We start from the raw sequence: 143277 nt of genomic DNA on the forward strand, positions 1-143277 counted from the left end.
AGGGAAGCAGAGTATAAAGATTTGGAAAATTTGCAGCCTGGCCATGAGGTAGAGAAGTGGAGAGCAGGAGAAAAATGCAAGGGTGAAGCAGATAAAATGTTTGCTAAAGACATTACCTTGGTGGTGAGACAGCCAGATGCTAATAACCAGGATAATGGACAAAATGCCCTGCAGGCATTTCAGAAGTCTGGGAAGGTGCCCCACCCATCAAAGGCCCTGGGGCCTAGAAGGACTAAGTTGTCCCAGAGGGCAGACCTGGGGCATAGCTGCCCCCAGGAACCTGCTCCCTGCATCCCACCTGCTCCAACTGGAGCAGCCCCGAGTGTGGTTCATGCAGCAGCCCGGGAGAGTAGAGGCCTGAAACCTCAGTGGCATCCACAGTGTGTTAAGTCTGCAGGCCGGCAGGACATGAGAGCAGTGGAGGCATGGCAGCCTCCACCCAGATTCCAGAGAATGTATGGAAAAGCTTGGGGACCCAAGCAGAGACCTGCCACAGGGTTGGAGCCACTGCAGTGGCCATCTACTAGAGCAATGCCGAGCAGGAAAGTGGAGTCAGAGTCTCCACAGAGAGCCGTCACCAGGGAAATGTCTAGTAGAGCCAAGGCAGTGGGGCTGCCGCCAGGACACCAGAACTGCATGGCCACAGGTAACGTGCAATGCAGGCCTTGAAAAGCCACAGGCAGCAGCGGGGCCCACTGGGCTATGTCTGGCAGAGCTGTGGGAATGAGGCTGCCTGAGGTTTTGGGGGCCCAGATGCCCAATTGTGCCCAAGATGCAGGACTTGGAATCAAAGAAGATTACTTTGGAGCTTTAAGACATAATGTTTGCCCTGCTGGGTTTTGGACTTGTTTGGGGCCTGTTTCTCCTTTCTTCTGGTACATTCCTCCATTTTGGAATAGGAATGTGTATCCAATGTCTGTTCCACCATTCTATCGTGGGAGGAGGTAAATTTGGTTTTGTTTTTCAGGTTCACAGCTGGAAGGACTTTTGCTTTCGGTCTCAGATGAGATTTTGGACTTTTAAGTTGGTGCTGGAGCAAGCTAAGACTTTTGGGACTGTTGGAATAGAATGATTATATTTTATATGTGAGAGTGACATGAGTTTTGGGGGGCCACGGGCAGAATGATGGAGTTTGGATGTGTTGTCACCTCCAAAACTCATGTGGAAATTTGATCCCCAATGTGGCAGTGTTGGAAACTGATTGAGTCATGGGGGTGGATCCCTCATGAATGGATTAATGCTCTCCCTGGGGGAAGGAGGGGTAGTGAGTGAGTTCTCACTCTATTAGTTCCCACAGGAGCTGATTGTTTAAAGAATGCTGGCATCTTCTCTCTCTCTCTTTCTCTTGCTTCCTCTTACCATGTGATCTGCTTGTACCCACCAGCTGCCTGCCACCTTCCGCCATGAGTAGAAGCAGCCTGAGGCCCGTGCCAGATGCCGCTGTCCCAGAATCGTAAGGCAAATAAACCTCTCTTCTTTATAAATTACCCAGTCTCAGGTAATTCTGTTATAGCAACACAAAATGGACTAAAACACTACTGATAACTTAAAAATCTACTCTGACCAGGTCAACTAAATTGTAGTGCCTTGGGAAATTTAGTATAAATCAGCAGTCACGTTCACATGTCCTAGAAAAATGTTATCATAAGATTGTTTTAGTTCAGAAATCAGACATATTGGCACCAAAAGAAGTAATAAAATGATCTAGAATGCTTCATTTAAACATTACCCTAGATTCCTGCATGTAGAATGTCACATAGTAACAATCCAAAATCTAGACATATGTAATAGCCAATAGAAAAACTGATGTAATGATTAGGGGCCTTTCCTCTCCTCTTTGTCCTCTGATTCTCCACCTTCACGTGATTATAAAATGCTGAACTATGCTGGCCCCCAAAATACCTTTAATGGGAGAGAGGCTCGAGCCCCGCAGAGACCATGCACCCCGCAGCACCAGTGCACGACTGACCAGGTAGGCCTCGCTGCCACTGTACCCCATCCCCAGCCTGGCCAAGTGCATGCTGACCAGAGAGGTGGCCCACCAGAGAGGCCCGAGATATGCAGAGACAATGCACCACACAGTGCCAGTGCGTGACCAAGCAGGTAAGCCTCGCCACTGCCAGACCCCATCCCCAGCCTGGCCAAGCACATGCCAACCAGAGAGGCACCCCCCAGGAGAGGCCTGAGTCCCAGGGAGACAACATGCCCCATGGCTCCAGCATGCAACCAAGCAGGAAGGCCTTGCCACTGCCAGACCCCATCCTTAGCCTGCTGAGTGCATGCCAACCAGAGAGGCACCTCCCTGGAGAGGCCCAGGATGCAAGGCAACCACATGCCCAAGGCACCACTGGGCGACCAAGCAGACACTGAGGCAGCCATGCCAAATTGGCAACCCCAGCAGCATTCTAGCCAGACAGTAGTGTCAAACCAGTGGACCGTGAAATCCCTTGTCACAATGACTAAACATCAAAGGAAAGATACCAGAAATATGAAAAATCAAGAAAGTACACCACCAAAGGGTAATAGCTCTCAAGCTCTAGATCCTATAGAACAAGAAGCCCTTGAAATGTCTGACAAGGAATTTAGAGTGATAATTCTAAGGAAACTAAATGAGATACAAAAAAAACTCAGCTAGACAACACAATGAAATGAGGAAAATTATACAGGACCTGAAAGAAGAAATGTACAAGGAAATCAATGCCCTGCAAAAGAATGTAGCAGAGCTTGCTAACCTGAAGAATTCATTCAATGAAATAAAAAACAACAGAGAGTTTAACCAGCAGGCTTGCAGAAGCAGAAGAGAGAACTTCTGACCTTGAAGATGGGCTGTTTGAAATAACACAGGCAGATTAAAAAAAAAAGAAAAAAGAATTTAAAACATTCAAGAAAATCTAAGAGAGATATCAGACAACGTTAAGCACTTAAATATCCGAGTCATGGGTATTCTAGAAGGGGAGGAAAAGGGAGATTGCATTGAAAATATATTCAACAAAATACTGGCAGAAAACGTCCCAGGTGTAGGAAAAGACACAGATCTTCAGATTCAGGAAGCTCAAAGATTCCCAACTGTATTCAACTCTAAAAGGTCTTCTCCAAGATATGTTATAGTCAAATTGGCAAAACTCAAAGACAAAGAGAGAATTTTAAAAGCTGCAAGAGAGAATCATCAAATCATCTATAAGGGAGCCCCAATCAGACCAACATCAGACTTTTCATCACAAACCCTAAAAGCCAAAAAGGAATGGGATGATATATTCAAAATACTAAAAGACAGAGATTGCCAGCCAAGAATACTCTACCCCACAAGGCTATCCTTCTGAAATAAAGGGCAAATAGTATATTTCTCAGACAAACAAAAACTGTGGGAGTTCACTACCACATGACCACCCTTACAAGAAATTCTCAAGGGAGTACAGGGTTTGGTACCTGAAAAATAACTACCACTGCCATAAAAACTCAAGAAAAATCAAAACCCACTAGCAAAATAAAAATGCCAACAATGAAGAGAACAAAAAAAGTTTGTCTACAACCCATGTAACCAACAAATACAGAAGACAAAAAGTAAATCAGAAAGAAAGGAAAAAAAGACACCTAAGACAACCAAACAATAATCAATAAAATGCTAGGAATAAATCAACACTTTTCAATAACAACTCTTAATGTAAAAGGCTTAAATTCCCAAAAGACACAGACTGGCTGACTGGATTAAAAAGGAGGACCCAACTATATGCTGCCTACAAGAGACCCACCTCACCCATAAAGACTCACATAGACTAAGAGTGAAAGGATGGAAAAAGAAGAACACATAACAATCATAAATATATACACACCCAATGTTGGAGCAGCCAGATTTATAAAACAAACTCTACTAGACCTAAAGAAGGAAATAGACACTAATACCATAATAGCAGGGGACCTGAACACCCCATTGTCAATATTGGACAGATCATCTAGGCAAAAAATCAGCAGAGAAACACAAGATCTAAACAATACTCTAGACCAATTGGACTTGGCAGATATCTACAGAACATTCCATCCAACAACCTCAGAATATTCATTCTTCTCATCAGCACATGGATCATTCTCCAGGATAGACCACATATTAGGTCACAAATCAAGTCTCAACAAATTCAAAAAAATTGGAATTATCCCATGTATTTTCTCAGACCACAATGGATTAAAATTAGAAATCAATAACAAACGAAATTCTGGAAACTATACAAACACATGGAAATTAAACAGCATTCTACTTAATGACATATGGGTCCAAGAAGAAATCAAGCAGGAAATCAAAAAATTTATTGAAACTAATGAAAATAATGATACATCATACCAAAACCTGTGGGATACTGCAAAAGCAGTAGTAAGGGGGAAATTTATTGCATTAAATGCTCACCTTGGAAGAATGGAAAGATGGCAAGTGAACAACCTATCACTTCACCTTAAAGAACTAGAAAAACAAGAACAATCCAAACCTAAAGTTAGCAGACGGAAAGAAATCATTAAGATCAGAGCAGAACTTAATGAAATTAAAACCCAAAAAAGATACAAAAGATCAATGAATCAAAAAGTTGGTTTCTTTAAAAGATAAATAAAATTGACAAACCATTAGCATGGCTAACAAAAAAAAAGAAGAGAGAAGATTCAAATAACAAAAATTAGAAATGAAAAAGGTGATATTACAACTGATTCATCTGAAATAACAAGGAATCATTCGAGACTACTAAAAACAACTATACGCCAACAAATTTGAAAATCTGGAGGAAATGGATAAATTTCTGGACACACACAAGCTCCCAAAACTGAGCCATGAAGACGTAGAAAATTTGAACAGACCAATAACAATAAAGGAGATTGAAGCTGTTATCAGAAGGCTCCCAAGAAAGAAAAGCCCAGGACCAGATGGATTCAGAGCAGACTTTTACCAAACATTCAAAGAGGAATTGACACCAATTCTTTACAAACTATTCCAAAAATTGAAACAGACGCAAATCTCCTAAACTCATTCTATGAAGCAAACATCCTGTTATCAAAACCAGGTAAAGATATAACCAAAAAGAAAACTACAGGCCGGTATCCTTGATGAATATAGATGCAAAAATCCTCACTAAAATACTAGCAAACAGAATACAGCAACACACACATAAAATTATTCACCACGATCAAGTGGGATTCATCCCAGGGATGCAAGGTTGGTTCAACATATGCAAATCAATAAATGTGGTACACCATATTAATAAAATCAAACACAAGGACCATATGATCATCTCTATAGATGCTGAAAAAGCATTTGATAAAATTCAGCACTCATTCATGACAAAGACCCTCTATGAGTTAGGTATAGATGGAAAGTATCTCAACATAATTAAAGCCATATATGACAAACCCACTGCCAATATCATCCTGAATGGGGAAAAGCTGAAAGCTTTTCCTTTAAGAACAGGAACTAGACAAGGATGACCACTCTCACCACTCCTATTCAACATAGTGTTGGAAGTACTAGCCAGAGCAATCAGAGAAGAGAAGGAAATAAAGGGCATCCAGATTGGAAAAGATGAAGTCAAACTGTCCCTCTTTGCAGATGACACGATCCTATATATCGAACAGCCTAAAGCCTCTACAAAAAATCTCTTGGAGTTGATAAAGGATTTCAGCACAGTAGCAGGATACAAAATCAACACACAAAAATCAGTAGCATTTCTATTCTCCAATGGTGAACATGCAGAAAGAGAAATCAAGAAAGCCTGCCCATTTTCAATAGCCACCAAAACAATAAAATACTTAGTAATTGAGTTAACCAAGGATGTGAAAAATCTCTATAATGAGAACTACAAACCACTGCTGAGAGAAATTAGAGAGGATACAAGAAGACGGAAAGATATCCCATGCTCTCGGATTGGAAGAATCAACATAGTGGAAATGTCCATTCTACCCAAAGTGATATACAAATTCAATGCAATCCCCATCAAAATTCCAATGACATTTTTCTCAGAAATGGAAAGAACTATCCAGACATTTATATGGAATAACAAAAGACCACACATAGCCAAAGCAATGCTGAGCAAAAAAAATAAAGCTGGAGGCATAACACTACCTGACTTTAAACTATACTACAAAGCTATAATAACCAAAACAGTATGGTACTGGCATAAAAACAGACACACTGATCAATGGAATAGAATAGAGAATCCAGAAATCAACCCACACACCTACAGCCGTCTGATCTTTGACAAAGGCACCAAGCCTATACACTGGGGAAGAGACTGCCTCTTTAGCAAATGGTGCTGGGAGAACTGGTTATCAATATGCAGGAGAATGAAACTAGACCCATACCTTTCACCATACTCTAAAGTCAACACAAAATGGATTAAAGAATTAAATATACACCCTGAAACAATAAAACTTCTTAAAGAAAACATAGGAGAAACACTCCAGGAAGTGAGACTGGCACAGACTTCATGAATACAACCCCCAAAGCACGGGCAACCAAAGGAAAAATCAACAAATGGGATTATATCAAGCTAAAAAGCTTCTGCACAGCAAAAGAAACAATTAAGAGTTAAAAGACAGCCAACAGAGTGGGAGAAAATATTCGCAAAATATACTTCTGACAAAGGATTAATATCTGGAATATACAAGGAACTGAAACAACTTTACAAGAAAAAAACAAGTAACCCAATAAAAAATGGGCAAAAAAGCTTAACAGGCATTTCTCAAAGGAAGATATACGAATGGCCAACAGACACATGAAAAAATGCTCAACATCACTCAGCATTCGGGAAATGCAACTCAAAAACCACACTGAGATACCATCTCACCCCAGTTAGGATGGCTAAAATCCAAAAGACTCTGAACAATAAATGCTGGCGAGGTTGCGGAGAAAAAGGAACTCTCATACATTGCTGGTGGGACTGCAAAATGGTGCAGACTCTATGGAAAATGGTATGGAGGTTCCTCAAACGATTGCAGATAGATCTACCATATGACCCAGCTATCCCACTGCTGGGAATATACCCAGAGGAATGGAAATCATCAAGTCGAAGGTATACCTGTTCTCCAATGTTCATCTCAGCACTCTTTACAATAGCCAAGAGTTGGAACCAGCCCAAATGTCCATCATCGGATGAGTGAATACGGAAAATGTGGTACATCTACACAATGGAATACTACTCAGCTATAAAAAAGAATGAAATACTGCCATTTGCAACAACATGGATGGACCTAGAGAGAATTATATTAAATGAAACAAGTCAGGCACAGAAAGAGAAATACCACATGTTCTCACTTACTTGTGGAAGCTAAAAATAAATAAATAAATACACAAATAAACTGGGGGCAGGAGGGAAGAAGACACAACAATTACAATTCCTTGAAGTTGATACGACAAGCGAACAGAAAGGACATTGTTGGGAGGGAGGGGGGATAGGGAGGAGGGAGGGAGGTTTCGGTAATGGGCCACAATAATCAACCACATTGTATATCGACAAAATAAAATTAAAATTAAAAAAATAAAATAAATAAAAATAAAGTTATTACTATGAAATTCACATGCTATGTCACTAGGTAAATTTTTCCTATTTCCATTTATACCTGGTTATTGATAGTAAAAAGAGCCATAGTGATTTTTGTATGTCTACTTTATATCCTACTAAATCATTAAATTTTCTTATTTCTCACTATAGTTTTGAATCTCTTGGATTTTCTAGATATACACTTTTGTCACCTGAAATTAATAAATTTTTGGCTTTCCCACTCTTAATAACAGCATACATTATGAACTTCTTGTGTGTCAGGCACTTCATTCAGAGCAGCAGCTAGCAGATCCAGAACAATTTTAAATAGTCATGACAGAAGCTACCTCGTTTTTGCCTTAAGTATTTTTCAATTTAATGAAATGACTTTGTTTTGAACAACCTTATAATGTTTAGGAGGGATTTTGTCTTCCCATTTTATTTATCCTTAATAATTTGTAGACCTGCTGAAATAATTTGATCAAATTATTTTTCAACATTTATTTTTATTAGTTTATTATAACTTTCTTCCTTTATTTTCTTAATTTATTAATTCACTCAACAAATACTTATTACCTAGTACACACCAAACACTTAGGCCATGAGAATAAAGAAATGAACAAGATAAAGAAAATCTCTGCCCACAGTGAGCTTACTGGTGAAGACAGACAAAAAATGTGAAAGGGAAATAGATACTGTTCCAGTAATCATTACTTCATAACAAATCCTTAAAACGTAGTGGCTTAAAGCAACAACTTTTTACTCTCTCCCATGGTTCTGGGAATTGAAGGGTTCAGCTGGGTGGTTTTTGTGTGAGGTCTCTCATGTAGTTTCTGTCAAGTAGTGACTAAGGCTAGAGTCATCTTAAGGCTTCTTCACCCACATGTGTAGCACCTGGCCTGGGACTGCAGAAACATCTGAGGATTGATTGAAAGTTCTCTCTCAAGGCAGTCTTTTGAGATTCAGGACCTAGACTGGGAAACCAGCAGAGTGACACTTCTACTGTATTCTGTTGGTCAGAGAGGTCACACAGCTCACCCAAATTCAAAGAGTGGGGACATAAGCCACCCCCCAAAACCTCTCAATTGGAGTAATGTCAAAGAATTTGTGTCCATCTTTAATGTGCCACAGATATTCAATGTCACAGCAGGTGATGAAAAGTGCTAAGAAGGAAAAAGCAGTGAGTGAAGATAGGATGTTCAGGAAAGGCCTGCTCTGAGCAGGAGACAGACATCTGAATAAAATCAGAGAACAAGTCACAGGAATATTCTGGGTAAGAGGAATTCAGGCAGAGGAAACAGTAAATGCAGGAGGGGTCCCTGTACTAGGAGTGTGCTTGTTCTCACAGGAGGTAAAGGAAACCAGGGAACAGGAAGTGGAGTGAGGTAATGGGGCAAGTTCATGCAGAATCTTATGGCCAGAGTTAGTCTTTAGATTTTATTTTTAATGTGAAGGAAAGCTATTGGGGGGGTTGAGCAGGACAGTGACATTATCTGACTCACACTTTTAAAGAATTACCATGGCTGTTGGGGGAGAATTGATTATAAAAGAAAGAAGGAGACCTACCAAGAGGCCATTGTAACCATCCAGGAGAGCCATCGTGGTGGCTAACAATAGTGGCAATAATGACTGTAGTGAAAGGGAGTTGGACTGAGGATATGTTTTGAAGATGAGCATACAGGATTTGCTGATGGATCGAATGAGGTATGTTAAAGGAAGAGAGGATTCAAATAATGATGACAATGTTTTTTGCCCAGGGCACGTTAGTGCCACTTTTTTAGGAAGAGAATATCAGATAAGTAGTTCAAGGTAAGCCTGGAGAAAAACTGCTAAAATGTGACTAGTGAAGAAAGCCAGCATGGGACCTGGAAGGAGGGCTTAGCAAGGCTAACTTTCTTGCTTTAGACTCTCTTCATCACTGTCCTATCCTGGTCTCATTCACTCATAAAATATTTACTGAGTATCTGTGCCATTCCAGCTATTCCAATCACTGAGCTGGTCTATAAACACAGACTGGGCATCATCCCTCCAAGAGTCCACAATCTAGAGTGAGCTAGATTATGAAAATAAGCACAGTATGAAGTATTTAATTTCAAATACTAGCAATTACATTCAGAATAGAATACTGTGCAGTGAAAGGTTATTACAGCAAGTTCTTTTTTCAAGTTCTTTTTCTCAAAAAAAAAAGATGACCAATAAGGGAATCTTAACCCTTGACTTGGTGTTGTCAGCACCACGCTCTCACAAGTGAGCTAACCGGCCATCCCTACATGGGATCCGAACCTGGGGCCTTTGTGTCATCAGCACCACACTCTCCCGAGTGAGCCACGGGCTGGCCCTTATTACAGCAAGTTCTGATGAAGCCGTCCTTCTAACCCTTCAACCCAGCATAATTAATTTTGTAAGCCAGAAACACAGGCTCTCTCTTACAGGGAGAAAAAAATACATTGAAAAAAAAAAATCTTGGATACCCCCAAAATGTTGGGAAAGGCACATTTTTTAAAAATTAAGCAACATCAGTGGAAAACACAAAATGAAATTTGATGAATTGCTAGAAATGTTAAGGGAAGCAGCAGTCCTGGGTCAGGAGGGCAGAAGCAGCTACAACTCAGGAGCTGTGGCAGCCCTGAGAGGTAGCTGTGTAGACCCAAGCAGACAGCCAATCCTGCAAGCCCCTAGAATATGGTGACTCAGCCTGAAATATTGAAACAATTTGGTTTCCTTGACTCTCTGTGTGACCTTATCTTGTGTTTGCAGCCAACGTTGAGGGAAGGACAGAAACTAATGCCTGGGAGGAGGTCAGCTGCTCTTGGCAGGGCCTGGGAAAGTTCTGATGATAAAGCTTGAAGAAGGGAACCAGCCACAGGGATGAATGAGTAAAGCCACTCACCCGCAAAAGAGGTGGGGGTTTTCTACATCACCCCAGCCCCTAATTGTAGTGTGTGGCTCTGTAGCAAGCTGCTGGTTTCCCCACTTCTGCCCATCTCAGGTGTGCCAGAGGAGGCTACCTTTGACAAACAGCTTCCTTACACTGCCACCTACCTGCCAGGGGCTGCCACTCTCTGTTCTCAGACCCTGGAGACTCGAGATGGACAGCAACTGTCGGCCACATTTTCCACTAAATATCCAAGTGAAATACTTAACACAGAAATGGCATAAAGTAAAGGGAAAATTGACAGAAGCTTGAAATGTAATTTCAAATATTTCCCATCAAAGTCAAAATTTGAGATTGGGAGCTGAAAAGTAAATGAATGCTAAATGCCTCATGGATATGGAATGGGGTTAGGGACCAGAGTGAGGAATAAATATTGTTCTCTATTATGAAGACAGAGAAATCCAGAGTGCTTTTTATATACACTTGCTAATGTACAGTTTTAAGAAAAGATGGAATAGAAACAGCTTCCAAATCATCCAAATTTGGGATAACAAAGAATTAAAAGAGCAAGCTAGATCATTTGAGCAGAAATAGGTAAACAAATAATTTTTTCATTTATTATATTTTATTGTTAAATTAACTTAGATGGTAGGAATGAGGCCAGTCACATCAGCTATCACAATAAATTTGAATGAAATTAAGTCTTCTGCTAAGGAAAACCTTTTGGTAGCATTAGTAACAACATCCTGGTATATGTTGTTTAAAAGAGAAATGCCTAAAGTGTATACAACAGAGCTGAAAATTAATGAGATGGGTGGAGTAAAATCCAGACAATACAAATAAGTATAACAAAAATATAATACAAAGACTACTGATGTGCAATAATATGGAATTTAAAACAATAGGTATCATACAGTACAAAGAAGTATAGTTCATATTGATAAAATTAGGGAAAGTAGACACCATGAACTGAATACTGATGATGTACCAGGCACTGTTCTAAGCTCTTAAGAGTCATTTAATCATGTCTGCAGAAAATTAACCTCCAGGGAAAATGCATTATCCCCGCTTAGAAATGAGAAAACTAAATCACGGAAAGGGAAAAGAATTTGTACAAAGTACTGTCCTTATAAATAAAAAAAGTCAGCATTTGAACTCAAGACATTTTGACTCCAAATCGCTGTTAACCATTGTATCAATTTCCTCTGGATGTTCTAACAATTTAGCACAAACTTGGTGGATTAAAAAATAAAATGGAAATTTATCCTCTCACTGTTCTGGAGGCCAGTAGTCCAAAATCAGTGAAAATCAGAATCAAGTAGCTGGGCCACCCTCCCTGTGGAGGCTCTAGGGGAGAATCCATTCCTTGCCTCTTCCCAGCTTCTGCTGGCTGCTGGCATTCCTTGGCTTGCGGCTGCATCACTCCAATCTCTGCCTCTTTCACATGGCCTTCTCCTTTGTGTCTGTGGCCAAATACCCCTCTCCCTCTCCTCATCCCGGTTCATTGTGTCCAAAGAGTCAGGAAGATCGCAGGGACTGAAACGCCAAATGACTTTGGACATCAGCATAAAACCCAGTAATTCGTCGCTCTTAGTTCTTCATATTGTGATTGCTATTACTGTTAACAGGAGCAAACCACTCACGGGGAGACGCAGGAGGATAATAGCAGAACAAGACCCCTGCGAGGCTAAGAGGCTGCGCTAGGGCCCTCAGGTGCGGGAGAAAAAACTTGCGAATGGAGGCAAGCACGGGGCGGCGCGCCCTCTGGCGGCGGAAGGAGGGAGCTGCGGAGAGAGATGCGGCATCTTTTCCCTAGCGCCAACACCAAGCCCAAGTCCAAGGTCAGAGCTGATGTTCCCTGGGAGCCCGTTACCTGCCAGGCAACACGCTAATCGCGTCACTCACGTGGAATATAGTATATCTGGTTTTTTTTAATCGTTACTAGGTTTTTCAATTTACTGCCTCTCTTACTCCCTACAATTGGGTGCAGAAACTTCCATTTTGTTCATGGCTGAATCCCTAGCACCTACAGCAGGTAGTGCGGCACGCAGTGGGTGTTCAGTAAGTAATGTGGCATGGAATTTGCATCAATACTGCCTAAGACACAGGTCTGAGTCTCTCCCCACTGGACAAGGACTCCTCAGGAGCAAGGAGATGTGCCTGGGAGATGTGCTCCGTGACCTCGAGACCCCAGAGTTCCCTGTACAGGCAGCCTCTAGCCTCCTTGCAGAACTACATGAGCTTCTTCCTTGAGTCAGTGATGCAAGGGGGTCAGGTATGACCCCTACAACCCAAGGTCCCCCTGTCTTTGGGGCTCTGGACAGAGATAAGGCATGCGGGTAGGGTGCACAGGAGGCCTCCATGGTGGGAGAGAGGGAAGGAGATTTAGGAAAAAAAGAGGGATAAGCTGTGAGTTGGGACCCAGGAGCCAGCTATTCTGAAGGCTCCATGTTCTGGGGTAGAATTCTAAGGTGTCCAGGAATTCTTCCAGGTCTTCCAAGTTCCTCTGAAGAACTTTAAAGGGTGTGCCTGCAAGACGGGGGACCAGGAGCACACTGTGAGCAAAGGTTGCCTGAGTTAGCCTACGTAAGGGGAGGAAACACCCATATATCCATAGGAAGTGCCTGGATGGGGGTGGGGGAGGAAGGATAGGAGGGCAGTCCCCTACCCCAATAAAGAGGAAGAAAAAATGGTTATTGTGTGGGTTTCACAAATTACAGAGGAGCTGAAGAGGAGCTGACAGAGGGTGCCCAGGTGATTCAACAAATGTGGGGTGCCCTTGACTCAACAAAAGTCATCCCCTCCACACCTCCCACCCCAACTCCCCAGAGTGAACCATGATCTTTGGCAGAAAAGAAAATCCATTCTGAAATTGTGCTATTCAGTTACTTGGTGTGGACTACTGCTTTGCACATATCTTTCTATCTTGTTTTTTTGAAGATGTTTGTAGACACATGACAAGGGTAGATCACATTTTGTTTGGCAGCTGTTAGTCTTATGTATAACTTTTAACTATTTAGCAATTCAGTATGTAGCTCTCCATCTGTACTCTTGTTCTGGAACCCACAAATGAGGAGCAGACCTGACGCTCACAATAGCCCTGGAGGGAGGGACTGTCGTTAAGTCCATTTCACAGATGGAGAAACTGAGGGCAGATCAATATGTGGAATTCAAGTGTACATATTGTCAACCATGTGCTAGGAACTGGGAATATAATTGTGAGAGGGGGAAACAGAAGCCCCTTCCTTATCTTTAAACGGCGCAATTATATGTCCTGGACTATTTGGACAGTCCCATCTATGCCTGTTGGCCCAGCACAATTATTAATATATCCCTCCTTTATTCTCAAGAGTCATGGCTTGAACAAGTTATACAATGACCCTACTTATAGACCTCATTGTATGCTAGGAGAGACAGCAATTAAAGAATTTTATAGTTAAGTTAAAAACTACAGTTGTGATAAGTACAAAGAAGAAGAAAATGGTGTGGGGAGAGCAAATTTGTCCTAGTCTGAGAATCAGAAAGGAGGTGTCACCCTGAGGAGGTGATATGGAAGGAACAGTAGGTGACAATAAGGATGGGGCAAGTGGAGGGGAGTGAGCATTCCAGGCTCGGGAATGTCGAAGAAAAAAAAAAAAAAACAAGATTCTGCATTGCATCTTAAACTTGACTTTGCTGTCATCACCATTTCATTTTACTACTACATTTTTAATACTACAAAGAAAACAAGTGGTTTTTGCTAACTGCAAGAGTATCTAAGGAGTTTTTATAATGGCTCAATTAATTATAACAGATTAAATAAGACAGCTAGTGTGTTACGTATTTAACAATTCAATTTTCTGAAACATACAGGGAGTAAATCTAATTTCCTTCTGTCAAAATAGTACACACGTAATATAGTCTCAGGATTAAAGGCATTATAGCAATTATCCATTGAAGTTGTAGTAAATGCCCACCGATGTCTCAGTTTTAGGCTGACAAGATACAGAATAAATAAAAGTCTAACAAGGGAAGACTTCGCCCCACCTGGCTAATGTTTATATTCTTAGTATCTTTAAGGATGCTGATGTGTAAATATTCCTGTATTTTTACAAAAGGCTAGTGTGATGTTTTGTAACCTTAAAGCAAAGGTACAAAGTTCCTGAATTTCTCAAGGTTCCTCTATTTAAAACTTGTACACAGTGTGTGCAAAGTCCCCATAGAGGCAGGGTAGTCAAAGCAAGTTCAAGAGCAGCAAGAAGAGCAAGGTGGCTGGGAGACTCAGAAAAAAGGTCTCGGGAGTGACTGAGATGAGCCTAGGGTGGGGGCATCCCATGCTGTCAACCCTAGTGAGGCGCTTCAGACTTATCCTAAGAGTCATGAGAAGCCACAGGAGAATGTGACTCATTTTGAGGGTGACCTTCAGAAAAGACATCAGACCTGAGATTTGGCATCGCTGGGCCAGAGTGCAGACTGGAAGGTCACTGAGGAGGAGGGAGCAAAATTCAGGTGAAGGGAGATGGTGACTGAACCAAGATGAAAAGAGTGGAGTAGTCACCACAAAATAGACAGGAGTAGTCCAATTCATAAGATATTTAGTCACCAAACAGAAACGTGACTTGAGGGTGGATTGCAAATTCATTCAATCATTTGATAACTAGTGAGCACATGCTATGTGCTGGGCATGATTTTGGGTGCAGGATACAGGAGGGAAGGGAGCAGGGGTTGGTCAATGATGGTGCTCAGATTTATGGCTTTTGTAACTGGAAAATGGTGATACCATTCCCTTGGACAGAGACTCCTGAAAGAAGGCTGATTTTGGAGGAGAAATCTTGAGTCATCTTGCATTAGAAGTGTCTGTGGGATTTCCAAGTGAAGATGTCAAGTAGGCAGGTGGGTACACAGATCCAGAACTCAGCTGAGAGCTCTGGGCTAGACACAGAAATCTGGGAATCATCTGCATTTTGGTGGTAGCTGAAGCCACTATGTGGATAAGATGACCTGGCAGAAAAAGTACAATGGTCAGGGAAGGAAGAATGAATCTGAAAGAGACAAAAAAAGGACAAGCCAGAGAAGCAGAAGGAAAATCAAGACAGTCTTATATCACAGAAGCTAAGGGAAGTGAACATTTTGAAAAGAAGGAAGTGGTCAGCTATGTCAAACACTGCCCAATTGCCCAAGATCAGTTAGCTAATAAATGGCAGGACTGAAATTTAAAACCAGGTCTGACTATATCATAAATGGTACAGGAGCAAATGGCTAGCCATTTAGAAACAAAGTAAGACTCCTACCTCACACCATATGCAATTACAAATTCCAGCTGACGTAAAAGTCTAAAAGTAAAATACAAAATAACAGTATTTTTAATAGATAATTTTTTATAATTTTGGTGTGAGAAGGCCTTCTTAAGGCAAGATAGGAAACAGAGTGCATTAAAAGAAAGATTCTTTTAACAGATTGGAGGGAAAGGTTTGCAGCACTTTTGACAAACATAGGATTAATATCTCCCCTATAAAACAACCCAACAGGAAAATTATTAAAAGAGATGGACAAACAGTTCACAGAAAACAGATGCTAACAGTCATAAATATGTAAAAAGATAATCACCTCTCTAATGTTTAAGAAAATGTAAATAAAACAATAGATTCTGTGTGTTGGTTAATTCTAGGTGTCAACTTGGTTAGACGAAGGAATGCTGAGAAACCTGGTAAAGCAATCTTTATAGATGTGTCCGTGAGGGTATTTCCAACAGAGATTAGTATGAGTCTGATTGGATTGGGTGTGAAAGACCCACCGTCAACGTGGGTGGGAACCATCCAATCCACTTGGGGTCTGGAGAGAACAAAAGACAGAGGAAAGAGGTGAAACTCTCTCTCTCGATCCGCTGGAGCTGGGACACACTCTTCTCTCCTGTCTGTGGACATCAGAGCTTGAGACTCTTCAGATTTGGGGTTCAAAAACTGTCCTACCAAGGACACCATCACCTTCCCTGGTTTTGAGGCCTTTGTACTTGGACTGAGCCACGCTACTGGCATCCAGTTTGCAGACAGCTTATCGTGGGACTTTCCTTCATAATCACGTGAGCTAATTCCCCTAATAAATCCCTCTCATATAATTATAACATATCCTATTGATTCTGTCTCTCTGGAGAACCCTGACTAATCTAGATTTTGGTACCAGGAGTGGTTCTAGAGAAACAGAATCTTAAAGATGAATTTCTTCAATTGGTTTCAGGGCATTAGACCTAAAAATGCTAACAGCTCAACTTCTAATAATACAGAGAGCACTGATAGTCCTTGGTGTGAACTGCAAGATAAATCCATTTGATGGTCCTGATTCACCACTTGTAAAAGGCAAGGGATTCAGTGACTCTATACATAACACTTTTGAGTATTTGTGGAAATCTGAGGACTGTAATGACATTGGCTGGTTGCTCTTCACAACACTAGATAAACTGAAGAAAGAAAAGGGGGAACTGAGTGAAGTGATTTCTCAGCTCAAGTGCCACATAGATGACCTAAGAGTTTCTAGGTGTGCTCGAGGCCAGAGTCTTCTCTCCAGTAACCACAGGGCTGAAATTGCCAAAAATCAAACACAAGCCCTCATCATAAGATTGGCTGAACTACAGCAGCAGTTGAATTATCAGCCTTGCAGGGTATCTCTAAAGGTGAGGTATATAGAGTGACCCATGAGGAGGTGCGTTACCCTCCAAAAGAACTAAATGTTCTAATCTGTTCATACAAGCAGAAACTGGGAGAATATGCATGGGAATGGATATTAGGGGTGTTAGATAATGGTGGAAGGAACATAAAATGGGATCAGGCTGAATTTATTGATATGGGCCCACTAAGCAGAGATTCTGCATGTAATGTTATAGCTTGGGAAGTGAAGAAAGGTGCTAATAGTTTGCTTGGTTGGTTGGCTCACATATGGATCAAAAGATGGCCCACTGTGAGTGAGTTAGAGATGCCTGATTTCCCTTCGTTAACTGTAGATGAAGGGATTCAAAGGCTTAGGGAGATGGGAATGCCAGAGTGGATTTGTCTCGTAAAACCTATTTACCCACACTGGGAGGCTCCAGAAGACATACATTTTACTGATACTTTGAGAAATAGATTTGTGAGGGGAGCCCCAGCATCCTTGAAGAGCCCTGTTATTGCTTTTCTCTGTAGGCCAGACCTGACAGTGGGAACCACAGTCAAGCAATTGGAACACTTAAATGCAAAGGGACTAATTGGATCCCGGTGTGGCAAGGGCCAAGTGGCAGCACTCAACTGACAAAGGCAAGGTGGGCACAGTTACCATAATGGACAGCAGAGGCAAAGCAATAATCAGAATAGTCTCAGTCGCATAGATCTACGGCGCTGGTTAGTTATTTGTGGTGTTCCTGAAAGTCAAATAGACAAGAAGCCTACTAAATTCTTATTTGATCTATATAAGCAGAAAACTTCTAGGTCAAGTGAACAAAACTCTAACTTGAATCATAAAAACAGAGAGTCATGGCCACTCAATCAATTCCCAGACTTGAGCCAGTTTACAGACCCAGAACCCCTTGAATGAAGGGGTGGCCAGGTCCCCTTGAGGAAGGACCCTGGTACACTACCAAAAATTTACTCTATTAATGTTTCTCCCATCCTTCCCCAAGGAGACCTGAAGCTTTTTACCAGAGTAACTGTACATTGGGGAAAGGGAAATAGTCAGGGGCCGGCCCGTGGCTCACTCGGGAGAGTGTGGTGCTGACAACACCAAGTCAAGGGTTAAGATCCCCTTACCGGTCATCTTTAAAAAAAAAAAGAAAGAAAGAAATAGTCAGACCTTTCAGGGACTACTAGACACTGGATCTGAATTGACATTGATTCCAGGAGACCCAAAACATCACAGTGGCCCTCCAGCTAGAATAGGGGCTCATAGGGGTCAGGTGATTAATGGAGTCTTAGCCCAGGTCCAACTTACTGTGGGTCCAGTGGGTTTCCGAACCCACCCTGTGGTTATTTCCCCAGTTCCAGAATGCATAATTGGAATAGACATACTTAGCAGCTGGCAGAATCCCCACATTGGTTCCCTCACCTGTGGAGTGAGGTCAATTATGGTGGGAAAGGCCAAATGGAAGCCATTAGAGCTGCCTCTACCTAGGAAAATAGTAAATCAAAAACAATACCACACCCCTAGAGGGATTGCAGAGATTAGTGCTACTATTAAGGACTTGAAAGAGTCAGGGGTGGTGAATCCCACCACATCCCCATTCAACTCTCCTATTTGGCCCGAGAAGAAGACAGATTGATCTTGGAGGATGACAGTGGCTCATTATAAGCTTAACCAAGTGATGATTCCAATTGCAGCTGCTGTACCAGATATGGTTTCATTGCTTGAACAAATTAACACATCAGGTACCTGGTATGCAGCTATTGATTTGGCAAATGCCTTTTTCTCCATCCCTGTCCATAAAGCCCACCAGAAGCAGTTTGCTTTCAGCTGGCAAGGCCAGCAATACACCTTTACTGTCCTACCTCAGGGGTATATCAACTCTCTAGCCCTTTGTCACAATTTAGTTCACAAGGATCTTGATCACCTTTCCCTTCCATAAGACATGCTGGTCCCTTATATTGATGACATTATGCTGATTGGACATACTGAGCATGAAGTAGCAACTGCTCTGGACTTATTGGTAAGACATTTGCATGTCAGAGGATGGGAAATAAATCCAACTAAAATTCAGGGGCCTTCTACCTCGATTAAATTTCTAGGGGTCCAATGGTGTGGGGCATGTTGACATATCCCTTCTAAGGTGAAGGATAAATTGTTGTATCTGGCCCCTCCTACAACCAAGGAAGAGGTACAGCATCTAGTGGGCCTATTTGGATTTTGGAGGCAATATATTCCTCACTTGGGTGTGTTACTCTGGCCCACCTACTGAGTGACACTAAGGCTGATAGTTTTGAGTGGGGCCCAGAGCAGGAGAAGGCTCTGCAACAGGTCCAGGCTGCTGTTCAAGCTGCTCTGCCCCTTGGGACATATGATCCAGCAGACCCAATAGTCCTTGAAGTGTCAGTGGCAGATAGGGATGCAGTATGGAGACTTCGGCAGGCCCTTATAAGTGAATCACAGCGGAGACCCTTGGGATTTTGGAGCAAGGCCCTGCCATCATCTGCAGACAACTACTCTCCTTTTGAGAAACAGCTCTTGGCCTGCTATTGGGCCTTAGTAGAAACTGAATGCTTGACTATGGGCACCAAGTTACCATGTGACCTGAGCTGCCCGTCAAGAAGTGGATGTTATCTGACCCAGCAAGTCATAAGGTTGGGCATGCACAGCAGCATTCGATCATCAAATGGAAATGGTATATACGTGATTGGGCCCAAGCAGGTCCTGAAGGCACAAGTAAGTTACATGAGGAAGTGGCCCAAATACCCATGGTTCCTACTCCTGCTACACTGCCTTCTCTCCCCTAGCCTGCACCTATGGCCTCATGGGGAGTTCCCTATGATCAGTTGACAGAGGAAGAAAAGGCTAGAGCCTAGTTTACAGGTGGTTCTGCACAATATGCAGGCACCACCCGAAAGTGGACAGCCGCGGCATTGCACCCTTTTCTGGGGCATCCCTGAAGGACAGCTGTGAGGGAAAATCTTCTCAATGGGCAGAACTTTGGGCAGTGCACTTGGTTGTGCACTTTTCCTGGAAGGAGAAATGGCCAGATGTGTGGTTATATACTGATTCATGGGCTGTAGCCAATGGTTTGGCTGGATGGTCAGGGACATGGGAAGAACATGATTGGAAAATTGGTGAGAAAGAAATTTGGGGAAGAGGTATGTGGATGGGCCTCTCAGAGTGGGCAAAGGATGTAAAGATATTTGTTTCCCATGTGAATGCCCACCAAAAGGTGACCTCTGCAGAGGAGGACCTTAATAATGTGGACAGGATGACCCATTCTGTGGATACTAGTCAGCCTCTTTCTCCAGCCACCCCTGTCATCACCCAGTGGGCTCATGAGCAAAGTGGCCATGGTGGCAGGGATAGAGGTTATGCATGGGCTCAGCAACATGGACTTCTGCTCACCAAGGCCAATCTGGCTACAGCAACAACTGAGTGCCCAATCTGCCAGCATCAGAGACCAACACTGAGCCCCCGATGTGGCACCATTCCCTGGGGTGATCAGCCAGCCACCTGGTGGCAGGTTGATGACATTGGACCACTTCCACCATGGAAGGGACATTTTGTCCTTACTGGAATAGACACTTACTCTGGATATGGATTTGCCTTCCCAGCACGAAATGCCTCTGCCAAAACTACCATCCGTGGACTCACAAAATGCCTTATTCACCATCATGGCATTCCACACAGCATTGCTTCTGACCAAGGAACTCACGTCACAGCTAAAGAAGTGCGGCAATGGGCTTGTGCTCATGGAATTCACTGGTCTTACCATGTTCCCCATCATGCCGAAGCTAGAATGGTGGAATGGCCTTTTGAAGTCACAGTTACAGTGCCAGCTAGGTGACAATACCTTGCAGGGTTGGGGCAAAGTTCTCCAGAAGGCTGTATATGCTCTAAATCAGCACCCAATATATCGTACTGTCTCTCCCATAGCCAGGATTCACGGGTCCAGGAATCAAGGGGTGGAAACGGAAGTGGCACCACTAGCCATTACCCTTAGGGACCCATTAGCAAAATTCTGCTTCCTGTCCTCGCATCTTTATGCTCTGCTGGTCTAGAGGTCTTGGTTCCAGACAGAGGGCTGCTTCCATCAGGAGACACAAAAATGATCCCATTGAACTGGAAGTTAAGGCTGCCACCTGGCCACTTTGGGCTCCTCGTGCCTCTGAGTCAATAGGCTCAGAAAGGAGTTAGTGCTGGCTTGGTTGATTGATCCAGACTACCACGGGGAAGTTGGACACTACTCCACAATGGAGGTAAGGAAGATTATATATGGAATACAGGAGATCCCTTAGGACATCTCTTAGTACTACCATGCCCTGTGATTAAGGTCAATGGAAAATTACAACAACCAAATCCAGGCAAGACTATGAATGGCCCAGACTCTTCAGGGATGAAGGTTTGGGTCACTCCACCAGGTAAAGAACCACGACCCACTGAGGTACTCACTGAAGGCAAAGGGAATACAGAATGGGTAGTAGAAGAAGGTAGTTATAAATACCACATTCGACCACGTGACCAGTTACAGAAATGAGGATTGTAATGGTTCTCCCTGTTGTGTTAAGAATATTTCTCTATGTGTATATACTGTACACATATTAAGCAATTATATTTGTTTTTGTTCCTCTTGTTCCTCTATCATGTACCATGAGACTTAATAACTTTATACCAGCATTAAATGTTAACATTACTTCATAGTATTTGCAATTTTAAGTTATGGGATATTGGAAGAAGGGTAAATATCATTTAAGGACTTTACCTTTTTCTTCTTGAAAAGGGATTAATGCATTTCCGGTTGTACGGAGGATAGCGTATCATGTTAGGCAAAGCTATTATGTTATTGTACAATTTGAAAATTAAGTGTGGTTTAAGGAGATAGTATGGACACCAAGTTGACAAGGGGTGGACTTGTGAAGGTTAATTCTAGGTGTCAGCTTGGTTAGATGAAGGAATGCTGAGAAACCCGGTAAAGCAATCTTTTTAGGTGTGTCCATGAGGGTGTTTCCAGCAGAGATTAGTATGAGTCTGATTGGATTGGGTGGGAAAGACCCACCCTCAATGTGGGTGGGAACCATCCAATCTGCTGGGATTCTTCAGCTCAAGGCTCTTCAGGTCTTGGGTTCCAGGACTTACACCAAGGACACCATCACCTTACCTGGTTTTGAGGCCTTTGGACTTGGACTGGGCCACGCTACCAGCATCCAGTTTGCAGACAGCTTATCATGGGAATTTTCTTCATAGTCACGTGAGCTAATTCCCCTAATAAATCCCTCTCATATAATTATAACATATCCTATTGATTCTGTCTCTCTGGAGAACCCTAATACATTCTGTTCCTTGGATTAGTAAAGCATTTTCAAACTGATTATATTGCTGGTGAAAATAAATACTAAAACCTTTTCAGAATGATATTTGGCAATATCTACTCAAATTTAAACTAGCTCTATTTCTTGATCTGGGTACTGGATACACAGGTGTACTCACTTTGTAAAAAAAAAAATAGAGCTTTCCACTCTATTAATTCTACTAACTGTATTAAAAGTGTGTTTGTACACTTTTTTACATATACATATTCTTTAATTCTTCTTTTAAAAACTTACACACACAAAATGTACATACCCAACAACTTGATCATACCAGTTACAGGATTCTTTTCTTCATTTTGCAAATGATAACAAAAAGGCAAACAACCCAATTTTTTTTATATGGACAATGAATATAAACAAGCAATTGACAGAAGAGCAAATCTAAATAGGTAGAGAACATAGAAAAATACGAAGTCTCTTGGGTGGTCATAAAAATGCTAATTAAACTTACAAGAAGCTATCACTTTATATCCATAAATTTAAGAAGTGATAACACCCACTTCTGGGGTGGGGAAAAGGAGGTTCCAATACATTACTGGTGAAAATATGAATTGTTAACAGCCTTTAGGGGAAAATGATCGGGTAATATCTATTAAATATGTGCATTCTTTGACCTAACAAGTCCAGTGTGCAGGGTTGTATGCTCAAGAATATTTTGTGTAACATAAGGTAAAAAACTGAAAATCCTTCAAAAAAGAAAAGATTGAGCTGGCTAGTTAGCTCAGTTGGTTAGAGTGCAGCCTTATTACACCAAGGTCACAGGTTCAGATCCCCATGCCAGCCACAAAAAAAAAAAAAAAAGAAAGAAAGAAAGAAGAAAAGATTACATCAACAATGGTGAACCTATACTATGAAATACTGTTCAACTATTATGAAAAATAAATTAGATATATTGCCCAGGTCAATAACATTTTCTGTCAGTTCAACTTGTTGCAGCTAGCATGTGTTACTTTTATGATTTTCTAGAGTGGAAGGAAAAAAGGAAAAGAAGTCTGCCCTGAACTCCCCATGTGATCTGTGGGAAAGGGGGCCTGGGTAGAACAGAGGCCCCAGGAAAGCCTTCTGTCCCATCAGGTGATCCCAACACACTCAGTGGCCCTAGGCAAATGGCTGCCCCTCTCCGGACCTTAGATTCCCTCCTCTCCAGAATGGAGCGAGTGGCAGCCATAAAAAGCATGTTGCTTAATACCAACGGTCGGCTTGAGTTTGCGTCCCAGTAGCACTTATGTGGCGCTATGAGCCTGACATCTTCGAAAGGCCCTACCCTTGTCAACCCATTTAATCCCTCATCGACCCTACGAGTTGGGTACTTCATATTATCATACCCATACTACAAAGGGGAACAACTGAGACACATAAAGGTTACTGGAGATCACACACTAGAAAGTGGCCAGAATTCCAACGCAGGCAGCCTGGCTCCGAATCGGGCCCTGGACCACCAGGCTCTGCGCTGCTCACGTCTCAGCAGCTGACTTCCTCCATCTCAACCCCGGTTTACTCAGCCGTGAAATGCATTTCCCAGTACTCACCTTTTCAGTTTGCTGCAAGGGTTAAATAGAGTCCGGAGTGGACCTGGAAGAAGGAAGTGTTTAAAAAATGGGAACCGTTGTTACCTCAGTCCCTGCAGGAAGATGTGCCAATGCCAGGGGTCCTCTCCGGTGTAAGTTGCAGGGCAGGGATCCGGGCCCTGGGCCTTCCAGACCCCGACCACACCACACCCTGTTCCAGCCCCGCCAGAGAAGAAAGGGGAAGCCGAGTCTGGGGGCCCGTGCGACCGGCCCGGAAGTCTCGCGGTGGAGTGAAGCAAGAACCTCCCAGCCGCTCAGCCCCAGCACATAAAGGAGGCCTGGCCGCTGCGACTCTCAGCCCTCCCTGCGCGCGCTCCCAGCCATGCCCGGCCGCCGTGCGCTGCTCGCCTGGGCCTTCCTCGCCCTCCTCCGACTCGGAGCGGCTCGGAACACGGAAGAGCCGGCCTCCTGCACCTTCGTCGTGCCCCGGAGCGAGTGGAGGGCCTTGGCATCCAAGTGCTCCCAGCACCTGAAACTACCCGTGCGCTACGTGGTGGTGTCGCACACGGCAGGCAGCACCTGCAGCACTCCAGCCTTGTGCCAACAGCAGGTCCGGAACGTGCAGCACTACCATTCGCAGACGCTGGGCTGGTGCGACGTGGGCTACAAGTGAGTGTGGAGAACAGGAAAAGGCTGGACTAGGGACTGGGGGAGGCCAAGGAGTGCAGGCATGAGATAGCGGGACCCAGCTCTAGGCCAGGTTCTGAAGCCGCCAGCTGACACCCTGGGCAGCTTACTGAATCTTGCGGGTTCTTGTTTTCTACCCAGGGTCACCAGATAGCGCTGGGCAGATGCAGGCAGCACAAAAATGCTATGAGGAGCGGGAAAGGACTGAAAGGCAAGCCTTACTCCCCAGAGGAAGGGGCAGGCTTTGCCTAACACACACCAAGGTGTTCCCTGTATTAGAGTTCCTTCCTAAAGTGTGGTGCTGATTAAGCATGGGGCCAGGTTCCAGTGCCAACTCAGCTTATTGCTGGCTGAGACCCAGGGTAGGTCCTCTCAGCTTCAGCTTCCTCCTCTGCAAAGTCAGCGGGATTGTGGCCCACCTGATCATTAAACAAGCCAATACATATCGAGCACCTAGGACACTGCCTGGCATCTAGTGGGAGCCCAAAAATCAATGGGCTATTGCCATTAGGCATCTACAATTAAAATGTGCCAGGCAGCGTGTGGGAAGCTGGAATGGAGACACAGCCATTAACAGTACAACTCTAGCCTTATGGGGTTTAAAGACCAGCGGGGAGAAACATGAAAGAAACAAGCAAAGTCAACAAGATGAATTCAGATGGTGACAGAAGTGATGGATCAAAGGAACGGTGATTGAGTGGCCTCAGAAGCTGGAGCCAGACCCACACAGGCTCCTTTTGAAAGGTGGGGTGAGGAAAGAAGGCCTCCCTGAGACAGTGGCTTTGGGTTGGCTCAGCAGGGGCAGGCCAGGATACAGGTCAAACGCTGTGAGGCTGAGTGAGTGGGTCATGTCACTAAGAGTGGCCGGACACAGCTGGGGGAGGTGGTATGAAGTGAGAAGTGAGGGGTCGGCAGGAACCAGATCATGCAGGGCCTTGTGGACCACAATGAGGACTCTGGTTTTTACTGAAAGGGGGGCCACGGAGGGCTCTGAGCACAGGAGGAACGCAGGCTGACTTAAGTATAAAAGGCTCCCTCTGGCTGCTGTGGGGAGAATCAACCATAGGTGGGTGAGAGCAGTAGCAGGCTTGGGGCTACGGGGTTGGTTAGATCGGCCTCGGGGCCCATGCCCACCAGCACCCTCTTCAGTGTAATAGGATGGGGTCCCGCATGAGGATTTCCACAGCTAGAGGGAACATTTGAACCCTACGGTCCTCACACCTAGGTAAGCATCAGAGCTGCCTGGAGAATGCTGGAAATGCACATTCCTAGGGCCCACCCCTAGAGATTGTTTCAGTAGACCACACTTAGAGAAATCTAGAAGCCTCCAAGGGTATCCCCAGCTCTTCCAGCTCAAGATTTTATAACTCAAAGGCTCCAACCTGAAGATTTGTTTCCAAGAGTCAGCCGCTCCAATTCTCAGGTGTTCCCATGAAGACCCAAGCCTCTGGTCTTTCTTTGCAGTCTCTGGTCTAAGTTAGCTTATAGAAAAGCAGATTGAAGTATGTTTCTCAGCTTTTGGTATTCACAGTCTGATTCTAACATTCTGAACCCCCTTCCTTGTCATGTCACGTTGTCTCTGAGCCTCAGTTTCTTCACCTGTAAATGGGGCTCTTGAGTGTACCCACCTGATGATGGTAGTTTAGGTTTAAATTAGATGCATCCATGTAACAAATACACAGGGAGTGCCAACCCCCTGTGCCAGGGGCCAGGAGTGTGGCAAGGTCATAACCAGCCCAGTCCTGGCAGCTAGTGGCACTGTTGTATTTCCAGTCTCCTCAGAGCCATATTCTGTGAGCTGGCTTCATAAATGGCAGATTCCAGACTGGAGATTTGGAAGTTCCAACATTCTGTGTATCATTAGTGACCCTATGAATCAGATGGCTTAGGCAGATTCTGCAGCTTCTAGATGCTGATCTCCTAGTTAACTCCAATGCGCCCAGACTCGATCAGTCAAGACAGGTTGAATGAGCGAGTCTTAAGGACCTGCTGCCAGGACTGGAAACCTCAGAGGCAGATGCTGGAGCTCCAGGGTCTATATCTGGTTGTGACCACATCCTTGCGTCCCTGATCCTGTCACCCAAGTGCACCCTGAGGGCAAGAAGCAGGTTAGGACCAGGGCAGAGCTCTGAGAGGCAGGGGTCTCTGTGAGCAGAACCTTGTGCCAATAACATCACTGAGTCTCTGCTCCTTCAGCTTAAAACGGAGATGACAACAGTACCTACCTCAGAGGGTTGTCGTGTGAGGATTCAGCAAAGCAAGAGTTGAACAAATCCTCCAGGGAGGCAGGAGAGAGCAAGGAATAATGTCACGAGGCATGGAGACCTGGGTGAAAACCCTGACTCTACCCCTGACCCGCTGTGTGACCTTGGGCAGGTGATTCCACCTCTCTGATGGGGGTGCTAGTGACTCAGGATTGCTGTGAGGATGAAAAAATGTACAGGCAGAGCTGTGCTTGGCACATAGCAGGAGCTCAATGAATGGCAACAGTCATTGCTATTATTGTGGAAATTAGGAGATGAGAAGGGGGATGTTGGGGAAATTGTGTGTGCACAGCAGGAACAGGAGCAGGGAAGTGGAGGAGGGAGAAGGAGTCCTCCCCCAGGAAGTCCTCCCTCACTCATCAAGCTCCCCATCCACCCACACAGCTTCCTGATTGGAGAAGACGGACTCGTGTATGAGGGCCGGGGCTGGGACATCAAGGGTGACCACACAGGTCCCACCTGGAACCCCATGTCGATTGGCATCACTTTCATGGGCAACTACATGGGTGAGTAGCTGTCCAGCCCATCAGGATAGGGGGCTGACATGGGGCCTGAGGGATGGTGCTACACGGCAGGTGGTGGTTGAGAGGTTCTGCCATCTCCCAAGCTCTGTGACCTCAGGCAAGTGACTCCATTTCCTGAGCCTCATTTCCTCCTTTGCTTTTTGCGGGGGCAGCTGGCTGGCATGGGGAACCAAACCTTTGACCTTTGTGTTACAAGGCCTCCCTCTAACCAGCTGAGCTAATCGGCCAGCCTATTTCCTCCTTTGGATAAATGGGGTCATTTTCAACCACAGAATGGGAGTGAAGGTTAGTTGATCTATATAAAAATCCTTAGGACACTCCATGGCACCTAAGAAGTACTTAATAAACGTTAGCTATTGTTGTGGGTAGGAGCCAGAGGCCTGAGGGCAGAGTAGGGAGAATAAGCAAGCAATAATCATTTTAACAGCCAGTGCTTCCTAAGGGCTTATTCTGTCCCAGGCACCTTTTGTGGGTTTTATATAAAGTAACTCATTTTACCCTCCCACTGCCCTATGGGTAGGTGCCATTACTCTCTCCTTTCATGGATGAGGAAACTGAGGCACAAAGAGGTTAAGTCCAGCTCAGTCATACTCACTACCCCACACTACCTCTGCCCTTCGAGGAAGCCCTAGCCTAACTCCTACCTTTGTCTTCCCTAGAGCGGACACCCCCGCCCCGGGCCCTCCGGGCAGCCCAGAATCTGCTGGACTGCGGCTTAGATCGGGGAGCCCTGAGCTCCAACTACGAAATCAAAGGACACCGGGATGTACAGCAGACACTCTCTCCAGGTGACAAGCTGTATGAAATCATCCAGAAGTGGCAACACTACCGAGAGTGAGGCCCTGCTTGTCGGCCTCCCACTCTTCTCCCCCCATGGCCAGAAGCCCCACTGCCCCTTCCTCCAATAAAGGTGCAGCTCAACCTGTGCTCCTGAGCAGGTCCCACCACCCGCCCCCCTTCCCTACCCCCTACAAGATCCCAGCCATCCCCTCTTCCCAGCACTCTGTCCTCACTGGTGCTCAGAACCCAGAGGCCCCGACCCTGAACCAAGACCCCGGAGATCCCAGCTCGAAAGCAACATCACAGCTCAGAACCCAGAGGTCTCAGGTCAGAGCCCAGGAATCAGCACCAAGTCAGCCTGAATGTCACAGACAGCAGCTCAGGATATCCCCCCAGGCAATAAACCATGCTGTAAGACATCCCTTCCCCACCACACAGCCAAAGACATCCCATGCAGAATCTCTGCTTAGACTCGTTTAGGGACAGGCTGCTCACTACCACTCCTCAGGTCCCCCCCTACCTTGCTTTAGAGAAGGTGGGAGTTTTTCCTGAGGCTAAACCCCAATCTGCCTCCCAGTCATAGACATTTCCAGAAATACACGCAGGTCCTAATTATACCCCCCCAATCCCCTTCATTTCTCCCCACTCCATTCTCTTCAGTCATAAGCTGAGGGGTCCCAAGGGCAAATATGTTTATTTACAAAATGCACATATCCTCCCTCCCAGCTTGCATTGTCCGGGGAGAGGGCAGGGTCAGGGCCTCACACACCAGAGACCCCACAAACACCAGAAGGGGGTTGGGTCTGGAAGGTCACCTTGGCCCCGCCTGCATGCCATACCCAATGGCCAGTGGGGGAGGGATAGAGGAGAAGTACCCCCTCTCCATGGTCAGGACCGGGTATCCAATCTGTTCATATATTCCTGCAAGGCCTTCAGGCGGGCGTCTATTTCGGCCATGTCAGCTGCCTGGTGGTCTGAGCTGTACTCTGTGAGAGCAGATGTGGGTGTAGGGGGCTGGGAAGCAGGTAGCTTCGCTGCCCTCATTACCATCCCACTGGGTTCTTGGGCTAGTGAGGGAAGGGGATACGTGGAGTCCTAGTCTCACCTTTGATGGGGACCCAGCCCCCTGAATTGGCCAGGCGTCTCTGATGGTGGCTGCGTTCCAGAGGGGTGGACTTCTGGTGATGGGGAAGTCAGAAAGGGTGTCAGGCACCTTCACTCTATTCATGCCCCCCAAATCCCACTAGAAATTCTGAGTCTAAAAGACCTCAGGAAAAATAAGGGCTGACACTACTTGACACTCATTATATGCAAAACCACCTCTTTGTGTCCTCACAAGAACCTTCTGAGGTGATACCATTACCATCCCCATTTAACTGATAAACTGAGTCACACGGGTGGTAGGAGGAGGAGCCAGGTTTTATGACCTAACAGTTTGAGGCCAGAGCCTTAAACAGCATCATGTGCTGTTTAAACAGCACCATTATCTCCCCCTCCAATCCAATGGTCTCATAACATGGTTTTCAGAGGCATTTCAGTCGCCTCTGCAACCTGATCCCCAGGATGGAATCATGGGAAACGGGGACAGCTGGCTTGCGGTGTATTAATGCTACCTCTACACTCACCGTCTTGGACCCACTCCAGGGCGTGGGGCTGAGAGGCTTCCCTCGGCGGCGAATGCTGAGAGGAAGTAGTAATCAGGGACCAATGGTGGGGAACCCTTTGGTACCTCCCACCGCGCCCACCTTCGTGGTTTAAAGACCCCCGCCTCCTTCACCCAATTTCCCTGCAAGAGACTGTTTCCAGTCTCCCCAGACACTTTCGAGGTGGTCACTTCCCATAGTCCCAAGTTTTACCCTCTGGAGAGCGACTCAGAGAAATCCTCGAACTCGCTGCAGGAGCTGGCAGATGAGCAGCGGCTGCGGAAACTGTCCACTAGAGGGAGACGGAGGGTTTGAGCCTCCCCGCACATGCCAGTCGTGCCCAGCCCGCCCGCCAGCCCTGAGCTCTAGACCAGTTACCAGAGGAGCTGCGATTTCGGGAGCGGTTAGCTGCGTCCCCTCGGCCAGTCACAGCGGCAGGGGGCCGGGTCTGGCGAGACCAGGAGATGGACGGACCGTCCCCACTTCCTCCACTGCCCAATCGGTTCCGCTGCTGCTGCTGTTGCCTGGGAAACAGGAAAGGAGACACCTGCCTGTGCGCCCAACTAACGCGGGGTAGGGCCTCGCTCCGCCCCTAAGAGTCACAGCCAGAACCGGTGGCCCAACTGAAGTCAAGGGACCTAGGAGGGGAAGAAGCATGCGGGGACACAGACTGGGTGGGGGTTGGAAAGACAAGTAAGCGGAGCAGGTGAGGGGTCAGGTGAGAAGCAAGCGGGGGTAAGGGGAGAAATAGAGCAGGTGACAGGTGATGGAGACAGATGGGAGGCAGGGAGAGATAAGGGAGTGGGCCAGGTGGCAAGGAAGTGGGCACAGGTAAGAGGGACAGGAACAGGAATAAGAGCAGGGAACTGGGCACTAACTTCATCCTGATTTCCCTCTGCTTCTTTTCTTTGGCTTTTACAAAGGCTGTAGGGTCGAAACGCAGCGCACGACCACCTAGGACAGTGTGGGGAAGTGTGGAGAGAAGAGAAGGCTAGGGTCACAGGACCAGGCCTTCACAGCACTAGTCCGTTCCGCCTCCCCCCAGGGCCGGGCGGGGCGGGGTGTCACAAGACCTGTGGGCGAGGGTGAGGGTCGAGCAGGGCGGCCCCGACCGCGGCTTCCGCGGCCACTCTCCCGGGATGAGGAGCGGGCAGCACCGCGGCCACGTGAGGTGGAGCGCTCCCGGGATGACGAAGCCCGGTCCTCCCGGGCCGCGGGGGGCACCATGGGCAGAGTCCGTCTCCTGTGACCATAAGACCAACAGTCGGTTTACCGCTGGCCTGGAGCGCACCTTCTCTGAACCCTCAGGCTCAACTCTCATCAACTTCTAGACATTCACGCTCTCGCCCACGACCATCCCAGACACCCTCCCCCAGACTCTGCCTCTCTTCGAGCCCCACAGATCTACCCCCCAAAATAACTCATTTCCCTACATCTTTCCAACATTCTCCGTTCACCAGACCCTTCTTCCTTAAGTCTCCCGCAGCTCCAAGCAGACCTCAACTTGATCCCCACCTGCTGAGCTGCACCCTTTCTCTCAATGAGAACCTCAGGCCCCGCCCCTTTCCCAGTCTCTATCTGCAGGCCCAGCCTCCTGAATACCCCCTCAAGCCCTGCCCATCTCTCCAGAGGCCCCGCCCGCCATTTCCAACTACAGTATTCCCAGTCCCTTCCTATATTCCATAGTCCATTAGGCCCCGCTACCCCTCTGGCTTCTCCCGCCCTCTTCATCCTGCCGCGGCCCTGCCTAACCTCCATTAGCCTGCACCCCCTCTCCTCAGGCCCCGCCCACCCGGGCCGCGCGTCTCACCCCCTTTTGTACAGGGCCAGCTCGCCGTTCAGCGTCTTCAGCCGGGCGCGCAGGCTCCGCTCCGATGCCTTCACCTCCTCTAGCTGCCGGGAGGGGAGAGGGCACTGAGGTCCAGACTGAGGCCGAGGTCCACGCCCCACCGGCCACCCACTCCCTCCCTCACCTCCTTGGCCAGGCGGCGACAGTCCTGGCTGCGGCGGCCGGCCGCCCGGTGACCGAGGCCGCGCTCTTGCCGAAGCTCCAGCTCCAGGCCACGCACGAGCCCGCGCAGCGCCTCGGCCTCCTGGCGCGCCGCCCGCCCGGCCAGCGCCTCCTCCCGCGATCGGCCCAGCTGGGCCTCCAGCTCGCGCTTCTCCGACGCCAAACGCGACACTCTGGGAGCGACAGAGTAACAGAACCATTAACAAAAGCATCGAAAGATGGAGAAAAAACTAACAAATGTGTGATGGAACATTATGGAGATATTAAATAAGACGTAAATAAATGTAGAGATATATAATCTGTTCATAGATTGGAATACTCACTATTTATAAAGATGTAAGCTGTCGCTAAATTGTTCTATATATTCAACGCAGTACCAATAAAAATTACAAGTTTTGTGTGTTTGTGCTAACAAATCTATTCTAAAATTTATATGGAAGTACAAATGGCCAAGAATAACCAAAATATTCCTGAAGAGGAAAAACAAAAGTATGAAGACTTGCTCTATCCAGCATCAGACTAATTATAAAACTACAATTATTAAAAGAGCATGGTGTTGGCAGAAGGATAGATTTATAAACCAATGGGCGAGAGAGCACAGAACCTCACCAATACATAAACGTTATTTGTGATAATGGCAACAACTGGTGAGTAGTAGAGAAAGGCTACTCTTCAACAAATGCCACTGGGGTGATTGACTCATCATCTGAAAAAAATATGAAAGAACCCCTACCTCACCAAAACTCAATTCCCGGTGGATTGTAGAAATAAATGCGCAAAACACAAAGAATTGAAGATGATATAGGAGAATGCCTTCATGACGTTGGGGAGAAAGGATTTCTAAGACAAGACAAAAATTACTAACCGTGAAGAAAAAAATTTGTTAGTGTACATAAAAATTAAGAACCTCTGCTCATCAAAAAATATTACTAAGAGAGCGAAAAGGCCAGCTACAGAGAGGGAGGAGGTTTCTGAAACATAAAATCAACAAAGAATTTGTATCCAGTTCTTTATAGAACTCCTGGAAATGAGTAACAAAAAGATGACCAGAAAAAAAACAGATAAGACAGGTGAATAGACAACTCACACAAGAGGAAATCCAAATGGCTCCTAAACATATGAAAAGTTGCTTAACCTCATTGGTAATTAGGGAAATGCAAATCAAAACGACCAAAAGATGCCACAAAGTGTTATAACCACTTTGAAAAACAGTTTGGCACCAAGGTCAAGGGTTATATCCCCGAAACAGTTTGGGCTTGGCATTATCTAGTAAAGCTTAAAGATATGCACACCATATGACAAGCAGCTCTATTCCTGGGGATCTTACCTAGAGATGTATGAGTATTTAAACCAAGAACCATGCTCAGAACAGTGTTTGTGTGTGTGTGTGATAACCCAAAATTGGAAATTACCAATTTCCAATGAATGTTAAAAATAAATTATGGTAGGGCCGGCCCGTGGCTCACTCGGGAGAGTGTGGTGCTCATAACACCAAGGCCCCGGGTTCGGATCCCATATAGGGATGGCCGGTTCGCTCACTGGGTGAGCGTGGTGCTGACAACACCAAGTCAAGGGTTAAGATCCCCTTACTGGTCATCTTTTAAAAAATAAATAAATAAATAAATAATAAATTATGGTATATTCACTCAAAGAAAAAATATACAGCAATGAAAATGAATGAACTAGAGCTACACAAAACAGCATACATGAATCTTAAAAAGATGTTAGGCAAAATAATCCAGACACAGAAAAGTACATGCAGTATAATTCCACTTACATAAAGTGCAAAAAGAGATTCGATTAAATTATATTGTTTAGAGATGCATACTTCAGTGGCAAAACCATAAACAAAGCAAGTGAGAGAGAATCAGAGCATTTGGGAGAGTGGTTGGAGCACGCAGGGTCTCTCCCAGGAAAAGACACAAGGCAGGTTTGGGGAAATGGCCACTTTCAATTTCTTAACCTGTGTGGTTGTTACATGGGTGCTGGCTTTATGATAATTTTTTTAAATGTACATTTATGTTTTACACTCTTTATTTTATGTGTATTATTACATTTCACAATAAGAAAGAAGAAAGTTAAGTAGTGAGAAACAGTGGGACAATTGGGCAAGGAAGTGCCATCCCCCGAAATTCTGATGTAAGTGGCCTATCTGGGGGCAGCATGGGCATCAGGAGTTTTCAAAGCTCCCAGGGTGATTTGAAAGCGCAGCCAGGGAGAACCGCTGCACTGGGTGGGGACTTTAAACGAGGCAGCCAGTTCTCAACAGCTGAACTCCGCCTCAACACCACCTGGCAGTAGGAAGTGCACAGCATCACCGAGCAAGGTGTCTGAATCCAAATCTGATTACACCTACAGGATTCACCACCGCGTCAGAGGAGGACATTAAACAACACCATGTTGATATAATCAGCAAAATCCAGACTGGAAAACTCTACAGTACAAATAACCTGGTTTCTTCCACAAATAAATAGCATGAAAAAGCAGTGTGGGGGAGGGAGGAGACTAAAATAAATTAAAAGAGATTTAAGAAACAACACCAGGAGGGCTGGCTGGTTAGCTCAGATGGCTGCAGGGCAGTGTTGCAACACGAAGGTCAATAGTTCAGATCCCTGTACTGGCCAGCTGCCAAAAAAATTAAAAATTAAAATAAATAAATAAGAACATCTACAAACTGCAGTACGCGGCTGTATTTGGATACTAATTCAAACAAACCAATTACAAAAAGGGCATTCATGAGATAATTACAGAAGTAATTGAACTTATATATACTGGGTACCAGATGACATTATAGAATTTTTATCAATTTTGTTGGATGTGATAGCAGTGCTTATGTTTTTTAAAATATACTTATATGTTAAAGATACATATTGAAGTGTTTACAGGATGTCTGGGATTTGCTTCTCAGGAGAGGGGAGGGGGTAGATCAAACAAGAGGGGGACAATGTGGGTAAGTGTTGAAGCTGGGGGACAAGTACATGCAGATTATACTACTGTCTACTTTTGTACGTGCTTGGAATTTTTCCTAATAAAACATTTTGAAAATCTGTGGTTCCCCGCCACTCTCCAAACAGCTTCCCATTCAGCCCCTCCCAGCGACTCCTCCCTCCCTCTCCCCCAACCTCCCTCTCCCACAGGGCTGCAGCCAGGCTGCACTTCTCAAATGCAGTTCCCTCCTTCCAGAATGCTCTCTCCTTCTCCTCCTGGCAGGACTGACTCCACTCATCCAGGGAAGCCTGCCTGCCTCCAATGTTCTCTGCTCTCCCAGCTCTCCGTAAATTTCCTTCCTAGCACCAACCACAAAACAGCTGGCATTTATCAGTATGACTGTTTTCTGTCTGGATCCCCACCCTCTGGGGACAGAGTCTCCATGTGTCTGGTTCACTGTGTAGGAAACGGCTCTGTGGCCAGGCTGCCTGCATTCAACTCGCGACCTTGGGCAGTTTCACTTCACATCTCTGGACCCCAGTCCATTTTTTCTCGTGTGTGAAGAAGAATGATAATAACAATACCTACCTGTAAGGTTGTAGGAATCTATGAAGAGTATTTAGACCATATCTGGTATAAAGCAAGCACTCAAAAAAAGAAAAAACAGGGCCCATGGCTCACTCGGGAGAGTGTGGTGTTGATAACACCAAGGCCATGGGTTCGGATCCCTATATCGGGATGGCCGGTTAGCTCACTTGGGTGACCATGGTGTTGACAACACCAAGTCAAGGGTTAAGATCCCCTTAACAGTCATCTTAAAAAAAAAAAAAAAAAAAAAAAACAGTGCTGGGCAGTGTACTTGGCATACAGTATGAACTTGATAAATGCTGAATGAATGAATGAATCCTGGAGCCTTCCCAAACTCCTTATCTCCAGGCTAGGAAGAGGAACTTAAGAAGCTACTGACCAGCGGTGGGATCTCAAGTTACCCTCTCCAGCTCGGCAGTTGGTTCCGAAGGGCAGAAGGCGCCACCTTGTGGCCTTCTTGAGACAGACACACACACACGTACCAGAGGCGAGTGCACGCTCACAGCTTGAGGGCATATCCTGAGGATGAACTGAGATGAAGCTTACCGTGCTTCCCACGCTGGCCTCCCCATTGCGGCTTTCCTACCTCAGCCCAGCAGTGAACAGCCAATATCCTCCGGGAAGACGCACTGGGTTGCCCAGCCCCATGAGTTCCCATTCCTGGGAGCTCAGAGGGTTGATCCTCCCTGCCAGCACTTAGCACTCAGTCCTGGGCTAGCAGCCACCAATAATATAGAATGGCTAGCTGCCTGTATCTAAGGTCTAGCCGAGCCAGATCACTCACTGTGTAAGCTGGGGCAAGATCCCTAACTTCTCTGTGCCTCAGTTTCATCCTTTGTAAAATGGAAATGATAGCAGTGACTACCTTGTAGGGTAGTTGTTGAGGATAATATGAATTAAATCACAAAGCGCTAAGCAGAGTCTCTGGCACACAGTTAAATGCTCAATAAACATTAGCTATTGGTATTGTTATTACTATTACAATTACTATTATTACTAAAAATACTATTAGTCCTCCCCCATGAGGTGGGACTCCCCCAGGTAAAGACCAAGGCCCCAGTTCAGCTCCCCCAGAGCAGCACACAGAAGGCATGCATGAATAAATATGCCAAAAGCCTTCCCTGTCTTCCCTTAACTCTTTCAGTCCCCTTGTTCTCACCACATTCCCACCTAACACAAGGACTTTGCACATGCTGTCCCTTCTCCCTACAATGCTCTTCCTCAGCCCCTTTGCCTGACCCACCCCAATACCCCATCTGTTTCCTGTTATAGCCTCCCACAGCCCAGGCTCCCTTTCCTGCCTAACCCCATCTCCATTTGCAATGATACACTCAAGTGGTTATGTGATTAATGTCCACCTGCCTCCTGAGCTGGGCATGACATGAGGGGCAGAGAGGCGGCCAGCATAAAGAGGTGAAGGTGGATTCAAATGAATATAGCTCAACCTCCCACCCTGCCTTGGCACATGCTCTTCCCTTTGCCGAAAACACCCCTCCGTTACCAGGCAGGGTCAGGTCCCCGCTCTGGAATCCCCCAGCCCCACCCACTCTGAATCTTCACTGTCTGCAGACAGATCTATTTCCCTCACTGGACTGGGAGCCCCAGAAGGGCAGGGCTAGGATAGCTTCAGTCACCACTGTGTTCCCAGCACCACCCAGCACAAGGCAGGCACAGAGGAAGGGTCCAGAATAAATACCCATACACGGTGAATGAGGGCCGCTATCTTCCCAACAGTGCCAAGCATGGGGCCCCCGTAGTGCATGATTGGAGGTACCCCCACCCCACCCCAGTCGCCCCCCGCTCCATGACTCACTGCTCCCGCAGGTGCCAGATCTCAGTCTCCCTGGTGTCCCGAGCGTCCTGGCCATCTAGCCCTCGAAGGCGGCCCAACTCCTCCTTCAGTGAGCGGATGATGCCCTGCAGGACCACAGGGTCTGGCTTGCCCTGGTACGGGAGGGGCAGCGGGTAGTGAATCCTGAGGAGGGGGGATTAGAACCGTGGCATCTTAGAGGCCAAGAATCCACCAGAGGGTAACTACAAAACTCTGAGAGTCTTGGAGTATGAAAACACAATGCCAAAAACTTCACCCTCCTAGAGGCTTACATTCTAAATACAGCTTCAAGACCCCTCCCTGCCCCCAAACCCCTTACACCAGTCACCACCCCAAGGGCCTCTTATATAGCAATTTGGGAACCAGCAGGATTGGTAGCCCTGGTACAGTCTAAAGTAATTTCTTTGTCACACACTGCAGGAGGAGTGGACATTGGTGTCATGTTACTTGAAGCCAAGAACAATCCTGATCCAGATTCCACAATAGAACATTCTGGTTGGCCTGACCTAGGTCACCCCTTGGCTGAAGAAAGTAGGACACCTTGATTAATTGCCTCACCAGATACTATTCACAGAAGGCTGGTAACTTCCTGTTAAAAATCCAGGAGCTATTAACAAATGGGGTAGACACTGTCCCCCAACAACCCAACAGCCATTCCCAAATCCCTTCTTTGCTGCTTCCCACTATAAAGACTAAAAGTCAGATATTTGTTTTCCCCACATCCCTTCCATGTGACTGCTTTTGGCCAAATATTATGGGAAATCTGTTGGGAGTCTTCTGGGAACCCTTCTGTTTTCCTGACAAAAACAGCAGACACAATTAGCAAATACAGCCCTGTCCCTCTTCTTCATGCCTTAATACAGATACAATGCCTGGAGATCTGGCAGTTATTTTGTGACCATGAAGAGATAAAGATGAGATCAAAAAGCCAAAACATTAAGGATGACAAAAATAAATAAATAAATGAAACAAAAACAGAAAGAGCTAAGTCCCTAATGGAACTGTTGAGTAGCAGCCACCTACCTGGACATCTTATTATGCGATAAAGTATTATTTGTTTGGGGCACCAGTTATGGTTATTCTGCTACTTGTAGCCAAATACAATACTAAATGATACAAACCCCAACACCAAAGATTTCAAAGGCAAGGCTTAACCAATATCCTCACCTTACCCTGGTTACCAGGGGTTCCTGAGGTCTAACCACATCCTTTCCCACCTTGCCCACCAGCCTGGGCCTAGAGCCAGCCCCTTGTCCCCACCTGTCAAACTCCACAGAGTAGATGAGGATCAGATAGCGCTTGGAGTTGAGCTGGGCTGATCTGGGGGCCAAAGAGCCTGGACGGCCTCCCATCTTGCGGTTCCGCAGAGACTCCAGGTCTGTGTAGGTCAGCAGGTCTAGGGTGACTGACTCACTGCTCTGTCAGGAGAGGAGGGGAGTTGCTGCTGCAGGACCCCATGCGGCCACAATTCAGAGCACACAACCCACACACCTGGGCCACACCTCTTCCCATTCTCTGGGCTGGCTGGGCTTTCCTACACTGAAGCTGATGATCAAGGTGGCCCTGTCCCAGGGGCTAGCACAAGGACATCATCAGAGGGAGAAACTGAAAAGGACCTAAATACTCAACTATGAGGGACAGTTTAGACTTGTGACTCTCCAAGTGCTATTGGCAGATCCCTGGGGGTCCCTGAGACCCTTTCAGGGAGTCCATAATACTAAAACCCCACTTGACTTTTTCACTGTGTTGACATTTGCACTAAAGGTGCAAACGTAATGGTGGGTAAAACTGCAGGCTCCATAGCAGAAATCAAGCCAGTGGCACCGCACCGTACTAGCAGTCACTGTATTTTACACAGCCACGCAATCTCAGCAGGGGGCTGGTAGGGGAGAGGAGAAATAAAGAAAAAAATAAATAAATAAAACCCACAGGAAATGAACCTCAAGAATGTTCTTGATGAAGCAGTAAAAAGTATTAATTTTATTGACTCTCAACCCTTGAGAACACATCTCTTTACTATTCTATGCGACGAAACGGGAAGTACACACGAAGTACTTCTGCTGCATGCCAAAGTAGGACAGTGGTCTCAGGAGAAGCATTTGTGCAATTGAGTTTTCAGCTAAATAAGCCACTTTTTCATGGAACACTATTTTTACTTGCAAGAACGACTGACAAGCAAAACTATAGTTATTCAGACTTGGATATCTGGCAGGCATTTTCTCAAAAACGAACAAAGTGAGCCTGTCACTTCAAGAAAAACAGCTAAGGGGTTGGTTGCCAATAATAAACTTCAAGCTTTGAACTTGAATTAGAATTAGAGTTTTAGAAAACTTGTATCTGCCACTGTATATTTGATAGCTTCTAGCTGTTCAGACTTTCCTGGTGAGATCAGTGGGGATATTAACAAATGTGACTTCCTGATTTGTAAAAGGAAATATGTCAACATTTGGAAGATATGCACAAATCAGTGAACCAATATTTCCCAAATAACCGATACATGATGTTACAAAATCACGCACAGGTAAAAAGTCGATGCAAAGCGCAAAATACATCAACAGAATTTAATGTAACAATACTAAAAGTTCCCTGATGAGATTTCAGGTTCCGCACTGCAAACTAATCTTTAAGAAACTACCACTTGTCAAGTTTTAGTGTGTTAGCAAAGAAGGATAGCCACAATTATCTGAAAAGTACTCCCTTTCCAACTACATATCTGTGTGAGGCAGCATTTTTCTGCATATACTTCAACCAAAACATATCACAACAGACTGAATTCAGAAGCACATAGGAGAATATAGCAGTTTTCTATTAAGTCAGACATTAAAAAGATTTGCAAAAACATAAAACAATGCTACATTAATTTTTTGTTTTAGAAAATATATTTTTCATAAAAATATGTTATTTAGGTTAACACATAGCCTTAAAATGTTATTTAGGTTAACACATAGCCTTAATAGCCTTGTTACTGCTATTTTTAAGTGAATTCATAAATATCTTTGAATTTTTTTTTTTAATATCTGACAAATAACAATATTTGTTATTAGTAATTCGACAAACAAATATTGATAAATATAATCTGCATAAGTAAAAGCTCTTTGGTGACCTCAATAATTTTTAAGAGTATATAAGGGTCATGAGACCAAATAGTTTGAGAAACACAAGGTTAAATAAATCATGATGCACAAGTATAATGGAATACTAAGCAACCACTAATGATGATAAACTCAATAGTTAAAATAATAAAAATACGTAACACCTATATAGCACTTATTATGAGCCAGACTCTATTGTAAGCTTTTTTACATATAATATTTCACTTAATCTTCACAATACTATGAAATGGAAACTACTACTATTCCCACTTTACAGATGGGGAAATCAAGGCACTGAGGGGAAGTAACTGGACCAGGGTGCCCAGCTAGTAAGTGACAGTGATGAATCTGAATTCAGAGTCCTGCTCTTGGTCACTATGCTATACTGCTTATAGATACTAAAATATTAACAGTCCGGGTGGAGGATAGAAAAGGGATTATAAGGGACTCTCACTTTCAAAGTCACACATCAACGTTAATATCTTCACAATTTCATGAGTGCATATTTTATCTGTTATCAGAGAAACAATATAGCTCATAGTTTTAAAATGTTACCTAAATACCATCTGTGTCACTCTCAGTTCTAACCTGCTTTTTTTTTTCCTATTAATAATTTCAACTACTTGACATGATTTTTTTTTCAATTGTCTCTCTCCCACTAGAATGTCAGCTTCACAGGACAGAGATTTGTCTCTTTTGTTCACTGCTGTATCCCCAGTGCCTACAACGGTGCCTGGCAAATGGTAGATGCTCAGTAAATAAAACAAATGAATGCCTATATTCACTGACATGACTAAATTTTCATGAACTATTGTTGAATCTTTTAAAAGTGGGTTGCAGAATACCTTGGAAAATATATCAACTATATATAATTAGAGGTCTGCAATATATACACATCCACATTCAGAAATAAATAGAGAAATACAGAAATGGCTGGAGTAATTTTCACCAAAATATTAACAGAAATGAGTATTAGGAGTAAAATGATTTTTACTTTCTTCTTTACATTTCTCTGTGACCTGAATTTTCTACATGAGAATAATTATCTTAGAATCAGAATAAACCATTTACATTTGGGAAAGAAGAAAAAGATAGCCCTGCTCCTGCAATGAAAGATAAGGTAAAGAATCTTGGATACATCTAATAGGCATCTACCCCCCAGGACTCTGGAAGACAGAAACACCCCCTCAACCTCCAGCCCTGGCTCCTACCTGGGTAAGGGCTGACTCCAGCATGTTACAGAAGATGTTGAACTGTTTGAAGTTCCCTGTCTTGTGAGTCAAATCTTCGATGACTGCGTGGAGAAAAAAGTCCCTCCTGAGGTCTGACCACTTGTCCAGCCCAAGGGGAATACATCTAAGCTCTCCAACTCTCCCTGACTCCTGTGCCTCTGGCCAGAGGAATGAGGCCTTCTCCTCCTCCCCACCTTGGAGAGTTTCTGATCAGAAAGAATGAGGCACATGGGCAGGATTCTGACTAGCTTCATCTTCTGGCAGAAGTTGATCCCAGGGTAGGAGAGGTGAGCTCACCCCAGGGAGGCACACACTCACAGCTGGCATCGAACTCGCCCCGCCACTGGTCAGCTGTCATCCGGTCCTCCACCTCCAGCTCCAGCACCTGCCCAGAAACCACTACCCGCACGGCATGCTCCACACCCCGGAAGATGTAGTCCACCTGAAGGCCCGCCGGCTGGTCCATGGCCAGGGGTGCTGGAGAGAAGAATGAGACAGAGACCTAGAAGGGCTGAGAGCCCAGGTTTATGAGCTGCAAGACCAGTATTCATACCCTGGCTCTAGCATTTATCAGCTGTGGAACCTTGGGAAAGCAACTTCACCTCTCTGTGCCTCAGTTTCCTTACCTGGAAAACGGGTACAATAATGGCACCTACCTCATGGAGTTGTCGTGAGAATTAAATTTGGCAATACACATAAAAGCACTTAGAACTGTTTCTTGCACATCACTATGTCCAATACATGCTGGCTAATAGCAATATATGATTATCAACCAGAGAATCATGATTAATGCTTTTAATTTATTAATACTTATACTCATTATACATTTATTATTATTCATTCATTCATTCATTCAGCAAACATTTGTGGAGAAAAATCAAGCTGGAGAGGGGGACATGCAGTATTTGGGAAGGGTGCAGCAGAACTTTTAAATAGGGGGTCAGAGCAGGCCTCTCTGAGGACTGATATTTGAGGAGAGACGGCAAGCCATTTGGCTATGGGGGAAAGTGCTCCAAGTCAAGGAGATAGCCAGTGCTATGTATTGTCTATAATGCACTTAAGCTATTTACATTAAATTAATAATTGATTGTATTAATTAGACTGCTGTAAGGATAAGTACCTTCTCTTAGCCAATAGAGCTATGAACTGTTAGTTCTACAAGGAGCTGGAGAAGAGGATGAGACTCCGACCCTCAGCCCAGGATTCTAGGGGGTGTTCAGAATGGGGGCTCCAGGCCACCTGGGTTCCTATCTAGGTTCTTCTGTATGCACATGGGCAAGTTACTTAACCTCTCTGTCAGCCAGATTCTTTATCTGTAAAGCAAATGCCATCCTGGGTGCTGTGGATTTGATGAGAAACCAAATTATATCCCCATCTTCAAAGTGGGGCAACGGACAGATGGACAAAAATGTCAAGTAGTGGGAAAGGGGATGTTCGGGGGGGGGGGTATTCTTTTAGCTAAGATGGCCAGGGAAGGCCTCTCTGAGCAAAAGCCTGGGTGGTGGAAGGGGGCAGTACATGAATATCTGTGGAAAGTGTGTCCAGGAAGTGGGAAGAGCCAGGCAAAGGCCTGAAGGTGGGATATTATTGGTTTGTTACAAGAACAGCAAGGTCATTGTGGCTAGGAGAGAGTGAATGAGGGAGGTCTAAGTAATTAGATCAGAGATGTAACAGGAGCCAAATGATGTTCATAAAGGTCCCTGTAAGCCCACAGGAGGATAGCAGTCTCCAACTCCTTGGACTGGTATAAGGATTAAATAAGAGTGTTAAAATCCTTGGAGAAATTAAGCAATGCCTGGCACATAGCAAGCATTCCATACATATCGGCATTAGCATTGTTATTGTTATTACTACTTTGTTGTTTCTGAGCTTGAAAGGACTATAGAGACAAGGCAAGTCCATTCCCTCCCCAGCGTAAAGATGGGGAAACTGACGCTCCGGGGGGGGGGGGGGGAAAGGATCCAGTACAGGGCCCCAAAGCTGTTGCAAAGACAGAGCCACCAACTCAGACCATGAGAACTCCCGTCAAGATCTGGTCTCCTTCTCTCCCCACCACCTCCTCTAGTCCTCGCACTTTCCCCAGGAAGTCCTTCCAAACGTCTAATATCAGAAAATATTATATTGTGAGGCAGAAAATGATCTGTCCTGAAACTCCAGATCAGTGATTTTTAAACTTTTTAGAGTCCCTGAGCCTTTGAAAATCTAATGAAATCTCTGAATCCTCCCCAACAAATATGAATAGTCCCACAACCTTTTACAACTGAATCCTCCCCAATAAATATGAATAGTCCCCCACAACCTTTTACAAGTAATTTCAGGGCTCCCAGAATATTGCCCTTCCCCCACCCCCCAGCCTATCCACAGATCCCTTTTCCTCAGAGGCCCAAGGACAAGCCTGAGCCCTAGATGTCTTGACAAGCACCTCTGTCTCTAGATTGGAGCTCTTTTCTTTATTTGGGGAAATGGTGCTTTGGAGTGCTCATGAAATCTGGGGAAGCCTTCCTCTGGAATATTCACACTCTTGCAATTGTGCTTTCATTTGCTAGGCATTCAAAGGTCCGGGTTAATAATACTTGATCTCGCTTCAAACAAATGGGGCGGGGGGGGGGGGGGGGCCGGTAGGGGGATCCGAACCCATGACCTTAGTGTTATAAGGCTGCGCTCTAACAAACAGCTAACCGGCCAGCCTGGCCCCGCATTTCAGCATATTCCTCATCCTCTCTGGCCCCCACTGCGGTACCAGGCAGCACTGGCCCGCCCCACCGAGTGTCCTAGACCCCGCCCACCGACCCCGCCCCTCAGACTCCACGAGCCAATCAGCGGCTGTGGCGTCCAGGTTACTAAGGCGTGGGAGGTACTCACGGAACACCTGCGGAGACGCTCAGCACCACTGCCCGCCTCATGGTACCCAACTCCCAGGAAGAGACCAAGGAGAAGAAAGGAGCTCATCACACCGCATCCGCGCCGCCACCTCGGCCCTGACCTCCTCCTTCCCCACTCCCCTGCATAAGACGCCCATTCTCACCCAGCGAATAGCAAACCCTTTCCTCCTTCAACTGCCTGATATCATTAGCCGCACCCCGCCCTCAATCCCAGATATTAAGCCTCCGAATATTCTGCCTGAATTCAACCCTACCCTTAACATACATACTTCCCTCACCTCTACAAACTTCGCCCGCTCCCCTCCCCTATCCCCTCTTCTAGGCACGTCAGAAGCGCTCGGTAATTGCTGATGGAATAAATCCCACGCCCTTGCGCGACCCGCCCCCCCATCCCTAATCCCAGCTCCTCATTACTCATTCCCCAGACAGCCACGGAATACTGGGCTCCCCTTCCCCTCCTCTCTGCAGAACCTTCCTCTCTCCATACCAACCCCCTCCCCCCAGAGTCTCTTATTTCATCCTCTTCTCCCTGATTTGAGGGGGAGGGGAAGCCACACTCTCCTCCCCATACCAGCTTCCAATGTTCTCCTAGGGTTCCCCCATATTCTACCTGAATTCTTTCCCTCTCATTATTCCGCCTGCATTCTGCCTACATATTTGCTCAAGGTTCTATTCCACACACACCCCACTTTCAGCCTGTATTCCAACACCCCCATATTTCACCTGGATTGTGTTCCCTCCCAAATTGTATGTAAACCACCCCCCCACCCATCCGCGCACACATTTTCCACCTCTCTTGTCTTCGGAGAGGTCCCCTGAACACCGCCCCCCCCCATATTCTGGGATTCCCCGGGACCTGAGGCCCCTCCTCCCCTCCTGCAGCCGACCCTGTCCCTCTACCTGCATCCTCCATCCTTGCTTTGTGACCACAGGCCCATCCTGGTCGCTGATTTCATTCCAGTCCCAAGTCTCTCCTAGCTCTTCTTCGCCTCAGACTCCGGACCCGCATCCCGGCTGTGCCGTCTAGGCCCCGCCCTCGCCGACCCGTGACGTCATCACCCCAACCCGGCGTGAGCCTCATGGACACCCCAGCACCCCATTCGGGCCCACACGTCTGACCCCAGTTCTCGTGCCTCATGACATCATGGCTCCAGCACACTCAGTCTTCCAGTCCCCAGCCCTCTCCCCCTCACCTTTCACTACGGTGACCTCTTCTCCTTTCCAGTTACATCACCACCCCTGGCTCCTCCTCCCAAATTGCGCTCCCGATATCTCACAGATTTCACAGCCCTCACCTCCGGGCCGGAACTCAGAATCCTCCACGCTGGGCTCCCCAAAGATAAATCCACATCACCACCTCCCACACCGGACATGGGAAAGTCGCCACCCCTGGCAGCCCACACCCAATAGCTGTTTTCCCACCCTCTGCAGCCCCCAGCACCATGGATTCCAGCTCAGCCATGACCTAGCTGGCCTCTTCGGTGCAGCGTACCCCCCTACATACACACGCATGGCCTGGCCTGTATGACCCCTCCTCGCCCCCATTGTGAGCTTAATTCCCCACCACGTGGGTGAATTTGAACTGGCTAGAACTCACTCACCCTTCACCCCTGCACTCCCCCAGAATACAGACCAAAGCCTTCAACATAGTCCCCATGTAATGTAATAGACACAAAAGCCCTTTAGGGAACCCCACAATCCAGGCTTCCACAGTGCACACTGCAACTCCCTGGGGTGTCCAGATCCCCTCTTCCATTGTCCCTCAAACGGTTTTTGCCTTAGATAAGGATCATGAACACTTATCAACCCAATAACTCACCCTTAATTCTGCTCTCTGGTAGGTATTATAACCATCCCAGTTTTACAGATGAAACTGAGGCTTGCCTAGGATCCCACAGCAATGGACAGGAATGTTTGTCCCTCTACTCATTACTCAGTGCCCATCCCTGACCACCTCTCATTTCCTCCCAGAACTCTCTGCTCCCTTCCCTCCCAGCACAATCCAAATGTGGCTTCACACTTTGAATATGGCACATGCTACAGGCTGGTGACTCCTGGGTTCAGATCCCAGCTCCACCACTTACCCACAGTGTGAACTTGGGCAAGCCACTTGCCCGCTCTGGGCCTTTTCCCACCTGTAAAGTGGGATAATAAGAGATCCTACCTCATAGAATTATTGTAGGGATTAAACTAATTAATGCATATAAGGTGGTTCAAACAGTGTCTGGCACTCGTTACTATCTGTGTGATTAGCTGATGATTAGTGGACAGACCAGGAGCCCATGAGGGCAAAGCCATTTTGATCATTCTTATATCTTCAGTACTCCATCATGGCAGAGATCAGGGACTGCTTGTGAATTTAATGGGAGATGCCAGGAAACAGAGATACAACCAAGGTCTTCTCCCCTCAGCTCATTCCTTGTCATCCTCCAGGTCTCAGCTCCAATGCCCCCTCCTGCAGGCTGACTCCTAGGCTGGGTCAGGGCTGTCTCAATCACCAGTTTCCCCAGCATTGCCCAGCAAAGGATCAACCACAGAGCAGGAGCCTGATAAGAGAGTTGATTCCCTCCAGCCCAAGCTCTGAATGGCTCTAACAGGATTTCTCAAAGTGATGGCCACAGAAAATCAGCTTTACCAGTCACTTATGAAAATGGATGTTCCTGGGTCTGGTCCCAAACCAACAGAAGCAGAATCTCTGAGGCCCAGGAATCTGCTCCTTCAGACATTCAAGTTGAAACCTTGGGCACCACAATCTACCCAGTTTATTACCCCACCCTGACCCCACCACCATACACAAGACCCTCCCAGCTCAGCAACCCTGCCCCACCCAACAGGGAAACCCTGAGCAAGGGTGGTAATGATGGCATAATGGAAGCAACACCTTTTAAGTACTTATGTGCTCTTCTAGGTGCTGAGTTCTACATTCACATGGAACCAAACACTCTAATGGGGAGGTCTGAGAAGCCCAGTGAATATAAACAACAATCTATGTCAGATAGTAGTGTTATGAAGAAAAATAAAGCCAGGCAAGGGGCCAAGCAGTGACAGGAGCTAGTTTAGTTTGGTGGATAACAAGGGCCTGTCTGTGAAGTTAACATCTGAACCGAGACCTGAAGTGAGAGAGACACCACATAGACATCTGGGGGAACCCAATCCAGACAGAGGGAACAGCAAGTACAAAGGCCCTGAGGTGGCAATACATTTACTACATTCAAAGGACACGAGGAGGCCAGGGTGGCTGCTGCAGCGTGAGCAAGAAGCACTGGTGGGAGTGGCAGGAGTTGATGGGAGGGAGGAGGAAGCTGGATTGGATGGGACCTTGTGGGTGTGGTAAGGACTTCTGCAGCTGTGAAGTGGGAGCCAGAAGAGGGTTTGAAGAGAGGAGCACCATGATCTGACAACAGGATTGCCTTGACTGTGGTGGTCAAGGATGGAGTCAGGGAGCCCAGAGAGCAGACTACTGCATCAGACCACATAAGAGCAGGAGATGGCTTGAACCAGAATGGTAGCAAGGGAGGTGATGAGATATGGTTGAAATCTGCATGTGTTTTGAAGGTAGAGCTAATGGGATTTGCTGATGGATGGACCGTATGTGGGTGAGAGAAAAGGGAGGAATGAAGAACAACTCCAAGGTATTTGTCCTGAGTACCTGAAAGGATGAACCTGCCATTAAATGGGTTTGGAGGTTTTAGTGGGGTAAACCACAAGTTTGGTTTGGGACAAGTTTAAGTCTGGATGTCAGCTGTACTTGCAAGTAGAGAAGAGTCAGCCATTGGATATATGAGTCTGGAGTTCAAGGCAGAGATCCAGGCTGTAAATAGACACCTGGGAATTATTACAGAAGAGGGTGAAGCTAGGTGAGTGGTATAGACAGAGGTCATTCTACTTATGACAAAACTGAGGCACAAAAGGCTTAAATAACTCGCCCAAAGCCATCGTGATGTTCAGTGGTAGGGAGGACGGCAGAGTCAGGATTCAAACTCAGGTAACCAGGCGACAGAGCACACGCTCTTAACTACTCGTAGAGTTGTTAGGAAGTTTAAAATTAATTCACGTAAAACACTTGGTAGGTGCCCGGCACACAGTAAACGCTGCATGTATGACATGCCTTCACAGCTCATTAAAGCACGTCCTCATCCCCGAAAGCCTCGCTCCTTCCCTCCTCAATACTGCTTCTTCACATGCCTTCCACCCATAGTTGTAAGATCAACGCTTACAACTCATCGCAGGGACCTCCGACCCTCCATCCTGCCCTATAATAACTTCTGCCTTAAAACCCCCCGTTAAATCGCAACGCTATATTACAAGGGCATCTCTATATTTTACCATGTTCTGTCTCCTGCTTCACAATTTTCCCCATTAAAGACCCGCCTACGAAATACATCACGCCCCGCCTCACATACTGCCTCACAAACCCTCATTCAAGCGCCTAACCATGTTAAAGGGCACCCTCTCTGCCGACTCTCACACTGCCGGGTCGGCCGCCCGCCTCAGCCCACTCTCCCCCAAGAACCCCCTCCCCCCAGGACCGTCGCCCCGGCCCGCGCACCCGCCGCTCCCACAGCCTCTTACCTTCTCCACCGACACCCCGCCTCGCGAGCTGTTCAACTGCCGGAGCTCCAACCCCGCCCCAGGATCCGGCCTTCTCGTTCTTGATTGGCCCGGGCTTACCCGCACTCAAGTTTCCATTAGTCAAAGTAGACGCCCGTCACTCTGTCCCGCCCCAGAGGAGGACCCGCCCTCCAAAGTTTGCAATTGGCCAACTGGGAAGAGGTGTTCCAAAATGGGGGAGTCTTCTATCGTCGGTCTCCTCTCCAATCTCTACTGGCTAATAATGCTGCCGCTTACGAGAAGGTTGTTCCCGGGGAGTAGGGTGGAAGGGAGAATCCCGGAAGTAGCCCCTCGACTCCGCCCACCACCCCCTGGGTCAGGGTAGGCCGCGCCCACGTGGAGGGAACGAGCTGGAGGAGTCGGGCGCGCATGCGCACAGAAAGGTCTTGGCCGCCGATTCGGGAGGCGCGGGAATGATGTTCTTAGCGTAAGGACGACTTTTATTGTCGCTTAGTGCGTTCCAAGCCTGCAATAAATACTTTGCAGGCCTTGTCTTATTTAAAGTTCATAACAACCCTGCAATGTAAGCATTATTATGATCTCTATTTGCCAGTAAGGGTACAGGCCCAGAGAAGTACAGCCACTAGCCCGGGATCACACAGCTTGTGAACGACACCTGTTTTGAGCCGATGAATCAACAGGGTGGATCCAGCTTATGGAATTGACGGGGTAGTCCCACTTTAAGAAAAGGAATACAAAATCACAAACAAAATTGGATATGAACGTGAAAATTAACTTAGAATATGAAATAATAGCAAATTACATATTTAAAGAGCCGGCAAATACTACCAGCACTGCAAAATCCCAAAAGATAACGTAATGTTTTTATTAAGTTACTGCCTGACACACCTCTGTGATATGTTTCCTACTTTTGGGGCTGCATACACATTTCGTAATATCCTTATCTACAGAGAGAAATAAAAGTAAATTATCTTTCCTCTAGCATGGTTGATGCAATTTTTTTTATTCATTATAATTTAGAACAAGTTTCAGTTTCACAAATCAGTATTGGTGATGTCATCTAAATTTTCTGGAAATTTGGGAAAAATTCCATGAAGTTTTGTTAATACATTAGCTATATGTTTTGGAAAATGTTTCCACAGACTAGCTTCTGACTCAGTCTTTTCAATTCTTGACTCACCTGCGTTACACAGATGCTTCTGGAATTGGCCACTAAAGGACACATGCATGCCACCAGTGACTTAGCACTGTGGACATTAAGAACATTCCTGGAAGCCATTCCTACACCAGGACAATAGTTAAATAGTTTACCAGAAGTGTCTGTGAACCACATAAAAATATTCTTTTAAATCCAGTCTCAATGTATCCTTAACTCACCTTCCCTTCAGCTAAATCTCATAAATGCCTGAGGCTACTCCACCACCACCCACGGCAAAGGGAAGTGCAACAGAGGGGAAGGAGGACTGGAAAAAGATAGTGGTCTTAACCAATTACATTTTAAATTGCAATTGCTAATTTGCAACTTAATTGCATTTGCATTTGTAAATTTTACAAGAACATCAGACTGTAGGAACATATTGCTAGTGCCCCTCTAAGGGCCTTGGAAGGACCTGTGCAAATCATAGGCCCTGAAACTTGCATGAGCTTTTCTATAAGCCACTCCTGAACACCATTCATCATGCATTTGTTGAGTGTCCACTGTGTGCCAGAGGCTAATGCCAGAGAAATCCAACCCTGAAGCACTCTAGCCAGTCCTGACGTTGCCGCCAACTGATTGTGGAGCCCCTTTCCCTCTCTACATATGGGTTTTCCTATCTGTAAATTGAGTATTGCTAAAAAACTAACATTTAGGGTTCTTAGGAGGCCCAGAAATAAAGTTCACAAAACAGTCCAGTTAAGAACTTGGGTTTTGCAGAGAAATATGGATCAGAATCCCAAGGCATCCTCATACCAGCTGTGGGACCTAACACAAATCACACCTCTTCTGTGAGCTTCACTTTCTTCATTTGTAAATGGAGTACAACTCAGTCATTCATTCATTCATTCATTCATTCATCAAGCATTTATTGAGTACCTGCTATGTTCTGGGTACTTTTCTGGGTGCTAGAGGTAGGTACATCAGTGAACAAACAGAAAAAGTCCATACCCTAGTGAAAGGAAGACAAACAATAACATAAATAAATAAAGTTCAGGTGATGATAGGCGCTACGAGAAAATACAGCAGAGTAAAGAGGACTGGACAGTCAGGGAAGCTGCCTCAGAGAAGCTGACCAACAGCAGAGACCTGAAGGAAGTGAATGAGCCAGGCTTGGGGGTACAGAGATAGAGTGTTCCAAGAAGAGGAAATGGTGAGTGCAAAGGCCCTGTGGTGGGAATATGCCTGATGCATTTAAGTAACAGCAAGGAAGTCAATATTGAGTGAGTAGGAGTGCAGTAAATGATGTCTGGGAGACAGCCAGAGATCAGGTGGTATAGGGCCTTATAGGCCATTGTGAGGTCTTTTGCTTTTACTCTGAGTGAGGTGGGAGCCATTGAAGGTATTAGGCAGAGGGAACATAATTTTACTCATGTCTTAAATGTTCACGCTGGTGGCTGCGTTAAGAATAGGCTGTTAAAATAATTCAAGTGTGGAAAACAGTTTGCCAGTTCCTTAAAAAGTTAAACATAGAATTACCACATGACCGAGCAATTCCACTCCCATGTATATACCCAAGAGAATTGAAAACTGGTGTTCAAACAAACACTTGTACATGAATGTTCATAGAAGCATTATTCACAATAACCAAAAGATAAAAACAACCCAAATGTGCATCAGTCGATGAACTAATAAACAAAATGTGTTGTATTCATACAACGGAACATTATTCGGCTATAGAAAAGAATGAAGTACTGATACATGCAACAGCACAGATGAACCTTGAAAACTTTATGCTAAGTCAAAGAAGCCAGTAACAAAAGGCCACATATTCTATGATTCCATTTATACAAAGTGTCCAAAATAGGAAAGTCCATTGAAACAGAAAAGAGGTTGGTGGTGCCAGGGGCTAGGGAGAGGGGTGAGGGGTCTCCTTTGGAGGTGATAAAAATGTTTGGAACTAGGAAGAGGTGGTGGTTGCACAACACTGTGAATGTACTAAATGCCACTGACTTGTACACTTTAAAAATGGTTAATTTTATGTTATGTGAACTTCACCTCAATAAAAAAATTTTTAAGCAAAAGATTAAAAAGTAATTTGAAAGAAAGATGACGGTGGCTTTTACGAGGGTGGTAGCAGTGGAGGTGGTGAGAAGTGATTAGAATCTGCATATATTCTAAGGTAGAGCTGACGGAATTTGCTGACGGATTGGGTGTTGGGAGGAAGAGAAAGAGAGGAGTCAAAAAATTATTCCAACATTTTTGGTCTGAGAAGCTGCTGAGATGAAGTTTCCATTTGTTGAGATTAGATGAATCACAGTTTTGGGGGGACGGGAGAGGATGGGGATGAGGAGTTTGGTTCTAGACATGTTGAGGTACCTAATAGACTTCCAAGTGGAAATGTTGAGAGGATAGTTGATTATATGAGTCCGAATTCAGGGTGAGGTCCAACCTAGAAATACATATGCATTAAGGAGTCCATCACCAAAGGAGTGAGTAAGGAGAGGAAAAAGAGAGAGGTCCAAGCACTGAGCCCCAAGATCGTCCAATGTTTAAAGACCCCAGGGATGAGGAGGAAACAGCAGAGGAGACTGCACAGGAGCAGCCACTGAACTAGGAGGGAGATCATGAGAGTGGAGTATCCTGGAAGCCAGGGGAGAAATAAACCAAGGAGGAGGGCATGACTATCAGCAAGATGGAAGTGCTCAGGTAACATGAGGCCGCGTCACTAGACTATGGGATTGAGCTATATCAAGGTCAATGGTAAACTCGTCAAGAGCTGATTTGGCTAAGTAGCAGAGCCAAAGCCTGACTGGAGTGGTTCAAGGAGGATTGGGAGGAAAGGAATCAGAGACATCAGTACAGATACCTTTTTCTGAGGGTTTATTGTAAAGGGCAGCAAAACATTGGCGCTGAAGCTGGACAAGGAGGGTTAAAGAAGCATGTTTGTGTTAGATGTGTTTTTATGCTAATGAGGATGATCCAGGAGAAAAAGGAAAGTTGATGATGCAGGAGAGAGGTGGGGGACTTGCTTGATTGCTGTCCCTGAGTAGGTGAGAGAGGACGGGATCTAGTGCACACGTGTAGAAGTTGGCTTTGGCTAAGAGTGTTCCCGCAGGTAACAGGAAGGCAGGCAAACATTAGCTCACAGATGCAGGTGAGTGGGCAGACGTGTTGGGAATCAGTGGAAGTTCTCTTCTGATGGCTTCTCTTCTCTTTGGAAACTAGGAGCAGGGTCAAGGGTGAGACTAGGATGGAAAGGGGGTGGTAGAGGTTAGAGGAGGGAGGCACAGGTATGAAACAGACTTCTAAGAGGGTGGAGAGTGAATGGACGTGACTAGGATTGCCAGGCACACACACACAGGTGAGTGATCAAGAAATTACGGTGAGCTCAGTCTCACTGTAGTGTGTGTTTTTCTCCAGCTATGTTCAGCAGATGCAGGCGCAGAGTAGGCAGAGAGTTTGGTGAGAATTGTGCTCCCCACAGAAGAGCTGCTGTTTGGGATCCACATAGAAACCTGGGAATAGGATATGGTACCCAGGAGGTGCTGGAAAGGAAGGCAGCTGTGATAGTTATAAGTGCTTTGATATGAGGAACAGTGGGGCTCTGGAAAAGAGAGGGACCATGGGTCTTATCCAACCCTGTCCCTTTACAGATGGGGAAACAGAGGCCCAGGTGAGGTCCCTTCCAGATTTTATACACTCTAGCATGATTTTTTAAATATGAGGTGCTATTATTATTATTATGCTTGTCAAATATCCCAGTAGCTCAGCCCATTATGAAATTTGCTGCAGCAATCAGCAAACATTCCCCAGGCCCTTCTAGGTTGTCCTGTGTGATGATTGTAGCTGTGATAATACAGATCCTTCATAAAGCCCTAGGTGCTTTCCCTGCATCATGTCATTGAGAGGCAGTGAAGTGGTTAACAAGACTGTCTGCCTAGGTTTGAATTCCAGCTCTACTTCTTATAGTCAACTTCTCCATGTGTCAGTTTTCTCATCTGTAAAATGGGGATGGATAACAGCAGCAGGAGCCTCATAGTGTTTTTGTGAGGAGTGAATGAGTTAATACATGTAAAGTGCTTAGCACAGTGCCTGCCATACAGTAAATACATAATAAGCAGTGGCTATTATTATCTCATTGTCCTCTTAATAGTCTAGGAGAGAGGTATTTTTTTTGATCCCTTTCCTACTGTGACAGGAACTAAAATATTCAAGCGTCAGTATTCAAAGCCTTATACACATGCGCATGCACACGCACACACACACGCACACACGCACACACACACACACACACACACACACCTCAGTTTGTGGTAGTTCTGGGTGGAGATGAAGATTAAAGAATACCAAAGAAGCTAAACTGATCTATATAAGAAAGTACATAAAGCAATACTTTTATACTTTCACATCCATCAGATTGTCAAAAATTAGACAGTCTAAGAACATCAAGTTCTGGAGGAGTATATGAAATAACAGGTCATTGAGCACGGATGGTAGGAAGCTTAATATTTTATGGAGAACAATCTAGTGGTACTTTAAGAAATTAAATACAAGGATGCGTGACAACCCAATTATTTCATTCTCCAACATGTTCATAAAGGAGATATTATGAGGATACACATTGAAGTGCAGTTGAGGTAGCAAGGAGTTGGAAGGAATCAGGTGTCTGTCATTAGGTCTGGAGAAATGGAATATGGAATACGTGATGGAATACTACACAGCAATGTAGAAGGGGGAGAAGCTAAAGTCATTGTACTGCTTAGTAAATGCCCATGCTAAATGCTTTAAGATGCCAGCTTGCAATAATCCTATGAGAAAGGTGCCATTGTTTAACAACTCTCATTTTACAAATGGAGAAACTGAAGCCCACAGAGGTTAAGTAACCTGCCCAAGGTCACTCAGCTAGTGAGCAGCAAGGATGGGACCTGAAACCAGGTAGCCTCTCCAGAACCTACTAGACTCACTCATCTCCAGCTAGAAATAAGCATAGCCACATAGAGAGCTCTCAAAAAGCACAAAGAAAAAATATTTAACATTTTTTTTAAATAGAGATGAAAAGGTTTCTCGTTCAATGATGTTTTGGCAAATTTAAAACCCATACAGGGCTGGCTGGTTAGCTCAGTTGGTTAGAGTACGGTTTTATAACATCATGTCAAGGGTTCAGATCCCCGTACCTGCCAGCTGCCAATAAAATAAAAATAAATTAAAAAATAAAATAAAACACACATACAACAAAACTAACTTTGAGGATAGACATGGATCTCAATAACAGAACAGAAGGATTGGAAAGCCAAAAATTAAGCACACTATAGTGGGTGCCTATGGGGGGCAGGTGAAGGGGAGGAAGTTCTAAAATTAAATTTAACCAGAGATGATTGCATAGAATCAGTACAAGTCTACGCACTTGTACTTGCCGTTCTAAGCCAGGGAAGCATCGAGATCCTCGGAGAGGGAGGAGACCATTCAGTGGGGGAGGTGCCTTGGCTGAGAGAGATGGACTTGTGAGAAAGACATGCAGTGCAGCAACACAGTTAAAAGGGCAGCCCCTGGAGCCAAGCTGCATGGGTTCAAAGCCCAGTTCTGTTACAATTCTACTTGTTTTTTTGTTTGTTTGTTTGTTTGTTTGTTTGTTTGTTTGTTTGTTTGTTTGTTTGTTTGTTTTTAAAAGATGACCGGTAAGGGGATCTTAACCCGTGACTTGGTGTTGTCAGCACCACGCTCACCCAGTGAGCTAACCGGCCATTCCTATATAGGGATCTGAACTCTTGGCCTTGGTGTTATCAGCACCACACTCTCCAGAGTGAGCCACGGGCCGGCCCACAATTCTACTTGTTAATGAGTGATTTAGGCCCCATGTGCCTTACTTTCCCCATTCATACTATTTGTAAAGTCACACCCTATAGACAAAGATGCAGAAAACTCCTTCGTCCTCCACAAATCCAAGGCAAGAAATAGAGCAATATAGATTGCTTCTCAATGTTCTTATAGAAACCTCATTTTTATTCCTTTCGGATACAACACAGCCTATGATCTGCCTTACCTTTCAAAAGGGCGGCTCTGGGCTGACCACTTAGCTCAGTTGGTAAGAGCGTGGTGTGATAAAACCAAAGTCAAAGTCAAGGGTTTGGATGTACAAGCCAGCCACCAAAAAAAAAAAAAAAAAAATTAACAAAAAGGATGACTGACTGCTGGTTGGAAAGGGTGGGCAAAGGGGATAGCTGGGAGCCAGAGGTGGAGTCCTGGAGAGTCCAGGTGTGGGTTGATGGGGCCCCCACTGATGTTGACGGAGATGGGGTCAGATTTGGAACCTAAAGTTACAGCAGAAAGGGTTTGCTGATGGATTGGATGTGGGTGTGAGGAAAAAAGGAGTGTCAAGGGCAACTGCAAGGTTTTTGGCCTGAGAAACTGGGAGAATTTGGAATTTATCCCAGAGGCAGTAGGGAGTCATAGGAAGATGTTGAGGCTGGGGGGGAGGGGACCTGGTTAGATGCCACAATCACCAAGGTGGCAGCCAGGACCAGGAACACCGGCCTGAGGGACAAGAAACAGCAATGGATTCTAACCCTGGACTGTTCTTCCCCAAAAAACCCACACAACCTGGCTCAGCCTCCAACTCACTGTGGGTTCCTGAGCAAGATAAAACCTCTCTCTGAACCTCAATTCTCCCGTTTTACAAAGAGGTTGTTTGAAATGAAAGACCCCTGAAGATCTTCTCAGCACTGAAGTTTTTTTTTTTTTTTTTTTTTTAAGATGACCGGTAAGGGGATCTTAACCCTTGACTTGGTGTTGTCAGCACCACGCTCTCCCAAGTGAGCCACGGGCCAGCCCTAGTGCTGAGGCACTTTTGCTCCAAGTTTTTCTGACTCAAATATCTCAAGGATCAGATCAACACACAATCAGCATGTGAGATTGAACTTTCTCTCCTCATTCTCCTCCCCAAAGCCCACACTTGCAGCACTGGACAGGACACAGAACTGCCCTGGTCTAGGAGCCTGGAGGATAATATCAGTGACAATGGCAGGCAGTATTTATGGAGCACACATTCTGTGCCAAGGGCTATCCATGCTCAATCATACTAAGACAACACAGGAACCCTGAAAGGTGGGTGCTTTATTATCACCCTCATTTGTAAATGGGGAAATGGGCTCTGGAGAGGTGAAGTGACTTGCCACAGGGTAGAATCAGACTCCAAGACATCTCCCCACCTGCACCTGGTCCAGCCACCAGCACTTCTCACCTAGATGGTCCAAGTAGCCTCTTCACTGGGCTTCTTACTTCTACTCCTGCCCCCGACACCATGTTCTTCACACACAGTCAGAAAGATCTTGTGATAAAGTCTAAGTCACCTCACATTCTTCTTCTGCTCGAAACCCTCCTATGATTCTCTCTTAACTCAGAGTCAAAGCTGAGTCTTTACAGTAGCCCTTAAGACCCCACATAGCCTGCTCCCTGCCTGACTCTCTGGCTGCAGCCCTCTCACTCTCCCTCTCCCCGACTCTTCTCCAGCTTCCCTGGTCTCCTTGCCCTTCCTCCAACATGCCAGGCATGCTCCTACCTCAGGGCCTTTGTACCTGCTGTTCCCTCTGCCTGGACTGCTCTTCCCCCAAAGACCCACGTGACCCACTGCCTCCCTTCCTTCAGGCCTTTGCTCAGATGCCACCTCCTCAGTAAGATCTTTTCTGTACGCCCTGTTCAAAACTGCAGCCAGCCCCTCCTCCCTTTCTTTGATGTATTTTTCTTCATGGCCCTTTCCATCACCTAACATCCTATATGTCTTACTTCCTCTCCTTGTTTATTGTTTATCTCCCTAGAATGTGAGCTCATGAGGCCAGGAATTTGTGTCTGTTTTGTTTACTACTGTATATCCGGTGCCTGGAATGGTGCCCAATGTATAGGAAGGGCTCAATATTTGCCAAGTGGATGAATATCTGCCTTGAGTGTTGATGCTCATCACCGCTATGTTTTTTGTGCAAAGCACTGAGGTACTGCTTTCTGTGTTGACTTCTAATCATATCCCTTATCTCCTCTACCCTTGCCAAGGTGTCCAGGCAAAGAAGCCCTCTTCCCTAGAGTCTGTTCTGGCTCCATCCCAGCCGCAGTCTGGACCTTTCCTCTCCATCACCCTTTTGATGCTCATGTCAATTCCTTGCTTAAAATCCTCCAGGGACTCAAGGACTCCACCTCACAACCTCCACACAGGGTTTTGCATACTGTTGGTCACAAATGGTTAGTGGGCTGCAAAATCAACCAGCGTTTTTCAATAGAAAAGAATGGATCAGATTCTGTGCACATAGTGTAGACGTAATATAGACTAAGGTATAGGTGAAGTATGGTTTCATGAAACATTTGTTTCAGTTTTATATGCATTGCATCATGATGTAAGTACACTTCTTACTGTGAGTCAAAAAAGTTTGCAAAACCCTGCACTACACAGTCCTACCTCTCCTAAATCCCATGTACTGACTGGGTAAGCGACATTGATACCAGTTCAGATTTATCTCTTTCCTGACACCCATGCCAAGTGCTTTTACCTGCTTTAGACTGTGGACTCCTCATCACACCCTGACCATGGTTATGATTACCATTTGACGGATGGCAAGACTGAGGCATGGACTGAAGCTGGGAAGGGCTGGGAAGGAGAGGAGCAGGGCTTGAGCTCCAGCCAGCCTCCCCCCCATGCCTGCACCTGTAACACCTGCCCACCTGCCCACTTGCTCAGCCCCTTCCAATCAGCTCCCCACCTTCACAAAGCACTCAGGTGTGCCAGCCTGTCCTTGGAGCGCCACAGGTACAAGCTGGCTCATAGACCCTCCCAACATCACAGCCAGCAGCAATGTTTCAACCCACATTTTGCAGGCTAGAAAACAGAGGCCTTTCACCCCAGAAAACAAAAGCTAGAACGCATCTCCTAGAATCCACCGTTTTGTCACCTTTCTCCAAAGTCCCCTCTTTGAGAGGCAGGAGAGAGAAATCGCTAATAATATGTCTTTGACTACCTAGGTTCAAATCCCACGCTTCAGAACTTTGTAGCTGTGTGACCCCAGCTCTCTGGGCCTCAGTTTCCTTTTCTGCAAAATGGGGATAATAATAGTAACCTACCATAAGGTCATGCTTAAGACTTAAATAAGTTAAAATACTTACAAAGTTCTTAGAACAGCGACCACCCCTTGGTTGGCGAATCTTCCCAACAGTCCTATGTAATTGGAGTATTATTTGCCCTCCAACTTTTTATATTTTGCCCTCCACAGAGAAGGGAAGGCCCTTGCCTGAGTTCACACAGCTAGAAAGTGGGAAAGTCAGAATTTGGATGTAAACCTCCCTAAACTTTTAACCCCCAGTCACAATAGTCCTTTAAAGGGAATTATTAGAGCATGGTGTTATAACCAAGGTCAAGAGTTCAGATCCCCTTACTGGCCAGCTGCCAAAAATAAATAAATAGGAATTAGTATTAACAGCAACAGCACAGATATTTTCCAAATTAAAGAATGTGAGACTCAGAGAGAGTAAGGACACGCCCAGGTCACACAGCATGTAAGGGTAGAGCCTGGATTCAAACCCACGTTTGTACATGGCCAGGTGCAGGTTGATCTTTGCCCCAATGGGCCCCTCCATACAGACAGGGTGGGAGAAAAGAGTAGGCTCAGAGCCGCCCCTGCCCCAGCTTGGTCAGGGTCTCTGGTGTCCCCGACTCTGGCCCCTGCCCAGGCTAGGGTGACCACTCCCCTGAAAGCTCTGGAATGGAGGCACTGGGGCAGCACGGATGATGGCAGAGGGGGCTGAGTCCTCTGATTGGGGCCGTGCAATCCCCCAGGATTTGGTGCTTGTAAAGCTGACGTTGGGTTGCTATGGTGATGGGTTTGGGGTGGTTGCCATGGCAGCAGAACTAGCCTAGGTTTAAAAATATCTTGGAGGAGGTTTGTGTTTGTGTGTGAGTGTGTGTGCATGATCGACCATGCTGTTGTGTGTGTCCAAATAAGAAGACTTGGGGGGGGCAGTGCAGTGTTCAGGCTGCAGGTGTGACTGGGCATGGGGGTTGAGCAGCACACAGCACAGCATGTGTGTCTTGTGTGTCGCTGAGTGGCCCATGAGGTCTGGTCTTGTGTGCATTAGACTATGTGTGCCAGGTATCTAAATGTGTGTGTTTACCTAATTTGTGTGCAAGGCATGACTGAGTCATTCTATACATCACATGTCCCTGACCTGTATGTCTTATGTACCATAGGCCATGCATGTCTTGTGGCTTTGATCGTGTCTTTGTAACTTCTTAGGGTGTGTGGGGCCAACTGTGGAGTTATTGTGTCACTGAATATGTGCACCTGCGCATATTTGAATATTAGATGTGACTACCTGGATATTGATGTATGTCTATTTGTGTGTGAGAACCTGTGTTGTGGCTTTGGATCCACATGACTGAAGGTGCCTTATGGCTGACTGTGTGTGTGTCTGTGTGTTTGTGTGTGCATGCCTATCCCCTGTGAGTGTGCGTGTGTGAAACTGTGTTGAGTCCATGCACCTGTGTATCTGCAGTAGGGCCTGTGTGACTGTGTGTGTGTGAGTGGGGAACTTCACACCCAGTTCCATGGATGTTGGGATATGTACCTGTGTCATGTGCACATATGTGACTAAAAGGGTCTAAGGTGTGGATCTCAGCCTGACCCCAGAATCTCCCTGCATCCCTCTTGCCTCTTCCTGGTCTCCATGGCAACTAGGTCCTCAGCTCCCTCCAGGAAGATGGAGGGGGAGGATCCAGACTGCAGTGGACCACATCTCCCTCCCATCCCCCTTGGCTCTGGGGACAATGGGGGGAGGGGACAGATGGGCAGCCACCCCATCCACTCCAGGCCATCTGCTACCCCCTCCATCCTAGGGACCTGGGAGCATGGCAAGGGAGGAGCTGGGAGTGGAGTGGAGCAGATCCCACTGCCACAGATCCCCCAGCTGCCACAATTACCCCATTCAGACCCCCTCTGAGCTTATTCTTGCCTCTGGCTGACGTAGGAAGTAAAGAACCCTTGGTGAACAGGAATCTAGGGAGAAGAAAATTTAGGTATCAGAAAACATGGAATATAATCAATGATCTATTCTAAGGAAGAGCCCCTTACTTCCAATGACTTCGGGCTCTGAAGTTAAGCTTGTCCTCTGTTCAAATCACTGTTCTATCTCTGTCTAGCTGTGTAACCTTGCACAAGCCACACTCTATGTCCAGGATCTCCACCTCATCATCTGAAAATCAGGTTTTCTTTGTTTTACATGAATAGTAATACTTACTCTACAGGGACCAAGACCGTTTTGTTCCCTGTTGTATCCTAGCATTTGGGACAGTGCCTGGCACTTAGTGGGTGGACAATAAGTACAGCTGATTGAACTGAGAGACAGTTGTTAGTCAAGCTCAATGCTACATGCTTTAACTCAGGTGTTCATTTTATTCAATCCTGAGCCCTTGCAGCAACCCTGTTTAGATTCTTCAAGGGACGGATGTAAAATTTCAGAAGGAACTTTCCAGCTATCAGGGTTGGGAGGCACTGTAAAGACAGAATTCCTAACCTGACCTAGTGAAGTCAGGTCTTTGAGGCTCAGTTTCCTCATCTGTAAAATGGAAATGAATACCTCACAGATTTGTTTGCTCTGGGATTAAATGCGATAATATCTGTGAAGCGCTTTCTAGAACCGGACCTGGCACATAGTATAAGTGCTCAATAAACGTTCATTAAAGGTGAGGAGTGAGGAGGTGTGAAGGAAGCCCAGGGTCCTCATTGTAGCCTGGGGGTGTCCGGTCTCTCTCTCCCCGGCTGAGAGGGGCGTGGCCAACCGAGAGGGATGTGGTCCAGGCTTCAAGAGTGAACCAATGGGGGCGCCGAAGGGCGTGGCCCTGGTCGGTATGGGCGTGCCCTCGCGCGAGTGGGAGGGGCCAGGCCGCTGTGGGAGCCTCGGGAAGAAGATGCTCGGGCCAGCAGCCGCCGCCAGCCCTGTCGCCGCTGCCTCCCGCGCCCGCTGCCCCCGGGGCCCCCACTAACGGCCGCCTCCGATTCCCACCTCCGGCCCCGCTCCTCCGGCCCCCCGCCCCAAGCAGGGTCTGGGGGGCTCGGCCCTCTGCCTAGAGAAGCAAAGAAGGGGAATCCCGTCCCCCAAGTGGCGCGGCCAGTCCCCGGCCTCCGTGATCTTGAGAGAGACCCCACCCCTCAGTTCTCTCCGGGCCCTATCGGAGACCCCTTTTGCCCTCCCATCCTGCTCACATCCGCTCTCCAGGCTCCGTCAGCCCCCCAGAACCAGCTCCGTCCCTCCTTCCCTCCTTCTCTCTCCGGGGCTCCCCCTCCCCCACCCCTCACCGCCCCCTCCCCCTCCCACATCCCCTGCTCTCCCCCTCCCCCTCCCCCGTCCCCCGCCCCCCCCACCATGAGGATGATGGCCGCCGGCGCGGTGCACGGCCTCTTCACGGCCTCCGCGGCCCCGCAGCCGCCGCCGCCCCCGCCGCCGCCGCCGCCGCAACCCCAGCCTCCCCAGCAGCCGTCGCCGCCGCCACAGCAGCCGCCGCCGCCGCCGCCGCCGCAGCCGCCGCAGCAGCAGCAGCCGCCGCCCCAGGCCCCCCCCATGGAGCCCGAGGCCCCGGATTCCCGCAAGAGGCCCCTCGAAACGCCCCCCGAGGTGGTCTGCACCAAGCGCAGCAACACGGGAGGTGAGAAAGGGCTGCGGCTCGGTGTCGGGGAGCGGGCAGGGGGCCTCGCCTTTCTCCATCCTTCCCCCCCTCCGTGGCAGGTGCAAGGACTCTGGAGAGGGGAGGGGCGGCCGTCCCCAAGGCGGGGGACGGAGAGGGGAGTTGAGGAGGGGGCTGGACCCTCTCCTCCTCTCGCCGAGGCCCGGGGCTGAGAGCTTTGTCTGCTATGGGGGGGGGGGTAAGTGTCCTTGCGGGGGGTGGGGGCGCAGAGGATGGGGGGCGTGGGTACCTCTGGGCGGGTGTCTATGTGTCCTTGAGGGGTGTCTGATGTGACCCTTTTGGGGCAGGGGTGTTCCCCAGGCTTGTGAGTTCCTGGCGGGGGGAGGGGAAGGCGTAGAGGAGGCCTGTGGACCCAAAGCTTCTCAGCCTCTCTCCCTGGGGATGTCCTGAGCAAGGGTTGTCCCGGAGGGAGGCATGTGTGGGCCATGGGCGGGATCGTGCGTGGAGACAGGCTGGTGGGTGTGTTGAGTGAAATGGACGAAAGGGTGGGTGTGTAAAGCTAGGTGGGAGAATGCGAGTCTAGGACAGGTGTGTGTGTGTGTGTGTGTGTGTGTGTGTGTGTGTGTGTGTGCCCTGTAAAGCCTGGATGTGTGACATTAGGGATCATGGATATGACAGGATAGAGATAGGGGGGGGTGTGTATAAGAGTCAGGGCTAGAGGAGAGGGGCTGGGCTCCATGTTTGAGACCCTTGAGAGGGTATTGTGACAAGGGAAGGTGTATGCTTGTCACCCCAGAGGGGGCTGTAGCAAAGTGTGACACATGACTGAGAGGATGTATGTGACACGCAAAGGGGTGTGTGGGGAAGGCCAAATGGGCTGGCCCTGGGTGTGAGCCATGAGAGGCTGTGTGGATCTGGGGAAAGTGGCTCAGTGTGTGTGGCACAGGCGTGGCTGGGGCGGAGTGGGACCAGGAGAAGCTGGTAAGGGGATGTGACAAGAAAGGGTGTGGGTGTGACTCCAGAGAGGCTGTGGCTGGGTGTGACACACGGAGGTGTGCAACAGTGACATCAGAAGGGGTGTGTGCAAACAGGGAAAGGTGGGTGTATGAGGAGAGAGAGGCTGGGGCTTGTGGGTGAAACCACGAGGGTGTGTAACAAGGAAAGGGAAGGATGGGTCCCCGTGTGATAGGGAATGTGTGCGTATGACGACCCGGGATGTATGTGTGACACCTAAGTATGTGTATATGTGTAACAAGGGAAGGTGTGTGTGTGAAATGGCTGAGTGTGTGACGCCAGAGATGGGATAATTCTGTGTGTATGACAAGGGAGGGCGTGTGTGTGTGTGTGTGTGTGTGTGTGTGTGTGTGTGTGTGTGATGGCTGCATGTTTGACAGCACAGGAGTGTGTGTGAGAGACAAGAGGGGCCCTCACTGTCTGTGTGATCTGAGGAGGTGTGCCTACTAGAGAAGAAGAGCCAAGCTGCTAGCTCTAGGTGTATGCCGTACCATTGGGGAACTCAGGAAAGAAGTCAGGTTTGTTGGGGTCCTCAGAGCCTAGCCCCCTCCAGCTCCCTAGAAGGAGGGAGAGCCTAGCGCAGAGAAGCCCCTCCCTGTGGTCACCTTAGCCAAAATCTCCACTTCCTCTGGCCTTTTCCTCCGGATGGGAGAGGATGGCCTCGGGGAGAGTGCACCCTTCCCTCTGCACCAGGCACTGAAGTGGATCAAGCGAAGTCCTCCTACCTTCTCCCCTCAGATGAATACAAGCAGAGTCTCTTCCTCTTATCCCAGGCCCCCCCATCTCCATCCAGGTGGGACAGGAACCAGGGACCCCCTGGATGCCTGCGAGGGTGTCTAGCAGAAATTGGAGGAAAAGGAAGTTGGGGGAGAGGTGGGAGGGAGTTTCCTGTTCTTCTTCCTGCTCCACCACCCCCAGCACACACATGAATATGTCCCCGCCGACTTCCTTCCCTGCTTCCTGCCCCACGGCCATTCTCAGTCCTGGAGAGAGTCGGGGACCCAGGAGGTCCCTGAGCCTAGGCTGGCTGTTCAGTCCTCCCCACCCTTCTCTTAAAGGGGCTGAGATGCTCAAAATCTGATCTCTCAGCAGCACAATGTTATAATAATGCTGCTGCTGCTGCTGCTGCCAGTGACTGTCATCTCTACCTAACTGGCATCTACTAGGTCTCAGGCTCTGAGATATGGGTTCATTCCTCAAAACAACCCTCAGGGGAGATGATCTGAGCTGCTTTTTACAGATGAGGAAAACTAAGTTTCAGTGAAATGAAACTACTTGCCCAACATCACTTAGCTCCTAAAGGGTTCAGCTAAGATTTATCCAACCCTCGGTTGCCTGGTTCCAGAGTTCATACACTTAACCACTGTGCTATCCTGCCTCCCTCAGTAGTGGAGAAACTAGGACAAGCCTTTAGGGACCATCTCCTCTAGACTTTCTCCCACCTTCTCTCCCATTTATCCATGAGGAAACTGAGGCTGGAAGAGATGAAAAGAGACAGTCCTCCATTGACAGAAACACTCAAGGGCAGAGCTGGGCAAGGAAGGGTTCAGGACTCTGATCTCAAAATTGAGGGCTCCTTTCAATAATATACCTTCTTGGCTGTGGGATGCTGAGTCAACTCCTCCCCTTTTCTAAGCCTCAGTGTTCCCCTCTGCCAAATGGGGAAATAACAATAACCACAATGATAATAGTAATAATAGGTACCAATATTATTGCTTAATGCCTTACATGCAATTTCATATAAATCTCCCAACACTCTGTGGTATAATAATAATAATACTAAATTATAATAATGGCTAACATTTATGGTGCTACAATGTGCCAGGAAGCATTATGGAAAGTCCTTGACATCTATCAATCATTTAATCCTTCAACAATTATGTTATGTTACCCGTCTTACAAATGAAAAATGAAGGCACAGAGAGGTTAAGTAAGTTGCCCAACATCAGTCAGCTAATAAGAGGTGGAGTCATGATTTGAACTCAGGAGACTGGCTCCATTGTGTGGGTAGACACTATAGTGAACCCATTTTCAGGTGAGGAAACTGAGATTTAAAGGGGTGAGGGACTTTTCCTGAGTGCCACAGCAAGTAGTGGCAGACTGGACAGATCAGGCTCTTGCCCTCATTGCCAGCCTGCCCTCCTGCAGGGCAGATGGGAGAAATGGAGGAGATGGTGGCTGTTCAAACTGGCTTCTGGGCACTATGACTGCTTGGCAGACACCACTGGGAGGAAGACAAGGGACTCAGGGCAGGAGGACTTGGGTGAAGAGTTTGGATGGAAACCCCAATCAGGGACTCATCAGAGAAATAAATGACCCCAGTCTTGTGGGACAATAACAAGGTGTGTTCCCCTTGAGTACAGATCGTAACTCTTAAGCTGTAGCAGCTGCAACTATAGTGGCCCCCATATTCCTGACTGTATTCCCACCTTTGTCACCCTCAGAAGTTTAGAAAAAGCAAAAACAAAACAAAACAAAAAAAATGCCGTATGCATACATGTACACACTTATCTTAACCCAAACATATTTTCGTCAGGTCTTGCTCCTAACATCCCTTGCTCTTTGATACAAGGCAGTGTCACCAGGGTTAAGAGCCCGAGAATGAGACCTGTCAGTGTTCAGGTCTCGTTACTGTCAGGTGCTTGGTGTGGGATCCTCAGGCAAGTTATTTTACTGCTCTGAGCCTCAGTCTCCTTATCTATAAAATGGGGACAATAAGGTCTACCTCTTTGGGTTGCTGTGTGCATTAAATGAAATCGCATATGTAAAGCACATAGCATAATGCATGGCAGATGGTAAGTGCTCAATAAACAATAGCTGTCATTATTATTATCAGCGCCACTGAGAATGTCATATTTTTTTTTTTTTTTTTTGCCATCCAATGGTGATTCACCCCAAGGAAATCGTACTCCATCCACCTTTCTCTCACTCAGAGACAGTCATGTCAAACACAGCATTATACCTGCAGACATCTTATCCCTACAGAAGCACACTCCGGTTGTATTGCATTTTTCACACAAACAGGCAACACCATCATTCACAGAAGGACACCGTACGCCTGACACCCCACCCCACCTCAGCAGTCCCATTCCCACATCACACCCTGTCTTGTCTTTCACCAACAGCATCCCCACACGCTTCCAATGACAGTACCAATATCACAGCCCAGCCTCCTCAAACCTGCATACAACATAACTACTCTCCCATCCCCAACCCTCAAACAAGAACAGGTATCTGAGGACAACACTCCAACTTTGGTTCCCTTCAGACAAACTGCCACCAAAACTAGCACCTCTACATCCTACATCCCTTCAGCTCTACTTTTGTCATCAATGACCCCCAAAGATCAAAGCCACCTTACAGGGTCAACTCTCTGACAATAAGATGTGCCACTCTTACTACAACACCCCAAATCTCTTGGCTAGGCAAACATTATTTATGGAGTGAGGGAAGTATTGGTTGATTTTTTTAAAGCCTCCAGAAGCATCCCTGAGGGAGGTGGGCAAAAAAGGGAAGGGGAGGCCAGAGACTCGGTGACTAGAAGGGGAAATACAGCCCTCCCCAGGGTGGAAATGCTTGAAATTGCAGCAAGAGAGAAACAGGTTAGTCAGGAGAGCGGAAGTTGTCTTCTTCACTTCTTTATGTCCTGTAATCGGGTAGAGGGAGCTTCCTGCACCCCAAAGGGAGAGCTAACAGGGAGGTGGGAGTGGGTGGGTGCGGAGTTCTGGCATCTAGATTCTGCTTCGGTAGAAGGAAGAACTTTCTCACAGGCAGAGCCTTGGTTGTTCAAACAGGGTGGGAATGCGTGAAGTCTGAGGGCTCCGATTTCAGCTGAGGGCGGGTATCGCCCTTGCTGCAAGGAAGGCTGGGAAATAGAGACCTGGCTTCTTCCTGGGGAAGATGGGCACATGGTGGGAAATGCCCCCAATCAGGAAGGATGTACAGAAGATTCTGGAAGGAACCAGAGCAGACTGATTGATGTCTACAATGAGGACTCCTCAAACTTAATGTTCTGTGTTTCTACAGACAGGAGATCTCAGCCTGAGGAGGGGGTCCCCAGAAGCCAGATTTTCAATAGTCTGGTACAGAGACCACCAAGCACTCACGAGGTGGTTAAGGTGGTCGATAAACAAACTTTTTTTTTTCTTTTTAACCATCGTATGTTTATATTCATGTACTTGGGGGGGGGGGGCGGGTGGATGGGAGGGAACATAACCAGACTCTCAAACTCCAATTATGAGCAATGATTTTTAAATTTCCTCTTTGAATATATGCACTTAAATTTTAAAAGCAATTTAGAGGAAAAGCATCCTTATCAGTCTGGTTCCCTGTTGTATCCTCAGCACCTAACACGAGGACTGGCATATAGTGGGCGATCAGGAAGGATTTGTTGAAGGACGGGAGGGAAGAGTGAGAGAAAAGGAAGGAAATAGTAATACGGAGGGACATGAGATGCGAAAAATTCAAGAAGGTGGTGTGAGAAAGAAAGGAGCTAGAGATGCCGAGGCAGGAGAATGGGGACAGGTTCTCATCTGTATCAGTGAGAGGGAATTCCTCCTCCAAGAAGCAGGGAAAGCTTGGGGCAGCCCCCTGGGGGGACATAATATGAAGGAAGTGGGGCACCCCATCCTTTCCCCTTAGCGCTCATTCTGGAGTACTTACCATGGGCCAGACACTGTGACAAGACCTTGACTTGTGTTCAGCATGTAGGTAACACTAATAATGACATCTTACATTTCTCAAGTGCTCTGAGTGCCTGAGACCATCCTAAGGACTTTCCATTTTGCCATTTAATGTCTCACAATAACCCTGTGAGGTAGTGCTATCGTGATCCCTATGTTATAGATGAGGAAACTGAGGCCCAAAGAGGTGAGGGGACTTGCCCAAGGCCACACAGCCTGTCATTGACAAAATTCACACTTAGTCTAGGGTTGTTTCTGCAGTTTCATTTGGAAGTTCTCAGACAAAGCTTGAAGAAATGCAACAGACAGGGAGAAGCAAACGGGGAGGGAACCATCCCCAGTTCCCTTCATAGAAGATGAACACCTCCCACCCTCAAGAGGGAAGCCGGGGAAGAAGCCCTGGCTGGAGAGAAGACGGGGAGGGAATGTGAAGGAGAAGGAGGATGGAGTCCTAAGGATTAGTGAGAATTCCCTCCCCATCTTTCTGAGCCTTCCAGAGATTTAAAAAAAAAAAAAAAAACCATTTGTGTGACAAGTTTAGGGGTGGAGGGGGGTAGAGAACACCTCCGTGATCCCAGGGAAGAAAGTGACCTTAGGAGGGGCCAGGATGAGTGATGGGAAGGCACCCTGAGGGGTTAATTGTCTAATAGGCTTGATGGTCTGATGAGGCAAGTTTAAGAGGATTGCCTTAGGCTCAAGGAAACTCCTTAATTCTGGACCCCCACCCCCATAACTGCAAGTGCCACATCCAGCCCCTCTTCCCTACAACCCCCTCTGAAACACATCAGGGAATCCAGAACCTTTAATCTTAAGAGACCAGGCAGAGATGGGCAGGACTCCCAGCCCCAACCTGCCTCCACTTTTACTAGAGCAGTTTCTCTTTTATCTGCTCTGGATGCTGGGATTTCATGTGAGACATTGAAAATAGACTCCCTTCGCTTAAAAGAAAAAGTTGAAAAAACACTGGGGGATGGTTTAAGTCTTTAAGATTTGGAAGTGGAATGGCCTGACTCCTCCCTTTCTTTTCCCAGTGTTTATTGCATACCTACTAAGTGCTTGTACACTGTTGAAGTCCCTGGGACACAGGGGTAAGCTCTATTAACATGGCCCATGAGGGACCTCTGTGATAAATCGCTCTTACGGCATGACACAAGGGGATCCATCCCATCCTCAGGATTTAAGAAACACTTCCAAGAAGAAGCAATATTTGAGTGGAGACCTAGAAGACAAGAGGAATTCACTAGGGGAAAGAAGTGCCTGACAGGCAGAGAGAATGTGCAAAGGCCCTGAGGTGGGAAAGAGCAGCGAACCTTTGAGGCACAGAAAGGACAATGAGTCTGATGTCCATAGAGAAAGATGAGGAAGTGAAGCTGGAAAGGTTGGCAGGGCCCAACCACATAGGGTCTTATACTTAGAAGGCTCCAGAGTTTCTACCCTGGGAGCACTTAGGGGAAATAGTTTGGTTAGAAGGAAGGAGAGGTTAGGGACTTGCTTTCAGGCTGCATTAACAAAATGCTTTATGCATGGCCATGAAAATTGGTCTTTAACAAAGAATGGCCAGAGCCCCACAGACCACCACTGGCACCACCTCTAGGTCTTTGGGGCTGTCCTTGAACGTGTTGGTCTTTAGCCACCAGCAGTGGAGCATGTAAAGCAAGGGTGGGCCAAGACTGAATCAGAATTGGATTTGAATCTCTACCCAGCGGGCCGGCCCGTGGCTCACTCGGGAGAGTGCGGTGCTGATAACACCAAGGCCCCGGGTTCGGATCCCATATAGGGATGGCCGGTTCGCTCACTGGCTGAGCGTGGTGCTGACAACACCAAGTCAAGGGTTAAGATCCCCTTACCGGTCATCTTTTTAATAAAAAAAAAAAAAAGAATCTCTACCCAGCAACTATCTTGGTGCCCTTGGGCTGGTGACCTTGGACTGGTGCCTTTAATTCTCTGTGCCCCTCTGTGCCTCAGTTTCCTCTTGTGTAAAAATGGAGCTCATTCTACCCTCCTCACCAGGAGGTTGTGAGGAATGGACAAGATCAAGCTTGCGAAGCACTCAACACAGCACCTGGTCAAAAGTGAGTGTTCAGAACATCTTCAGTGTCCAGCCCTCTTCTGCCCCCCTCTCACTGCTTCCACCAGTCAGGCCGCTGTCACCACCTGCTGGGATCATTGCAGTCACCTCCTCACTGGGCCCCCACCTCTTCCACCATTGCTTTTCACAGCCTGCTCCCCTCACAGGCATCAAAGGAATGTTCTTAAAACCCAAGTCCAATCACATCCCTTTGGTGGCTCCCGTCTCACTTGGAGCAAAAGCCAAAGACCTCACAGTGGCCCACACTCCTTAACACCCCACCACCAGCACCCCTTTCTGCCCCATCATCTCCTTCCACTCTTCCCCTGTCTCACTCAGTCCCTGATGCAGTGGCCTCCTCACTCTTCCTCCAGCAGCCTAGGCACAATCCCACCCCAGGGCCTTTGCACCTGCTCCACATAGCCACGTGATTTCATTCCTTCCTCCATAGCCTGGTCATCGTAATGGCTCAGAACATGGACTGTGGAGCCAGGCTGGGTTCAAATCTCAGTTCTGCCACCTGCTCGCTATGTGAACTTGGGCAATCTTTTCCCCTTTGTTTCCTCATCTGTAGAATGGATTGTTTTTAAGTGCCTCCCTCAGGACCAGTGTGAAAATTGAAAGGACTGGTATTTGTCATGCACTTGGAACACAGTCTAGTGTATATGAGGTGCTGTAGACGTGTGTGATGAATGAAGAATGTCACATTCTTGGGAAGGGCTTTCCTGGCCTCCTTATCTGACATTGCAGCCGTCTACCCTACTCTATCCCCCTTTCCTGCCTCTTTTTGTTTTCTTACTACAGTACTTACCACCATCTGAAATAAAATATATTGTCTGTCTCCTCCGTCTAGAAGAATGTAGCTGTGTGAGCTCTTGGCTGAATCACTAAAACTCTTCGGGCCTTATTTGCCTCATTCACCCACGAGATCAGGGAGCTTTGTCTGTTTTCTTCGTGGTCGTTTCCTTAGACCTCAGGCACATTGCAGGTGCTCACTATTTGTTGAAGGAAGGAAGGAAGGAAGGAAGGAAGGAAGGAGAGAGCAAGTGAATGAAGATTATTATTTGTATTAGTTTCCTTACTGCTATTTTCATTGTCATTGCTCCTGTGTGTTACTGCAGTCCCTGTTGTCTTCTCTGCCCACCCCGTCCTGGGCACCTCCCTGGAGGTGCCTTCCAAAGGTGAAGACCCCTCCCCTACTGATTCTCCTCCACCCTGTGTGCCCCTGCAGAGGAAGGCGAATACTTCCTGAAGGTGCTGATCCCCAGCTACGCAGCAGGCTCCATCATTGGCAAGGGCGGGCAGACCATCGTGCAACTGCAGAAGGAGACGGGAGCCACCATCAAGCTCTCCAAGTCCAAAGACTTCTACCCCGGTGAGCCCTGGCCCAAGTCTCAGACCTAGGTCCCTCCTTCTCCCTCCCACCTGGGCCCTGAATGAGGGGGAAAGGCCACCCTAAGGGCAGTGACAGCGGTGGAAGGCCTTCCTTCCCCCTAAGGGACAGAGCTGCCCCCAGCCTTGAAGGGTCTGGCCAAGCAGATGAGGGTGGGGGCAGGGCAAGACAATGGGTCTGCTGCATATTCATGAGCTCATTTGCATGATGTGCTGGCAGATGTGTCCCTTCCCACACACCTGCCCCCTCAGGTCAGTTGGAGGTGCTAGGGTGGGGAGGGAGGCAGGTGTCAGGGATTGGGGGCCAGCCATCCATGTAACACATGCCCCCCCACTCTTTCCCTTTGGATTTCAGTCAGCCCGTCTTGCCCAATCTCAATATCTCTGGTTTTCTGTGTCATTCTTTATGTGCCTCTTTCTCATTCTGTTTCTGACTTTCCCATCTCTTGTTCCTTTAGTCTTCATTCCCATCTGCCTCTGTCTTCTCCTGCCCCTCTTTCTGCTTTTTCCTCTCTCCCTGTCTCTCTGGTTTTATTTACCTGTCTCTTGTCCTCTTAGTCTCCCATCCCATCTCTCTGTCTCTCTGGGTTTTTTTTGTTTTGTTTTTTTAAAAGATGACCGGTAAGGGGATCTTAACCCTTGACTTGGTGTTGTCAGCACCACGCTCAGCCAGTAAGCTAACCGGCCATCCCTATGTGGGATCCGAACCTGTGGCCTTGGTGTTATCAGCACCACACTCTCCCGAGTGAGCCATGGGCCAGCCCTCTGACTCTCTATTTGTCTTCCTTCTCCCTTCCCTCCTCTTTCCTTCCCATTCTGTCTTCCCATCTCTCTCCCCGTCTTTTCTTCTTCCATCACTCATAGCCTCAGATTTTTCTTTCTCCCCCTCCCTGAGCTTTCTGTTCAATCATCCACTCAATCAATATTTAGCAGCACCCCTCAATGGGGTCATTCTCTGCTGGCATTGCCCCTCATTTCTCTCTGCTTCTGCTTGCTTATCTCTCCCTTTATGTCTCTCTCTGTCTCCTAAGCCAAAGATCCCTCATGGTTTTTCTCCTCCCTCCAATCCCTGCCCTTTTTCTGCATCTCCTACGGCTCCATCTCTCTCCCCTCAACCATACAGCTTTCAAGTCCCTTCCACTCTCTCTAATCCCCCTCAATAACTCTCACCCCTTATAGTTGCCTCTCAAGACTTGAACTTCGACATCTAGGAATCCAGGGAAGGCCCCTTGAATTGCATCTTTGGTCCAGCATTGATTCTAGTTCATCCTTAATCCCCTTGAATTTTTTAGGTCAAACACTAGAGCTAGAGCCCGGGGTCAGGACACATTCATTTTCTCTGTCTCTCTCTTTCTCTCTCTCTCTCTCTCTCTCTCCCTCCTCCCTCCACCCCCTACCTCCCATCTCACTAAGCAGCTTTGGCAAGGGGTTTAGAGAAAAATCTGGTGAATCAGGCACACCCCCTCCTTTTCTCTTCCACCCTGGCCCAGTTTCCCCTGACCCTCTCTAGCCTATAAGATATGGATAAGACCTCTGTTTGGGACATTCATCCAAGGACATTTGGTTCCCTGGATCATATTCTGTACTATGAGACAGGTCATCCCCTCCCAACTCAATGACACACCACACAAGCAAGGCAGCTGAAAAACTCAAAAGATAGGACAGTCATTAGTTCTCCTAGGCCAAGCACTATTCAGACAAGCAACATGAGCCAGTGTCTGTCCTCAGCCCCTGGACGTGTCGCCAGCCCCCATCCCCTCTCCTGACGTGGAACTTCCATGTCACACAGCAGGAGCTCCTGACTCAGAGATGCAGAACACAGCCCCCTACATCCTAGCCCTGTCCCTAGGACTTCCCAGAACCCACTGGAAATGGAGATGCTGCTACAGAAGATACAGAACACAGTTGCCTGTGCTCCTGGCTGACACCCTTTCACTCAATTCATTCAACACACATTCTCTGAGTTCCTCCCCTCTGCCAGCTCTGTGATGGACAGAGATGGGGACACAGCATTGACTGAAATGCCCCAGTCTTGCTCTCTTGGTTCTCACAGCCTAGTCCAGGAGACAGACCCCACACCAGTGACAACCCAGAGTGGTCAGGGCTGTCAGGGAAGACCTGAGGATAGTGGGAGCCCAGAAAGGACATGTGATCCAGCCTGAGGAGGTCAGAAAGGACTTAGAAGGCCAGACAGTAAGTAAGAATGAGCTAGGTAAACATCAGAGAAGGGTACTCCATGAAGATGAAATCACCTATTCAAAGCCTAGGGAGTAGTTTATTGTTCAGTGTGGCTGAAACATAGAGAACAGATAAGTAATGACAGTGGAGAAGCCAAAAGTGTCCTCTGGGCCTAACAGGTTCACACATAAACACACAGACAGACACACTGCACTTGTGTGTCTACTACATGAAACAAAAACCTGCCTGGCCCTTAACCCCAAGGGAGGGGCAGAACACACAAGGGCATTCCCTCCTTGGTAATGGATCCCAAAGTCCCAGATTCAATCCTTCCAGGTGATACATGGAGAAACTAAGGCACAGAAAGAGGCAGGTACGTGCCCAAGGCCACGCAGGCTCCTGAGCACTAGCTAAATCACCCTAGTGTTTCTAAAACTCCTTCTGATTTTGAGCATCTGCCTGAAGCTCTGGACTCTACCCCCAGAAGAAGAGACACAGACACAAGCAAGATTGTTTAATTTATATTGATTTATAACATTCTTGCACCAAAGTGCAAAATCTTAAGTGACTACTTAATAAATTTATACATATTCTTTTTTAATGTCAGAAATGCAAAAATGGAGGTTGGCTGATTAGCTCAGTTGGTTAGAGCATGGTGTTATAACACCAAGGTGCAGGGTTCAGATCCCCATACCAACCAGCCGCCAAAAAAAAAAAAAGCCACAAAAAAGAAACTGCAGTCACTTTATGACTCCCTCCGACACACACACACACAGAGCTAATTACTCCATGCACCCCAAATTTAGCACAGGGTGGTGCAGTGGTTAAGAGCACAGAATTTGAAGCCAGACACCTGGTTTCAAAACCCTGATCATTCACTACTGTCTGAGTAAACTTGGAATAATCCCAAACCCTCTCTTGCTCAGTGTCCTTAGCAGGAAATCAGGGATAATAATATTGTCTACCTCATATATTAAGTGAACAAATATATATGAAGTGCTTAGAATGGTGCATGGTGCTTAGTGTTATGTAAGTGCCAGCTGTTATTATTGGACACTTTTTCAGGGTTTAACTGAGCCCCTTCAAAGCCCCTGTGGACCGCAGGTTAAGAACTACAAGGGGATGGGAGATCACAGACTTCCTGAGTTGGAAGGAAGCCTCGCAGAGATGGAGAACCTGGCCACTGCAGCCAGCCTCTCCCTGGGGCTTCCCCCTCCCCCCACCCACTCCCCAGTTCCCACCCTGACCCACACCCTTTCCTATTTACACCCAGATGGAGGCAGCCTGCACGCTGACTCACCCTTGGCTCAGATCGAGCCATTGTTCTGGGGTGGAGGGGAGTAAGAGTGAGGAGAATGGCCCAAAGCAAGTGGGAGATATCTACTATACAAGTGACCCAGAGAGAGTGACACCCAGACACACAGCGAGGCTGGCATGCCAGTCTGAGAGATGGCAGGCGAGGGGTAGTAGCACCAGCTTGGTGCACTGAAATGCTCACTGGACACTGACACTCACCCCCAAGTGTCCCTGACACACAGGCACACGGAGCCTGGCACACTCTCAAGACCCAGGGAGCTAACTAGATCCTGCAGACAGAGCCCCACCCAGGGAGAGAGACACATTCACACTCACACATCCAACACACCCAGGCTCACCCTGGCACTCACATTCTACTGCATACCAGTCATGATCGAGTATTCTTTGTCTTGCTGTGATACATACTCTCAGACACACACACACACAGTCATCTAAACAGTCTTACATACTAACACCTGAGTCTGCCTGTCTGTCTCTTTCTCTCACTCCTCACATTTACACACATCAGTCATAGAGACTTGTCTGTCTCCTGTACATATATACACACACACATACCTATATACATACCACACACCAATAATCTAGGTAGTCTTATGAACACCCACAGATGTTCTGTTTCTTTCACTTACATACATGTACACACACAGACATAGACACACATACCACCATACAGTCTCACAGTGGCATGCATTCATCCTGCAGTTCAGTGTCGCTCCATGAGACCCTTTGTTTCTTTCTCTCAAACTCTCACACACACTGAGCTTAGTCTCACAATTAGTATACATAACCTTGATCGTTACAGCAACACCCAAAGTCTTTCCCACACGCAAGGGTGCACATGAACATCTTTAACGGAATCACCATATCACATAATCTGTTTACATCATGGTCTCTCCTGCTGTTTCTCTTATACACACAAACACAGATTAAGATAATCTAGCCAGTCCCACCCAGTAAACACACACACACACACACACACCACTCACCCAAACAGCCTCACAGATACACACACTGGTCACAGTGTCACTCAGAGTCTCTCTCCCACACACATATATCCCAACACACTCAGCTTCTCTCTTCCCCATGCCCCTCACCCCAAAACACACACAGAAGTGAGGAAGATGCCCAGGTCAGAACTGCAGCCAATATCTGGAGACTCTCCAGCAAAGGCATCCACTCCACCCTCCTTTCCCAGTCCTTCAGTCCCTTCTCCGAGAGTTCCCTTTGACCCACCCTGCTGTCCCCTATCCACACCCCTGCCTTCCCCCACCCCTCAGCCCTCCATCTGGTGGGTCCAGGCGGGCATTCATACCTCTCTTCTGCCTCCCCCATCCTCCAGCCCCTCCCCATCCTCTCCAAAAGCCCAGAGGCCTTCGCTGCAGGCTTTCAGGAGTTGCCATGGCAACAGGGCCTCATCCCTCATCCCCCTGGGGGTGGGCTGAGGACCCGGCCAGCCAGACCGATAAGGGGGTTCCAGTTACTGTGGCAACCATTGCAGGCCTGAGCTCTCCGCTTCTAGAAGGGGGTGGGGTGAATGAATGGTTGCCAAAGCAACCGGGGAGCCCGCAAGAACTGGGAAGAGGCAGCTGAGCCCTGTCTCCCCTGCCCAGGGCTGCTGTGAGCATCTCAAAGCACTTAAGCATCATTCTTCTATCCCCTGGCGTTGTTTTAGGGGAGGGAGATCAAGTGCAGATTATGAAACAGGGATTCCACTCATTCTCCCAGCTACCCATCCTGGCCTGGGAGCCCATGATAGCTTTCCCAGGCTCACCGCATGGCCTAGGGTCAGTCAGGTCCGCTCTCTGGATCTCAGTTTTCCCCTTTTATTAAACGGGGCCTGTCTCTCAGGAATGTCCCCTTTCCTGTCTGAGTGTGCCCTCTCTTTCCCTTGCTTAACAGGAACCACAGAGCGGGTATGCCTAGTACAGGGCACAGCAGAGGCCTTGAATGCTGTGCACAGCTTTATTGCTGAGAAGGTCCGAGAAATCCCACAAGCGATGACCAAGCCTGAGGTGGTCAACATCCTTCAACCCCAAACCACGATGAACCCCGACAGAGCCAAGCAGGTCAGCTGGGCAAAGACTGGGTTGCTGTAAAGCCGGGGAGGTTCATGAGATGACACTACCCCCACATCACTGCATTACTCTGGGGTTTCAATGGGACAATGCTGATAAAAAGTTTATCGATCAAAGTCATGATAGTGGTTAGTATCATTGTTAGGGAGTCAGCCCTAATACAGAAGTATAGACAGGACTTCAGACCACTTGGAGTGGGCTTGATTCAGAGCCACAGTGAAGGTCTGGGAGAATTTGGCCCGAACCCCCACTTGTCCTTCCTCCCTGGGATTCTCTGGATCCTCTTCTCCTTCCCACTGCATCCCATTGTCTCTCTGCCCAACCTGCCTCCCACTTCCTGTTCTCGCCGGAAGTGACCTCAGTGACAGCCCAGCCACGTCCAGAATAGTTTAGAAACGGCCTCTTATTCTCCCCCTTCCTATAATTACCGTATGGGGGGTAGTGAGAGTGTTTCGTTAGCATTAGCGAGAGAGGGGGCGGGTCCCGCTCCTACATGGCCCTCTCTAGGAAAGGCTGGAAGGAGGAGGGCAGCACCCCTCGGTTGCCTCAGCTACTGGGAAGCGGTGGCGTAGGGGCGTGGCAGGGAGCACACCAATCGCTTCTCGGCTCTCCCCGGTTGCCATGACGATGGTGCCCAAGGGGCAGGTGGGCTCCTAGCAAAGCCCCTGACAGCTCGGTCCTGACCGGGTTGGGGCCATGAGGGAAGGGAACACGGGGCTGGCTGTGCGCGCTCCCCGTTTTCTCTCCCCTCTGCACTCCTATATACACGCACGCTCCGTGCAAAAGGGGTGAGAAGCCCTGGACTGTTGGGCAAGCCACTTGCGAGGGTCCCTTAATGTCTGCCTTAGAGGCAAAGGCAGGAGAGAAGGCTCGGTGAAAGGAATCTGGAATTCTTAGGTTCTGTCGTTGCCTTGAGGTGGGGGAGACCACGGGCCTGAGTTCCCCTAAGCTCCTGGAGAAACGGCGGGCAGAGAGCCCTGGAGAAGCGCTGTCCGGTGAATCGCTCCCCAAAAAGGCTATGGGCTTGGGGCTTGGAGCGGGGCTGCTGTCCTTGGTGCTGAAGCAATTCAGCGCCTCGCGCCCCGGTAGGCCTCTCTCGAATCCTTCCCCACCAGTAGGGCACAGCTTACTCACAATTTAAAGGAAGGTGAAGGTATTGCCTCTTCCCTCTGCCTTGGTCGTGGCCACAAGAGGCTCTGGGTTCATCAGAAGTTTGTGGATGTTGCGGAGAAAATGGGGTCAGCACCATCTGTGCCTAAGCCTTCCATTGCCTCCCCCTAATCCACAGGAACTCTGAGACAGTGGAATCGAAAGGTTGTAGAACCAGGATTTATCCTCTTCTGCCTTATTATTCGAGGGCTTCAAAGAATGAGCGAGATAATGGCTGAGTCATCCGAAGTCAGATGTTGAATGGAATCCTAGTTCCTACCTGTGCGACCTTAAGCAAGTGACTGGATTTCTCCATGCCTTATTTTTCTCATCTGTAAAATGAGATTTATTATGGTGCCTATGTAAGGGCGGTGGTTAGCGTTCACTGATGTTTGCAAAAGCACTTAGCTTGTATGCCTAATGCATAGAAAGTTCTCAAAAATGTTAGCTGTTGCTATTGTTATTATGGGATTTTTTAGTCAGGAAACAGGTCTATTCCTTTTTTGTCTTGGACTTGCTGTTACTCAGAGCCCCCCCCTTCTGTAGGCCTCAGTTTCTCTTTCTGTACCGTGTGGAAGCTGGGCCAAACCAGAGATAATAAACTGAAATGACTCCAGAATTCAGAAAGGAGGCTGAAGGCTGTGGTCCTCTGGAGAGGGTATATCATCTTTAAAGGGGACAGCTGTTACTCAACTCCTCCAATTCTGCCATTTGGCAACATGGACATAGTATTTGCCACATCTTCCAAATTTTTCATAATCTTTGAAATCAACTGATTTTAAAAGGCTGGCTCAGTTTTGAAAACACTATGAAGGTCAAAGAAAATATGGCTGCAAGCTGGCTGTGGCCTGAGGACCACCAGTTTGCCACCTCTGAGCTAGACCAGTGATTCTAAGCCTTAGCTGATATCTGAGTTATCTAGGTAGCTTAAAAAGCAGGTTCCTAGGTTCCAGCCCAGAACCACTGAATCAGAATTTCTAAGGATAAGGCCTGGGAATCTGAGCATGGACTCTGGCCTGGGATCAGATCTTGACTCTACTACTCACTACCTGTGTGACTTTGTGCAAGTTAATTCTCTGTGCTTCCATTCTGCAGTCTGCAAAATGTGATAATAATAGCACCTACCTTATCGGGTTATTGTGAAGACTAAATAAGTTACTATAAGAAACTGTTTAGAAAAGTGCCTGGCAGAGCTGGCCCCGTGGCTCACTTGGGAGAGTGCGGCGCTTGTAGTGCTGAGGCCATGGGTTCGGATCCTATACAGGGATGGCCAGTGCACTCACTGGCTGAGCGTGGTGCAGATCACACTGTGCCGAGGGTTGCGATACCCTTATAGGTCAAAAAAAAAAAAAAGAAAGAAAAGTACCTGGCAAATGGTAAGCACTGTGTTAGCTGTTGCTGCTGCTGCTGCTACTGTTGTTACTGTTGCTGTTAATAGTAATAGTGGTATTTGAAAATTTCCACAGGCTTGCACTGGGTCAGATGGTCTCTGAGGTCATTCTGGCTCTAAAACTCCTGCAATTCTGTGGCTCTCTGATTCCAAGATTCTATGCATATATTATTCTGAGATTCTACTGTTATAACATCCTGGCACTCCAAGGTTCTATGGGTCTGCACCTGTAGATCACTCTTAAGACACTGTGGTTCTACAATTCTGGGACGATCATAAAGGCAGCTGCCATTTTCTTAGGGCTTACCATGTGTCAGGCACTGGGCAGTCACTTTAGTCATTAAATCTTCCCACTAATTACATGGGGTGGGTGTGGTTATGCTAATATTGGAGATGAAGAAACTGAGGCACAGAGAGGTGAAGGCATTTGCCTAAGGTCACACAGTTACTAAAGAGCAGACTAGGATTTGGATCTTGCTCTGTTGAAAAAGCGGCACCCCTGTTGCCAGCAGTGGTTCTGTCATCACAGCTAACATTGACTGCATGATTACCACAGAGCAGGCCACCAGTATCTCACTGAATACTTGCCAAAACTGTATGGACAAGGAATGTTATGCACATTTTACAGATGTGGAAAAAGTAGCTTTGAGAAGTGAAGGGACTTCCCTAGCCCACCAGCTAGGAAGTGGCAGAGGTGGGAATTTTTTTTAAATCTAACTTTATTCTTTCCACATGATTAGCCAGTTGTCCTCAAACCTTTTTTTGTCTAATCCATTCTTTCTTCACTGTTCTGAAATGTTGTATCACATACTAAATATCTTTATTCCTAGGTCTGGTTGTGTACATGCTGTTCTACCCCTTGATTCAGGGCTGTTTGTTACTCCTGGTGATTCTTTTTTAAGTAACAGCTGTATCGAGATATAATTCACATACTGTAAACTTCACCATTTAGAAGTGTACAACTCAGTAGTTTTCACATATTCACAGAGTTGTCCATCAATCACCATTACCTAATTCCAGAACATTTTCATTATGCCAAAAAGAAACCCCATGTCCATCAGCAGTCACTCCCTTTCCCTCAGCCCCCATTCCCAGTCCTTTCCAACCACTAATCTAATTTTGGTCTCTGTGAATTTATCTATTCTAGATCTTTTATATAAATGAAATAATTATCATGAGGGTTCTTTTCGTGTCTGGCTTTTTGCACTTAACCTAAAGCTTTCAAGGTTTATCTATGTTGTAACATGTATCAAAACTTCATTCCTTTTTATGGCCAAATAATATTTTATTACATGGATATACCACATTTTGTTTGTTCATCAGTTCATGGACATTTGGGTGTTTCTACATTTTAGCTATTATGAATAATACTTCTTTGAGCAGTCATGTATAAGTTCTTATATGGATATATGTTTTCAGTTCTCTTGGGTATATACTGAGAGTGGAATTGCTGCGACACATGATAAATCTTTTGAAGAACTGCCAGACTGTTTTCCAAAGCAGCTGTACCACAGATGTGGGATTTATAGTCAGGTCTGTCCACGGGGATAACAATGACAATAAGCATTTCTTGAGTAGCTGCTATGGGCACATATTAATTGTACACTCACATGGTACCCTATGCTTGACACATATTAAGTACTCAGTACATGTTGCTCGCTTGAATAAATGGATGATGACATGCCCACAGAGGCCAAGCAGAAACATGGCTGAGGGGACATAGGTGTAACCTGGCAGTGGAAGAAGCTGAGTCACCTGAAGGGCAGTCATACTCAGTTCTGGTTACTTGTGGCCATGCTTAGATTTCAAGCTCATAATTGCATGCATAATCTCAATTAAGCCTCATAGTAATCCTAGGGGGAGGGTATGAATATCCCCATTTTACAGATGAAAAAAACTGAGTCTCGAAGATGTTAGGTCACTTGCCCAGCAGCAGTGGTGGAGCCAAGAATTGAACCTTAACAGGTGACTCCAGAGTCCAACACAGGGATTTGTATGCACAGACTGCATATGGGTAGCCTGGCTAGCACATTGGATTGTTTATACTACACAGTGGTGCTTAGACATTTTGAAGAGGTTGCCAACATTTAAAAACTAAGATGCTTCACATTTTACAAATCAGAATTTCCAATGAATCTAGAAAACTCAGATCAGGCTGAGTTTGGCTGAGTCTGACTACCCAAATGTACAGCACCCTACCACACACATGTAAGGATGCTTCAAAAAGGTCATGAAAAAACAGAATTAAAAGATAATATCGGGCCGGCCCGTGGCTCACTCGGGAGAGCATGGTGCTGACAACACCAAGTCAAGGGTTAAGATCCCCTTACCGGTCATCTTTTAAAAAAAAAAAAAAAAGATAATATGAATCTTTCCGTAAACTTTTTGAAGTACCCTTGTACACCCCACCATGTCAGATGCACCAGCTGCCTCAGCCCAGTCTCATTCCCGCTTGGTCCTGTGGGCATGTCATTGCGCATTCATCCTTCCATCCATCCATCCATTCATTCAGCCACCCTTTGCTGAGTATCTACTGTGTACCGTGCACTTCTCAAGGTACTAAGAACCTAGAGAAGTAGGTAACAGTAGTAAACAATACAGCCAAAAACCCCTACCCTCACGGGTTTTTCATTCTTTCACAGGAAAAACAGTAAGTAAATAAAATATATAGGATATGAGAGAGTGAAAAGTGCTTTGAAGAAAAATAAAAGCAGAGGAGGGAAAGGGAGTGTTGGGACATAGATTTTTTTTCCTTTTTATTTTGAAAATGTTTAAAGAATAGTCCCTATACACTGCACTAGGTTCACCAGTTAACATTAGATTCACCAGTGTTAATATCTGCTTTACTTCTTTACACACACATACACGTATTGGTGGTTATTGTTTTGTTTTGCTGATCCATATATCTCCCAAGAACAAGGACAGTCTCCTACATTGTTATATTACTAGTATCACACCTAAGAAAATTAGTATACTGTTATGTTAACAATCCCATACTATTATTTAATAAAAAGTTCATATTCAAAGTTCCCTAAAATAGGGCTGGCTGGTTAGCTCTGTTGGTTAGAGCGCAATCTTATAACACCAAGGTCATGGGTTCAGATCCCCATACCTCCTGACAGCCACAAAAAAAAAAAAAAAAAAATTCCCTGAAATAGTTTTTTTTTTTTTTTTTTTTTTTTTAAAGATGACCGGTAAGGGGATCTTAACCCTTGACTTGGTGTTAGCACCACGCTCACCCAATGAGCCAACCGGCCATCCCTATATGGGATCCGAACCCGGGGCCTTGGTGTTATCAGCACCGCACTCTCCTGAGTGAGCCACGGGCCAGCCCCTGAAATAGTTTTTATATCTACAGAGTATTTTTCTTTTCTTTTATTTCTGTTTGGGGGGGGTGGGGGGGTTTGGTTTATTTTGCAACTTACTGGTACTTAGAGTATTTTTCTGTCCAAGATTCAGTCCAACATTCATTCATTGCATTCGGTTGTTGTATCTCATTAGTCTCTTTTACCCTAGAATAGTCTAGGACATGTTTGAGGACAGAGCCAACAGAATCACTGATTAGATGTTGAGTGTGAGGGAAGAGAGGACTCGTAATTCTTGGGCCTGCATACTAGAAGGATGCATTTTCTATGGTGGAAACACATTTGACAAGGAAGATGAGGAGTTCAGTTTTAGTCTTTAAATTTGAGTTGTCCATTAGGTATCACAGGATGTTGATGTGAGGTTAGCAGTTGGATGTGAATCTAGAGGTATCCATACTGGGGACATAAAATAGACTGTGATAACTGGGTGGTCCCAAAAGGCCTCTGTAAGGAGGTGTATTTGTGCAAATTCCTGAATGAAGAGAGGGGTGAACCCCCTTTTCTGGGGAAGAGCATTCCAGGTGAGGGAACAGCAGGTGCAAAGACCCTGAGTCTGGATCAAGTTTGGCAAGTTGGAGTAGCAGCAGGGAGTCCAGTGTGTCTGCAGTGGGGTAAGCAAGAGGGAGGGAGGCAAGAGTTGAAGTCAGATAGACCCACAGAGAACATAGCATTGAGGGCAGCCACTCTCAGCCCTGTCACATCAACGCTCCCTTTCTCCTACAAATTTTTTTTTTTTTTTTTTTTTTTTTTTTTTTGTGGTGGCTGGCCTGTACTGGGATTGGAACCCTCAACCCTGGTGTTACAATACCATGCTCTAACCAACTGAGCTAATCAGCCAGCCTCTCCTACAAATATTTTGTCATGTCCACTTTACTCTCTGAAATACTAGGATACTTCAAAAAGTTCATGGAAAAAAGAGAATTAAAAGATCATACAAATCTTTCCATGATCTTTTTGAAGCACCACTGTACTATTCATATATTTATATAAACAATTTACACCCATAAGATTTTTTAACAGTTTTATTGAGATATAATTCACATATGTATAATTCACCCATTTAAAGTGTACATCTCAATGCCTTTTATTATATTCACAGAGTTGTGCATCCATTGCCACAATCAATTTTAGAAAATTTTCATTACCTCCAAAAGAAATCTTGATCCCTTTAGCTATCACCCCTCCATCCCCAACCCCAGTCCACCCACTCCCTGGCCTTAAGCCACCACTAATCTACTTTCTTTGTCTATAGATTTTCCTATTCTGGACATTTCCATAAATGGAATCATACAATATGTGGTCAACCATTACCACTATCTAATTCCAGAATATTTCTTTCATCCCCAAAAGAAACGCCATACCTGTTAGCAGTCACCTCCCAATCTCCCTCCTCCTATTCCCTGGCAGCTGCTGATTTACTTTTTGTCTCTGTGGATTTGCATATTCTGGACATTCATGTAAATGTAATCACATGTGGTCTTTTATGACTGTCTTCTTTCACTTAGCATCAGGTTTACTAGGTTCATCTGTGTTGTAGCATGTATCAGTACTGTTCATTTATATTTATTGCCAAGTAATATTCTATTCTATGGTACCAGCCAGCTGCCAAATATATATATATATGTATGTATGTATGTATGTATATGTATTCCATTGTATGGATATACCACATTTTATTTATCCCATGAGACTTTTTAAAATACAGGAGAAATAAAAAGAAGGTGATTTGTTATAAAATAAGATGAATTTTAATATGTAAATACTCAGCCGAGACAACAGTAGAAGAAGTAAGAAAACAGTCAGCGGCTCACAGCTAAACACAGCTAAGTGAAATGGCTAATGCAAAGTGATCCATAGTGCTGTATTGGAGACTTAGTGGCAAGTAGTAGGGACTTAGTGGGACAAGTGGCATTACCACTCATGTCAAGGTTTTCTAAAATGATGAACAACATCTGGTAAAATTCAGAACAAAACAAAGTACAATCTTCTCTTGATTTACTGGTAGTTGCATTCCTGGAAATTTCAGCAGCTCTTAAAACTATGCAAAAAAACCCAGCTTGATCCTTACATGTATTCTGGGATTCCATTCTGGGCTCAGAGATTTATAGACAGGCTTTTCACCAGCATGAATGTCTAGTGGGACATTCAAATGTAGGGCCTGGGACAGTTCTCCACTGTGAGGAACTGACTCCCAATTGCAGTGTACAGACACCTGTGACCCTGCCCACTGAATGTCCACATCTGCCCCCAGACTTTGTACCAACCAAAACTAACTTCCCAAATTTCCCATACGCCCCCAAGGTCTGGCTTGGGGATGGAGAGGAGAGGTGCAAGCTTCAGGGGGTGGAATCCACAGGTCTAAGGGGACACGGGAAGGATTTTTGAGAAGGAGGAATTTATGTGTGAAATGCTCTCAGAGATATGAAAGATCATTGGTTTTGAAATATCCCCACTGGCATTAAGATTGATCAGACTTGTGGCTGCTCAGACAAATAGGTAGTTGAGGGACAGGCTGCTCACAGTGGAGAACAAGGGACCACCATTTTTAAACAGCCAATTTTCTCATCCTGGAGAGGTCTCCTCTCCTAACTCCCTGCCTTCACAGATGTAAGGTTTTGTTATCTTCATTTTAGCAATAACACAACTGAATTAGTCTGCTAGGTCTGCCGTAATAAAGTACCATAGACTGGGTGGTTTAAACAACAAAACTTTGTTGTCTTATGATTCTGTAGGCCAGAAGTCCAAGATCAAGATGACAACAGGGTTGGTCTCTTCTGAGGCCTCTCTCTTTGGCTTGTAGACAGCCGTGTTCTCCCTGTGTCTTCACATGGTCTTTCCCCTAAGTATGTCCTAATCTCCTCTTCTTTAAAGGACCACAGTCATAGTGAATTAGGGCCCACCCTCATGACCTCATTTTACCATAAATACTTCATTAAAGACCCTATCTCTAAATACAGTCATACTCTGAAGTACTGGGGGTTAGGATTTCAACATATGAATTTGAGGGGGACACAATTCAGCCCATAACAATAACAAAGAGGTTAAGTGAGGAGACCATGTCATAAGGTGGGAAGCACCATGGATCAGGAATCCAGGAGGCTGGATTTCATCTCCTTCACTATCTGAGTGACCTGGGGCAAGTCCCTTCACCTCTTAGGCCTCAAGCAGCTCATCTATAAAGTGTCACTAATGAAGCCTTTTCTGGGGCTGGGAGTCAGAGTACTTAGCAATAGAAGGCGCGGACACCTGGGGGCTGGCCCGTGGCTCACTTGGGAGAGTGTGGTGCTGATAACACCAAGGCCACGGGTTCGGATCCCATATAAGGATGGCCGGTTCGCTCACTGGGTGAGCGTGGTGCTGACAACACCAAGTCAAGGGTTAAGACCCCCTTACTGGCCATCTTTAAAAAAAAAAAGAAAGAAAGAAAAAGAAGGCGCAGGCACCAGTGCAAGCTTGGAGCAGGATCCTGGCAGCCTCCACTGGATCAGCCATTAAGCCTTTAGGTGCTAGATGCAGGGGAGGTACTGGGGATCCCAGGGACATGGGACATGGTGGCTGAAGGGTTACTAGGGGACCTGGAATACCTGCTATTAATTTACCAAGGGTTGTGGAAATATTTCGATATTTTTAACAACGAGTAGGACCATACTGGTACACATCAAGGAGGCACGCTGGGCCTGATTGTGGACACTAAAGAGGAGGGGTGGGAAATGAATGGAGACTGCTCAGTCTCTGACCACCCTAAAGACCCTCCCTCTTGCTCCCCACACAGGCCAAGCTGATCGTCCCCAACAGCACTGCGGGCCTGATCATCGGCAAGGGGGGCGCAACGGTGAAAGCCGTGATGGAACAGTCAGGTGCGTGGGTGCAGCTGTCCCAGAAGCCGGAGGGCATCAACCTGCAGGAGCGCGTGGTGACCGTGAGCGGCGAACCTGAGCAGGTGCACAAGGCCGTGAGTGCCATCGTGCAGAAGGTACAGGAAGACCCCCAGAGCAGCAGCTGCCTCAACATCAGCTACGCCAACGTGGCTGGCCCCGTGGCCAACTCCAACCCCACCGGCTCGCCCTACGCCAGCCCAGCTGACGTGCTGCCCGCTGCTGCCGCCGCCTCGGCCGCCGCCGCCTCCGGCCTGCTGGGCCCCGCCGGGCTGGCGGGCGTGGGGGCCTTTCCCGCGGCCCTGCCGGCCTTCTCGGGCACCGACCTGCTGGCCATCAGCACGGCGCTTAACACGCTGGCCAGCTACGGCTACAACACCAACTCCCTGGGCCTGGGCCTCAACTCGGCCGCAGCCTCTGGCGTTCTGGCCGCCGTGGCCGCCGGTGCCAACCCTGCTGCCGCCGCCGCGGCCAACCTGCTGGCCTCCTACGCGGGCGAGGCAGGGGCCGGGCCAGCCGGAGGGGCCGCCCCGCCGCCGCCCCCGCCACCCGGAGCCCTGGGATCCTTTGCATTGGCCGCGGCCGCCAACGGCTACCTCGGGGCCGGGGCGGGCGGCGGGGCGGGGGGAGGGGGTGGCCCGCTGGTGGCCGCTGCAGCCGCGGCAGGGGCGGCCGGGGGCTTCCTGACGGCAGAGAAGTTGGCAGCGGAGAGTGCCAAGGAGCTGGTGGAGATTGCGGTGCCTGAGAACCTGGTGGGAGCCATCCTGGGCAAGGGGGGCAAGACGTTGGTGGAGTACCAGGAGCTGACAGGCGCCCGCATCCAGATCTCCAAGAAGGGCGAGTTCCTGCCAGGCACGCGGAACCGGCGGGTCACCATCACGGGCAGCCCCGCGGCCACGCAAGCCGCTCAATACCTCATCAGCCAGCGGGTCACCTACGAGCAGGGGGTGAGGGCCTCAAACCCCCAGAAAGTGGGATGAGGCCCGTGGTGTGTGCGCCCCCTCTTCTCCCTTCTCCCACCTCCCCCTCCTCCCTCTCCTCCTCCCCAGCTCCTGACCTCAGCTTGGTGTGGTCCTGCTCCTCTGGGGATGGGGCTGGGGTAGGCCTGACTGCACCCTCCCCTTGTGGTAGTCATAGGCAGGATTGAGCGATGGTTGGGGACCGGGCTCAGAAGCCCCCTCCCCAGCCCTGAGCCGACCCCTCCCTCCTCCCTGTCTGTGCTTGACTGGGCCTGACCCTCCTCTCCCAGGGCCCAGTTCTGTGTGATATCTGTATATATTGCATTTTGTTGATTTTAATAGAAAACAAAGCGTTATTTTCTCTTTCTTTCCCTCCTTTTTTTTTTTTTTTTTTTTTTTCTTTTGGTAAGGATTTTTTCCCCCTTTATAAGTTTTTGTTTCTATATGGGAGGAGGGGAGGGAGCCTCTGGGTCACCTGGAATGAGGGGCCTCCCCTAAACACACCACCCACCTCTCTGCTTTCAGTTCCAAATCCAAGAGAAGTGATGGGAGTAGAGGTAGCCGAGGAGTCTGAGCTGAAATGGGGCATGTGGAGCAGGGACCCCAGAGTTCCCAGATTTTCTCAGCTACTCTCCCCGACAGGAGTTGCCCCTCCTAAGTGGGAATTTTCACTCTTTTGTTGTCAGGTTGTTTGGGGGGCAGGGATGGTGCTGCTGGGAAAGAGGTCGGCTCTGGGATTGGGCCAGTCCCTTGGGCAAGACTCTTACGAGAGGCTAGAGCAACTTGCGGTGGCATCTCCTATGGCTTTTCCTAGAGTAATGGGAACGAGGGTCCCTATGGTGATATCAAGTACTTTCTGGGGTACTTCTGGATGCTCCTTATAATGTCACAGGAAGCAGTTCCCCAGAGGTCACCTCCTATGATGATAAGAGAGACAGTATGTCCTATGATATCTCAATGAGCCCTTCCTTAAAGGCCACTTCCGCGATATCATGGGGGCATGTACTTCCTGTGGTGCCTCCAAGTTACTTCCTGTGACGTCACTGGGATGAAACATGCACTTCCTGTATTGGGCAGTAGCCAGTCCCTGACCCTCCTTCTGTACCCACACCCACCTTTGGTGGGTGTTGGCCTTGGGGTCTTCTTAGTCAGAGAATAAGGGGTGGGGCTTGGATCCAACTGGGAGGACTCTAAGAGAAAAAAAAACAGTACTGTCAGGGTCATCTCCATCCGAACACATGAAGTCTGTGAACTTGGCAGGGAGGGGTGGGAGATGGAGCTAGTGAAAACTACTGTCAAAGACCCCTCATTCCCACCCCCGCCTTTTATGTGCATGCCTGTGTCTGTGTGGCTTTGTTGCATTGAATCTGGTGAGCCAAATGTGTGGTGGCTCTGTCAGGCCAGTGTGGCCCAGTGTAGAGTTCAGTGAGCCATAGTAGGGTCCTTCAGCCAGAATGCTTTGTGTGGTCTGCTGGATTGGATTGGCTTGGTGGCTTTCAGCAAGCTGGCAAACTTTGGTAATGTCTGATGGATTAGAATGCTTTGGTGTTGCTCACCATGGGCTCTGAGGATCTAGAACGTTCTGATGGAGTCTGACAAGCCAGGCAGCCCTGAGAGTTGCTTTGGGAGTGGTTCCCTGAGCACTGAGGTGGGATCATCTCTAAGGCCTGTTGGTGGACTGAAATTTCAGAATCTGACAACCTTATAGACTAGGATAGCTGAGACCCACCTCTGTCCCCTCTGTCTCCCCCTCCCCCTTGGAGACCACCTCCACTCCCTCCAACCCAAAGCAGGGCCCCCAGTGCCCTAGTTCCATCATCAGCATCTCTGGGGGAGGGGCACCCCATGCCCACCCTCTCCCCCATTTGTCCTCCTCCTAGGTCTTCCAGACCCTTCTTGTCTCCATGTCTTTGGAGGAATCTGGCCTCCTCATCTCTCTCCCAAAAAAGGAGGGAAGAAAAGCCACAGAGACAATTCCCACTCCTAAAGCCTGGGAGACCCCTGCCCCTCACTAAAGAGCCACCCCCAAATCTAAATGTGAAAATCCCTAGAAAGCAATAGCCTTCGAGGTACCTTGCACTGAATTTCCCACCCCAGCCCTTCCACCTGATGGGAGGCTGTAGCTTGGGTACTGGGGTGACTTTCCATGCCCTCACCATCTCCAGGGTGGGGGACAGGCCCCATTTCTTTGTCCTCCATCCCCCACCTCCCATTGCTGCTGCCCCCACCCCTAATCTCCAGACTGAACCCAGATGGAGATCTGAGTGCCAAAACAATTCTTGATGAAATTTTGTACATATCTTCTACAGTTGAGGACTCTTGGGGTTGGAGGTGGGGGCGGCTCTGTGGGCCATTGCTCCCCCTCCACCTCACAAGACCTTACAGTATTTCACAGCATCTCCACCCGTACATGGGTATTATAGTATCTAGCTGGAATATCCCCCTACGACCCCCCAGGCCCCCATGAAGAGGGGAAGGAGCCAAGGAGAGGTGAAGTAAGGTCTGGGAGTGGGGAGATGGGATATGAAAATGCTCATTTGCATATCATTTGCATCCTCCGCTTGGCAGCCGCTTTGCTTTCTGTAAACCCATTCGCTGGAGTCTGGGTCCCAATCAGCCGGGTCCAGTACTCCTCTCACACAGACACGTCCCTGGAGGCTGGGCCTCCTGAAAAGTGTTCCCTTAGGTGTCTGTGTGATGACCCCCTCCTTATTCACATTTCTCGGGGACCCCTTACCCCGCCAGCCAGGGCTATCCGAAAAGTAGTTTGCTAGCTCAGTGAGCTAGTTCACTCACCATGTTGGTGAGTGGGGAGCCGCACACCTTTCCCCAATTTACCCTGGGAAACTAACTCCACCATCTTCACCATCCCTTGAAAGTCCCTTCTGCAGTCTTTTGTGCTGCAGCTTGTCCAGAAGGGATACAGATGTAGGGCCAGGGATGGGAATTGTTGAAAAACCCACTGCCTCTTTCTTTTCTTTTTTTTTTTTCTTTTTTCCTTTCCCTCTTTCCCTGTTAGCCAGTCAGATCTCTGAGTCTCTGAGTGGCTTGCTTGCACCCTGCTCTTCAGCACCAGTAGGTGCTTAATAAGCGCTTGCTGTACTGAACTGTCTCCCTGTTTCTTCTCATTCTCCCTCCAGTTTCCAATGCCTTCCCGCACTTTCCTCTCTCTTTCTCTGGCTTCCCTGTGGCTCCCGTTGTTATCTGTCCTGTCTCTATCTTTGTCTGTGTCTGTCTTCCTCCTCTCCTCAACTCTCTCTCCCCATTTCCCCATTAAAAAAGAAAAAGAAAAAAAAAAGTGCCAAACTTCCTTGTAACTGAGCCGCTCCGGGGGGAGAGGACCTTGGACAGAGGGGAGGAAACGGGACCATCTCTCTTTGAGGAGGCACCTAACAGGTATTGAAAAAGTCTGTAGACACTGAGCTAAATTGGGTCCTCCTTCCTCATCCCTCCCGCCCTGAGTTTTTCTTAGAATCTTTGTAAGAAAAAAAAAAAAAGACAGAAAAAAATTCTCCCTTTCCCCTACCCTTTTGGGTCCCCCCAAATTCCACCAGCCGGGGAGAACCCCACTTGCCTCCTTCGGGGCAAATCTATAGAAATTGGGGAGGGGGAGGAAATCTCAACCTCTCCTCTGCTGGCCTAAGGGGCAATACCAACTGGATGTGAGAGAAGGACCTCAAAGCACTTATAAGAAGGGGTTCAATGTGCCAAATTCACCTCCTTCATCCCCTGTCTTAGGGAGCTCTGAGCCAACCTGCCCAGCCACCTTCTTCTGCCCTGTCCCAGCCATCTCTACATAGGCAAGGAGGCTTCACTGCAATAATTAGTAGGGGCAGGGATCAGAAGGCAATGATTTTGCCATCTTTATCTGCCCCATGCCTGCCCTGGACTCGTAGGTGGGAATTATGGGTATCCCAAATGGAGCTTATAGATGGTTGAGGACCTGTACTTGGAACAGTATGGTACCACTTTTCTCTGAGTGGTATTTCTTCTCCCCCCTTGACCCCAAATCCCTCAATATCCCCTTGTTCTGTTTCTCCTGCCTATTCCTCCATCCCACACCCTCCTTCTTAACTTTGTTTCTGTTTGGTGGCCAACTGTTGAGAAAATGAGAGGCGTTCCCCTGCACTGACTATTGCTGTTTGAAGACCAGGATTAGAGGTTGTGATAGGGCAGTGGCAAAAGTATTAACAAGAGTGGCAATGAGGATAGCAATTTGGGTGTCCAGGCTGCTAACTAGTGTATACCTGTCGCGACAGCCAGACAGGCCTTCGCTGTTCACCGTGCACCTGCCCAGCCGTCAGGAACCGAGGCTGGCTGTAGTGAAAGCCTGAACTGGATGTCACGATGAGGAGAACGGGATCGCGATACCCAAGTTCGGGCACAGCGGGCCGGGGACACTGGTTTATGCTCTCGTGGAGCTGGGCTCCCCAGCCCTGCTGTCGCGCTCCCTCTCCGCTGCGGTCAGCGGTCTTGATGCCAGGATGGAAGAGGGTGCTTAACACCTTGGCGCCGCTGTGGCTGTGTGTGTGCGGTCTGTCCATCTCAATGCCCTACGACAGTCATGCTGGGGATTGCTGGGTGACAGGACAGAGATACCAAAAGTCTCTGTTAGGGGTGTTGGTGGTGAAGGCTGCTGGTTTTTAACCCCTTTTCAGCCAGTCCAGGATACTCTTGTTTCCCAGAGATAATTGGGGGGGACCGCCTAACCCCTCTCCCCCACTCCTTCTCCCCACTCCACCCCACCCTTCAAAACCACCAACCTCTCATCTTCTAAGTGACTCCATCACCACCGGCCACCGGGACCTGCAGCCTCATTGCTCCAGCCCGCCCCACTCGACCGTCAGACTCGCTCATCGAACTCTTTTTGATTAACCCTTTCTGTGTTCATCCCACGGAAAACTGTGTGTCCGGCAGGGGGGAGGGGGAAGGCTAGGGGCAGTTGCTACCTTTCCTCCATCTCCTCCCACCGCCCATGCCTCCCCACCCGCACCCCATCCCATACCCCCACCCCCATCCCTCCCCGCTAGGGTCGCCCCGCTCTGGGGATAGAGATCTCTATAAAGACCTATGCTGTTTGGCTTTGTCTCTTTAAAAGGCGGGCCCAGGGGCGTGGCCTCCCTCAAGGGGAGTGCTCACTCTGGTCCCACCCCTTCCTGTGCCCCCCACACACTCCCCACGCCTTCGTTGTAAATAGTCACTTTTGTACTGGGTTTGAGCCAGGGGACGTGGGGAGTCATTTTTTTCTTTGTGTTGGCATTTAAGGCCACTGGAGGCATGGCCCACCTCCCGGTTAGATTTGGGAGAATCCCAAGGTGTGTCCTTTCACCTTCTGCCAATGCTAAGGATTTCAAGACATCAGTGTTACTCCGAGAGGGATGGCGAGGGAGAAGTAAGGAAAGGTGTAGTCTGACATGTCTCAGTTGTTCCCATCTGTGAGATAGGTTCCTCCTCCAAGTTCCCCGAGGAGCCTCAGTGAGAGAGTGGTGGAATCATAAAAGTTAGAATCGCTCTTGCCCCTTTTCCTGTTGAAGACAGGGTAAGAGAAGATTGAGGGGTGAGAGTTGGGGGGTGGAGAGAACTGTCTTTGGAGATCTGATTGCTAAATCCTTCCTAGGACCTTAAGCTAGCAACTCCCCAGGCTCGTTCCCTCTCTCGGAAAATGGGGGGACTGGAGGACCTCTAGGGTTCCTTGGTTCTCTCCAGTCCTTAGATTAAAAGGCCCAAGCCCTGGGCTGGCCCCCTGCCTGCTGCCCTACTCCTGCATTCTTGGAGTGTGGCCATGCCTCCAGTGCCTCCATTCAATCTCCTCTAACTGATTCCTTCCATCCTCCTCGACCAGAGACGCCACCCACCTTCTCCCCACCACCTCCAGAAGCTCCTGGCTGGGGCCCACTGCCCTCTCCTCCCCCCTCCCCCCATTTGCCATGCCTGGGCCACGCCCACCCCACCCACCTACCCACCCCCAGTGTCCGTTGTGTGACCTAGTGCACCATGTATTAGCTTCCATGGCCCCCACCCCAGCCCCCCCACACCCCCTTCCCCCACCCCTTCTCCCTCGGCGACTTCACCTTTTTTTGCCGCGATAAACGCCATCTCAGCATCTGTGTCTAATGTTGTCTTTTTTGCTTGACATCACACACTCCTTCTTAACCCATCCCCTTTCCTCTCCCTCCTCCCTGCACCTCCACCCTCATCCTAAATTCTTTCCCCCTTTACCCCAGGGCTCTGGGCATTTAGGGGAGGAGGGTGGGGGGACCCCTGAAGATGGTCCCTGAGTTGGGGGAGGAGGGGAAGGGTGGGCGGGTGGGTATCCAGAGCAAATGTGGCTGAGGAGAGAACATGTTCAAGGTTTAGCTTCAAGATCCTCAGCGTCCAGTCAGGAGAACCAAGACCACCACCACCACCACCACCACACACACACACACACACACACACACACACACACACACACACACACACACATGCACACACAGAACCACAATCCCATAAACACACTCCTGGACACACATCAGCACTGCAAATACACAATCCCAAGTAGAATCAGGACCACCCAGGGTTAAGGTTTTTGAGTCAGGTGAGATCTGGGTTTAGATCCTAGTGCTGCTGTGTTACCCTGAGACTTTGCCCCTCCGAGCCTCCATCTCCCCATCTGTAAAGTGGGATTCTTAAAAAATGTTATTTCTAACCACATGGATTTAATACACAATTTACTTTAAAGAAAAAAAAAAGATTATTGAACCCCTACCATGTGTAAGCACTGTTCTGGGTGCTGGAGATAAAGCAATGAACAAAACAGACCCAGATATCTCTGCCTTCGTGGAGCAGATTCTTTCTTAGCACAGAACCTGGCACATGGGACTAAAAACAATTCAGAGGTTGCAAGCCAGCCAGCGAGCAAGTCTGGCACACACATAATCTCCTTTGACCTGAATGTTTTATGTGGATTTGTCACCAGCATTTGAACATTGGGAGGCTTCTCCTTAAAACCCTGTGGCATCTTTGGTTGTGATTGCCACCTGGCCATAATTGGCTGGTGTGGGGCAGCCTCAGCCTCTTCCCAACCTGCACCAACCATTTGTGTTACATGCCTAGTCCTTGGACATATTTGAGTTTGCAGCCCCTGAGTAAACGTTTAATACTAATAATTTTACATTTTGGACATGTCAGAGATGTGGCTGGGCAGGTGATGACATGCCGAACAGGAGGAAGAACGAAGTTTGAGATGGAAAGGCAAAAGATCCCAGCAGGGGCTGTGTGGAGTGGAGCCAGGGCACCTCACTTCTCTCTGGGTCTCAATCTCCACATCTGGAAAGCACCCTACAAATCTGTACTTCTGGAATATTCCAGAAGAATTCCACATGCAAATCACTCTATCAGTACCTGACATGGAGGAAATGCTCAGCACACAGTGGTCACCAGAGACCCCTCCAGCTGAAAAATAACAGTAACATGACTCTAGAGAAGGACAGAAACCAAGAGGGTGACAGGAGGAAAAGGGGAACTGAAGCTAGAATAAAGTAAGAAAGAGACAGCGATGGGGATTAAGAAGAGGGCAGACGTGGAGATGAGTCTCCAACTGCTTGGTGTGTTTATTCATTCATTCACTCATTCATTCATTCATTCATTCATTCACTCAACAGACATTTATTGAGCACCTACTGTGTTCTAGGGCCTAGGTATATGGTGATGACCATGACAAGTCACTGTTCTTGTATGTAAACATAAGTTTTTACAACCCATGAGCCATATCCCCCAACTCATATAGTACACAGTAGTTGCTCAAAAGTCCACCATCCCGTGAGCCACAGGCACCTCTGGTCCTGGCCTGTGACCCTGAAATACTGCCTAGTATTCAGAAATATTTCCAAGACCAGCCATTTTCAGGAAGTATATATAGAGGAATTTTCCACTAAGAAGCTGGGAACTTGGAAGGAACTTGGGAGGAGAAGGTGGGGTTGGTTTCTGTTCTGCTGTGTGACTTTGGGGAACTCTTATGACCTCTCTGGCCCAGGAGATGGGAAGGAAAAAAAATGAGATCAGGAAGAAGGTGAGTAATGAGGGATTCCTAGCTCCCTTAAGGCTCCCAAACCTTCTCCCCTGGCTGCAAGGGGGCGGGGGTGGTAAGGAGAGAATTGCAGGGGTCAGGCGGCCTCAATGAAAAGAGAGATGAAGAAAAAAAAAACAAATAAAAGAAAAGAATTTTAAAAAGAGAAAAAGAAAAGAGAGATGAAGAAAGAAAACAGAGAAGTTGCCTGGAGGAGAGAGACAAACCTAGAAACTGGGCTGGGATGAGGGATAGAGGTAGGAGGGGGCCTAGGAGGGAGGCAGCAGGTCTTGGGGGTGGCTCTGCACTTCGGAGCCGGGTCATTAAAAGAGGCAGGAGAATAGAGAAGGTGGAGAGGAACTGGAAGGGAGGGAGAGAAAAGCACAAACAGGAAACAGAAAAGAGGCAGAAACAGGAAAGTGATGGAGATAAGGTTGCCAGATTTAGCAAATAAAAATACAGTATGTCCATTGAAAGTGGATTTCATATTTTTTAAAAATTTTTTTACATATAAGTATGTCCCATGTGATATTAGGGCCATACCTATACTAAAATGCTGTATTAGTTTTGCTTATCTAAAATTCAAATGAAACCGGGTGTCCTATATTTTATCTGGCAACAATAGATGGACAAGAACAAAAAGAAATCTGAGGGGCAACCATAAAGCCAAAGAAGTGGTCAGAGGAAGCCCAGGGCATCCAGTCCACCATCCGAATCCTAACTCTGCATGTCTAGCTCACCGCCCGTAACTCTGCCCTTCGGTATTCCCTCTCTCTGCCCCTCTACACCTCCTCTCTGTCCCTCGGTCCCCCTCTCTCTTCCCTTGGGTCTCCCTCTCTCAGCCTCTGGGTCTCTCCCTGTCTCTGCCCCTAGTTTCTCTATCTCTGTCCCTCCATCTCCCCTCTCTCTGCCTTACATTCTCCGCAGCTCTCTGTCCCTAAGGCCCTTCTCTTTTTCCCTCAGTCTCCCTCTCTTACAGACCTTCTATAGCCCCCACACACATACACACACACTCCTCTTGGTTTCTCAGTCTTCCACTACCCTTGGAATCTGCCTCAGACATCAAAAGTGGTTGAGTCACCGTCACTTCCCCAAGTTGTCAAGGAGGGACTGGTCTTTGGGGACAAGGCCTGAGGGGCAAGTGACTGAGGGTGGGAAGCACAGTCAGGGCTGATGAAACTTGGGACTAGGAATAGGCATTGGGAAAGAGACATTCTGCCAGAGGAATGCTCTATCAGCATTGATCTTGGTGATTCTGGCAAGTCAAGGACCTCTCCAAAGTCCCTTCGATTCTCCTGCTATGCCTTCCAGAGTTTAGTCTCTAAAGGATCCTCTCTCTACCAACACCTCTAAGGATCCTTTCTCTACCAACACCTCCATTCCAGCATTCTGGGGAAGTCTCTGTTTCACTGTTTCTGGCCCCCTGCCCCTACCCCTACCTTTCACTCCTCTCTGCCTCAGTTTACCTTTTTAGGGGGTTTTTTGGTGGCTGGTGGTAAGGGGATGGAAATCATTGGCCTTGGTGTTACAACACCACGCTCTAACCAGCTGAACTAATCGGCCAGCCCTCAGTATACTTTCTGTCTCTCTCTGGGTGTGTCTCACTAGGTCTTCCTCCTTCCATTGTTTGGTTTTTGCTTTGTTTTGTTTTGTTTTGTTTTTTTCTTGTCCCTTCTGTGTCTCCCTCCTTGTCTCTTTTGGGGGATGGGGTCTCTGTGTGCCTCTCTGAATCACTTTTCCTGTCTCTGTCCATGTCTGCATTTCTTTCTGTCATCTGTGTACCCATCATTGCTTACTGACAGAGAACAGAATCTACTTGGGACAGTTGAAGCAGAAAGGAACTTATTAAGGAACACAGAGCCTCTCAGAAGAAACAGACTCCAGGCTGAGACTCCAGGGCACTCCTACATCCCGCAGCCAAAAAGGGCCGCCCAGGAGAACTGCTTCTCCGCCTGCGCGATCAGGAAGCCGGCCGCTGGCTCCACAACCACACCGCCTCGCCGGGATCTGCACCGGCAGAGCGGCTTCCTCGGGGTTGCCCCTCTCCCCTCTTACCCTGGTTAGAAATTCAAGCTTCCCGCGAAGGCATGTGATTGGTGCAACCTAACCTCCGTTCAGGTTCCCCCCACCACCACCACCACAGGCATTCTGGGAAATGTAGTTTTTAGCCTTTCAGCCTCTGCTGTCACAAAGTGCACTAGGAGACTGGAATAGATGTTGAAGGGGTCCCACTTTCTCCCCATAGTTGTACACACTCTCTCTCTGTCCAGCTCTGCTTCTATGTACATGTGTTTCACACTTTCAGTCTTTCTCTTTGTCTCTGTGTCTCTGTTCTTCGTTCGTTTGCTTGTCTTTGCCTCTTTTTTCACTCTCTGGTTCCATTCTTCCATCTCTGTGGCTTTCTCTGTTTTCTTTCTTGGTCACCGGCTTTATGACCAGGGCCAATACTCACCTTCATCCCCATCCTCAATTCCAGCTCCACTACTGAGGGGAGTCCCCCTCTTGGCCCCCACCCCATTCTCAGCTGAACCAAAGGCTCAGAGCCATAAGGAAGAGCATGGAGCGGGAAGATAGGAGTGCCCCCTGGTTCCACGGACAAGCCAGGAAGAGGACTCACACGGGGCACTTCTCAGCTATTCTCCCTGCATGTGGGAAGATCTAGCACTGAAAGAGCTGCTGAGTTCCTGGCTAGAGCTGGAATGGCCACAGGGATGGATTAAGGTTTGGCTTGGGGCGGAGCAGAGCCCTCAAGAGGCCAGATGTAACTGATCACAGCTTCCTCTCCTGGACACCATGACCACCGCCACCCCCTCTCCTCTTCACTGTTCTTTCCCTTACCCAGTAATCTTAGAACTTCAGAAATAGAGCTGTATTCTTCTCAGAAAGTACCCAGTCATTCAAAGAATATTTATTAAGCACCTACAATGTGCCAGGCACTGTTTTTTATTTTATTTATTTTATTTTATTATTTTATTCTATTTTACTTTATTATTTTTCAAAAGATGACCGGTAAGGGGATCTTAACCCTTGACTTGGTGTTGTCAGCACCACGCTCAGCCAGTGAGCCAACCGGCCATCCCTATATGGGATCCGAACCCGTGGCCTTGGTGTTATCAGCACCACACTCTCCCGAGTGAGCCACGGGCCGGCCCTCAAGCGCTGTTTTAGACACTGAAGGTGCATCAGGGAACAAAAGAGACAAAAAATTTCCCTGTCATGGGGAGTTTACACTCTACTGAAAATAAACAATAAACAAGACAAATAAGTAAATTATACAGTGCCCTAGAGGATAATACATGTTATGAAGAAAAATGAAGCAGAGAAGGGAAGAGAGGGGCATTGCAATTTTCGATAAGATCAAAAGGAAAAGCTTCACTGAAAATGTGATGTGAGTAAAGACTTGAAGGAAGGGTGGGGGAGTGAGAATGTGGATGCTGGGGATAGAGCATTCCAGGCAGAGGGAATCGCAAGTGCAAAGGCCCTGAGGTGGGCTGTGCCTGGGATACGTATGGAATAGCTAGGAGACAAGAGTGGCTGGAGCAGAGTGAGCAAGAAGGAGGTAGGAGGAAATGAGATCAGAGAGGTGACAAATGGGGTCAGATTATCTAGGGCCTTGGGGGCCAATGTAGGACTTTCAATTTTACTCCGAGACAGGAGCCATGGGAGGATTCTGAACAGAGGGATGTGGGATGTGACATTTAACAGGTTCCTTCTGGCCCTTGTGTGGGGGACAGGAACTAGGAGAGTGGAATAAACAGAGAGCCCAGTGAGGAGGTGACTACAATATTTCAGGCAGAAGATGATAGTGGCTGGACCAACCCGATGGCTGTGGAGGTGGAGAGGGAAGATCACATTCTGCTGGAGTTGGAAGGTAGTACTAACAGCATTTGCTGGCAGACTGGATGTGGGGAGAGAGAGAAAGAGAACAGTCAGGGATGGAATTCTTAGGACTGGATTTTAGTTCCAATCAAGATTAGAAATTAAGAAGGCCGGCCCATGGCTCACTTGGGAGAGCGTGGTGCTGACAACACCAAGTCAAGGGTTAAGAACCAGTCATCTTTCAAAAAAAAAAAGAAAAGAGTTGGCCAAGGGCTAAAATTAGGGATCACTAGCAGTCAGTATCAGTGGAATTTGGCATGGAGTTGAAGAGAAGATTAAGATTCAGGTAAAAATGATAACTAGCCTCAGTATTTACATTCTGGCCATGGTTAAAGTTAGGGTTAAGTATTGGATCAGGGTAAAAGTTCAGGTGCAGGGCCGGCCTGTGGCTCACTCGGGGTTGCAGTGCTGATAACACCAAGGCCACGGGTTCGGATCGCTATAGAGGGATGGCCGGTTAGCTCACTTGGGAGAGCGTAGTGCTGACAACACCAAGTCAAGGGTTAAGATCCCCTTACTGGTCATCTTTAAAAAAAAAAAGAAAAAGATCAGGTGCAGAGTTAAAACTCTGGTTATAGCTAGAATCAAAGTCAAGTATAAGATTATGGCTAAAATCAGGGCTAGGTTTTGATCTAGGACTGGACTGGGATTATGGCTGGGAGCAAGGTCAAGGTGAATCTCTGGTCAAAGCCAGGGTTAAGATTTAGGCTTGGGGTATAACTTGGTCATGATCACTAGACTTAACCGTTAAGGGTAGCATCAGGGCAAGGGTCATTAGAGATAGAATTGTGCTAAGAACGAGCATAGGTTTAGGGTCAAGGACAGTGCTGGAGTTAAGGACAAAGTCACATTTAGGTTTATAACATAGACAGGGTTAGGGATATAGCTGAGGTCAGAGTCAGATGAGGCCAAAGGTAGAATTAAGACTAGGATTTGGAGTAGGACAAACCTAAAGTGTTGACCCAGCTGTTGTCAGGGTGTGGGTTGGATTAAGGTTAGTTAGGCTTAGTTAGGACTCGTGTAGGTTGGAGATGGATGTGAGTTGAAGGTTCGGGAATTTTAGTGTTAGGATATTGTCAGCCTTCTGAATGGGAATGTAGATTGGATGTGGTATGAGGTAAGGCAACATTAACTGCTGTAATAAATAAAATCCTGACATCTCAATGACAACAGTAGGTTACATACTGCTCACATAATGATACAATCTGAGTCTACAGCAGGAGAGGTCAATATTTTGGCTGCACCATCATCAACACGTGCTGCATAAGCAGGCAGAAGGTGAAGGTGGAGAACCTTCCTGACTTCCTTCTGTCAGCCCAGAAGTAACACACATCACCTCTGCTAATTTTCTATTTGCAAACACTAGTCACATGGCTTTTCCCACCAATGCAGAATGTGGCTTTGGGATGGGAAGAGTTGTACTAACAGTCCTGGAATCAAAGGGGAAAAATAAATGCTTGACGGTCTTTAGCCCTGTTGGGGGACTGAGAAGGAGCCATGGCCAAAGGTCCAGAGAGATGGCAAAGACTCAGAAAGCAGAGAAATTCAGAGACAGAGAGAAATGGACAGAAATCAGAAACAATGACAGGAAATCTCGGAACGAGGGACAAAGACTCGGAGAGAGAGAGGACAGAGACCTAGAGAGAGAAGGAGACAAAAACCCAGAGAAAAGGGAGACAGGACAAAGTGGGGGAGAAAAAGACCCAGAGAGAGAGAGAGAGGAAGACAAAGACCCAGAGAGAGATGGTGGACAGAAAACCAAGAGAGGGTCGGGGATAGATATCAGAGGGGTAAGGGACAGAGACCCAAAGAGAGAGAGACAGAAAGAAAACCAAAAATAGAGAAATCTATGGGGGAGGGGCTGAAGGCACAGCCCAGAAGCTCCCTCCTCACAGTCACTGGAGCCACCCTTACCCTCTCTCTTCACTTAGTGAGGTCTGATCCCGTCCCCGTGGTTATGAGTGATTCCTATACAAAGTTCATTTGTTGATTTTATTTTATTTTATTTTATTTATTTATTTTTTAAAGATGACCGGTAAGGGGATCTTAACCCTTGTCTTGGTGTTGTCAGCACCACACTCAGCCAGTGACCTAACCGGCCATTCCTATATAGGGATCCGAACCCGTGGCCTTGGTGTTATTAGCATCACACTCTCCCGAGTGAGCCACGGGCTGGCCCTCATTTGTTGATTTTAAAAAGTGAAGTATCATTTTCTCTTTCTTTTCCTCTTTAAAAGTTTTTTCTTATGTTTTATATCCTAAAGACAAGGGAAAGCGCCTACCCAACTCCAGCCTACCCCTCTTTAAAAACACGCACACAAAAGCTAACCCCTTCCTGTCTTGCTATAGATCCCGGGGGCTGGACAGAACTTTGAGGATGAAGGTAGCAGACACGTGGTCTTTGGTGAGGGGTATCCTCACATCGCCCCACGTGACCTCAGCTCTTTTCTCCCCACCAGAAGGTCGATCCCTGGAGATGCTTTTGAAAGACAGCTCCCTTACGGATAAAGAGCATGAGGGTGCAGAGGTCTCCGGGTCACGTGACACTCGCGGCTTCTGCCTGCCTTCTCTCTCCCTCCCCCAGATTCGTGGGTCCTCGGGCGAGATGTACCTTGCCACCCCCACCCCACCCCCATGACAAGACTTTTCTGAGGGCAAATAAATCCTCCAGGACCGAAATGCCTCCACAATCTAGTGTCTGCTTAAGACCTAGGACACTGAAGGCACAATGCGTGGAGATGGACCCGCACGGGCAGTAGGCAGGGCAGCACCTCGTTGGGGAACTGGGCGTGGCTAGCCCTGGGCGAGGAGGAGGCGTGGCGTTCTGTGGACGGATTTGGGCGAATCCAGACCTGGAATGAACAGGGAGGCGTGGCTTAATGTCCATATGCCTGGGATTGGAGGGCTGAGGAGGGGCGTGGCCACAGGGCTGTGGGCGTGGCTAAGCAACCTACTTTCCCTTCTGAAGAGGGAAGGAAGCTAATGCTCTTTAGCTCTGGGATTGGAAGGCTGGGGAGAGGGCGTGGCTAAGTGATCCGGGCAGGAGTTTGAGCGGGGGTCGGAGAGCAGATGCAGAGCGGTAATCTTGTGACTAGACTTGCGAGCGGAATGTCCGGAAAGTATCCAGGCGGCTTCTCCGAGCGCTCAGTATGTCAGATACACACCCGGTGGACATACAATGAAGCTGATGAAATCTCACACAGCACACACTGCGGAATGACACCAAATCGAATATGCCATTATCTCCATTTTACAGACAGGGAGATGAGGCACAGAGATGCTAAGTAACTTCACCAGAGTCACACAGCTAGTGAGACATGAGCTGGGGATCGAAGCCATATAACCTCTTTCCCGAGCCTATGCTCTGATTTATTAAGATTCAAGTACTCCCACGGACTCCAGGAGCAGACACAAGGTAACAAGTAACAAACGAACACTATGCAGAGGAACATGATCCTATCCCCACGCCTACCCTGCCAGCTGCGGGACCCCAACCAAGCCGCTCCTCCATCTAAGGTCCTCGCCTGATCCAACAGTGATAGTCACCACTTTGCCCACCTTTCCTGGCAGAGCTGGGGTCAAATAATCAGTTTCTGACTCCTGGTCCACAATACCCCCTGGAAAAACTCAGGATGGGCTTTAGGGGGTCCTTGACCCCTGAGATTGAGTTAGTTTGGAGGGAGTCCTGGCCTAATGGCTAAGAACAGAGACTCTGGGCTTGTCACTCTATTTTTTCACTGGCTCCCTGTGTGATCATGGGAAAGGCAACTATTCTCTCTGGTTCTCAGTTCTCCCATCTTTAGGTTGTTGTGAAGACCAAGTAAGTTATCTGCTTATAAAGCACTTGGAACAGAGCCTGGCACAAACTAGGTGCTCTGTATCTGCTAGTTATTATTTCTAGGTGTGAGTCTCAGGGGCATGGACCAAACCAGTCTGAACTTGAGCCTCCAGTGAATGCCCTGCAATCTCACACAAAATTGCACGTGCTTACACACAGCTTTTTATCAGATTCCCCAATGGGTCTGCAAATGATGAGACAGCCACCGAGAAAGACAAAGACAAAGAGATGTCTCTCTCTACAGTAAGGATAAAAGTGACTTCGGATCACATCATTCCCTGCTTACAACTTCTCTCCCCCTATCTCCACCCCCAGTGACTTCCTGTGTAAAATCCACACTACCCATCATGGTCTGCAAAGTCCCACATCATCGACCAGCTCACCAACCTGACCTCGGGAGTTTCAAGCTCAGCCTCCATTGCTCTACTTGCCCCACCCTCCACCTCCAGCCCTCTCTCCATTCATCAGACACACTAAATTTTGTTTTGCTTCACGGATCTTTTACATTTGCTTTTCCTCTTCTTTCCAACCCAAGACTCCCCTAATCACGCGGGTTTCCCTGAACATCCTGCCCAAAATAGCCACACTCCCCACCTCACCCTATCCCAGAGTCTAACAAATACCCTATTTTAGAGACTTTATAGCAGCACTCAGCACTCTTCATTCGTTCATTTCAACATGTATTTATTGAGCATATGTGCCAGGTGCTATTCTAGGCACATAGCAGTAAACAAGACAAGTGAGTTCATAGAGTTCACACCCTGAGATTCCTAGCTTATTCACTTATTTGCTGGTCTGTTATCTTCCTTCTCCTCCCCAACCAAGTAAAATGTTTGCTCCATGAGAACAAGGAGCATTTCTGTCTCCTTCCCTCTAATGGTAGGCACTGTTTAAAATGTTAAAATGTATCCAAAACAGGATCTTCACATAGTCTCAAAGTGTTATTCCACAGATTACTTGGCGTTTACAAAGAAGAGAATTGGAGGACGCCACGTTAACCAAGGGATCGAATTCAGCATCACCAATAATGGAACTAACTGACATCATGTGCCCCTTGATGTGACGCCCAGCACACATACTGCATAAGGACCGGATAGTTCCTGTGCATTATAATTGCACAAAACGCATGCACTAAATCTAACCACAGGAAATATCAGACACCCCAAATTGAGGGACACTCTGCAAAACACCTGGCTTCTTCTTCAAAAAAATATACAAGATCATGAAAGAACGAAAGGTAGGACTGTTCTAGATTAAAGGAGACTGGAGAAATATTACAGCTAAAGGTAGTGCGTATCCTGAATTGGATCTTGGATTTTTTTTTTTTTTTAAATGATCGGTAAGGGGATCCTAAACCTTGACTTGGTGTTGTCAGCACCACGCTCTCCCAAGTGAGCTAACCGGCCATCCCTCTATAGGGATCCGAACCTGAGGCCTTGGTGTTATCAGCACCACACTCTCCTGAGTGAGCCATGGGCTGGCCCTGGATCTTGGATTCAAAAAAGAATAGACAGTACCATTAAGGACGTTATTAGCATGATTGAGAAAATTTGAATATGAGCTATATATTTGATAATAGTAGTCTGTCTATGTTAAATTCTCTGAATTGGACCATTGTACTACAGTTGTTTAGGAGAATGTACCTCTTGTTAGGAGATGCGTACATGCTGAAATAGTTCACAGAGTGTTGTAATGTCTCTAACTCTCAATTGGTTCAACCAAAAAAAAATAAAATACATATATATATACACACACACACACACACACACATACACCCAGTGTGTGTGTTTATATACAATTATATATTATGTAAAATTATGTTATATATAATCATATAGATGTAGATATACACACGTACATATATGAGAGAGAGAGAAAGCAAATGTGGCAAATGTTACAAGTTGGTACTGTATGGGGTTTCATTGTACTATGTTGCAACTTTTCTGTAGGTTTGAAATTTTTCAAACTAAAAATAAAAGTTGGGGGAGGAAGGACAAAGAATCAAGGACACTTACTCAATGAAGACGGTCTACAGTTGTGCTTCAGGGCATCCATGTGCAAAATTGTATGTGGGGGGTATATTTTCCTGGGAAGGTGACCACAGCTTTCATCAAGTTCTCATCTAGGCCTAAGACCCAAAAATGTTGGACAGAGAGATAAGCAGGCCACTCTCGAGGGCATCTCACTTGGGGAGCACAGGCTTTTGTACAAGGCAGTCCAGAATCCCCTGAGGTTGTCCACAAAAATCTTGGGTGTCTGCTATGGTTTGAATGTTTGTGTTCCCTCCAAAATTCATGTTGAAACATAATCCCAGAGCAAGAGTTTTAAGAGATGAGTCCTTTAGGAGATGATTAGGGCATGGATTAGAGCCTTGATAAAAGGGCTTCAGGGAGGGGGTTCATCCTTTTTGCCTTTCTGCCTTGTGCTATGTGAAGACACAGTGTTCATATTGACAGGTTGGAGCAGAGACTAAACCTGCTGGCGCTTTGATCTTGGACTTCCCAGCCTCTAGAACTGTGAAAAATAAATATCTGCTGTTTATAAATTACCCAGTCTCGGGTATTTTTGTTTGTTTGTTTTGTTTGTTTTGTTTTTTGTTTTTTATTATTATTTTTTTCTTAATTTTAATTTATCGATATACAATGTGGTTGATTATTGTGGCCCATTACCGATACCTCCCTCCCTCCTCCCTCTCCCCCCTCCCTCCCGACAATGTCCTTTCTGTTTGCTTGTTGTATCAACTTCAAGGAACTGTAGTTGTTATGTCTTCTTCCCCCCCTCCCCCGGTTTTTGTGTGTGTGTGTGTGTGTGTGTGTGTGTGTGTGTGTGTGTGTGTGTGTGTGTGAATTTATTTATTTATTTTTAGCTCCCACCAATAAGTAAGAACATGTGGTATTTCTCTTTCTGTGCCTGACTTGTTTCATTTAATATCGGGTATTTTATTATAGCAGCACAAATGGACTAAGACTATGTCCATGAATGCTTCTGGGGAACGGATCCATAGCTTTCAAAAAAATTCTGAATATGGGACCCCCTCCCCAATTAATAAACCGAATCATGATGGGGCTGTGCAAGATGACCCAGCAGGAGGCCTGAGAAAATATTAGAACCTGGCTTCTATTTATTTTATTTTTTTTTTTTAAAAAAGATGACTGGTAAGGGGATCTTAACCCTTGACTTGGTGTTGTCCGCACCATGCTCACCCAGTGAGCCAAGAGCCGGCCCTCTATTTATTTTTAATCTGGTCCTTTTTAATTGCTGGATTTTGAAGAAATGTAGCTTATAATGTGTATAAAATAGTTAAGGAAAAAATATAAGCAGTTGGCCGGTTAGCTCAGTTGGTTAGAGAGTGGTGCTGATAACACCAAGGTCCACGGTTTGATCCCTGAACCAGCCAGCCACCAGTAAGAAAAAGGAAAAAAGAAAAAATGTATATGTACAAATATATATATATATATGCAAAAAATATACTTAGTAGTGTATGTGTGAACTTTTAAAAGTGATGCCATGGAGGGCCGGCCCGTGGCTCACTCGGGAGAGTGCGGTGCTGATAACACCAAGGCCCCGGGTTCGGATCCCATATAGGGATGGCCGGTTCGCTCACTGGCTGAGCTTGATGCTGACAACACCAAGCCAAGGGTTAAGATCCCCTTACCGGTCATCTTTAAAAAAAAAAAAAAAAAGGGGGATGCCATGGGGATTATGAGACAATTGGGGAAATTTGAACATTTGAAGTTTGAATATTTCAAATTTGAATATTTGATCATATGAAAGAATTATGATTAATGTTTAGATATAACATTGTATAATCTTTATATTGTTAAGATAACCTTTTGTTAGAGTTACAGACTGAAACATTTATGGTTGAAATGACATTTTGGCTGGGATTTGTTTTAAATAGTCTAGATTTGGGAGAAGTGGTGGGGACAGAGATGAAACAAGATTGGTTGCTAAAAGCGGGAGCTGAGTGCTGAGTATGTGAGGGTTCACTGAACTATTTTCTCTACTTTTGTGTATGTATTAGTCTGCTTGGACTGCCATAATGAAATACTATAGACCAAGTGGCTTAAATAACATAAAATTTATTTTCTCATAACACTGGAGGCTAGAAGTCCAAGATCAATGTTTGACCAATCTGGCTTCTGGTGAGGGCTCTCTTCCTGGCTTGCAGAGGGCCCCTTTTCACTGTGTCCTCACATGATCTTTCTTCTGTGCTCATGCAGTGGGGGGGAGGGGGGAAATCTTGTGTCTCTTCCTCTTATAAAGACACCAATCCCATCAGATTAGGGCCCACCCTTATGGCCTCATTTAACTCTAATTACCTCTCCAAAGGCCCCATCTCCAAACACCAACATATTGGGGTTTAGGACTTCAACAAGTGAATTTGGGGAGGGACACAATTCAGTCCATACCAAAGTACATCTGAAATTTCCCATAGGAAAAAAAAAAAATTTTTTTTTTTTTTAAGCAGCTGTGCAGTTTGGGGATCCAAACCCTTCACCTTGGTGTTCAAGGTGGTACTCTAACCAACTGAGCTAACTGGCCATAAAATAATTCTCAAGGCGAGTTCTTGAATTTCAGCAGGCATTAGAATCACCTGGTGATTGTTAAAAATGCAGACATTTTGAGCTCCCCCTCTCAGAAACATGGGATTCCCTGGTGCGGAACACAGAAGGCTGCATTTTTAACAAGCTCCCCAAGCTCCTTCTTTTCTTTTGTTTTTTGTTTATTTGTTTTTTTGTTTTGTTTTCTCTTTTTGGTGGCTGGCCACTATGGGGACCTGAATCCTTGTTACAACACTACTCTAACCAACTGAGCTAACCGTCCAATCCCCCAAGCTCCTTCTGAGGGTCCTTGGACCATCACCCCTACTCCAGCCTTGCAGCAACAGTGCCAAGGACTGAGAGACAGAACAGCTGGGGCTCGGGAAGCAGGATGCAACTCATAGTCTGGCTCAGAGCAGGAGGCTGGAGGACCCTGGGGTCCCAAATCTGCTAGACCATTTAAAAATCCCAGTTGTGCTTCAGTTGTGCTTAATCCCACTTTATTATTTCGAGAACGTCCCAGCCAGCCTATCATTTCATCCATAAATACTCCAACATGTATCTTTAAAAGATAAGAGCTTTTACAATAATCACTTATTATTATTTTTTTTAAAATAAAAGATGACTAGTAAGGGGATCTTAACCCGTGGCCTTGGTGTTGTCAGCACCACACTCACCCAGTGAGCCACAGGCCGGCACTACAATAATCACTTATAACACAATGATCACACCTAAAATTTTTTATAATAATTCCTAATATCACTTGATGAAACCAATATGACACCTGATATGTTTGAACATCTGAGAGGAGTTTTTACTCTCATGGTGAAGAGTTTGGGGTTGAATCCATGATGGAAAATTAGACCAACACTAACAAATGACAGTTATTCAATCTCATGAAAACAAGAAATTACACGAGAAAAGAAATAATCATAGCATACTACAAGGCTTCACTGGGGACGGGATTTTACTTAGTCGTAGTAACACAGACATGAATATTGATCTAATAATAAATTGGTGATTTTCCGAGGAGGAAGGGGAGAATGGTAGGTGTGTTTGTGCGGAAGGGAACGTGTGAAAGAAACTAAATCCTCACCTGCCACAGAGGATGTCATGGATAATGTGAAAATAGGAGAATAAGAAGTAGCAATTTAAACATGTTATCAAGAAGCTTGGGGGTAAAATACTAAAGGAAACAGCTAAAAGAGCTCAAAGTCGTTTGATAAAGTAAAATGAAATTTAAAAAATAATAACTTACCCAAAATGCATCAGGGGTCCTTAAAGCAGAAGGACAAATGGTCCACAGTCCTCTAAGAAGGATTGGGGTGGGGGGTCCTTGAGCCCTACGGTTGTGTGTTTGTGTACATGCTGTTCAAAGAAGAAGGGTTCTGGAGTCTGGCAAGTGAAGGAAAGGCCATCTGAGCTGAGGAAATAGGGGGAGGGTGGTCTGGGCCACTAGGATTTATGAAGTGTCCAGGGGACTTTCATTCCCACGCAGAAACTCAGGGCCCCTGGAAGAGGGGGCAGAGACTGGTGTCCCTGCAGAAAACACAAGTCACATTACAATTGGTTCATTTGAGGACTTTTAAAAAGGGACTACTTACAAAGGAGTGAGCAGGGTGCAGGGAAACCCCACAGGAGGGTGAAGTACCCTGGCACAGGTAATCTTGGAAGCTGTTCCAGGGGAGTAGGGGGTGCAGTGAGGGGAGGGAATGGGGCAAGGACATGGAGATAGAGAGGGCTTTGGGGAGGAGCCTGAGCAGGAGTAGTAGAATAAAAACACCCATATTCTGACCTTTCTCTCCCCTCCCTCCCATCTCTTTGGGTGGGTGGGGGCAAGCACTGGATGAACTCAACGGGCAGCCAGATCCTGTTGATCCAATCAATATGGAACAGAGAGAGCTGGGAAGGGAAGGGCAAAAATGGATTTGGAAGGGCAAACAGAAGCTACCTGAAAAAGGAAGACCAGTAATGGCTAGGGTTTTGGCAGGGTCGGGGAATTCCTCCGGGGAGGGTCACGCCCCTTCCAACCCCCTAATCCTCTCCCCCTAATCCTCTCAGGTTTTTCTCCTTGTCATCCTAAACTCCACCTTCTAAAACATGCCATCAGGGATTCCAGGAAGCAGCCAGAAGCCACACTGGACTGAGTTCAAATGACTAACGTAAAAATAGATGCTCACTTCTGATAACCTGGGTAATGGGGGTAAAAACACCAGTAGAACACCTAGGAAAGCTTTAACCTGGAGAAGTTACAGTCTGGCCATCTTCTTAAGGAGAATATGTTTGGACAATTGGAAAGGTTTTTTTTGTTGTTGTTTTGTTTTGTTTTAAAAGATGTCCAGTAGGGGATCTTAACCCTTGACTTGGTGTTGTCAGCACCACGCTCTCCCAAGTGAGCTAACTGGCCATCCCTATATAGGATCCGAACCCGTGGCCTTGCTGTTATCAGCACCACACTCTCCCGGGCCGGCCCTTGCTTCCCCAAATTTTAACATATTATGTAATCATGGTATATTTATCAAAGCTCCAAAATTAACACTGGCACAATACTAACAATGAAACTACAGACTTTATTCAGATTTCACCAGTTTTTTCACTAATGTTCTTTTTCTGTTGCAGGATCCAATCCAGGATACACATTATATTTAGTCATTTCTGCTTTGACTCCTCTAACCTGGGACAGTTTCTTCGTCTTTCCTTGTTTTACATGACCCTGACACTTTTGAAGAGTACCGGTCAGGTATTTTGCAGAATGGCCAAATTGAGTTTGTCTGGTGTTTTCTCATAATTAGACTGGAGTTATGGATTTGGGGGACAAATACGACAAAGCCAGAATGCCATTCTCATCTATCATATCAGAGGTACATGGTGACATAACATTGATAACCATGTACCTCTGATATGATACTTGACACACATTAACCTTGATCACTTGGCTGAGGTAGTATTTGCCAGGTCTCTCCACTCTATAATTTCTATTTTTCCTTTCCACAGTCTATTGTTTGAAGTTAGTCCTTTAAAAAAAAATACTGAAGTAAAAGTATGACTCTAACAAAAATATTAGATTTTGGTACTTTGAAATAGAAAGCTATACTAAAATACTAGAATACTGAAATGCTGTGTTGTAATCACCAGCAGTTTCTCCCAGTCCACCCTGGTCTATTTAATTTTGCTCCATCTAGAAGTTCTGGGTGATTGCAGTGAAAGAGAAAGTGGTTCAAGATGAAGCTGGAGAAAAACTTAAAAACTGTTTTCTCAGAGTAAGAGAGTCAGCACTGTATAGGAGACAGAGCCCTTGGCTAGGGTAGGCCCCCATCTCAGCTGTCCCCTCATCTGTTCTAGTTTTGATTTCATTCATTTATCCAAAAAAGGTTTCTCTGAGTTCCCATCCCTGTGTGGGGCAGTGCTGGGGACACAGCTGTGACCAAGACATTCCTGGCCCTGCTCTCATGGGGTTCTTAGTCCTGTAGAGGAAACAGACCCATCCCTAGATAGTGACAACCCAGAGCTGCCAGGACTGGGATGGAGGAAGCATAGTATGCTGCTGGAGCCCAGAGGGGGCACCTGACCCAGCCTGGGAGTCAGGGAGGACTTCCTGGAGGAGGGGACATCTGAGCTGAAGTTTGAAGGAGCAGTAGGAGTTAGTGGGTAGAAATGTTTCAAGCAGGGCCGGCCTGTGGCTCACTCGGGAGAGTGTGGTGCTGATAACACCGAGGCCCTAGGTTCGGATCCCATATAGGGATGGCCGGTTAGCTCACTGGCTGAGCGTGGTGCTGACAACACCAAGTCAAGGGTTAAGATCCCCTTACCAGTCATCTTTAAAAAAAAAAAAAAAAAAAAGGAAGAAAGAAATGTTTCAAGCAAAGGGAGCAGCACATGCAAAACTCCAGAATGGAGAGGAAGCCTGCAGTGTTTTCTAAAGCTCAGATATGACCATGGCTCTCTACTGCTTATGAACCTTCTTTGGCTTCCCAGTGCCCTTCTTAGCACACAGTCCAAAGTCTTGACATTCATACATTTGTTCATTCATTCATTTGTTTGTTCAACATTCACCTACTCTGTGCGCTCTGACAGTTGAGTGGGAGTTACTCAGGCCCTATACCAAGTAGTGCTAGGGACACAGCAGTCACTGAGAAAGTCCAGCCCTCCCTTTGGTACATCAGAATTGGGTCCTGAGGTCATTGTCCGTGCAGGAGGGGAAGGGATTTATTTTTACAGCATAAAAGATCAAGCTATGAAAAGACATGAATGAAACTTAAATGCATAATTCCAAATGAAAGAAGCCAATCTAAAAAGTCTACATACTCTATGATGCCAACTACATGACATTCCATAAATTGAAAAACTATGGAGACAGTAAAAAGATGAGTTGTTGCCAGGGACTAGGGGGAAGGAGGGATGAATAGACAGAACACAGATGATTTTCAGGCCGTGAAACTATTTTGCAGAACACTACAATGGTGAATACACGTCACACATATGTCAAAACCTATAGAATGTGAAACACCAAGAGTAAACCCTAAAGTAAACTATGGACTTTGGATAGTGATATATCAATGTAGGTTCATTGATTGTAACAAATATACCACTTGGTGTGGGATGTCATGTATGGGTGGGGACACAGGGTACATGGGAACACTGTATTTACTGCTCAATTTTGCTGTGAACCTAAAACTGCTCGAAAAGTAACATTTATTAATGTAAGAAAAATGAGCAAAGTATATGAAAAGACTTTGTCCAAGTTATACACATACACATAATAAACAATATATAATGTATAAGCATGATGTATTAGTTCATTTTGTGTTGCTATAACAAAGTACACTGAACTGGTTGATTTATAAAGAAAACAAAATTATTGCTTACAGTTTCTGAGGCTGGGAAGGCCAAAGGCCATCTGGTGGTGGCGACAGTGACCCAAGGGTCTCACATTGTAAGATGGTTGTTTTAGTCCATTTTGTGTTGCTATAACACAAATATCTGAGACTGGGTAATTTATAAGGAAAAGAGGTTTATTTGGCTTATGATTCTGGGACAGCCGCATCTTGCACCGGCCTCAGGCTGCTTCTACTCATGGTGGAAAGTGGCCGGGAGCCGGCGGGTACAAGCAGATCATATGGCGAGAGAGAGAGAGAGAGAGAGAGAGAGAGAGATGGTGCCAGGGTCCTTTTAACAACCAGCTCTCCCGGGAACTAACAGAGCGAGAACTCACTGATTAATCCCCCCTCCCCCATGGAGAGCATTAATCCATTCATGAGGGATCCGCCCCCGTGACTGAATCAGTTTCCAACACTGCCACATTGGGGATCACATGTCCATATGAGTTTTGGAGGGGACAATACATCCAAACTCCATCAATGGTGGAAGGAGAGAGAGCAGAGAGAGCAAAAGACAGAATCTTCTCTTTTCTTAAAGCCCTCTAAACCACACCCCTGACCACCATTTTTAATCCATTCACTACTGCACAGTCCTACAATCCAATCACCTCTTCAAGGCTCTGCCTTTCAATTACCATAATAGGATTTCCCACCCTCTTAACAGTCACAGTGGGGGCGAAGTTTCTAATACATAAAACTTGGGGGACACAATTCAAGCTTAGGGAGTTTTGGTGAGGACATAACTCAATCCACTACACATGACATACAATAAGCACATAGAAACAGGCTCATTATGATTACTCATTAGGGAAATGCATATTAAAACCACAGTGAGGTACCACATCACACTCACTAGGAAGGATAAAATCAAAAGGTAGTCAACAAGTATGAGTGAGGATACAGAGAAATTGGAAACCCCCTAGCTTGTTGGTGAGAATGTAAAATGCAGTGGCTTTGGAAAACAATTTGATGCAATTTTTGGAATTTTCTCAAAATCTTAAAAAGAGTTACCGTATGTCTGAGCAATCCTACTCCAAGCTATATAACCAGGAGAATTGAAAACTTAAGTCCACGCAAAGCATGTACATTAATGTTCATAGAAGTACTATTTATAACAGCCCAAAATGTTCATTACCTGAGGAATAGATCATCAAAATTTGGCATATACATATAATGGGAGTATTATTTGGCCAAAAACATAAGTGAAGCATTGATACATGCTATAACATGAATGAACCTTGAACATATACTAAGTAAAAGAAACTAGTCAAAAAAGAGCACGTATTGTTTGATTCTATTTATTTATTTATTTTCAAAGTCATAGGTGAAGATTTTAATACCCCTTCCTAAATAAATGATAGAATAACTACACATACAAAAAAATCAGTAATGACATAAATGATTTGATCAACACTGTTAGCCACATTTTCCTGATTGGCATTTATAGAACATTACACTCTACACCTGTAAAGCACGCTCAACACCTGTAAAATACACATTTTTTTAAGTCCACAATGTATATTCACCACCACAGACTATATGATGAGTCACAAAACATGTTTTCATATACTGAAGTCATACAGAGATCAACCAACGTAATCTAATTGACACTTATAGCACACTCTACCCCAAATGGCACTTTTCAATTGCACATGGAACAAATAGGAAAACAGACCATATTCTGGGTCATGAAACAAACCTCAACATGTTTAAAAGAATCTACACCATACAAAGTATAACCATTTGAACATGACAAAATTAACCCAGAAAATCAGTAACAGAGAGATTTGTGGAACATATACAAATATTTGGAAAACGAGTGGCACATTTCTTAATAACTCATAAGTCAAAGAGAAAGGCACAAGGGAAATTAAACCTATTTTAAACTGAAATGATAATGAAAACACAACATATCATAATATATGGATTTTTTCAACCAAAGTAATACTTAGAGAGAAATTTATATCATTAAATGCTTATATTACAAAACAAAAATATCCTCAAATCAATAATCTCTTCTTCCACATTAAGGAACTTAAAAAATAATAATAAAATAAATAAATTAAACCTAAAGCAAGCAGAAGGAAGGAAATAATAAAGAGAATAGCAGGAATCATAGGATTGAAAACAGAAAAAGAATCCAAAAAATCAATGAAACACTGGTTTTTTGAAAAGATAAAATTGATAGACTTCTAGCCAAACTAATATTGTATGATTCTATTTACATGCAGTGTCAAGAAAAGGCAAGTCTATACAGACCGAAAGTACATGATTGTTTGAAGCTGGAGGGGGAAATTGAATGGGATTGGGGATGTGAAAAGTTCCTACTAATGGGCACAACGTTTTTTTGGAGTGTTGCAAATGGTGATGATTGCACAACACCATGACCGTAAAACCACTGATGTGTACACTTTAAATGGTAATTTCTGTGGTATGTGTATTATATCTCAATAAAGCTGATTAAAAAAAAAAAAAGAATTGGGAGCAGGGAGAGGGGGTTGCAATTACAAATCCCCAGCCACACCTGCAGTGATTCAGAATCACATGGGGTGGATGCACACAGATCAGCATTTCTTACAGGCATCCCATGTGTTTGGATGCAGGTGGTCAGGGAAGTCACTTTAAGAAACACTGGTTTAGGGCCAGCCCGTGGCTCACTTGGGAGAGCATGGTGCCGACAACACCAAGTCAAGGGTTAAGATCCACTTACTGGTCATCTTTTGAAAAAAAAAGAAAAAAGAAAAAAAGAAACACTGGTTTAAACTCTAGTTTATAGTCTGATGACCCTGTATGACGCGGGCTGGGTGATATCTCTTCTCCATGCCTCAGTTTCCTCATGTGAAAAATAGGGGTAATTATTCTCCTGCTGGGTCAGTTGTTTTTCTAACAAAATATTTGTCTGTGTGATGACTCATTTAATATCAGTCTCACTGGTGTGTTTCCAGCACTTATCACAGAGGAGCCACTTGTACACGAATGAATGAATGAGTGAATGAACGAGTGAATGCAGTGGATCCTCACAACTCCCCACGGCTCACCTCTTCATTGAGAGACAACATAGCAGTAGCATGAACGCTGGAGTCACAGGTTGGAATCCTTGCTCTCTTACTTACTGTGAATGCTGTCACAGTTCTACAACCTGGCTGTGCCTCAGCAGGGTTAAAAGAAAGGCACCCACTTCTTAGGGATGTTGTGAGGATTAAAGGAATTAACACATGCTAATCAGAGTTAACAGGTGCTTAGAACAGTGTCTGACACATAGTAGGTGCTCAACAAATATCAGCGATGATTTTGATCTTTACATTGTTTCTCATGGGGTAAAAACAAATGACAGCAAATATTAAAGAATTCAGAAACTGAAGGAAGCTCAGCCTCTAGGATTATGTGTGCATCTGAGCATTATGTGTGGTCCAGTTATTCAGCCCATTTTACAGGGGAGGAAACTGAGGCTCAGAGAGGGAAGGTCAATATGCCCAAAGTGACAGCCAGTAAGGGGCAGAATCGGGGGAGAGCCCCAATCTGTCTGTCTGACTCCATGGTTGCTGCTTTAGAAGGATCCCCCAGGCTTCCTTATGGAGCCCCCATGCACAGGTAGCCTCAACTCTGTCAACAAAAATCAACGTATCTATACTGCCCATATGTCAAGCCTAAGAATACAGCAGAGAATATGCCCAACAATGCCCTGCGAGGCTCATGGTGTAGTGAACAAGCTGATGTGTTAACAGGCTAATTTGTCTTTTATTTACTTATTTATTTTATTATACATACATGTGGGGTACAACATTGATTTTCATAATTGTGTACAATGTGTGGTGGTTAGATCAGCATAGTTAGCTTATTCGTCATTACAGTAGGCAATCATTCTTTGTGTCTGGTTAACAGGGTAATTAAAGAGGAAATAGAGATGAAACAGTGAGGACCTGGGTGGGAGGGGGCGAGCTCCATAGAGAGTGTGGCCATGGAAGGCCGATTTGCCTGTGGGCCAAGACTTGGATGATGCTTGGGTGTCAGATTTACAAAAAAACAAGGAGATGTGGAAAAAGGAAACCCCAGTACACTACTGGTGGGAATGTAGATTGGTACAGCCATTACAGAAAACTGTATGGAGATTCCTAAAAAATTAAAAATGGAACTACCATGCCACCCAGCAATCCCTCTTCTGGGTATATACTCAAAGGAGATAAAATCACCATCTCATAAAAATATCTGCACTCCCATGTTCGTTGCAGCATTATTCACAATAACCAAGATACAGAAACAATCTAAATGTCCGTTGACAGATGAATGGATAAAGAAACTGTGGTGTGTGTATATATATATATATACACACAATGGAATATTATTTAGCCTTAAAAAAGAAAGCAATCCTGTCATTTGTGTCAACATGGATGATCCTGGGGGACATTAAGTGAAATACGTCAGGCACAGAAAGACAAATACCACATGTTCTCACTCACATGTGGAAGCTAAAAAATTTGATTTCATAGAAGTTGAGAGTAGACTAGTGATTAACAGAAGCTGGGAAGGGGAGGAGGGAAGGGGAGGAGAGGTTGGTTAATGGACACAAAATTACAGCTAAATAGGAGGAATAAGCCCTAGTGTTCCACAGCAGTAGAGTAACTACAGTAAACAATAATTCGCTGTGTTTTTCAAATAGCTAGAAGACAGGATTCTGAATGCTACTAACACAAAGAAATGATAAAGATTTGAGGTGAAAGATTTGAGGTGATGGATATGCTAATTACCCTGATTTTATCATTACGTAGTATATACATATATCGAAATATCACACAATACTCCATAAATATGTATAATTATTATGTATCTTTTTTTTTTTTTTTTTTTTTTTGGCAGCTGGCTGGTGCAGGAATCCGAACCCTTGATCTTTATGTGGCAAATTTAAAAATACATATTTTTTTTTTAAAAAAAGGAGATCCTGCCATTTGCCACAACATGGATGGACCTGGAGGACATTACGGTAAGTGAAATAAGCCAGACATAGAAAAATATTGCACAATCTCACTTATATGTGGAATCTTAAAAAAAAAATCTAAAAAAAGTCAAATACATAGAAGTAGAGAATGAAACAGTGGTTAGCACTGGCAGGTAGTCAGGGGTATAGGAGGAAATGAGAAGGTGTAAGTCAGAGGTTACAAAGTAGCAGATGTGCAGGATGACCAAGTTTAGAGCTCTAATGCACAAGGAGGACTACAGTTAATAAAACTGTATTGTAGGACCGGCCCGTGGCTCACTCGGGAGAGTGCGGTGCTGATAACACCAAGGCCATGGGTTCGGATCCCATGTAGGGATGGCCTGTTTGCTCACTGGGAGAGCGTGGTGCTGACAACACCAAGCCAAGGGTCAAGATCCCCTCACCAGTCATCTTTAAAAAAAGAAAAACAAAAAACTGTATTGTATTAGGAATTTCTGTTAAATAAGTAGATTTTAGCTCCTCTTGTGATCAAAAACAGTAACTATGTGAGATGACAGATGTGTCAATCTGCTTCACTATAGTAACCATTTTACTATCTTTATGTGTCATATAAAATTATATTGTAAACCTCAAATATACACAATAAAATTTATTTATAAAAAAACAAGAAGAGAAGAGAGGTACAGGGAAAGGGAAATAGCAAGTGCAAAGGCCCTGAGGCACAGCTGAGGGTTAGAACGGACACCTGCATGGCTAGAGAAGAGTGAGCAATGGAAGGAGATGATAGGACATGAGATCACAGAGGGATCACAGGGGCTGGGAGGGGGCCTGACACACATCACCTAGGGAACTATAGGCCACATTAAAGTTTTGGGACTTTATTCTGAGGATAATAGGGAATAAGAGAAGGTTTTAAGCAGGAGGAGTGACAAAATCTGAATTATATTTTAAAAATCTCACTCTGCTGCTACGTCACATTCGACATCCAGCCACTTCTCAATGCTTCCTCTCCGCCTCCTCCCTGGCCCAGCCACCGTCACCTCTCACATTGGCCTCACCATGATCCCAGCTTCTGCCCTCAACTCCCACTGTGTGTTCCCCCACACGGCAGCCAGAGGGACCCTGTTAGATCCTGAGCCATCATTTTCCTCCTCGCTCAGACCTCCCACGGCTCCCACTCACTCAGGGCACAACCCAAAGTCCTTCCAGCGTCCCACAGAGTCCTGCAGTATCTCGCCTCCATTGTCTCTCACCTCCTCCCATCCTCTCTCTTAATCCACGCAGCCACTCTGGCCTCCTCAATGTCCCCTGAACACACCAGTCAACGTTCTGACCTCAGGGCCTTTGCACCAGCTGTTCCCTCTGTCTCCGACTGTCTTCTTCACATATCTACAAGCCTCCCTCTCTCACTGTGGGGAAAATATAAGGAAAATGGCCAGGGCTCCTTGGATGTTGGGAGTCTTGCTGAGCACCGGAGGTGGGTGTGCGCATGTGCACAGGTGATCCTTGTTATTGTCTAATGTGATTGCGCATGTGCATCCAGGGTTTTTTTTTGGTTTTTTTGTATTTTTTGGTTTTTTGGATTATGGACTTGAGTAAAAAGGACTAATGGTGCAGATGCGGGAAGCTTCTGGAGGATGCTGGGGGAAGCCATATTAGGTCGACGGCTCCTAGCTCTGAATAAAGCCTATTATTTCTTCACCCACTGTTCCAAGGACCGTTATCTATTACCTAGCTCATAGACCTGCCTGTGAAGGGTTTGTGACCTAGTCTGGACAACGGGCTCGAGGGGTCTGTGAGACCGAGCCCTAGCTCTACACTCACGTCCTTTAAGATTCTTCTCAAATGTGCCAGCCCCTTGCTCACTTGGGAGAGTGCGGTGCTGATAACACCAAGGCCACGGTTCGGATCCCTATATCAGGATGGCCGGTTTGCTCACTTGGGAGAGTGCGGTGCTGATAACACCAAGGCCACGGGTTCGGATCCCTATATCAGGATGGCCGGTTTGCTCACTTGGGAGAGCGTGGTGCTGATAACACCAAGGCCACGGGTTCGGATCCCTATATCAGGATGGCCGGTTTGCTCACTTGGGAGAGCGTGGTGCTGACAACACCAAGTCAAGGGTTAAGATCCCCTTACTAGTCATCTTTTTAAAAAGTAATAGTAATAAAATAATAATAATAATAAAGATTCTTCTCAAATGTTACCTCTTCCAAAAGGCCTCCCCTGAGCACTCCCCATCTCCCTTTATTTTTTCTCTATAGCGTGGAGCCTGACCTGACATACTACACTTCGTTTATCTTATTCTTATTCTTTCCCCACCCTCTCCCCCATTTGTCTTCGTCTTATCAGCACTCTCCCGAGTGAGCCTCAGGCCGGCCCCTTGTCTTCGTCTTAGATCTTATTTGTTATCTGTCTAAAATTTCAGCTCTGTGAGGGCAGGGATTTTTGTATGTTTTTTGTGTGTGTTTGTTTTGTTTTTGACCGGTAAGGGGATCACAACCCTCCTCACGGTGTAGTCAGCACCACGCTCAGCCAGTGAGCGCACCAGCCATCCCTATATAGGATCTGAACCCATAGCCTCGGCGCTATCAGTGCCGCATTCTCCCGAGTGAGCCACGGGGCTGGCCCTTTGTATGTTTTCTTCATTGCTGTGTCTTTAAAACCTGCAACAGTGCACATTAGAGATTCAGTAAATATTTGTTGAATGAATTAGATATTCAGACACACATTAGATATTCAGTAAATATCTGTTGAATGAATGAGTAAACATTTTTCCATCTCTCTGTGCTCCATCTCTCTGCCTAGCACTCTTCAGTAAAATCTTGAGTGAAAGAATAAAATTTAAAATAGTGGCTAATGGGGCCGGCCTGTGGCTCACTCAGGAGAGTGCAGTGCTGATAACACCAAGGCCACGGGTTCGGATCCCATATAGGGATGGCTGGTTAGCTCACTGGGTGAGCGTGGTGCTGACAACACCAAGTCAAGGGTTAAGATACCCTTACCGGTCATCTTTAAAAAATAAATAAATAAATAAAATAAAATAGTGCCTAATGCTCACTATGTACCTATTCTAATGACTCACCTATATTGTCATCTGTCATCCTCAAAACAGTCCCAAAATAGGGAATTTACGATAATCTCCCTTTTTGTGAAATGGGGGAAACAGAGGCCTAGATAGGTGACATCACTTGCTCAAAGCCATACAGTTGCAACTGGCAGAGCTAGGATTTGAACCGAGCTCTCTGGCTGCAGCGGCCCTCCTCCCAAACACCACACCACGTATCACCTTATTCTTGTCTTCTCTCCCTCCTGTAGGCTCTGTCTCCTTAGATACTGTGAGTGGGAACCTGACCTTCTTCTCTCCGCAGACCTGGGTTTGAGTCCAGGCTAACTGAATGACTTTGAAGAGAGATGTCACCTCTCAGAGCTTCAATTTCCTGCTCTTGGGGAAATGTTATGTTACAAGATACTTGACAGGTATGTTGTGAGGATTTATTAGATCGAGTAGGCGAGCACGCCATAGACACCACCAGGACAATGACAATGGCCATGACCTCACTGGCTGGGGGGGGGGCGGGGGGGGTCTGTCTTTCCCCTGGTCTTCATCCCCTGTCTTAGTCTCTGCAGGAATCCCTTGGCCTCTCTGGGAGTCCTTGCTGCCTGTCTATGAATCTCTTCTCCTCTTTCTCTGGGTTTCTTACCTTTTGTCAGCGTTTCTAACTGGCCCCTCTCTGAATCCCACCCCCACGAGAGGTTTTCTGCTAGGCTTCAGGCTGAGAAGGAAACTCACAAGTAAACAGGGAGCCTTGGAGTCTGGTCAGCAGAGTGGTCTCCTGTCCTTGGAGAGGAGGTGGAGGTTATGATGGAGTAAACACCATGACTGATAAATTTCTGATCAGTATCATCTTCAGCTTTCCCTTCACACACAGCAGCAACCACACCACAGAAAAATGTCTTGTCTGTAGAGGGGTGTCCTTCAACTGACTCATCCAATAAAACACTAGGAGGGGAGGAAGGGAAGCCAGGGCCTGAATAACAGAGTCCTGGAAGAAAATAATTGCCGGGGACGAGGTGGGGATAAATAAATGATAAAGAAAAAATAAATCAGACTTGCAGGCAACAGAATCTGGGCTTCTCCAAACAATGGGTGTGATTATTTTGAGAGTCATGGAATCTTGAAAACCTTGCCTCTTCTTACATCACTCTCGGATGTCCAGTGGATGTCACTGCTGCAGTGACTGCCACTGGGTCATTGGGTTCAGGCCCTGACACACAAGGGGACTCACATCTCCCAAGGTGAAGTTCATAGCTGTGATTCTGTAGGAAACACTTAGCACAGAGGCCCCCATGTTCGTCATGGCTCCTCCATCCAAAAGCCTGTTCTTCCATACGGCAGACCACGGTTTCTTGTGTCTTCAAGTATGTCCATCAGTGGCCAACAGATCTCATCTGTTCCCTCTGTGAAAAGCTGTGTGACTCAGATACCCCTGTCTTTACTGGTTTCCCACCTCAGTCTGTCCCTACACCTGGCAAGTCCCCCCAAGCTCTGCTGCTTTGTGTTGACCACTTACGCAGGCTCTTGGCTCACAGCAGGCTTGTGTGCCTCCTCACTGGGAGCAGGTGGATGTCCTGGGTCTGGGTCAGACAGCCCTGGGTTTGAGCTCTAGCCTGCCACTCACTGTCCATATGACTTTGGACAAGCCCCGCTGTCTCTCTGAGCCTCCCTATGCTCATCTGTAAAATGGGACTATTAACAGACCCTATTTCACAGGGTCTGGGGGGGATTCAAAGAGATGACAAAGGTAGATCCCTGAGCATGCTGTTGGCTCAATAAATGAATCCCCTTATGATTATTGCCTTAACTGTGTCTTAATTATCACAGCTGACATTTAATGAGCATGTCCCATGGGTCAGGCTTTGTGCTAAGGGCTTCACAATCACAATTGCAGCCCATGCTCTGGGACGGGTGCTGATATCATCCTTGATTGACAGATAAGGAAATTGAGGCCAGGAGAGGTTATATAACCAGCCCACAGCCACTTGGCAAGCAGGTGGTAGAGCTTGGTTTGAACTTAGGGCCGTTTACTGAGCGCTTACCTACGATGCTGCTCCCTCCCCAAACTGTGGGGGGTTTTGTGCTCAAGTCACCCCACTGCCCAACCCAATGACCCCAACGTTATAAAGCAGGGGATCTGACTCAGCTCATCAGACAGATGAACTGGCAGAAAGCCTCACAGCCCATCATACCACCATTGTGTGCTTATATTTATCAGGTTTCCAGAAAGTGTTTGGTGCATGCATGAATCCCAGGACCTTGGGCTAGGAACTGTGGCTTTAAGAGCTACAGAACCTTCCCATCTTGGGACCTTAGTTTCCACATGTGTAAAATAAGAAAGTGGGGTGAGCTGAACCAGATGATCTGGAAGACCCTTTGTAGCTCTGAGATTAATTCATTTATTCATTCCCTCATTCATTCAGCTGACAAGTATTTATTGAGGCAGTACAAGGCAATGGTAAAGGGACAAAGACTTTGGACTCAGGAAGACCTGGGTTGGAATCCCAACTTTGGTGTCTGCTGGCTGTGTGACCATGGACAAGTTACCTAACCTCTCTGAGCATCAGTTGCCACCTTTGCAAGTCAGGAGTAATAACAATGCTTAACTCAAGGAAGCAATGCTTGTTAAATGACATGAGGTACATAAAAGGCCTTGTGGGAACAGCCCCGGCTCTATCCTCAAGGGCTCACAGTCTAAAGGAAGACTCACCAGTCAGTGATGACTCAAAGTGGGCAGGGCTGTGATGAAGTCAACCAGAGATACCAGCTGACCCAACCTGGGAGTCAGGGAGGCCTTCCTGGAGGAGGAGATGTTAGAGCTGAGCACTGAAAGACATCATAAGCACTCAAGACATAAGAATCCCCCATGTGAAAGACATTTTATTTGTCTGTGGGCATTTAGAGAAAGGATATTTAACATTGTCTGGGGAGTCAGGTTACCTCCATCCATTCATTCATTATGCTGACACCTCCTGCTCTGCTCTATGCCCACCCCATGCTGAGCAATTCTAGAGCCCCTCAGTGACCAAGACAGCCCTGGCCCTGAATTCCCAAGATTCACAGATTACCAGGGAAAACAGACATCAAAGTCATCATCCAAATCATTACTTCAAAAGAAAATTACATCCCTGTACCAGCCAGCCACCAAAAACAACAACAACAAAAACCTTGCTTTTAAAAACAAGGATGGCTGGCCAATTGGTTCAGTTGATTACAGCATGGTGTTATAACACCAGGGTCAAAGGGTTCAGATCCCCATACTCGACACCCCCCCCCAAAAAAGGAAAACCTGGGAAATCACATCACAAGACCTTTCCTATGACATTCACAAATTCCCCCCTTTGTCACCTCGCAACCATGAGCCATCCACAGAGACAATAAGTTCACCCAATAAACACTTATTGAGCCCTTTCTGGAAGCAAGATATGGTCTACGCCATCAGGGAGTTCTCAACTGACTTTGTTCAGACTTTGCTCCCTGACCAAACCAAGACAATGTGAGATGGCAGCGACAGACCTACTGCCCCATTCAATCAACAGCAACAGGAGGATCTTCCTAAATCACAGTTCTCATTATGTCTCTTTCCTACTTAAGTCCCTCAGTGGCTCCCTATTGCTCTAAAGGTGAATAGCAACAGTTTGACTTGGCCTGCACCCCTGATTTTTAACCCCATAAGATCCAACATCCACTTTACATAATATTTTGAAATGCCCCTTTAGTATCTTGAAATTATACTCATAGGTAAAATATAGCCCACCAATGTGAAAATCTTATTTTCAAAAATCAATATCGTGTCCTAACTAAAATATAAAGGAGAAATAAAAAGACAACAATTTATAATAAAATAATATCTATTTTAGAAAGGCACCATTGGCACAGGGCCACTCCAAAAGTCATCTCATCAGGCAGACACTAGCCTCTGCGTGTAGATTCACCACGAATGAGATAGAACAAATGGTGTGTTGTTTGGAGACAGATACCACCATCAGCCTTGCCTTCAGTGATATGGCTCCTAGAAATGGTGAATAACTGGATAAATTTCCCCAAAAACCAAGAACAGGTAGACTACAATGAACACAGTGGTTGCATTTCAAGAAAAGTCAGTTTATCTTAAAATACTGCAAAAAGCACTTTGTGTTTATATATAAAACATAACTAAGTTTTGGACTGGGATCATTACAAGTGGGGGTTTTTTGGGGGGTTTTTTGTTTTCTTTTTTTTTTTTTTGCCTACATGGGTATCCAGTAGGACACTAGAAAGTTAAGTGGGGCCCAGGACAGATCTTGGCTGAGTGGACTTTGAGATAGCTGTCATCCTTGGTCCCTGTCCATTAAATCCAGACACACCTCCAATCACTGTGACAAACTCAAAATGCTCCCATCAATTCCAAAACATCCCCTAAGGGAGATCCACAATCTGATGATAACCAGCCCCTGTAAACGGGGAAAACCTCATCTTGGGACTCTCACTCTGTTCTGCCCACTCTAGCCTCCTTGCTGCTCCCAAATTTCAGGGTCTCTATATTTTATGTTCCTCTTTCTGAACAATTCTACTTTATGGTCTCAGCTTCCAGGTCACATCTCACAGCCCAGCCTGGTCCCAGAACACCCTGTTTATATGCAATCAGGTCTTTGCAGTCTAGTGTTTTCTCATTTGCTGGCTGCTCCCCGGCTGGACTTGTTGCTCATGAAGCAGGTACTTCGGTCACTGCTGAGATTCCAGCACACAACATGGGGCCTCAATGAATATGTGCTGAATATCAAGGCAACCAATAGAGACTGTTAGTGGAGGAAGAATCCCTGGAGATGGGGCAGGTGGAGGCAAGAATTTTGCTTGGTCCCAAAGGCCAGGAAGGATTTGGGACAATGGATGGGGCCTAGGCAGGGCATTCTAAGTGAGACTGTCCCATGCAAAGTTCCTCTTCCGCTTCTAACATCAATTCCCAATTCCCAGAGCGGTTAAGAAACTCAACTTTGCCATTTCCCTGCTGAGTGACCTTGAGTACATTCCTTAATCTCTCTGAACTTCAAATCTTCTTCTGTAAAGTGGAAATGATAGTAATAGTACCCACCTCCTTCAGTGGTTATGAGGCTCAAAGAGATCATGTTTATAAAACACTGAACACTGCCGTATGCACCCAATAAATATTCATTGAATAAGTCGCTCCTAGTTTAGGACATGATGAAAGAGAAGGTTTTGATCCAAAAGAGGTAGAAGGAACACTTACTTTGGAACCCCACAGACTCAGTTCTGCTACTTACATGCTATGTGACTCTGGGCCAGTGAATTCCCTTCTCTGAGCCTCAGTTACACATCTATAAAATGGGATCATAACTGTGTTTCTCTCATGGAGTTGTGAGGATTAAATCAGATCGTGCAGGTAACTGTGCAGCACAGTGTATGGCTCATAGTAAAAAGCTGTTATTACCATCAGGAATGGCTCTAGAGTATATGGAAGGAGCAGGCCCTCTAGCCTAGGAGGAAGGGAGGTGGGGGATATTTGCAGACATGGACCTTCATGAACAGATAGGGAAACTGAGGCCCAGGATGTGGAAAGATCCTTCCAAAAGATACAAAGCACGTTGGAGGCAGAGCAGGGAACAGAGACCAGGAGAATGACCTTCCAGATGTCTGGGTGGGACTAGAGTCAGATGGGAGTCATGGGCAGGGAGTGGGCCCTTTAAATCCTTAGCTCCACCTTTGCTTAGAAGAGTCTCTGGGGAGTATATAAGTGGGTGCAGCTCTTTTCTGCTCCAGAAAGCTCCTGCTACTTCTGCCTGCTGGCCCCTAGGTTGGACCCTCTCAGCCACCCACCACTGCTGCCTGGGTGCCATGCAGCTGCCACCCTTTGACATGTGGAAGGACTACTTCAACCTGAGCCAAGTAGTGTTGGAGCTGATCCAGAAACGGGGGCAAAGCCTGGAGCCCCAAGAGATTGACCAGCCAAGAGCCGGGACCCAGTTGGGGAAGGATCAGCAGCTGAGGGAGGCAGGGGCCAGCGGGGGCGTAGCCGCTCTGTGCAACTTCTGCAAGCACAATGGGGAGTCCCGCAACGTCTATACCTCACACCAGTTGAAGACACCAGAGGGCGTGGTAGTATGTCCCATCCTGAGGCACTACGTGTGTCCTGTGTGCGGGGCCACTGGTGGCCAGGCCCACACACTCAAGTACTGCCCGCTCAATGGTGGCCAGCAGTCTCTGTACCGCCGCAGTGGGCGCAACTCAGCTGGACGCAAGGTTAAGCGCTGAGGACCGTGAGAAACCGTCGATCACCCACACCCCTAACCCTACTGGTTCTGTTCCTACCAAGTCCCTAACTCCTCTCCCCCATTTACCCAGCCCTTTAGAACTTCTTGGCCCCAGAATACCATCCCTGCTGAATCCTGAAACGATGACGGCTGCTGGCAAGCCTGACCAGCCCTGCCCCTTGGCCCTCTCAGCCCTTAGAGTTCTGTCCTGTGGTGGGTGTTTGTAGATTCTGAGGGCAGCAGGATCCCGGCCTCTTGGACTGCATAGCCCTATGGCTTCCTCTGAGCCACAGTCCATGGATCATTAGGCCTTCTGAGGCCTGCTGGTGACACTACCCCGGCCCTTTGACTTCTCAGCCCCAAAGCGCCATTCCTTGTGGAATTCTTGGTTCCTTGGACCTACTGGACTCCACTGTGGTCTCCCAGGCCAGGGCTCAGAATTTGGAGATTGTGAACAAGGCCGGCTTGAACCCTCCCACCCAAGAACTTCAAGATGGGATACTGACTTGAGAGCAGCCTTTGCCACCTTCAGCCACTTGCAGACGCACAGTTTCATCATGGACCACACTGGTTCATTCCTTCCCTGCCCTTGGCCCCACCATCAGGAGGAGCTGGAGGGGGACAGACTGGAGGAGTGCATGTCTTCGCAGGTGTACCTGGGGATGCAGAGCCTGGGGGTGAGCTGACACCCTTCAAATCCCTCTGGTTGTTCTTCCCATAGTTCATCCCATTTCACTTGGCTTTTACCCCCAACCCCAAACCACTGACGGTCCTTTCCCCCAGCTAGAGGTGTGTTTCTCTGTCATAGTTAGCTAAAGGTCATTTTTTTCCCCTGTGTTTTTCATCTTCCAACAGTTAAGACAGGAAAGGGGTTTGAGTGCCCGGATGGGAATGGCAACTGCCTAGATTTTATTTTAGGGGCAAAGAGAAGAAGAGCCCCAGTCAGATTTTAAGTTGTTCTGTTTTTGCCTCAGGGCTGGGGGCCCGTGGGTGTTGAGCTCTGGTGAATAAAGAGCATTTCTAGTTGTCTTTGAAATCGCTGTGCCTGTTTCTGTCTTGTCGCCACCTTCAGAGGGAACTGGGAGCTGCATTTGCCCCAACAGGGAAAGGGGAGGAGGGGGAGAGAGCAGGAGGTGAGGGAGGGAGGAGTCCTGGGTTCCCTCCCCAACCTGCCCTCATACATCCTCCTGCCTGTGGACTTGTTCCCAAGTTCCTTCCAGCCTCTGCCTTGACCTCAGATTCCCTTTACATGTCCTTCCTCAGGCACTGTCTGGGGGGTCCCACTCCCACTTGAGAAGACTATGGGTCTTGCAGGACTGACAATTTGGTAGTTATTAAACTTTAGGCTCCCAGACTCCATTGGAGAGGTGCTGAAAAGTATGGTCCCTGCCCCAGGGAAATGCATGCATGCACAGAATGTTGCAAATAACATTAGTTTCTTTTGTATATAATATAATGTCAAGTGGGTGACAAGTTCAATGAAGGAAAACAAGGCAGGGTACTGGGATGGAGAGCAAAAGAAGAGGCTATTTTATACTGGGTCATCATGCAGAGGGGACCTGTGAGCAGAGTCCAAGTGAAATGAGGAAACCAGAATATCTGGGGGAAGGGCATTTCAGACAGATGGGAGAGCAAATTCAAAGGCCCTGAGGTGGGACTGAGATTCTGCTGTGTTTGCAGAATAATGGGGGAGGGGGGATGAATAAGAGATAAGATCAAAGTGGCAGATGGGGTGGACAGAGTTCAGGATGTTGCAGACCCTGCTGAAAACCTGACCTTTACCGTGTGTTATTAAACTCTGAAATCTGCCTGTGCATTCTGCTCACACATACACTAGCTACATAGAGAACCAAAGACCCATTTAAGGACCTCTGCTCACAAGGTCCTTTCCCCAAAATTTAGCTCTGCCCAAAACAGAGACTCCCAAGTTAAACCAAATAGTAGGGAAAAAAGCAGCCCCAAGCCCAGAGCTGTGGTGTGCACTGTGGCAGGTTGAGCCTAGCACAAGGGCACCCAACCCTAGGGGAGGTAGAATCTGGCCCAAGTGGGGCTCTGTCCACCTGGAGGAAGGGGTGCCCCTTCCTAATTCCCACCAATGGCTGCAGCAGGCAGGAAGCAGATGGCATCCCCGAGGGGTGACAAGAAGAGGTTAATAAAAGGACCCGTCTCTGAGAAAGTGTGGGCAGCTATTACAGAAATCAACTGGGGTGGTGTCCTCAGTCCTCGGGAGAATTACATTGGGAGGAAGGGTGGATTCTTTAGACCAAGAAAAGTGAGGTCAGTCTGGGATGTGAGGAATACCACATGCCTGGGGACATCTGAGGTGAAGCGTCCAAGTGTCTGCTGGACACCTGGGTCTGGAGCACAGAAGAGAAGGCTGGAGACAGACACTATACTGGTCATCACATTTTTGTTTTCATTTTTTAATTAATTGTCATTTATTCAACAGATAATTAAATCGCAGGGTAGTTGACAGGAGCACTGAGGATACTAAAATAGCTAAGGGACTAACACCCTGACCTCTCTCTCCTCCAGCACCCTTGGAGCTCCAGACACCTGCTGAGGCTCCTACCTCCAGGTTTCTCATGGCCTTCAAACAAGATTTAGACTCAACTCTCCCCTCAGCACAGACTCCCACGGAGCCAGCAGCACCCTGGATGCCCAGGGGAAGGGCAACATCTGGATGACACCCAGGTCTCTGATCCAGGTCCCAGTTGGAGGTATGGCATCAGTTAGGATATGGTGAGGGTAAGGTGCTCAATGGGTGCTATGTATTGAATTGTGTCCCCCAAAAGAAAAGACATTGAAGTCCTTACCCCCAGTGTTTCAGAATGTGACCTTATTTGGAAATAGGGTCATTGGAGATGTAATTAGTTAAGAAGAAGTCATACAGGAGGAGGGTGGGCCCCTAATCCAACACAACTGGTGTCTTTATAAGGAGAGAGAGACACACAGAGGGAAAACAGCCATGTGAAGACAGAGGCAGCGATGGGGGTGATGCTGCCACAAGCCAAGGAAGGCCCAGGGCTACCAGCAGCTGGAACAGGCAAGGAAGGATCCTCCTCTACAGGCTTCAGAGGGAGTGAGGCCCTGTCCGCACCTTAACTTCAGATTTCCCGCCTCCAGAACTGTGAGACAATAAATTTCTGTTGCTTTGAGCTACCCAGTTTGTAGTACCTTGCTATGGCAGCTCTAGGAAACAAACACACTGGGCATCCAGGGAGCCGCTGGCTCCACAGGACTCTGGGCTGAGGTGTGTGCTGTGTGTCCATCTGGTCTGCAGCTCATGAGAAGGCTGGAGGTAGAGAGCCAAGGGCAGAGGTGTATGGAGCTCTGCAGGTATGGGCGGTGGAGGCTGGATGCAGGAGAGCTGATCATACTCCAGCACCTGCCCCATCTCCTGGAGGTACCTCCCATGGTCCCAGAGACAAGCAAGCCAGGTGGATGGACAGCACACAGGGCACCCTCCTGGGCTCAGAGCAGGCAGACAGGGGCAAAGTGGGCCTGGAGGGGCAATGGGAGACTTCTGCTCTGCCCACTCCATGCAAAGCAGAGGAGCAGACAATGGCTGGGCAGTGAAGCAGATACTTAAGAACAACCTCCTCCCTCCAGGACCATTTTGGGCTGGGCGGTGGGGGCAGTTCTATAACCACTTAGAGCCAGGGAAGGAAAAGTAGATCCACTAAAGATAGACCCAGAGCGCCACGGAGTTCCCACTGTGCCCTGAAGTGTGCAAGGCTAGGCCTGAGTCCCCAAACCTCGCACTCCCCCCGTGGTCACGCGTCTTACCATTGTCTCAGTCCCTGAAATCGGATTTGGCTTCCAGGGGTTCTGGTGAATTGTGACCATAGGTCAAAGCTGATTTCCAATGCTAACAAGAGTCTGGCCCATTCTGGAGAATTTTATACAAAGGAAGGGAAAGACAGCCCCAGTAACGAAAGCCTTTTTATTTTTAAACTGTATTCCCATTTAAAAGGTTGAGAGATCACTTTTAGGTTCATCTTTCTGTTTCTCTGTCTTTCCATCTGTCCATTCTGTCTTCTTCCTCCCTTTCCTCCTTCCCTCCCTCACTCCTTTCCTTTCAAAATGCACCCTGCATCTGACCACCTCTCCCCAGCTGGCTACTCTCTGACCCCCACCATCTCTCAAACCGACTGCTGCAGTAGCCTCCTCCCTGATCTTCCTGCTTCTGCTCTTGACCCCCAAGAGTATATTTTCAAACCCAACAAAAGTGATCCCATTAAAACACAAGTCAGCTCACATCCCTCCTCTGCTCAGAGCCTTCCTGTGATCTCTGTCTCACTCACAGTCAAAGCCAAAATCCTCACGTTGGCCCACACGGCCCCACACAATCTGCTCCCCTCTCACATCTGACGTTCTCCCACCCTTTCTGCCTGGCTCACACCTCTCCAGCCACTGTGGCCTTCTCAGTTCCTTGAACCCTCCAGCCTCAGGGCCTTTGCACTCACCCTTCTCCCTCCTTGGATTCTCTTGCCCCAGATACCCACAGGGCTTACTCCCTTGCCCCCTGCAGGCCTTTGCTCAAAAGCCACCTTCTCCATGAGGCCTTCCCACCCCCACACTCCTGATCCCTCAAACCCTGCGCTACCTTTCTTCCCTCTTTAGCTCTTAGGCCCAGAGAGGTTAAGTAACCAGTCCAAGTGCACCTAATTAGTAAGTGGGAGAATTAGAACCCAGACAGGCTGGAATTGGAGTTGAGCAATTTCCACTATCGTATGGTATGGCTCAACAACCTCTGAAAATATACAAGCGAAACAAATTGCCTCAAGGTGATACTTACCTTATGACATACAATGCATTCTGATATTTTCCTATTCTGTTTTATTTTGTTTGTTTAATGCTGGCTGCAAACCACTAAATATTTTCCTGAATCCACTAATGGGTCAAGACTCACAGTTTGGAAAACATGACCTTAGAAAGTCTTCCCTGACCTACCCCATCCCAAGGGTCTTGCACCCCAACCTCCTGCGTCTGGCCTCCACCTGCCCATAACTGCAGAGCTCCATACACCTCTGCCCTTGGCTCTCTACCTCCAGCCTTCTCATGAGCTGCAGACCAGATGGACACACAGCACACACCTCAGCCCAGACTCCCGTGGAGCCAGCGGCTCCCTAGATGCCTCCCCTGGATGCCCAGTGTGTTTGTTTCCTAGAGTTGCCATAACAAAGTACCACAAACTGGGTGGCTCAAAGCAACAGAAATTTATTGTCTCACAGTTCTGGAGGCTGATAATCTGAAGTCAAGGTGTGGACAGGGCCTCACTCCCTCTGTTCCAGCTTCTGGTAGCCCTGGGCCTTCCTTGGCTTGGGGCAGCATCACTCCCTTCTCTGCTTCTGTCTTCACATGGCTGTTTTCCCTCTGTATGTCTCTCCTCTTCTTATAAAGACACCAGTCATGTTGGATTAAGGGTCTGCCCTACTCCAGTATGACTTCTTCTTAACTAATTACATCTCCAATGACCCTGTTTCTAAATAAGGTCACATTCTGAAGCACTGGGGGTGAGGACTTCAATGTCTCTTTTTGGGGGGACACAATTCAACCCGTAACGCCCACTGAGCACCCTACCCTCACCATATCCTAACTGATGCCATACCTCCAACTGGGACCTAGATCAGAGATCTGGGTGTCACCTAGATATTTTCCTTCCCCTCCCCAGCCTATGCTCTGTATATTCTTTTTTTGTTTGGTTGGCTTTTTACTTTTTGTGGGGTGGTTGGCTGGCATGGGGAACTGAACCCTTGACCTTGGTGTTACAAGGCCATGCTCTGACCAACTGAGCTAACCCATTAGCCCTTCTCTGTATATTCTGCCTCTCAAATGTCTCTCCAATTCATTTCCACCCTCGTCATTGTCCTTGCCCTGGTCTAGTATCTCCCCTCCCCATGCCCAATTACCTCCTTGCCCCGGCCTAGACTTCCCTTGACTTAATAGTCTTGCCTGCTCTCATCTACCCTCCACAAGCAGCCAGGGGGACTTCCTAAAGGAACAATCAGACCCTGTCCTTCCTTGCTCAGAACCCACTGCTTATAGGATCATGCTTAAGCTCCTTAACATTGCCCATAAGACTCTGCCCCTGATTCCAGGACCCTGACACCTCATGGGGCACATGGTAGGACTTCATCTAAACCCAGCACTGGTGAAAGTCAGCTGGCCACCCACTCTGCGCCTGTTCCCCCCACCCCCAGAGAAACATGACCAGAGAAAACACATCACAGGGACTCACCTCACCTCAATTTCATAGCCAATAATCTCAAGTGGTTTGTTCCATTTGTCTACATTACCCTGTCCCTGTCTCTCCTAACCTTAGCACCTCCCTATCACTCTTGATCCTCCTGCCTTCTCTACTGGAACAACAAAAGAAACCAGAAGAGAATGTTCACATATTCCTGACACCACATCTCCCCACCTGCTTGCCTCTGTGCCCATACAACCCGTCCCCATTTACTGTGACTGAACAGCTCATGCCCCTTAGACCACCCTCCACTTGTGCCCTGGGTACCCCCTACTGTGCCAACTAAAGGAGTTGTACCTGCTCCCTTAGTAACCTCAGTCTTACAGATGTAAATTGCTCCAGCAATTTCTCCCTCTCTCCCCTGCAGTATCAATCTTCCTTCTTCTGGATCATCCTCCTTGGTGCACAAACATACTGTTACATCTCTTGTCTTAAATAAACTTATGATCCTATGCCCCCTTCCAGATACCACCCCATTCCTCTGCTCAAATGCTAGAAGGGATCATCTATGCTGGCTCTCTCTAAACCCTCTTAAACCCACCCAATCAAAACTGCTCTTTTCACGATTACTGATGACTTTCCATATTGCTAACCCCAAAGGTCAGTTCTCAGTCTTCATCGGACTTAGCCTCTAGGCCACATTTGGCACTACTGGTCTTCCTCTCCTTTTTGATTTGCAACCTTTACTTGGCCTGCAGGCCAGCACGCAGCCTCAGTTCTCCTCCTGCTTCACTGACGCCTCCTCCTCAGTCTCCTTTGCTAATTCCTGCCCCAGCCTTCCGTATTGGAGTGCCCCCAGCCTCAGGCCGTGGACCCATAGCAACCTCTCCTAGTCTTACAGATTTAAATGTCACTTATTCACTGACAATTCCCAAATTTATATTTCAAGATGATACTTCAAGATTTATATTTGAGGGCCAGCCTGTGGCTCACTCGGGAGAGTGTGGTGCTGATAACACCAAGGCCAATAACACCAAGGCCACGGGTTCGGATCTCATATAGGGATGGCTGGTTAGCTCGCTGGCTGAGCATGGTGCTGACAACACCAAGTCAAGGGTTAAGATCCCCGTACCAGTCGTCTTTTATAAAAAAAAAAAAAAGGTTTATATTTGAAATTTATATGTCAAGATTTATATGTCAAGATCTCTGTCCTGAAGTCCAGATTCAAATATCCAACTGCCCACCCAGCATTTGTACTTGGTTAATTAATGGGCATCTTAAGTTTGGGCAAACTTGAGCTCCTGATCCTTTTATAGCCCTGCCCATCTTCACTTCTGGCACCGCCAAAGACACTGGTGTCACCCTCGACACCTCGCTTTCTTATATTCCAGGTCTAATTCCACTTCACTTCACCTCTGCAGCTACCAACCTGGCTGGAGCCACCACCACCTCTCACCTGAACCATTCTAGTCACCTTCTCCCTGGGCACCCAGCTTCCACCCTCGCTCCCTAAAGTCAGGTCTCCAGATAAATGCCACTAAATCCAGAGTCAGAGCACATTCTTCCTAATGGCTGCACTTGCTCCCTCACCTCCTTCACGTCTCTATTCAAATGTCACTTTCTCAGGAAGGCCTCTGCCAGCCACCTTATTTTAAAATTACAGACATACACACACAAAAACTTCCATCCTCGGGCCGGCCCGTGGCTCACTCGGGAGAGTGCGATGCTGATAACACCAAGGCCCCGGGTTCGGATCCCATATACGGATGGCCAGTTCGCTCACTGGCTGAGCGTGGTGCTGACAACACCAAGTCAAGGGTTAAGATCCCCTTACCGGTCATCTTTAAAAAAAAAAAGAAAAAGAAAAAAAGAAAAAACTTCCATCCTCAACTCTTTCCTACTTCCATTTCCTTCATAACATTTATCACTTTCTCACCTATACTTTTCTTTTTTTTTTTTTTTTTGCTTATCCTGTTTCTCCAAACTAAAAAGTGAGCTCAGTTTGGATAGGGATTTTGTATATGTTCATTGCACCTGAAACTGTGTAGGAGCTCATAAATATCTGAATAGATGAATGAAGCACCATTTGTTGAAATGACCTTGAGGACTCCTACAGCACACTGAATAGAATCTTCAGCTGTGCTTAATTCCATCATTCCGTCATCCGGTCCACCCAACCTGTGTTCTAGCTTCATTCCTGCCTCCACGCATTTGCCTTAAATCGTGCGCGCACCAGGATCACTCTCGCTACCGTCCAAGAAACTTTTCCCTGTGATCTGCCTCCCCGCTCCGTGACCTTAAGGTGTGAACTGTAGGCCATCAGGCGAGATCAGCAGGTTGATGGATTGCTAAGGTTGCTGCATCCGCCTAGGACGGAATATTCCCAGGGTGCTCCACCTCTATCGGTAAGTAGTAGTTCCCCACCGGCCCAGTGCCCAGGCGGCTGCGAGAGGCTGCAACGCGGTTTCCTGACGGCCCACACCGACCCCACCCACGCAGTTGTCATGGAGACGAAGCGCTACCTTCCAGGGCAGCCCCCTTCCCCTTTCTCCAAGAGAAAGAGACACATGCGTAGTTAGAGCGCAGGCCGGGCTGGAAGACTGTTGGAAAGGCCGGGACGCCGCTCAGTCCTACCGCTGTAGCCAGCGTCAACCCCTGTTCCTCCAAGGATTGCTACGCCTGCGCCGAAACAAAGTCCGACGTACCTTGACCAGCCGGAGCAAGGGACGCGCACGCGCCCCTCGGAGTTTTGCGCGTGCGCCGTTGTGGCACCAGGGGGCTAGGGAACGAGCGCAGCGCTAATCTTGCGGCTGCGCAGCTACGGCCTGCTGGTGGAGCCCGGCGGAGGACAATTCTGCGCTTGCGCCGTGTTGGGGACGATGGAATGAAACCCAGGCGGTAAGGGCTTTGGGGCCGACTGATGCTAGACGCGCCTGCGCCCTGGCTCAAGGGGCGGCCAGGGGCGGGGCCAAGAGAGGGGAGAGAGAAAGGCGGGGGTTGGTGGGTAGGGAAGAGGCCGCAGAAGCCCGAGCCTTGACCCACCGGCAGGCGGGGGCTGCGGCGACGCCGGTGAGTGACCCGTGGCCCGACCAGGTCCCTACCCTCCGTGACCCTCGCTCTTCCTGGAGTCCCCGTAGGCTTCGTTGTCTTCCTCTGGTTCCGACTCCCGTTATTCCCAGATCGCCCCTTAATTCCTGGCAATCCCCAGAAACCCCCAAATCCCCTCAGACCCTAATCCCTAATATTTTATCGTCCCACCTCTCCCACTGACCCAGGAGCCCCCGTCTCACCATTATTACTGGACATCCCCTCTTGGGACCCCTTCTCAGATCGGTCCTCAAGACGCCCCATTGCCCCCGAAACCCCCAGAGCTCCCTTTGCTCCAGATCCCTCCCTTCTTGCCGCATCGCCCCTTCAGCATCTCCTTACCCCCAAGACACCTCCATTCTCCTATTTCCTATTCTCTTATGCTCTCATTCTCCTCTAACTCCTGCAGACACATCCTCTTCCACTTTTCCTCATTTCCCTCCATCCCTCCAGACCCTCCCCCAATTTCCATCAACTCCTCGGCGTGGCACTTTGCGCCGCGCGAAGCACAAGATGAGCACTTAACCGGTGTCAGCTACCATTGGGTACTTCTGACTGCCCCCAGCAGCCCGTCGCCTCTGCCCGCCCCCGGCCCCGAGCCTCCACCCCTTCCCCGGGACGTAGGAGCTATTGTCGGGGTGGCCCTGTTGAGGCGGGCGCCTCGGGAATGCCGAGCCCCCGCCAGCGCCATGCGCCCTTTGCCCGCAGAGCCGGCGCCCCCCATGCGCCAGGCGGCGGGACGGCGGCGTCGGGGGGCGCCATGGCCTCGGCGGCGGCGGCGGCGGCGGGCGAAGCGGAGGAGACCACCCGGCTGCGCAAGCCGCGCTTCTCGTTCGAAGAGAACCAGATCCTGATTCGTGAGGTGCGCGCCCACTACCCGCAGCTCTACGGCGCGCAGAGCCGTCGGGTGAGCGTGGCCGAGCGGCGGCGCGTGTGGGACGGCATCGCCGCCAAGATCAACGGCATCACCAGCTGGAAGCGCACGGGCCAGGAGGTGCAGAAGCGCTGGAACGACTTCAAGCGCCGCACCAAGGAGAAGCTGGCACGTGTGCCGCACTCCACGCAGGGCGCCGGGCCCGCCGCCGAAGACGCCTTCTCCGCGGAAGAAGAGACCATTTTTGCCATCCTGGGGCCCGGTGTGGCAGGGCCAGGGGCTGGTGCTGGGGCCGAGGAGCCCCCTGCGGCCGCCTCTTCGCAGCCGCCGGCCCCCAGCGCCTCCGCCCAGCGCTGTGTGTTGTCCGAGGACCGCAGGGAGGATCGACGGGCAGGTGAGTTCCTTTACCGTCGCTTATCAAGAGCAAACACTCACAAAGTCTGCTTTATGCCCCGTGCTGTTCCAAGCCCTTTTTGTCGCTCATCACACCCTCACTACAATCCTGTGAGGTGGGTGCTGTTACTATCTCCATTTTACAGCCTGAGAAACTGAAGCTCAGAAAAGTGAAATGACTTGCCTCAGGTCCCATGGCTGGTAACCGTCAGTCAGGAATGGAACCAGACCTAGGAGGCCTGGCTCGAGACCACACCTGGGATCATCTGCACACGCAGGATTTCATTAAATGCAGTTAGGGTAGTGGCTCTGGAGACAGACTGTCTGGGCTCCAATCACAACTTCGCCACTCAACTGTGTCATCTGAGTAAGTTACTGCACTTAAGTTTTGGCATCTGTAAAATGGAAATAAAAACAATCCCCACCCCAAAGGGTTGCTTTGAAGATTAAGTGAGTTAATATGGGTAAATTGCTTAGTCCAGCACCTTCTGAACAGTCTTTCTTAGCTCTTGATATGATAATTATCAATACTGTGAGGTACATAGTATTTCAGCATTTTATAAATCAAAGACTTGGAGAGGTTTAGGAACTTTCCTAAGGCCATGGCTTGAATAGAGGAGGTGTGGAGAGCTGATTACAGAGACTTCCCTGATTAGCCTTGACTGTGGATTGTAATTTATTCTATAGCTATTCTCTGAACACCTGCCCTGTGTGGGGTGGTGCTGGGGACACATTGATAACTGAGACAGTCCAGTGGAGTAGACAGTTATGACCCAGAGCAGGCAGGGCTGGAGTTGGGGAGCCCAGGGTCTGTGGGAGCCCAGAAGGGGCACCTGACCCAGCCTGGGGGGTCAAGGAGGGCTTCCTGGAGGAGGGATGTGAGAGCTAGGACACAAAGAGTAAGAATGAAGAGCGGGTGGGAAAGTGTTCCTCATAGAAGGAACAGTATGTGCAACAGCTTGGAAGCAAGAAAGCTTGGCCAGACCATGCTGGGCCTTTAGGCTAAGGTGAGGAGTTTGGATTTTTATCTTAAGCGCAATGTGGACATGATCAGACAAAGGAGTTCAAAATCATATGATTGGAAGAGGTTCATTCACCCACCCAACAATACACAGCAAGTAGTAGAGTCACGACTCAAACACATGTGAGTGTCCAATTCCCAGTCCATGCAGTTAGCTTAACCACTGGACTAGACTGCCCAGCAGTAACGACAACAGCAATTAATATTGACTGAGAGTTAAATGGGTATGCCAGAATTAGATAACAGGTGGTTTGTAAGTCAAGGTCAGGACTTTGGATTTCATCTTGAGGGCATTCAGGAGGCACGAAAGTATCTTAAACAGGAGAGAGACACAATCACTTGGGACCCTTGTTCTCAGCTTGAGTCAAACCTCACTGTTTCTATCTGTGAAACAGCCCCATTGAACCAGAACAGAGGTGGCAAACTTATTTTTTCAGAAGCTGTGCAAGCACTTAATATTCACTCATTCATTTAACAAACATTTATTGAGAACCTCTTCCAAGGCAGTTACTATGGTATGTGCTGGGAATACAGAAGATAAATCCCCTTCCCTTGTGGAGCTGACATTCTAGATGGGGAAACAGACCACAGACAAGTAACCTCCAAAACAAATTGTATACCAGGAAGTGATAGGAACTAAGGAGAGAAATAAAGCATATTAAGAGGATAGTGAGTGGTTGAAGGGGGCTATATAGACAGGGCAGTGAGGGAGGGCTTCTCTGAGGAGATGAAATTCAAGCAGAGACCTGAATAGAGATATCTAGCGGATATCTCTCAGCTAGAAGATAGGGCATGTGCAACAATCCTGAGGCAGGAACATGCTTAGAGCATCCGCAGTTAGAATCTTACACAGATTACCCACTGTGTAAAACTCAGAAGGGGCAGCCTGAGGCATCTTTGTTGACACTGGAGAAATCGCTAAGAAACATTTATCTCTGACCTAATATTTGAAATAACAATAATGACATTGAGAATTTACTATGTCCCAGGCAGTCCTAAACCCTGTATCTGTAGTGACTCAATCCCTATGATGGCCCTCAGGGAGATGTTATTGTGTCATTTAGTCCCACACTCATGCATACCCATTTACAGGTAGGGAAACTGAGGCCCAAAGATTGCAAATAAATATGATTTTAACTCTCATAGCGGCCCTTCCTTGTCTCCTGTGAACTCTGTGGGCACAAAGGCTGGGCCACTTTCTGTTCCTTTTTGCTCAGTAGACTTGAAAAGCCACATTTCTGAGTGGCTGCAATTTCCATGCCCCTTATAAGGGAGACTCCCCTTTCCTACCCCAACCCCAGGCCCACAGCCCCTGCCCAAGGGGTGGTTAAAAGCATGGGCTATGGAGCCAGCCTGGGTTCAAATCTCCCCTCACCTGTTTATCAGCTCTATGACACCTCTTTCTGGACCTCATCACCTCATCTCTAAAATGGGGTAGAGGGCTGGCTGGTTAGCTCAGTTGGTTAGAGCACAGTCTTGTAACACCAAGGTCAAGGGTTCAGATCCCTATACTGGCCAGCTGCCAAAAAAATAAAATAAAATGGGATGATGGTCGTGATAGCACCTGCCCCAGAGAATGGCTGGGAGGACTTGGTGAAGTAACGTAGGAGGAAAGTTTAGCCCAGGGCCTTGCTGAGGGAAGTGTCCAGTAACTCTTCCCACCTCCCCTGGCTGGCTGGCCCAAGGAGGCTGGACCCCCAGCATTCAAGGCAGGAGGGGTCTAGCTATTTTTGAAGGAAGAGCAGGGTCATCTGATTGGTTGAGGACGGGGAGGTAGCCTTCTCTGGGGAAGGAACATCTGAGCTGGGCAAGGGGCAGTGCAAGGTGAGGTTATGATCCTGGAGGAGGGAACGGCATGTGCACTGACCCTGAGACAGCCTAGAGGGTCAGAAAGGAAGATGTGGGGGCAAGAGCTGAGGCCTTGTAGCCCGGGGAAGAGGCTAAACTTTCATTCTGGAAGCCACAGTTCTTTTCTCATTAAAGAAAAAAATTTATGCTGGACATTGTTCTAGGCACTGGGTAAACAGCAGTAAACAAAACAAGGCCCCGCCTGATGGAGCTGACATCCGGAGGAGGAGACAGACAACAAATACAAATTAATACTATACCAGGTGGAGATAAGCGCTATACCAGAAATCAGGTAGGGCTAGGGGAGATAAAAGGAAAGGGACGGGAGCTACTTTCAATTATGGTTGAGAAAGGTTTTCCAGAGGAGGCAACATTTGAACAGAAGCCTGAAGGAGGTAAGAGAGGAAGCCAGGAAGGTATCTGGGGAAAGACCTTTCCAAGCTAAAGAATGGCAAGGGCAAAGACCTGAGGCAGGAGCAGGCCTAGTGTGTTTGAGGACCAGCAAGGAGGCCAAAGTGACTGGATCCTAGTGAGTAAGAGGGAGACAGAGGGGTGAGAGATGAGGTCAGGGAAGCAATGGAGGCAGAAGGTGCAGGGCCTTAGGGACCTCAAGGACTTTGCTCTTGCCCTGAGTGGGATGGAAGCCAAACACAGGAGGGTTTGAGCAGAGAAAGGACAAGATCTGACTTGTACTATTTTAAACAATTTTATCCAGATGTAATTCCCGTAGTACACAATCCACCCATTTAGAGTGTACAATTCTATGGCTATTAGTATATTCACAGAGTTGTGCAACCATCACCACATCAATTTCAGAACATTTCATCACTCCAAAAAGAAACCCTGTACCTCTTAACCACCCCCTCCCCCATATCCCTCACCTCCCCCCAGTCCTAGGCAACTACTAATCTACTTCTGTCTCTATAGATTTGCCTGTTTTGGACATATAAATGGCTCATATGATATGTGATCCTTCATGACTAGCTTCTTTTCCTGTAGCCTAACTGACTTGTATTTTAGTTGGACCCTCAGGCTGCTTGCTGAGGAGAGACTGTATAAGGGGCATGGGAGGAAGTGGGGAGCCAAATGAGGAGGCAACTGCAGTAGTCCAGGTGGGAAATGCTGGTGGTTGGACGAGGGTGTGGGCCATGGAGGTATAGAGAAGAGGATAGATATTGTATATACCTTGAAGGTAGAGCCAATGGCGTTTGTACTTAGTTGGTGTCTTGGGAGAGAAAAAGAAGAGTAAAGGTGTTTAGCCCTAGTAGCTGGAAGGATGGAGCTACCATCAGCTGAAATGGGTATGGCTAAGAGAGAAGCAGGCTGGGAGGGGATCAGAAGCTCAGCTCTGAACAAGTGGGTTTGAGGCTTTCTTAGACAATCCAGTGGCTAGGCTGAGGACACAGCTGGAGATGGGAGTCTGGAACTTAGGGGAGAGGTTCAGGGTGGGCCCGGGAATCTGGAAGCCTGTTTGCACACTGTGTTCAAGTCCATGAGCATGAATGACATCCCAGGTGAGTGGAGACTGAGGAAGCCCAGCAGGCCAGGAGTTAAACTAGAAAATCCTGCCATCCTGGTTAGAGAGAGCCTCCAGAAGTGCCCCCAGTGCTCCAGACACTCCACCTCTCTCCCAGGCCCCCAGACCTCACCAGCATCTAGCAGTGCATCCTGAGAGGTGTGGTAGGGAGTGTTCAGATGGTTTAGAGCCTTGCAGAATGTTGGCTGTTACTGAGATGGGAGCTGTCTAGCCCAGCAGGAAACTTCCAGGACTCTGTTTCCACTAAAGTTGGAATAAGCCACAAGGTTAAATATATTGACTCTTTCCCCTGGGTACAAACACTGGCCCATCATGGGGATTCTGTTCCAAAGCACCATCTGACAGGTTTTGAAAGGATCGCTCCAGGATCAGGGTAGGGGGAAGGTGGAGAAGGGAGAGAAGGGGAAATCAAGGCAGCGTTCCGGGGTCACTCACACCTTACCTGCATCTTTCTCTTTATAGATACACTAGCCCATGTCAAGGGGGGCTCCAGCAGCCCGGAGCCCTGGGCTCAGCCCTCCTGCAATCCTCAAGAAGGGGACAACCCACGGCCCAAGGAGTGTGAGTCCACACCCTCTCCAGCCCTGCAGACAGTGCAGCTGCCCCGCCTGGCCTTGTCTCCACCACCCCCAGTCCCTCCACCACCACCCCCACCACTCTGCCAAGTGGCACCTTCGCCCCCCAGCTCCCCACTCCTTCCTCGGCCTCCGCCCACACCCTCA

The 143277-nt window shown here is 47.1% G+C and overlaps 5 protein-coding genes across 7 annotated transcripts in view; 4 read left to right on the plus strand and 1 right to left on the minus strand.

Moving 5' to 3' along the window:
* Positions 1-24272: 24272 nt before the first annotated feature.
* PGLYRP1 (peptidoglycan recognition protein 1) lies at positions 24273-28203 on the plus strand. The gene is made up of 3 exons (XM_063109020.1): positions 24273-24559; positions 27226-27347; positions 28025-28203. The coding sequence occupies exons 1-3, from the start codon at positions 24273-24275 to the stop codon at positions 28201-28203; spliced, it is 588 nt and encodes a 195-aa protein (XP_062965090.1).
* Positions 28204-28876: 673 nt separating this feature from the next.
* CCDC61 (coiled-coil domain containing 61) lies at positions 28877-48954 on the minus strand. Of its 3 annotated transcripts, none has more exons than XM_063112190.1 (14): positions 48925-48954; positions 41768-41947; positions 41450-41532; positions 38407-38564; positions 37129-37290; positions 31762-31972; positions 31599-31681; positions 30862-31031; positions 30667-30742; positions 30167-30312; positions 30002-30080; positions 29771-29825; positions 29251-29323; positions 28877-29131 (listed from the first exon to the last, which is right to left on the minus strand). In XM_063112190.1, exons 2-14 carry the CDS (start codon positions 41934-41936, stop codon positions 29034-29036), a joined length of 1563 nt encoding a protein of 520 aa, XP_062968260.1. In that variant the 5' UTR covers positions 41937-41947; positions 48925-48954; the 3' UTR covers positions 28877-29033. The 3 variants fall into 3 exon arrangements, with proteins under 3 accessions (XP_062968260.1, XP_062968259.1, XP_062968261.1); XM_063112189.1 differs by lacking the exon at positions 48925-48954 and adding an exon at positions 44333-44393; XM_063112191.1 differs by lacking the exon at positions 48925-48954 and adding an exon at positions 44333-44385 and having other exon boundaries at positions 41789-41947.
* A 13690-nt stretch (positions 48955-62644) lies between these two features.
* On the plus strand, positions 62645-88433 carry NOVA2 (NOVA alternative splicing regulator 2). Its single transcript, XM_063112286.1, has 4 exons — positions 62645-62735; positions 71710-71853; positions 77265-77431; positions 87117-88433. Exons 1-4 carry the CDS (start codon positions 62651-62653, stop codon positions 88197-88199), a joined length of 1479 nt encoding a protein of 492 aa, XP_062968356.1. The 5' UTR covers positions 62645-62650; the 3' UTR covers positions 88200-88433.
* Positions 88434-127186: 38753 nt separating this feature from the next.
* NANOS2 (nanos C2HC-type zinc finger 2) lies at positions 127187-127603 on the plus strand. The gene has a single exon (XM_063109254.1). The coding sequence runs from the start codon at positions 127187-127189 to the stop codon at positions 127601-127603; it is 417 nt and encodes a 138-aa protein (XP_062965324.1).
* Positions 127604-136776: 9173 nt separating this feature from the next.
* The window catches only part of MYPOP (Myb related transcription factor, partner of profilin), a 7517-nt gene continuing 1016 nt past the window's right edge, over positions 136777-143277 (plus strand). The window contains exons 1-3 of the mRNA XM_063112006.1: positions 136777-136864; positions 137591-138150; positions 143018-143277. The exon at positions 143018-143277 is cut by the window's right edge and continues 1016 nt beyond it. Of these exons, the coding sequence (XP_062968076.1) occupies positions 137643-138150; positions 143018-143277 (768 nt within the window). The 5' untranslated portion in view covers positions 136777-136864; positions 137591-137642. The remainder of the gene's footprint in view (positions 136865-137590; positions 138151-143017) is intronic.

The sequence above is a fragment of the Cynocephalus volans genome, chromosome 10 (assembly GCF_027409185.1).
Source record: "Cynocephalus volans isolate mCynVol1 chromosome 10, mCynVol1.pri, whole genome shotgun sequence".
Lineage (NCBI taxonomy): Eukaryota > Metazoa > Chordata > Mammalia > Dermoptera > Cynocephalidae > Cynocephalus > Cynocephalus volans.

What these genes read in the sequence shown, in the direction of transcription:
- CCDC61 (XM_063112190.1), bottom strand. Translation starts at nt 41,936, where the DNA reads ATGGACCAGCCGGCGGGCCTTCAGGTGGACTACATCTTCCGGGGTGTG. An exon ending in ACCCTCACCCTCGCCCACAG is followed by an intron (nt 30,743 to 30,861) that starts GTCTTGTGACAC and finishes ACACTGTCCTAG; the next exon opens with GTGGTCGTGCGCTGCGTTTC. An exon ending in CCTGGAGTGGGTCCAAGACG is followed by an intron (nt 29,324 to 29,770) that starts GTGAGTGTAGAG and finishes CCCCATCACCAG; the next exon opens with AAGTCCACCCCTCTGGAACG.
- PGLYRP1 (XM_063109020.1), top strand. Translation starts at nt 24,273, where the DNA reads ATGCCCGGCCGCCGTGCGCTGCTCGCCTGGGCCTTCCTCGCCCTCCTC. An exon ending in TGGTGCGACGTGGGCTACAA is followed by an intron (nt 24,560 to 27,225) that starts GTGAGTGTGGAG and finishes CCACCCACACAG; the next exon opens with CTTCCTGATTGGAGAAGACG. An exon ending in TTTCATGGGCAACTACATGG is followed by an intron (nt 27,348 to 28,024) that starts GTGAGTAGCTGT and finishes TGTCTTCCCTAG; the next exon opens with AGCGGACACCCCCGCCCCGG.
- NANOS2 (XM_063109254.1), top strand. Translation starts at nt 127,187, where the DNA reads ATGCAGCTGCCACCCTTTGACATGTGGAAGGACTACTTCAACCTGAGC.
- NOVA2 (XM_063112286.1), top strand. Translation starts at nt 62,651, where the DNA reads ATGGAGCCCGAGGCCCCGGATTCCCGCAAGAGGCCCCTCGAAACGCCC. An exon ending in CAAGCGCAGCAACACGGGAG is followed by an intron (nt 62,736 to 71,709) that starts GTGAGAAAGGGC and finishes GTGCCCCTGCAG; the next exon opens with AGGAAGGCGAATACTTCCTG. An exon ending in GTCCAAAGACTTCTACCCCG is followed by an intron (nt 71,854 to 77,264) that starts GTGAGCCCTGGC and finishes CTTGCTTAACAG; the next exon opens with GAACCACAGAGCGGGTATGC.